Genomic DNA, 144,179 nt, shown 5'->3' on the forward strand with positions numbered 1-144,179 from the left:
CACAGTCCTCTGGGAAGCAGTACCATATTCTTCTGTAGTATTTCCAGGGTGTGTGTGTATTTGCACTAGAGAGCTTCCTGGTGGATTGTACCCTACATGTCTCAACATATGACTTACGGACATATACACACACCCACACACTCACACACAAATACTTCAAATGTAAACAAAAGTATTAGGACCAATATTTCCAAAACACAGGTGTCTAAATTTGGTTCTCTGAATCCGTATTTACTCACCCAAAAAATTGGGCTCATTTTAAAAAAGATGCCGATGCAAATCAGTTCATTTTGTTAAGTGATTAAATACAGATTTCTTTGTCCCTATGTCAGCATCACGTTTAAAAGTAACAGGGATTTTTTTCTTATACAACACATTTTTTTTTCTTAAAATACAAAATAAAACTACAAGTTCCGTTTAGAAACTTGTCCCCACCCCTCCCTGCCCAATGACACCCAAATCACTGAAGGTGTTTCATGATATGACCAGCCTCTCTTTAAAAGTAAATGTGGAAACAGCAGCAGTAACACCTTGCAGTGCCCCAAGTCCTTCCAAACCTCCCTCCATTAAACTCGAATTTCTGGTGCACATGCAGCACAACAGTGAACACGCTAGCATATAATTTAAAAGAAAAAGGTGCAAAATGAAAGTGCCTTATCAATTCAACAATAAAAGCTATACCAGTAACTACATTTTATATTAATTAAAACAATATATAAACAATATCTCTTTTGCTATATATAGACTTCATGCCCATTTACCCTGTAATAGATTATAATGCTATTGTTGCTATTGCTATGGACCCTTTTCATGCCATTCTGCCTACTGGCTATCAATGGCAGGGTGAAAAGAAATCGTCCTTCATGAAACAATGAGCAAGCTGTGCAAAACTGACACTGAAGCCTCTGCAGTGCACACCAGTCGCTGGTTTCTAGTTGGAGACGCCGGCCTTACTAACAAAACCTTGTTCTATTGAAAGTCTGTGGGCAGTGAGTTACAAGAAAAAGGAAACCCTCCTGATTTTTAGTACCCTCAATCTGTGTAAACAGAGGTCAAAGACTGAGAAGTTGAGACAGAAAAAGGGTCCGGATCGGTAGGCATAATGGAAATCATATGCATGAGAAAAACAAGTTCAACTTTTGTTTTATTTTTCCCATCCTTTTTGCCTGACCCTGAAGATGTGCAGTGAGTTGGCTCCCTAGGTCTAAGCAGGGCCACATAAAGTGTCTTGGTTTCGTATATCTTTTTTTTCCTTTTTTAAAGTTTGTACTTCAGACATTCTAGAAGTGCTTGGGTGATATGTTTACCCATCAATTTGCATCGCTGGCTCAAATTCTGAAGTGAACAGCTCCTTGTACAATGGAGGAAAATGAAGTCGCACAATGTCTGGATATATTGCTCTAAATGCCATAAGCTTTTCTGTATGTCGCCCGCACAGTGCTCTTAAAGTAGACACTTTGCATATTAGCTGTATTAAAAAAAAGCAAAAATAATTAGGTTTACATACATGACATGTTGTCTTTAATTTTGTTGTTAGAAGTAATGAGAGGGGACCCACTAAGAGTCCAATATGGACATGTGGGGGAGGGGGGACATCACTTTCACCAACATCTCTGACCCTCACCCCCCAACTTTCATACTCTTTGTCACCATTGGTTATTTCTGTTGCTGGCTGTGGTGTTTATATGCACCATTTGGGATTATATAGCAACTCAAAATGCTACCCAATTTTTGTTTTTTTAGTGATGTATGTCCACACATTGCCATTATTGCTTTACCTCTGAATTAGCACTGCTGTTTCTTTTTTCAAAACTAAGGTATTTCTTTAAACGTGGGGCTCCATGAGTTTGTAGGACCATGGCTGGATGTGTGTTTAGATTTGCCAAGCCATTGAGGGTCATTGGCTAACGGCTATAGTAACTTTTTAGAACTTTTAAATTCCCTTATAAGACTCAAGGAGAGTAAAGATCAACAAGTTTTAAAAAAAAATCTACTTAATTTTTAAAAAATTGTTTGTAAAGTTTTAGCATGTAAAAATTACATGGTTTTAAATGAACTCTCAACTTAATGCAAACTTTTTCCTTAAAATTTAACTTAATTGGCCCTCTTAGAAATTTATGAAAGACTGCTTTTCTTTGTTAAATAGTTTTTAAAAAAAAACAGTAGGAGAAAATCTCCATTAGCCACCATATAGCAAAACAGTTCATTTATAGTATGGCTTGATTCTGGCAAAATTTTGTTCTAGCAAAATTTATTCTTCTGCTGGAATAAAAATGTGTCTGACTTTAAGGAGACACAAGATTCCTGCTTGTTTTAATCTAGCAGAGTAACCGTTTATGGTTAGTAACTAACTGCCTGATATCTGTGATTAGGTGGGTACTTATATATCTGACTGCCTGCAAATCAAAGATTATGCACATTTACTTTCCCTCTTATAGAGAACTCTTCTAGTGGTTCTTGTGGTTGTTTTCAGTTTTAAATCACTATATTTTATGTTATTGCAACGAATTATTTAGAAACTAACTAAATAATTAAAAGGAGTTTTTGATTTATATTATCCCTTTCCCCTGGAGATTTAGATTATGAAGTTGTTCTACTATGGTAGGGCTGTAAGAATTGAGTTGGCAATTTCCTACTAAATTGTATCTGACTTCTAATATTGGTCCTTCTTGATGATTCAGAGATGTTGATGGGCAAAATAAGGATCACTCCCATTGCTGATATCCAAATTCTGCTGGTCAGAGGTATTCATTTATAGGCAAATTTGGGAGCCTTTAATATTGGCTCGCAGCAGTTACATTATTCATATCTAAAGTATTCTGTCAACATCAGAGTATGAAAGGGTACATAGCTCTTGCCTTTGTTAAGATTCCATCTTCTCGGTGGTTCTTCTGCAAGACGTGCTGAAGTGCTAACTGAATTTTCTGCTGTAGCTTTTCTATTTTTACCTTCTCCTGAAGCCATGAACGGTCTAAAATGGAAAGAGTACAACATCTGTGTCGTTTTCTCAATGTACAACATGCATTTATTTATCCTATAGCTAATTACCTGTAGCTACTGCCTAATTGCCTTTCGGAATTTTGATCAGTTTGGGTGATATTGCTTGTGCTGAATATCTAATTATACATAAACAGCTAACTCTTAACAATCAAAACATTTACCAATTCTAGAAGATGAATACGCACATGGCTATATAAAAGGCTGCATTAAACAACATATCACTTCCGATATGAACAAATCAGCAATTCTATGCAGTGTGGCCAACAATATATGTAAGCATGCTGCTGTGCAAAACAACATATAATAAGCATGCTCCTGCTACCAGTGGATCCCCCCCTCACCCAAATAAACGACATCATGATGAGCTGACCGCAAGAAAACCTGCTCAGTAAAACTTTTGACTGCAATCATATGCAGCGTTACACATGCATAACTCTAATGGTTGCATTGCTCTTAACACAAGTTTGCTTTCAAAGGGGTAACCTTTCATTCCTGCAGTTTTCTGATACACTGATCCCACAAGCCAACAGGACTGGGCATCATAGCTGATTATGTTTCAGCACCCCCCCCCCCCCGCCAAGGTTCGATGTATATGCTCTACTTTAAGTGAATTCACAGATACCCATTGCTGAGCGACTTTAGCAGCAAGTGATGACTTCAATATTACAGCTCATATACAAAGAAAGCATGCCCGAGTCGCTTTTGCAAGCTCTTGGTGCTTTTTTGTACCAGTAAGACTGTATTAATCAGCAAATGTAATTTTTTTCAGTACTAGAGTTCATGGAATTCACTACTGAATTCAGACAGTTACGTTGCCATCCTTCACCTTCGAACAACTCTCAAGCGTTGATTTTGAAGGGGGGGGGGGAAGTAAGCTTGATGCAGAGGGACCAACAATATGAAGGTGATATCTCACCTTTACAGAGTATCATCAACTATTAAAGAACAGCATTTAAATTATTTTTTCCCATGCAGGGCTAGAGCAAGAAGGTTCAGTGTCTGAAGCCTTACCTGCAGACAATAAAGCAAAGGCAGAAAATAACGCAATCTCGTCTTCAGTAAGGTGCAGAGAACACAAACTTTTTCCAAATTCAAAAACAAAACTAATGAAATCTTCACAACCTGGCCAAAAAAAACAATAATAATAATAATGTCACACAATGTCACTTAATGCAGTAGATAGTTGCACTTTATCTATTTGTTTGTAATACTTGTTTTTATTTATTTGACGTTATTGTAAATCTTGTTTTTCTTTATTTAATTTCAATTCATTTACGCTCCACTTTTCTCCCCAGTGGGGACCCAAAGTGGCTCACGACATTCTTCCCTCCTTCGCTTAACTGTCACAACGACCTTGTGAACTGGCAAGGCTGAGAGTGTGTGACTGGCCCAAGGTCAACCAACAAGCTTCCATGTCAAAGTGGAGATTCAATCCTGGGTCTCCCAGATCCTAGTCCAGATCTAGTTAACGTTTGTATAGCCCAAATTCCTTCTGTGAAACTCCTTCTGGTACACTATAAAGTTGCTGACATTAGTTTAAATACGGGCACTGCCCCCCAGTCACTTTAAAAGACAAGGGCCGTCTTCAGTATTCCATTACAAGTCCTGTATGTTTAAACATATTTATCAGGGGGCCTCTATGCATGACATTAAGCGTGTTGAAATCAGCAGGCATTGGGGGGGGGATGGGCATGAACATACTAACGCAGCCCCACCCTCTGCCAGTGCATGATCGCCAGCTTCTGAGCATGGCGGACGGGAGCATGTGGGCTCTGTCCTGTGGTGAGGAACTCTGCTTTCCAAATGGCCTTTCGTCACAGGGTCAGAGTCTGTACACATAGAGATGTCATGCTCATGTGTGTCGGGGTGCAGGGACGGCACACTCATACCTGCTCCCACCTAATGTGGGTGACACTGTGTGTAGAAGGCTACGGAAACCCAGAGTTGACTGATTGCTAAATTTAGAAAATCACCATTACTTCATTGCCTACAGATAAATTTAAATTCTTCACACAAATTTTTGAATTTCCCCAGGCATAAATGCAGACACAGACAAATCGATAGATTTAAAGATTCGAAAATAAAACCTCTTTTAAAAAATGTTGACTGATGTGGAAGAAGCCACAAACATAGTATTTCAGAAAAATGAAGTTCTTATACTCCTAGTTGCACTCTAAGGTGGTTATAATTTTCTGTCAAGTTACTGCATATATTCTTAAATGACAGAAAATTACTAAAAGTTATCATAATGGCATTTTGTTTGACACCATACATTTTCAAATAATAAATATTTTTCCCTTTTTTATTTTCCAGTCTGGACACAGAAGTTGAGAGAAAGTTTTCTGGAACACTTAGCAAATGTCTCAGTTTGAACTCTCAAGAGAGTTAGTGAGCAATAACTTTAAATATTTTAAATATTTTAAACAAAGGATTAGAACACTTATTTTTATGTACTTTATTTTCCTTACCTAATGACTTGAAGATATCGGGGCTAGCATATTTGCCATCAAAGTACACTGTGTTATTCTGGGAGTCGAAGGCACGGCACATTCTGATAAATACAACTTCTAAAGACCCTGAGCACAAGCAAAAAAACCCTTATTTTACAATTAAGAATAAGAATCATGATAATTTGCTTGTGGTTTATAAACCATTTTCTTTCTACTTCTTTCTAAAATGGACGTAAAACTTGTAACATCTTAAAATATTTCTGCCTCATAAAATCTGTAAAGAAATTCTTGGGGGGGGGATTTAACTTTACTGGGTGTCTGCCCCCAACAGAAATTAACTAACTTCATGATTATGAACATGCAAATTTAGCAATATTGAAATAGTTTATTGAAATGCAGGAATACAGTAATCAAGATACATTTCTCATACAGTATATCAGGTAAAGGTTTCAAGGGCTATTCATGAACGTTTCCTAACAAAAAATATTTTACGAGTAGTTCCAACACACTTTGTTCTGAAGAGGTATAGCAGCAGGGCTAAAACTGATTTCAAGCTGGTTATCAAGTGAATCTGGTTTGATTAGTAAAACTTCTTAGCAGATATAAGGCCCAAATATAAAGAGCTGCCAGTCCTCACTGTCATTGGGTCTAGAATTCAACTCTTACTGGTGTCAAGAGATGCTTATACATGCATTTGGAGTTTCATACAAAGATAATATTCTTTACAATCCATCTAATTTTTAATATTGCACCAAGAAACTAATAGGCTCAGGTTTTCACCAAGAACATTTCAACTTAATACTAGTAGTATTTTTCCCTAACAGCATTAGTTTCAACGGAGCAATTCTGGAACTACTGGTGAATTTATATGGCTTGGATAAGTAATAAAATATTCCTTTGGATTCATCTGCATTGCCAAATCTTAACCGGTGACTGAGGAGGTGATTTTATGCCCTATCATGCCATATGTTAAACTGTATGCAATGAAGAATATATTTAGAATGTTTGGGCTAGCCAGAGCTTTATGAATAGAACATCTACTTGCATTCTGTTTTTAGCAGTCAATTAGCATTCACAAATAGAGCAGTGTGTATTCCCATTCATCAATATAATGGAACTGAACGCTTGTAGTCAAAAAATAAGTGTCTAAGTGTTTATAGAATAAAATTCAAGCAACACCTGCCCTTAAAATGAGTATTAATCTTTGTGCTCATACATAATAAACCTTTGAAGGGCCAAAAATGATTAGCAAGGAAGTTACACCTACGTACCTGCTTTTAAAAGCACAATTTGATCATTTTGACACAATTCCATAAAACCATCAATGCGTTTGGCAAACTCCACCACATACTGTATCGCCTCTGTTATTTTCACCGCACATAATTGCCACATTACCTCTCTCTGCTGTTAAAGAGAAAAAGTATAGGCTGCTATTCCAAGCTGACTTAGAAAATTTCTTAATGGAAGAAGTTAACACGGAACAAACTCCTTACCCGCTCATTTGTACAAATGTTGGGCAGGTGAGCATGAGTAATTATGGTCTGTATGTTTAACCAATGCATTTCAGCAGGGGCATGGGGAGGGGGGGCGTTTGAAAAGCTTGGGGCTTGCTTTTGTACTGTACTGCAGTCTGTGATTAAATCTCCCATGATGGTGTGTTCACATTTACTGCAAGGATACATAGGGTTAACCATAGGGATTTATATGTAACAACAGGTTTTTACAACTAAAGTGTGTTACAGTGAAAATAAAATACTAATATTAGTTCTACTATGAATACAGTACGCAAGATCCAGGAAGTGGTATTTTAATAGTAAATCTCTGACTTGATTGACTGGGTGTAATTCTTACATGTTTTCAGTGAGAATTCTACATGTACTAAAAAGTGGAATATCTTAGCAAAAGCTAGACACTTCAACTGCGTAGCCTTTTATTTAAGCATAGCAATTTATAGGGGGGATCCTTAAATAGAACATACCTGACGTTTAATATGACTCATCAACAGTATCTCCTGGGGAGACTCTCTGGGGCAGGGTCATACTCCCCACGCTGTGGGCATGATCCAGCTCTCCACCATCACCTCTGGACCAGCCCCCTACCTCTTGCTCATTACTAACCCTGTATGTATGCCTTTTGTGACATCTACACGTGTACAGACAATTTGTAGGAAACCATCCCCCCCACTTTAGATTTTCCTTTCTAAAATCAGATTTTTCTGCAAACCTGAGGATTCTCCTAGGTTTGCCAAACCCTAAATCATAGCTGTGGCTGCCCCATTAGGGGGATTTGTCTGTCCACACCAGTGCTACACCCACTCTAGATATAGGGACAGCATTTCACTCACCAACAAACTGTCAAACTAGGATTTCCGGTCCCCTTACCCTCCCAGCAGGAGGAAAGGACCTGGCACTCATGTTTTTCAACATCTTTCCAGGAAGTGACATTGTCGCCCTGCCCTGGGAGTGCACCTGGGAGGCCTCCCCGCTCTTCCCCCCTGCTGGCTAGGTGAGTGGTGGTGGATGATGGATGGTGGGAGCGGGGTATTTCCCACCCCCACCAGGTGATCTGGGATCCCTATGTTAAACCTTAGACATACAAATAGCATGTGTGAATGTGCTTTTGGGTATACTTGGCAACACGCAGAAGCTTTTAAAGAAATTAAAAACTTCTGTATTCTAAGCCTGCCCCATTGATTTATAATAGGCTGCTATTATTATATATGCAGACAAAATGAGGTATCATGAGGTTACATTATTGCTTCAGATCAACAAAAAGTGTCTGTTAGAAACAAATCAGAGAAGAGTTTGGATTTTAGCTAGATGTCATTTAATGATGTGGCAGTCTGGAGTTGGAACTGATACTGTCTTGCAAAGATGCAAAACTGAATCCCCCCCCCCTTTCCAATTTGGCGGTGCATTCTCTTTTGGTGTCATAATTATAAAACAGAATTATATAATTATAGAATGCTGCTACATAAATTTCGTAAACATTTGCCAAACACTCTAAAGCTTCCAGGTACAAATATAAACAAGTCAATCTATCATTAAACACAAGAATAAGAGAAAATACTTAAATCACACTTAGTCTGGAGAAGGGTTGCCAGCCTCTCCCAGAATTACAGCTGATCTCCAAGCCACAGAGATCAGTTCCCCTAGAGAAAATAGCCGCTTTGGAGGGTGAACTCTACGGCATTATATCCTGCTGAAAAACAAGTCTTTTTTCAAGAAACCCTGAACAAAAAGTTGATTAACTTGAGTCAAACAGATTTACAGTGCAATCCTAAGGAGAGTTACTCTAGTCTAAGCCTGTTGATTTCAATGGGCTTAGACTGGAGTAACTCTTCTTAGGATTGTACTATTAAGCTCTAAAGCCCGAATTACTATCAATTCAAATTTTCAGTGGCATAAAAATGTTGTGTGGCAACACAAGCTTCTTCTGCACTGGGGACATAAGTCCTCACTATCCCTGAAGTCAAGCTGAAAGGCATGGAATCAGCTCGTATGTGGCTGTTTGCACCTCTCATGTTTGGTCCGCGTGGCCCCGGGTATTTTGGGGAAGGGGGTCATATTTGGGCAGCTCCATTCTTGCTGGTTATCAGGGTGAGAATTGGGGAGGCCAGTGGGAGGGGGGCAGACAATGACAACCTGCCCACCCTCAACAAGGAGGCAACTTTTGAAAAACTTTCTATTCCCAACAGGTGTGGATGGAAATGGGGGTGAAATTGACAAGCCTCCTCAGCTGGGAGGTGAAATTGACAAATGTTGGTCAATTTCAGTTGTATCAACTGCAAAAAGAATGAAAAGGGAACTTCCCCTCTCCCTGCTTTCAAATCAGCGATTCATCAATCCTGCACTGGTCTTAACAGTTAAAAAAAAGGGGGGGGAGAGGAGATGGAAAGGAGGAGAGAGGGAGTGGCTGGATAGATGAGAGTAGCCAATCACAATGATACGGGCTGGCATGGAATGGGGGAAGAGGGTGGAATATCCAAAAAGAGAATAAAGTGTGTGCACAGGGAAATAGTAGACCACAAAGCAGATTTTTTTCAAAAGTCATCGTATAAGCGCTCCCAGGAAAGCTGCGGAAAAGCTGCAGAGTGGCTAGAGGGACTACTCATGGCAGCAAACCTGGTACAGACAGTCATGAAAACAACACTGTCCTATAGAAACTGAACCAGCGAAATAGACCTGTGCAGACTCGGCTACAGGAGATGCTAACAGAACTAGGAAAAAGTCCTACCACACAGTTTATTAATAACATTAGTTGCTCTTTTTTCCCCATGACAGTACTGATAATTCTTTCAAATTCCTAAGCATGGAGCACCTCTCAGGCTGAGAATCTTGCTAAGCACAAAAACCAAGTGCTTGTCCATGGGTGGGTAAGCTCTCATGAAACTACTAGAGTGAGGGATCACTGCATTTATATCGAGCAAGGGGTAGACTGCAGAGTACTCAAACCTGCAATACATGGCCTCATATCTGGACACACAAACATTCCTTTCCACCAGTTGAGAAGAAAAGATGATTTTCAGACTGCACAAAATGCTGTAGACCAAACAGTGAACAACAAGAGGCGCTGTGGATGAGACCAGAAGTCCACCGAGTCCAGCATCCTGTTTCATATGTTGGCCAACCAGTTGCCCGGGAGAGCCAAGAAACAGGGCACAGAGGGCAAGACTTCCCCCTGATGTTTCCTCCTAGCCACTGTGTTCTTCAAGAAGAACAGCCACAGAAATAATGATGCCATTTTTGGCACGATAGCCAAGACAGTACCTTGTTCTGGTAGTTCTCAATTTCTTCTTGTAGAAAGGTTTGCCATGTTATTTGCTGCAGTTCCTCCCTTAGGTACTGGCAAGTTTCCATGTGTGATTTAGAAATGTTCTGTGCAAGATGTTCTGAAACAGACAGAATGAGCAAGAAGTGGTACGTGTTAAGAAATTTCTCCTTGTACATATTCTGTCCAGCATTAAGCTGCAGACGTTCTGGACAGGAAACTGGTACAACGTTAAAGCGTGGCTCGGATATAAACAGCTATTTCCAGTTGTTTCCATAATTCTTCTTGATAGTATCTACAGCTGAGTGATTCGTGAACTTTGAATCGGAAAAGGCTCGACTTTAACTCCCCTGTCTGAAAGATGTGAAGGCATTAATAGTACACACTTAAAGAGAGTTATTATGCTGCATAAATTGCTATATAAATTATTACTACAGAAATACCATAAAATAAAATGTGGGGGCCAGTTCTGCATGCCATTGGTGTGCAGAATGGAAGACAGGTGGGTCTGACTTATTGGGGCCCAATCCACCAAGAATATTTTCTGCTCAAGCTCAACTGAAATAAATGGGAGCTGCACTAGTTCACAGTGCCCATTTTCAAGGAAGAAGGATTACTGTTTGAAGACAGACTACTATTTGAAATTTCTCCTTTAGCCACCAAAATATCTTGGGCTAATCCTGGTCCCTGTTTGCTTGTTGCAGAATATCAGTAATTCCATTAGCCAGTTAGCCCTCTGTACAGAAAGAATACTTTCCAGTTAAATAGCAGTGCTGTGTATCATTGCTCAGCTAGATAATGCTGCTAGATATTTATTTTAAGAATTACTTCAGGAATGCTGGGGTGCATCTGGAGAGCCAGTTTGCTGTAGGGCTTAAGAGCGGCAGGGACTCCCATCTGGAGAACCGTGTTTGATTCCCCACTCCTCCACTTGAAGCCAGCTGGATGACCTTGGGTCAGTCACAGCTCTCTGAAGCTCTCTCAGCCCCACCCACCTCACAGGGTGGTTTTGTTTTGGGGATAATAACAACATACTTTGTAAGCTGCTCTGAGTGGGCATTCAGTTGTCCTGAAGGGCAGTATATAAATTGAATGTTGTTATTATTATTATCATCATCTGCTCACCTATGGAAAAATCATCATTATAACACAGTGCCAGAATTCATACAGCATCCCATTGCGTGCAGGCATTTAGTGAAAGGAGATTACCCATTTGGCTAATCTGCACATACTCGTACACAACAAGGCCTGTGAAGTGGTCAGTCTAGGAAAATATCCTCCTGGGAAGATCTGTTGATCACTCCAGTGAATGACTGAACAGCAAGCCCAATTTATTGCGATTCAGCAGCAGCCCAAGACTATTGATTTAATTAGGACCATCAGTTCTAGCTAAAGTCAAGATATCAATGCGTTTCACCCTACTGTATAGTACACTGTAGTTAATAATATAGTTGCATGTAGTTACCAAAAGCTCAAAATGTTGCAAGCGCTTCTAGTGAGCCAAGGCTTAAAAAGCATTGCTCTTAAACCAAAGGATAGCACAGCAATTATGTGGGAAATTTCTTCTCTTATTATTACCTAATTCTGCCATGGACACAGTAGGAGAAGTCTCTCCATTTGTAAACGAGCAGTAAGGAAAGAAGCTCGATGCTGGTGTGTAGTCACATATCGGTTCTGGTTTGATTCCATTAATATCAAGCCCCGACTGGTCTGGAGAAGGCTGTATGTCTAAGTAGAAGCTGCTAACTGCAGAGTCTGCTTTGCTACCTTCAGGGGTATGCCCATCAATGTAATTACTGAGGTCCTCGTGCAGCTCCGTGAGCCCGTTCGTAGTGATATTGTATGTGGGTGTCAAAGGTTCTGCCTCTCCAGGCTGCTGTTGGTGATCTCGCTGTTGCTGCTGCATCCGGTGTTTTTGCACTTCTGCATATAAGCTGTCCCTCTGCTTCTTTGACATTCGGCCAAACTTTACAGCTGAAATATATTTACAAGCAATGCAGTTTATCGCTGTCAGTCCCCACCGAGCTCCACCAGCTTAAATTTAACAGACACTACGCTTTCCGGCAGCAACAGTAAAATGCTATGTTAGAAGGACACATCTTAATTAACTCTACGGAATCTATCAAGCAGCCAAAAAACACTTGTGTTTGATCATACAGTTGAACTTGTGTTAGAAGACTGCCATAATTTTACGGTGTTTAGCGTTGACAGAATTTTTAAACAAAGTATGATGTGTATATGAGAAATGTCAAGGTTCTGAGAAGAATGGATGAGGTGGCTCATATAGAACTGGTCATTAAATGGCCAATTCACATATGGAAAAATAAACAAGTGTTAGAGTTTAATCACATGAAATAGACACACAGACATTTAATCTGCATAGCAATCTTGCGTGCCAAATTTAGATAAATGCTGGGTTTCTCTTGATAAAGTAACCCTAATCTGGATCAGTCGTCCAAGAAAGGAAGGCATGGGAGGGAAGAGAGAAGAATGTAAAGATATGGTGGAAAGAAGATATAGGACACCTGCTATATTGTATGAAATTGTGAAGTTCTGGAATTGGAAGCATGTTGAACAAAAATATAACAAATTTACTGAGAACGAAAAAAAAAGTATACATCTACTGTCACATTTCATGATATGATACCATTTGAGTAATGTGAGATACTTGTACGTGTAAATAAGAGTGCAAGGAAGTCACTGGCTGAGCCAAACCAAAATAAATTGACTTATAAGGCACGGTAGATTTCAAGAATAATGTTTTAAGAATGGGATGAGCAAGCAAAAGGCTAAAGAGCGTTGCACGTACAAGACAGCTGACCTGAACTAGTAAAGCTCACCATCTCGAGACATTCCCACAGCAAGGCATTTCTGTAATCGGCAGTGTTGGCAACGATTTCGACTCGTTCGATCAATTAAACAATTCTTCTGACGAGGACAGGAGTACGTGGCATTACTCTGCTGACTCCTCCTGAAAAAACCCTGTAGAACAAATCACAAAAGGGAAGAGGAAGATTTATCAGTGGCAGGCTCCGAAGCGTTAGTAAATTACTCAGAATGGACTTCATGTTTAACTGTGACGCCCATTTATAATATTAAAATAATTCTTGTCCTCAGAGGGGGGGGGGAAACGGACATTAAGAGTATTTATTAATATCTGCATATAAACAATTAGCTATAAAAGGGGGGGGTTGCACATTTTGGATATATGCATGTAAGGACTGGAGTCAGGGAAACTATCAGCTATCTGTGGTCTGGTAAATGTCTGCATTTAGCTAGACACATTCGTTTTTAAGAGCCCGAAGTAGTTTCCCATAGTGTATACTTAAGTGTGCCGCTGTCACATCTGATCAAACTGGTTTGGATGGTTTTGAAACAATATTTATCAGAGAAGAAAGTGAGATGAACGCTGCTAATGGTGCACACAACCTCTCTCTTAGACAGCTTCAACTATCTGCTGTTTCCGCCCTGTATAAATTAGATGTAAACCACAGCCACAGAAATATAGTGAGATGTGCCCAGCCACAGCAGCCGACCCAGCTGCCCTGAAGGACCGACGAACCAAGTATGAAGGCCGAGGACTCTCCCCAAAGTTATTTCCTAGCGCTGGTGTTGAGGTTTCTTGCCTCTGAACTTTAGACATCATGGCTAGTTTGCTTTGCATACTAAGGATTCAGATTCATTCTCTGTCACTTTCAATTAAAAATAATTCAGGTAGAACGGCTAGGAAAGGTTCTTAATCTGAGCAAAGAACTGCTGCCAGCCAATGAAAAGAGACAGGACTATGAAATACAGGCCACTGGTCTGGTATATGTTAAGATGAAGCATTTCCTTACAGTAACTTAATAAGTTAAGGGTCACAAGCAAGGTACCATGAGAGAGAGATTACTTCCTGAAAATATAAATAAAGGCTTTTAGTTGACAACCAAGAATGCCATTGGATAGTTTATGCTTCATTTTACTTTAGATGCTGATACCAGAGTATAAAAGACAGGCACCATTTCTCATTTGTGAGTGTAAGGGACAACAATGTGGAATAGTGGATCGTCTGTGATTGTGGAAACCGGGGTTCAAATCAGTACCTGTGAAGCTTGCTGGGTGACTTTGGACCAGTCATATCCTCTCAGTCCAACCTATCTGACAAGGCTGTTTTGAGGATAAGATGGGGAAAGGAAAACCATATACCATCCTGAGTTCAGGAAAACTGCTCTGAGTTCCTTGGAGAAAGGGCAGAAGAGAAAGTACTAGATAGGTCCTATCCATTCCCTGTGTATTGTGGGTTAAAACTGACCATTACATTTGTTTCAGGTTGGTAGCCATGTTGATTTGTAGTAGAAGAGCAAGATTCAGGTTCAGTAGGAACTTAGAGACCAACTAGATTTCCAGGCTGTGAGCTTTCGAAAGTCAAAATTCCCTTCGTCAGACACATAAAGTGGAAAAGGGTAGAAGTCTTTAAAATCTAGGTAGAGGGCGGGAGGGGTATTGTAAATTAGATTGTCAAGAAGCTAGCTATAATATATATTATAATTAGGTTGATAAAACAGGTGCAAAGTGAGTAAAATTGGCATCTGTATTGTGAGAAAAATCCTTTGTCCTGATTCAACCCTGGGGATCCATTGTTCCAAATTTGCTAATGGACTCAGTTTCAGCAATCTCATGTCATTTTCCTTTGAAGTTTCTCTGCTTGAGAACTACTACTCTGAGGTCAGTGATGGAATGTCCTAGTTTTTGAATGTTGTGGTTTTTGATATCAGATTTGTGTCCATTCCTTCTTTTGCAAAGGGACTGACCTGTTTGTCCAATATAGAGAGCTGAAGGACATTGTTTGACATTTGATTGCATATATAATGTTGTAAGATGAACAAATGAATGAGCCGGAGATGGTATAGCTGGTGTTGTCAGGTCCCGTGATTGTGTTTTTGGAGTGAATATGGGGACAGAGTTGGTAACTTAGTTTATTGCAGGCCCTGGTCCTAGAGTTCATGGCCATCTTGGGATGTGCATGCATTGTTGTGAGTCAGGAGTTTAGGTTGGGCAAGAAAAGCTTTGCCTCCCAATGCCTGTGAGAGCAGGATCATTGTCAGCATAGGTTGCAGGTCATTAATGATGTGTTGAACTGATTTGAGCTGGAAGCTGTATGTGACCACCAGTGGTGAAATCTAGTTGGTCTCTAAGGTGCTCCTGGACTCGAATCTTGTGTTTCATTTGTGGAACTCTCTCCCTGCTGCCTGCTGAGTGCTAGGAGCTAGGCAAAACTTTTTACTTTTCCAGGCTTTTAATGGAGCTCTGTTTTTATTGCCTCCCATTATTTTATTTTTTTACATTATTTATAGGTTGCTTTTCTCACTGAGACTCAGTGCAGATTTCATAGTTTTCAGTTGGTTTGTTGATTTTGTGGTTCCTTTTACTTATTTGGACTTTCTGGCCCTTTATTTTATAATTTAAATTTTTTAAAGTTATTTATAAGCTTCCTCAAGAATTCTGTGGATTTGTAGCCAGAGTAGAAATTTGTTAAACAAACAAAGAACATTCACAGTTGGTGCATCACAGTGAGTACAGAGCATGCCTGGTAACCATCAAGTAGAGTGGGGGAAATTCCCTTCCAAACTCAAAAAAGAGCAGGCATTCACACCCTGACTAAGCAATTCCATTCACTCAATACATGAGTGGATCTGCTCCTCCAATAAGAACTATCTTACAATCAAAATGACTATTCTAGAGTTGGATACAAACATTTTAAGCAGCAATAGCTAAAGTAATGGTTAAGGAAACTTTTCTCCAATGTTTAGACTTACTCAGATTGCTTGTCTAATGGTTTTATCAACAAAATGTAAGAGTGTGGTATGGATTGCAATAAGATAATGTTAATGTGTAATTTTGGTATCTGGGACGCCTTAATTACAAAAAATTAATTGGGGCTAATAGCTTTGTTCAGCATGTCCTACTGAGGGACAGGACTGGAGGCCACTGCTAGTCCGTTTAAAGTTCACTCTATATGTCAAAATTACAAGGGACCATCCAACTAAGAGAACCGACAAACAGCGAATGGCTAATATAAAGGATTTAATAAAGAAATGTACTGTTCTTAGTTTTTTGGAGAAAAATAGTATTGATTTGGTGAAAGAGATTAATTCATTTACATAAAATATTTATACTCTGCCTTTTGGTCTGTTGTTGTAGGTCTCCTTGTTGATCAATGCCATTAAAAAGTAGAATAAAAATATCAATCACAAAAAAATAACAGAACAAAAAGCAAGTATGTTATTTGTTTATTTTATATTAGCCCTTTTGTTGATGTCCTAGGCCTTTGTTTATCTGTATATTTTCTTGTATAAATGGTAAACAAATCTTATAAATAAGACTTAAAACAATGTACTGGTAGCAAATCATCAATGTAATAAAATCATCTTGTGCAATCTTCAGAGAGCTTATTGAGCCCCAGCGACTCTCTGAAAAACCGTAATTTTTGACTCTCACACATGTTGCTTCCGAGGGCAATCTTCAGCATATAAGACTACATTTGATTAATCAAAATATGATCCCTTTGAGATTTTGTTGAACTTCTTAAAAAGTCTGCAATATATAATCTTTTATTGAAAACTTATTAATAGCAACGAAGATTATGGTTGCAAAAAACTGCCTGGCCATGGCGTAGCACGGACTGGTTCAGAAAAGCTTTTCAAAGGCTTTCGGACTATCTGATTCTGTACCACCTTTGCACAGCTGCTGTAATATCTAGGTGGGAAAAGGATGGAAACCTTCCCTGCCAGGTCTGCGCCACCTCACCCAGCCCTGACAGGTTTAAAAGTATCAAATGGTATTGTTTTTATTGTAAGCCCCAATGGTAACTGTTATGACTGAAAAGTGGTCTATAAATATGGTAAACAATCAATCAACAAAATTAACTACTTGTGAAATATGGTTGTGAAAGGGGAATTGCTGCAGAGAGAAGTTCCATTCATTATACACAGAAATAACCATTGCAACAGTTGTCAATTAAAGAGGCATTTGTTTTCTGTTTGGTAATGTGAGGGTGTCATAAGGAGTGGGGAAAACACACTTCTATGCCGTTTGGATGGCAGAAGGGTTGCCTCTCCCGCCCCACTGCTTTCTGAGCCTGGCAAAGACTGGAACCACTGAGCTCGTATTTGGTCTTTTGACAATTTTCGTTTAATGAATTGATTCCTACAGTTCATTAACATGCCCACTTCCACTTCTGTATACACATATGTCTTAATTAGCTGCTCATTGGCTGTTTAATTACAAGAAAACAGCTGACAGCTGCCTTGTTGCATCCTAATGGCAGACACTCTGGAAGAGATACACACCAGCCCATGACAACAAAGACTTATTCATAATCCCATGATTTATGGCCAACAGTCACACATTTCCACGTATCATTACATTTCACAATATTCTAGTAATTGCCAATTAGGGACTAGATAGTGTTTTCCCCCTTCATCCTTTTGCATTTCCTAAACCAAACTCTTTATTTTTAAAGTATAGAAGGCAAAATACTAAATCTGGATTCCTGTTCATAGAATTTGGGACTGTATTGCAACAAATTTTGAAATATTTTACGTAGAAATCTTGGTCCACTGTATATGGGACACCAATTATTTTTTTATCCTTTAATTCCAGTTAAGCAGCTGTAAATGCACGTTTATTATTTGTTAACTGTAGAAACTTCAAATGTGAATGAGCCGCCATAGTCACTCCAGAGAGATTTTCTGTACCACCTAATAATGTCAGCTCAAGGTCACTGTTTTTCAGCAGGGACAGTGCAAACACTAGCAGTCATCAAGTATTGGTAATCAAGAGAGGAAACTGAATGTGTAAACTTTAGTCAAGAAATACAAGATGACCAAGTCTGACAGTGCTTTATAGGAGGAGTAGGGGAACTAAATTATTTTTATAAAAGTTCCTTACATTTGAGTTTAATGTTCCCATGCTTAAAATCTCTCAACAGTTAAGGAGTTAGCTAATCACTGCAAATTGATCCCGACTATGCACTCTTACATCAGAAAAAGGGGGCCTAGCCTAGCATTTGGATTTCTTCTTGTTTTCAAATTCTTGCAATCCATACCTATTGTATTGTTCACTGAATGTCTCAAGAATTGATCGGTCTTGACTTGCACTGTGTAATCTGCCTTGAGTCTCAGTGAGAAAGGCGGACTATAAATAGCAAATAAATAAACAGCAAGTATCAGGTGGTTGACCCCGCCCTGGAGAGTGATGGTGTATTGCTATGTCAACCTTATTCAGAGTTTTAGTGCAACAGACGGGGATTTGCCCATAGTAAAGAGTCCAGTAGCACCTTTGAGACTAACCAACTTTATTGTAGCATAAGCTGTCGAGAACTACAGCTCTCTTCGTCAGATGCATGTGGTTCTCGAAAGCTTATGCTATAATAAAGTTGGTTAGTCTTAAAGGTGCTACTGGACTCTATTATTTTGCATCTACAGACTAACACGGCTAACTTCTCTGGATTTGCCCATGAAATTCTGGGTTTCTAAGCCACTGTACCCATGTAACAATCCAACTAAGGCCCACTTCACCATGGATTCAGTGCTCAGAGCCCTCAGCCTTTAACAAAGGGCTGCAGGAAGCATAAACAGGGAAAGTGGGGAGAAATGACACAACCACAATCACTGAGCATTCCGTGGCATCTATCATGCTTATGGAAATCTGTTCAAAGTTGAACTTGTGAGCTTATACAGAGAAAGCTAGGAAACAAAAGGAAGGAAAGAAAAGGCTGAGGAAGTCGCTGCTTGGCACAAACTGATCTGATGAGGGCCTGGTGAGGCAGGGATAAAAGGAAAGGGAACTTTACTGTCTTGTCAGAAGCCCACTGTATAGCTACAAGCTGCTCTCAAAAACTGTCTTTAGCCCATAAGAGTGATGCGAGACTGAAGGCAACCAGAGTCTGACATAAGGATGTGGGCATTTGCTACAAACGAGGTCATAGGGTGTGTCAGAATAACTCATTTGGAATGTAGCCAAGAGCAACATCATTGTAAATATATGTGCTTTGCAATTTTTGTCTTGGAAACAGACAGTATCTGCACTGCTACAATATTAGTGATGTGGAACCGCAGATATTCTCTCTTTTTCCTCTCAAAATGAACTAGATATATTTCAAAGGACAGGGTAAAACGTAACAACGTATACTGATAAATACTGATGAGAGAACAAGTTCCATCATTTCACTCTCAGAACTTTGCTCCCTGTTATGCTACTTCAGCAAAGCCCAACACAATACCATATGGAACAACCACCTCGCATAAAATGTATGCTAAGTTATTTTTCTCCTATGTCGTCTGGCAAAAGAACAATTAGCCTGAAGATGCCTTGAGAATGGCAGTGGCATCGGTTCATGGTTGTGCATCTGTAGGAACTTGAACTTTCTTTTGGACAGCAGAACTGATCAAGGTGAGAGTCACAAAGCACTTGGCCTTGGCCATGGGATACAATGGCCAGTAGTAGTCAGAATGTTTGCGCCTTCAAATTTCCATTCTTAAAACCCTCCAATTCTATTTTAAGAATCAGCAAAGCTTGCAAATTAGTGAAGTGTAGGTGAGCAGTGTAAAGGTTTGGTTTCTTTTGGTTTATCCCGCTGGACGCATATGCAGGTAGTATGTCCATAGGCCCTGTTCTCTGAAGCTCCCAGGGATATGTCAGGTAGCCATTTCATGGCTCTTCTCTTTAATTTAAATTTTAGAAACTGAAGCTAAGAGTCTCTCTACACGTGACATCTGATACATGAAGAACACATGTTGGGAGATGTAATGGTAGCTGGGAAGGGTAGTTTAAAAACACATGGCAGCGGCAGGGCAAAGGCTTTGCTACACACTGGAGCTGTGTGAAGGGACTGTGAAATGCCTGAAGGGAAACTTCAGCCCATTACAACCTCTCCAGGTCCAAGCCTGGCTCTGGAAGGCAGCTCTAGCCCATTTCCATTCCTCGCTGCCCTCTGGTTGTGCAATCCCACACAGTTTTAAACTGGAGAGGGGAAATTGACAGTGCCTTCTAGGAGGTGAAGATGAAATGAACAACCCTCTGAGGAGCAGCTGTCTTTTAAAACTATGCTTCCCGGGTAACGTTCTGTCTCCCTACACTTCACAAACACGCACTGAGGCATCTTGTGTAGAGAGAGACTCTCAGAAAATTACTTGTCTAAGGCCACCTAAGTGAGGCTGTGGACTGACAAATTTTAAACTAGGGATGTTTTGGATCCATTTGATCTCCTGGCCACAATGCTATATCAGCTTTATATGAAAATCCAAACTGTTTGGATCTATGTTCTCCATGTCATAATTTTAACAAGAGTGTTAATTACATAACATGTGGGGAACAGATTTTTTTCAAGGGGCCAAATGTTATAAAAGTCTCACCACATGCTGAGTACAAAGGAAAAAAACCCACACGTTGGGAGAAAGTGAACTTGCGTATCCTCTTGAAAAAGATTCAGTCACTATATCCAAATTAAACTTACTTTTGGAGAGAAGCTTTAGAAATACCCGTGAAAGTACCTAAAGAGGTATTTGGGGACTTTAAGTATTAAGAACCGATGTGAATTTATGGTACTTCAGAATAAGGGAGGGCGGGGGGGGGGGGAAGCACAAGAAATTTAAAATAAATGTGTGTAATTATATTGATCGGTGCTGGTCAACTATAGAAGCAAAATGTAACCTTCCCAAGAGGAAAGCATGTAAGGGAAAGACAGGTTCACAGTCCTTTCATTTTCACACACACATACACATTTTTAAAGCTTACCTTGCAGCCCTCACAGGTAATGACACCATAATGGATTCCTGATGATTTGTCTCCACAGATCTTGCATGGAATAATTTCAATTTGAGCTGCAACAGAATCACACAACCAGTTAATTATATTTTCTCTTAAACACCTTATAAAAAAGCATTCCCTGATCAGCATTTGTACAGTGAAAACTAATAACCTGCCCAACATTCCACTACATTAACTATTCATTGCTGCACGGCAAGGGTCCCCTTAGGGCCCTGTACTAATTTATGTCTGCTTGTTATATAATAGCTTTCAGGTTATTAAAATGGGCCATCTGAGAAGGTGCCAAAAGACCCGCCATGTTGGGAGACTTCTTATGTCAAAGCCAAGATGCACTTGGGCATAGGAGTTCCTGCTTTGCCCAAAGAAACAGGAATACACGATGAAGGAAACTCGTGCCATCTTGCAATGAGATGTAAAAAGCAAAAACCACACAAGGTGTGAGAAATAACTTATAGCAATCTGATTCCTGGTGCATTTTGAACATGTATGTTCGTTCCTTGGGAGAAAAACTAGAATATGAAAGTAACTTTCTAGAATTTGTTCTCTTCCAGATCAAATCAAAGTAGACTGAAACCAATCTTAGGACAGAGCAAATAACACATAAGTGTTATTGAATGTGTGTCGGTGAAGACTCAAGTTCACTACTTCATTATATGTATCATACTGGCATGAAGCGTGCCAATATCCACTTCACCATGGGTTCAACCTGCTTAATTGCACAGGAAGAGAGTAACAATTTTATTCTAATGGAGCATAAACTGAAGCTTAGTGGATAAAGTGGGAAAAACTTTTAAAACAGCAACAAAAATGTGAGCTAGTTTCCTCAGAGTGTATTCGAACCTTTGATAGCATTGACTGCAATGATCAATGCTTTATTTCCGCTCCTCAGATTTAGTGCTGTGCTGTGGAGTGAAATCAGAAGCAGCATATCACCTCCTTTGCATGGCATTAGATCAATTACTGTTCTAAATGTCTGTACTGCAAATAATCTAATTAAAACTGAACCCCAGTCAGAAGATCCCTGTACTTTCTCTTTGCCCTTTAAAGGGCATACATTTTTCTTGTCTGGTGACCGCAAAATTGCTTGTTTGCAGGTTATGCTATTTTCTTTTCTTTTTTTCCAGGAGGGGGAATGGGGTGTTTTCTCACTTATCTCTTTCATCTGCATCATGCAAATAAATACTTGCTCAGATCTTGTCCGTATGCAAACAAGACATACTGAGAAATTATCGAAAAAACAGAGTATGGCATTAAAGGAAGCACACAAATCTCCAGTTCTGTTTCACTATTACCAATTGTACCTTAAAGTTAATTGGTTCGTCAAGTGCAGCAATATTTCCCTGCTTATATAAATAATACTCAAGGGAGGGGAAAAAACAGTTTTAGTCTAGAACTTAAGTGAATTACAGTTCCAATCTAATGGAGCAATGTTTGGTCTGATTTTGGTACACACATTGCTGCTTAAACTTACATTAACAGAGACATTCACTCACTAACTTTTCTTATAGATCCAGAGGAGTTAGTCGTGTTAGTCTGTTGTAACAAAATAGTAGAGTCCAGTAGCACCTTTAAGACTAACCAACTTTATTGTAGCAGAAGCTTTTGAGAGCCTCAGTTCTCTGTCAGATGCATGGACACATATACATCTAATGAAGAGAGCTGTGGCTCTCGAAAGTGTATGCTACAGTGAAGTTGGTTAGTCTTAAAGGTGCTACGGGACTCTTTATTATTTAACATTCTTATAGTTTCTTATAAACTTTTGTCCAAAGCTTTAAAAAACAGGACCAATTTGGGGGGGGGGAACAGCATTACAGATGAAGAGTTAACCCACAGAAATTAGCATCCATTAACAGACACAACCCACAGGATTGTCTGAGATACGCATGCTTGCATATGTTCTGTCCATTTCTCAGGAACAAGTGCACGGGAGAGGCTTTCAAGAAATTGTACGCAAAGTCCTTAAACCTTCAGGGTTGGAGCAGCTTCTTCTTGGCTGACATTGGGGTGGGGGTGGATCTTTAGATCCTTTAGGTTTCATTTGGGATCTACTGTTTACTCCTGGTAATGTGAGGCTACTAATCTCCATTCCCCCAACAGCTTCCTATTTGTTCTTCCTCAGCCAGAGAGGAAAAAGGAAACTCAACTTTGGGACCTCTCATTACAATTATACATTTTCTAAAGAAAGAGAGAACTTCATTCTTACTTAATACATTGCATAATGTAAGTTTTCTTAGCAGTTAGCAGAACTGAACTACTTTACAGAACTGTACACTTTTTTAAGAAGCCTACGTATAAGAGACTGCGAGAGCTCAGACATCCATGAGCTCAATAGGGTTGCACCATCAGGCAGCAAGGAAAAGAACAGAGCCTCATAAACTACTGTCAGACTTGGCTCCTATTCCGGAATCACACTTAATCACATACTGTAAGCATGCACCTTATTTACTACTCAAGCTAATCATATGGTTAAATAGAAGCACTGGGCTGACTGCAGTGTATCTTGCAACGGTGGAATGAAAAACGAAAGATCTGATCACAGCACAATCAACAGGCCAAGCCACCCATCTTTTCTCTGTACAAAATTATCCCCTGTATTACAGCAACACCCACAAAGTCTTGCCAATGGCTTGGCTCAGACTGTGACAGCTGGCAGCGAAGACAGCAGAGCTCAGGTGATAGGGACTCATGCAGGGAGGGTATCCAAAAGGAGTCCTACAGTCCACTGCTACAGCTTCGAACTCTCTAAGAGCCCCCATCCAAAAGTATTAATAATGAAAACCTGATGGGACTGAAAATAAGATGAAATAGGGTCACATACGATGAGATGTGGGAATCAAAAGAGGAACCAGAAAAAAATGTGACAAATCTTATAGTCACTCGGAACAGTTCGCTTGGTTTTATAACCAGAGAAATGGAATCCCCCCCCCAACACAGCTGTATTCCCAAACCTCAAAGCCAAGAAAAGATCATTAGTAACAAACACAAGATGAGTGTTAGGACTCTCTAATACTAACAGAACTATTGTGGGGCAAGGTTTAGTGATCTGGAGTCCATTAAAAAGCTGATACCACAATAAAATTGTTAGCTTCTAAGGTCTCTTGAGCCTCCTTTTTGTTTTGCTGTGGCAGACAGACACAGCTATCACCCTTTGAAATGTAATATAAACCCATTCTATAGAGAAAGCAGAAAGTGCCACACTTATCAAAGACAATCATTTGTGTTGGAAACATTGCTGCTGCTCCTTATAAGTCTATTGATTAAACATGAAGTCATACATAGTCAATGACACTCATACATATTTAGTAGCATAAACAAGGATACCGCATGTAATGTGGTATTTGAAACCAACCAACCAACTGAATTAAACAAGGAATCATTTGACTACAGAACATTCTAATCCCAGTGCATTTTCAGCTCCATTACCCAAATAATTTGCTCTACAGTGCACCCTAAAGTAATTCATGAAGATGAAGTATTATTCACCTAAATTATCTGAAGCTTACAATGACATTTTGCTTTCAACAAGCTCCTGAACACTGCGCTCTCAAAGCGCATGTGTGTGCATGCGTGCGCGTGCATGCATGCATGCATGCGCGTAAAAGCACAAACTGTTTTTACTGCAAGCACCATTATTTTGTCCAACATAAATGTGTTATGGGGATCCTTTCCCACACATCATAACATAAGCATCTGCAATTCCTCCACTAGAGACCTTAAAGTATGCCATGGGCCACTGGGCTTTGCACATTGTTTTCTCTGCTCAGATAACTCCTGGGTCCAAAAGAATTAAGAGTGAGTTTGGAAGATTCACATTCTTAATTTTCACTATGGTAAAGACTGAAGATTCATATTCAAGATTTGAGTCCAGCAGCACCTTAAAAGACTAACAAAATTTTCAGATGTGCACTTTTGAGATTTGAAGGGATCTGATGAAGGGGGCTTTGATCCTTAAGAGCTTATTCCCTGAAAATCTTGTTAGTCTTTAAGGAGCTACTGGACTTGTTCTTCTATTGCAGACCAGTATGACTACCCACCTGAAACTGTGTTCGAAGGAAATGGCTATTTACAGATTACTTGTATAAGACTGGCTACTGTGAAGTTTAGGGCTTATCCGGGTCCACGTCATGTGTTATATTTATACTTGTACACCGAAGATGTATCACTATGTCCTACAGTAGGGCTGGGCACCTGGCACGTTACAGAGATAAAGATTTTTTTGACAAAGTTAAGCTATTAGCATTTGGGTACTTTTTGTTTGTAATTTCTATGCTGCACAACATATTACTTATTTAATTAATAATAATAATAATAATAATAAACCCTTGCCGTTGATGGCAGCTGTGTAGCACTTATCCTTATACCACACCAGTATCCTTGGTAGTAGGCAACATGATTGGCAGTCTATTATTCACTGGTGTTATAAAATGTTCAGAAAATGAGTGCGTATACCTGCGTTGAAGCAAAAGATAACAGCAGCATCTGTTTACATGGTCCTGGAAACAATAAGGCTTCACTCCCAAGCAGATGTATCACTCTTAGAAAGGGAATAACACCAGTGGCACTTCTGTGTTCATTTGTCATGTAAATATACTGAAAGCAGTCCACTGAATATTTTCATGCATGGAAACAATCAAGAGGAAACAGTGGGTTGGTCCTCATTACGATAGCTGATGCCAGAAGTGGTATGACATCAACAGTACTTAATTGCTTACTTGGTGCTTTTATGTCACACATTAGTGACATGTGGTAGGAGGAGAGAATGACACCCTATCCTACTGAAGTCCTTAGATGTGCATGGAAAGGAAGACTTCCAGTTTTCACAGCATCCCTTTAAAAAGATCAGCATCTCACAAAAATAAACCCAATCCCATCACATTGCAAAGGTTGGTTTACAGATGTTGAACTCCATCAAGGCCCAAGAAGTGTGGAATGCCCAGGAATGTCCCCCTTCCAGTTTTCAGCTGCTATGTCAGAGCCCCCCTCCCCCTCTTTTTCCTTGTCTGAGGCAGACTGGTGCATGCAAGAGAATCCTGAAGCAATCGCTCAGAAATGACAAGAAGCAGAATCCAGGACAGCTTGATCACATGAAGGAGGCAGTGCTTTTTTTCTTTAAAAAAAAAGAAAAGGTGCCAGTACTTATGATGTTCTCCCCTCTCAGCCCAAATCCTGAATGCCCAAGAGGTGCCTGTACTGTGTACCAGCGTATACCACTTGAAAAAAGGCCACAGAAGTAGAACTGCAAGGTTTAAAAAGCCATATTCCTGTACTTGGACCCTTGTTGAATTCTTACGGCAATATAAAGGGGGATGTCTGGAAACAGATAGGAAAATGCATTTTTAAAGTACATCTTCTATTAAACATTTGGAAAACAATTCCCTTAGTAACAATGCCCCCCCCCATCTTAAATTCCTACTGGCAGGAAGTCAAAAGTTCCTTTCTGGTTACAAACAACAAGATGCTTTTTGTCCATCTGCTACTACACTGACAACAACATATCCCACTTTTGGTTATTACTAGCAGCTGGATCTAATCTTTCCAGTTCTAATGCAGCTTTCAAGCATCATTTTCAGATGAGCTCTGTGATAACAAGAATATCAAATAAAAGAGCTATAGAGATTCCCATTTGGTACCTGTCGAATCAATTGCAGGGGGTCCACCATTAGATGTCACTATAGTCAATGGAGTTGAGCTTTAGCTAAGGAAGGGAAAAAAGAAGGCTTGCGGGACCTCAAACATGGACTGATTTATTGCAGCTTAAACTTTGGAGGAGCAGAACCTACTTTATCTGCATCTGTCAAAGAGAGCTCTACTCTACACAAGCCAAAATAAACAAGTCTTTAAAGGTGCATGGGTCTTCTTCCTGCAACAAAAGCAAAAGACTAACACTGCTACTACTTAAGAATCTGATTAAGAAAGAATTCCAAAACGACACATTCCTTCTCCAATATGTCCTTGGTCCTGATAGACCATTGCACTAATCTCAAAAAGACCACCATTTATTTTTGCTGGGCTCTAAGGGATTTCACATCATTCTTTCAGCATTTTGCAAGTAAGGTTTTTTTCAGCCCCTGCAGTGGTCTGGCTCCTACTGACACGACCGCATTGACAGGAGGAAAGAAGGGACTTTTGCAGGCAGAGCAGGGAAGCAACACTTCTGCTACTGGGCATCACACACAGAAACAAGAACAATTCACATGATCATTTTAGTGCGGCAAAATACAGTTCATGAGATCAAAATTTAGGAGCTGATCTAGGGCTGACCCAATATATTCTTCCACCCCCAAACAGCTACATTTTGCAATCAAAGTATCACAATGCTCTGTGATACAACAAAGTGGGCTACACTTCTCAGATTGTAAACTGCTACAGTAGCACACTAAAATTCTTCCTTCTTAACACAATCACTTGGATTGCTTATTGTCAGTGCAAGGTTATAGGAAGCCAAAGGCCAAAGGATGCAAGACCCAGTTGGATGGGGAATTGTTGATAGGAGGACGGCATGGAGTCCAGTTGGACCATAAGAGGGAAAGCCTACCCTTTGCTTGAATGCCCCCATGAACAAAGGATGCTGATGCAGATAAGGCAGCTGCCTGGTTCCAATCTGGTTGGCTGGCTCTGCTGTCCAACACCCAGACTATCAATACTGGGTCTTGACAAGGCAAGCTTGAGTGCCGTGGTCAGAGTGTTGGACTAGGGTCTGGGAGAATGAAGTTCAAATCCCTACTCTTCCATGGAAGCTCACCAGGTGGCCTTGGGCCAGTTAAACACTCTCAGCCTAACCTACCTCACAGGGTTTTTGTGAGGATAAAACGGAGAGGAGATTTATCTAAGCCACCCTGCATCCCCACTGGGGAGAAAAGTGAGGTATAAACTGAATGAAAAGAAATAACCTGAGGGACATTGGGGGGGGCATACAATAACGTGCACGACCACTAAGCTATTGCCAATGGAAGACATGTTAGGAGATTCAGCACTTGCTGCTCCAGGCCCTCTACCAAGAGCCTTCATTTTGCTTCATATCACCCTCAGATTCACAACAGGCAAATATCACAAAACCATGCTTCTTTTGGCCAGTATACCACTCACTACGCACCATGGTAAAACATTCTGGAGAATCAGCCTTCAAGTTTTTAAAGCCATGACTTTGAACGTTCTTTGGTCAAGTAGAATCATAGAATCATAGGGTTGGAAGGACCCTCCAGGCCATCTAGTCCCAGTAGGGTTTTTTTAACTTACATTTTTAAAAGAAAAAATGCCATAAGGGTTTGGAAAATTCCTGCTAATATGATCCCAAAATATGTATGTGGTTAAAACAAAACCCCAAATAGTTATTTTTTAAAGCCAATTTTCTGGTGCTGGTAATGTCATAAAGTTTTGACAAAGTGAAAGGGCCAATCATTTTTAGACACTGCTGAATTCAAAAAGTAAAAGCACCTCTCTGCCCTCAACTTCTTGCAATGCTACCTTCCATATAGTTAAAAGGGATTTTATGTTTCCTATTTCCTACTAAACACAATTCACACTTCGCAAAGTTAAGCTTATACCATTCAAACTTCTTGAAATGTCAAACTAGAGGAAGCTATGATGACATCTTTAATTGGATCAGCTCTAAGTGGAAGTGCAAAAGCTGTCAAGCTGTATAAAAGATTTAAAAAGCACGATCAACCTTTATCAGAAACAGAGCAGGTGAAAATTCCAGCTTCCCCAAATGAGATACTTTGGAAATTTACAGACATGTGAAACAGAGATGTTCTGCTGTAATAGTAGCTGGGATATATATGTTCTGTATAGTCCCTGGTCTGCTATACTGTAAGAGCATACTATTAATTTCCTACCATGGAATGATCAGTTGATACATGTATGCACAACTGTTTAAATTTGTTACAATGGTATTTTTGCACTGAATTAAATTTATAAGTACATTCAATGAAGCATCCCTTCCGGTTCCACTCTCCTCCCTAAAGGAAGGGTGAGCAAAATCCAGGCCCACTTAAATGAGTGTTAAGTATAAAATACTCCAGTTGGTGAGAAGAAGCACATTCGGGCTCAAAGAGATGTTAACTAAACTAACACTATGTCATCAGTAAGAGCTGTTGGGAGTACAGAAAATCATGATTATTTTGTTGGTAAGAAACAGAAAACCCACTTTATACCAATATGTATGGAATGAGTTAGGGACCATATACTTCACCATTATGTTGCCTTATGTACTGTATGCTGCTTTAAGTATGTGCTCCTATGTGCTACCTGCTGTTTTAAGTATGACCCTATTGGGTTGTCTAATGTCAGTCCTAGAATTGCTTATGTTCTGTTTCAGCATTTCTTCAACTCTGAATTGGATTCCTGCTAATGCTTTGTCTTTGTAAACTTGTATTTATTTACCCTATGGCATTGTTTATGGAAATGTCCTTGATATTGACTGTGCTAATTTCACACTGTGTAATCCACCTTGAGTTTCAGTGAGAAAGATGGACTATAAATGACATAAATAAAATAAATACATTTAGGCTGTGTATCCATACTCCTTAAGGGACCCCTTTATAATGGACTGAAGTTTGACCCGACTTTTCACTTGCCTCAACTTCTTTTTTGGGCTGATGACGTGCTATTCTCATTTCCCAAGAGTCTGGCCACTGCCAACCTGCAATCATTATTCCTTCCAGTACAAATCATACATTTTAAATTTAGAGCGGCAAGCTTTAACCAAGTAGATGGATCAGCTGCCTTTAGCTGATTGATTAGGCAAAACAACTCATAGTATACTTGCTTGAGTCTAACATTCCAAAACTGGTATAACCTGCCAAAACAAAGGCCAATTTTTCATAGTAACAATGATTGGTGGTTTAAAAAAAAAACAAATTATGTGACACTTTCTACAATACCTTTCCCACCCAGAAAATTGCTATAGCGAGATTTTAGTAATACAGAAATTTAATCTGTATGCCAGTTAAAAGGCAGATGACAAATCAACTAGAAATCCTTTAAACTGACTGACAAACCTAGGAGAAACATGCAGCTACACTGGTGGACTTTTCATGCACGAGTTTTAGATGCTAGGTAAACTTGTGTTCTCCAAGCAAGCTAAAGTTGAGGTTAACGTATTTAACGCTAACTAAATCTGTTTAATGCCTGTCTCCAAAATGACAGTGGCCTTGTAATCTGCTTTAGATAAAGAAGTACCGGGCTTAATGATTACATAAGCCCCGTCACTGAGCACAGAAACAATAATCAGATCAACTTTTTTTATTTGTATGCAAAGGCTATTAGAATCAGCTGACTTTCTGCAATCCAATTTAACACTGCAAAAGTCTCCTTTTCATAGAACCCAGCCGAGATTGGACAAATTAAATGTTTGCAGAGATAAGTATTTTGTTTCCTTCACCATTTGGCCTTCAGTCAAATTTTATTTTAAAACTGTATGTGTGGGGGAAGGGGATGAACTAATACTGAAAACAATAAGTGAAGGAACAGCGTGGGCCAAATCCACCCAGTAACAAAAAGTAATTTAACAATTAACTTCCCAGAAGAAAATAAATATTCAAGAAGAGGAATGCAAATAATTTTCACAGTCCCCTAAACAGACATTGCTGGGGAAGAATGTTCCACTTTAAATTATTTTTAATATACTTTTGAATATACTGTAAAACTTTGTCTAGTTTCAGTAGATCAAGATGAGTGGTATTCTGGATTGATAAATTACCTTGACAATTAACAGAGATCCTGAGATTTCATTCATGGTCAGTACCACAGGCAGAATATCCTAACCCACGCTGCCCTGAGATTCTTCAAAACAAGAACTGAGATGCTCCACATGCCCTTATCTGGACTGAATGACAGACACACTGTCTCTTGGTCTGTGCAGATTCCATAGTTGCAAAGGAAGAGGGTCCTAGCAAGGCCTTTATCTGCATGGAACATTCCAGTGCTCTTGCTAACAACTACATAGTGTACTCGTATCCTCTTATCTGCTTCCAGTTCCCCAACCGGCATAAAAAAATTATGTGAAAATGCAGGTGAGCTGCATATTCAACTGAGTATCGCTATATCATGGAACCTTGGTGGAATGGCTGAGTTTTCAAATCCTTTGTCAAAGCTAGCAGATATAGTTATAGGGGTGTGCACACGTGGGCTCCATTCAATCGCTATGGGCTCAGTGGATCACATCACATCACATGAAACTGTCAGGTGAGACCGTTAGTCCATCTGGCTCAATACTGTCTCCTCTAACTGGCAGGAACCCTCCAGGGTTACATCACCTATTACCTGATCCTTTTAACTGAAAATGCTGGGAACTGAACCTAGGACCTTCTACCTGCAAAGCAGGTTCTTTCAGAAGCAGCTGTGTGGGCGCATGTGTGCACTTTCAGTGGCCTGGGATGTACCAGCATGTGTTTCGAAGGAGAAGGAATAGAGGTTTAAATCTCACCTTGGTTTGCATTTGCCAGTTTCAAATACCGTAACCTGCCCTGAGCATATAAGATACAGCAGGACACACAAAATGACTAAGGGAGCTATTTCAATTGGGTTTTTAGCCTCTCTCCAAGAATCATGGCAATGTTTCCCATTACTTTTCTGATGCAGCTCAGTTCTGTATTGTAAATTATACTCTTACACAGATTTTATATAAAAAATTGCCTTAGGGTCACCATGCCAGTAACAGCATATCAGTATGTGCCCATTTCTAGAGGTGATTTATAATGAAGCTGTAAAGAAACATTTCTCTAGGAAGAGGACAGAAATACCCTTTGTCCTTCACCAAGTTCAGCCTACATAACTTGCTGCCTGTGAAGATTTTGAAGGGAAGGACACGGGGCTCATACCCAACGACTTGCAATAACTCTCTCTTAGAAGCAACGTGGATACCTGGAACAGTGAAATGGAGCCCGAGACTCTTGTGCAAAGTAGCTAACTGAGCTGTGAGTGACACGCTTAAAATACCAGGGTCTCAAGAGGCAAGCATCTTCTGAACTACTGTAATAATAAGCACTCTCGTGACTTTTGAATGCTTATTGCCACTTGCCAAATATTATCTTTAATGCATGGCTAACTTAACACTGGTGTACAAACAGTTGGTGCTTGCTTTCTTCTTGGAGTTGATAATCTTGTTTATCTATTCATTCAAATTTTATCCCGCCCTTCCTCTAAGGAGCTCAGGGTGGTTTACATAGTTCCCTCTTCCCCGTTTTATCTTTGCAACAACCCTGTGAGGGAGAGTAGGCTGAGAGAATGCAACTGTCATCCAGCTAGTGCATGGGGGGGGCAGGTTTGAATCTCCCAATCCTAGTCTAACCACTACACCACATTGGCTGTCATCTGAAGAAGAGAACTGTGATTCTCGAAAGCTTATGCTACAGTAAAGTTGGTTAGTCTTAAAGGTGCTACTGTTGTCATCTAGAGGTTATCTTTCTCCTCCATTAAAGTGAAACTACTTATGTTCAATGCCTACCCCACACTTTCCCAAGATATGAGTGGGGCATTAATATGTAGAAGAGCAGATATAAGCAGTGTTATTATCATGATATCCAAGTCGAAAACAACAAAACACTGTTAAGATCAGACTATCCCATTAGATATAATCATACCTGTTTAATTCTGGATGGAGAACACCAGTCCAAAGAGAAAAGGGAGAAGATAGCAAGGAAGGAAAGGTGAAGAAGAAAAAGGCAGTGACAGAGGAGTACGGGGAGAAAGGCAGCAAGTTGGCACGATGAAGCAGCAGTCACGAGGGGGGAGATTTCCCCTCTCCCATGGGTCCCTGCTCATAAATAATACAAGGCACCCTCAGTTGTCAAGAGAGGAGGTCAGCTTCTTTATGGTTTGATTGCCTTGAAAAACATGTAATAACTAATCCCAGTTCTATACCTCTCCAACCATCACAAGTCTATGCAGGCCAGCCAAACAAGAAGCCTGATACTCATAGTGGGTTTTCCTCTTTTTCAAGACCAGAGCACACAACCTTCAGGGCTACTTTTATTACTACTGGGTTAACATTATTTCTGACGCTGAACAGCATTTTAACAAACAAGATCGGTGCTCTTTGGAAGTTGGAAGGAAGTGAACCACCCAGTTCAAAAACAGACAGATCTTAATCAAGACTGAGTTCCAAAAGCAACACAATCAAATGCCTCTCTGAAAAAAAAGATACCCATGATGACAGAAATGCTTAGCCTTTCTGCAGTTGCTGGTTCTAAGACAAAAGCGCCTGAATAGTCAGTTTCCTTTACCAAAGAGGAACAGTCCATCTCCTGTATCTCTAGTGTATATCAACTGGAGAGGCCAGCAACTGCTCCTGTACTTCAGAGCTCCATCCCTGATCCCAACTCATATCAATCCCTGATATTCCAACCCAACACACAAAAGCAGTTTAAACTCCCTTCCTTCATTTTAGCGCTCTTGCCTTCACACACCAAACCTCTCCATCCTTCTCACTCCCATTTCCTATGCCTTGCCCCCCCAAACAATACCAGCCTCTAATTTGCTGCCATAAAAGAGAGCCCTCCCATAATCCATTCTCTTGCCCACTCCAATTTTCCTCTAACACAGGAGAGTGAAAGGGGTCTTCCTTCACTCAAGCCCCTCCTCCAATTTTAAGGTTCAGTATTTTTTGTATTTTGCCTTCAGTTTCCTTTTATGCAGATCAATTGCACAGAATGGAGGAGGCCTGCAAAACACCGGGAACCAACTCCGATCCTTGCAGAGATGCTCAACAGCAACAATATCTGTGGAAGGCTTCCCCCAGGAAGCCTATATACGACAGGACTGGGTAACAACTGCATATTTATTTGGTTGGCCATCATTGTGCGCAGGAGTCTTGCTTATGTCAAGTCGCAGTAACTAATGGAACACAGTCTAATCCTTCTTCATTACAGTAATTACGCTTTCTGGAGTCTGTCTTAGATCTGGTTCACCAATTATTTTAACCACCCCTTAAACAGAAAGCAATGCTGTGAACTATTTATTTATTGAAAGTGATTTCATGCCACCTTCTCTCCCGTAATGCCCAATGTATCGCACAACTAAAATAATTCACTAGAGATGCCCAATTAAATACAGCAACTAAAAGTAAAATGGAAGCTGTGATAACAGCAATGAAGTCAGAATTAAAAGGAAACTAAATCTGTCATCAAAAATTTCCTTAGGCAGGAAGACAAAAACATCTGTTGCAAATATAGACCTTCAGATTATTTCGGAGCCTTTGAAACATCAAGAAAGATGGGATGTGTTCCTGATGCATGAAAGCTACAACAAAGAAAAGCACCCCAGGAGTCAACCAATATCCAAAAAGGAATACTGTGAAGGTCAGTCAAAGAACTGGTTCCACGGTGCATAACAGAAGCGGTCATCACTTTCAGCTGTCATCCTAAGTTTCACATGGAAGACCTGCACAAGAAAATCAAGTCCCGCCTCTACTGCAAAACGCCTAATCATTAAAACTATTTTTATTCTGCTTTTCTTACATGGACATTTGCTCATAGAGGCTGACAACAATTCAAAAAACAATCAACACAGACAACTGCCAAATACATGGAATTCCATCATACATCATACATCAGAGCCACCAGCAGTAACCCACCCCCACCTGATGAACAGAGAACCAAGGAACAAGAGCAAGTTTCAGGCACCTTAAAGACCAATTAGATTCCCAGGGTATGAGAGGTTTTGAGAGTCAAAGCTCTCTTCATCCGATACTTGTTGCTTTGTCAAGGAACAAAGGACACCTAATCTAATATCTGAGAGAATAGAAGCATTTTTGCCCAGGGCCTAAATGTCAATTATAAAGGTGCCAGGCAGGCTTCATGGAGGAAATTATTCCACAGGCTTGGTGATATGACTGAGATGGCCCTATCTCAGGTCAGCGTCTGCCTTGCTTCAGATAGTGGGAGAATGCAGAGAAAGACCCCTCAAGTGGATCTCAGTTGCTTGGGCAGGCTTGACTGGGTGAAAGACATTAAACATCTTGGTCCCAGATTTTTTTAAAGGTCAAAACTGGCACTTTAAATTCCTCCTGGAAACAAATGAAGACCTCATACAGGAGTAATATGTTCACCAGAGCATCAACCTGTCAGCTACAGACCACAAAACAGTAATCTAACCTGGATTCCTCCCCCCACCCCCGAATTTCTATATGGTACGAAAAGAGGTAGGCAACTTTCTAGAAGCTAGATATATTCAACACCTTTCAAAGGTCCTTAAATAAATTCTGAATGCTCTTCTCACAGTCGAAGAAAAAAACTCTCCAAGGAAATCTAAGAATAGACCACCACAGATCAGTTCAGCTGCCCCAAAGAGTTTTATTTTTTAAAAGAAGACCACCTACTGCCACTATGATTGCTCAGTTCTAGGATAACACCTCAGCAACTTTATGTGAAACACTTGTCCAAAGCAAATCACCAGTGTATTTCTTCAGTGACAGGCCAATTTTTCCATTGAATATGCAAGCCAAACCTCTGGCTAGGTATTTAGCTTGGACTAAAATTTCCCTGAATGCAAATAAGAAATGATAAAATGGTTATACCATGTTGAATATTATTTTGATTTCATAGGAGCTAGGCCAGGCTTGCAAATAAGTCCACCAAGTTACTGACAGATCTCCCTACCCAAGATTATCGTCCCTGTGGGTCTAAACCCACATCTCTCATAGCAAACACAAAGAACCAGTTTGGATCCAATGTTCACAAGTTGTTTTGACTAGTTGCTGGGATGCAACTGTTCCTCCCCAAAGGCAGACAAGGACAAGTGCATTTTGCAAGCCCATTCTAAGCACCCTGAAGGCCAGCCGTGGTAGGTCTTCAAGCAGCCTTGATAAATTCACAGACATGTAGCCTTCCCACTTCTCCAGTGGGAAAAAACCCTTACATTATGCTTTGGCACCAAGGGACACACATTCAGTCTAGGGACCCTGGAAGAGCCTAATCACCAGAGCGTTCATTTGAAAACCTTGCACGGGCCAGCATTTTGAATAGCTTTAGTAAAGTGTAAAGCAGCAGCTGTTGTATATAGACAGACCTTAAGTCTATAGAAGGTTGCTTCTTTTCAGTGGAACACAACAGAACAACCTGATATGATTATTCCCTGAATCTACAGAAGGTAACTGTCTCCAAAAGCTCATATGGTGGCAATGGCCTGGAAAGGATTTCTGCTCTACAAATTCAAAAGACCAAGATAAAATGTTAGTATAGATTGCAGCACACAATAACACTTAAAAACCTGTAATTATTTAAACTCTGCAGATTTAGGAAGCCTATAATTACTTCTTACACTCTTGCCAATGTCTAGCCTATTTCATAATTGCCAACACTGGCTCAATTGAAAGGAATTAGCCAGTGTTGAAAATGTGTTCCATATTAGCTTCCGTTCAAACAAAAGTATGCTGCCTCAAAGTAGCAGAGGTCTCCCCCAGGTTAAATCCTTAGGAAAGTAACACTATTGGAAACTGTCGGCTAATTGTACAGTTTGTACACCCCCCTACCCAAAGATACAGAACACAAAGCATCTTGCAATAGTAGCTGGGCATTTTCGATGCCAAGCCAATTCTAGATATATCAGGATATCACCCAGTGCCCTAACTACTTAGGATAACAAAGGCAATCCTTGGGTCCAGTTGCACTTTAAAGACCAACTAGATTTCCTTCATCAGGGAGCTCTGACTCTCGAAAGCTCATACCCTGGAAAGCTAGTTGGTCTTTGGGTGCTACTGGACCTTAATCTTGCTCTTCTACTACAGAGCAACATGGTTACCAACCCAAAAGCAATCATCATACTGTGAAGATTCTAGAATCTTATAGAACTCAAAATAATTAAATGGATAGGAAGTTCAGCAGTGAAAAGCACCACATCTTCACACAATACTTCACACTAAACTTGTGTTCGCTGTCATCAGATGCGCTCATATCCACTAGCTAAGACAAATCCATGGATGGAGGATCAATTAGCCTTGATAACTAAATGGAACCTTCCCAGAGCTCCTGAGGACCAAACATTGGGAACCAGCAACGGGGGTGGGGGTGGGGGTGGGGAGAGATGCTGCCTTCATGCCCTGCTTGCGAACTTCCCAGAGGCATCTGGCTGGCTTCCAAATCACAACACTGAACTAGTTAGACCTCTGATTGGAACCATCTGAGTCCTTCTTCCGTCCTATAAAGAAAAACCTTTGCAAAATAACTAATTAGAACATTTCCTCACCCTATTCCAAAGGCAGCCTAAATGGGGAGATCTCCAAGTGCTTGAAGCGGTGCTAAAGCTTGGATTCTGAAAAGTCTTATGGGGCGGGAATTCCATAGTTAGGAGGCAAATGCACACACATCCCTGTGCCTTGTGGCCAGAACCTGATGCATGGATGGGTCTTGGGGACAGCAACAGAGCACATGGGAGGAGGCCATTTCTATGTGGCACAGAACCTAAATTGAGACAGAGACTCTGAAATGTGAAGACACTTCCATTTGTTGGATTGTAAACTTGTGGGCACTTATACTTTAATGTTTTGAAGTGCCTAGATTTTAAAAAAATTGAGAAGTTTTGTTTTTTGCATCCTAGTCTTCTGAAAAGAAGCTGGCACTCATAATACTCCCCCCGCCCCCGCAAGAGGCACCAATTCCTTCTTCCGTTGCTAGAGCTGCAACCCCCATTGCTTATATTCTATGGCTCCTTCAGCAGCACATCAGACAGCTGAAGATCACATGAGCTAGCTCACTTGCTCTACACAACTTTTGAGCATGACGTCAAGTTTGAACTAAGGGCCAAGAGGGGTTTTTATTCTGCTTTAGTGATACAGAATTAGAGGGTTGTTGTTATCCTGGATTAATGATCACACAGGACGAAGCCACAGGTGGTCCAGCTGTGCACCATACAAATGGAGAAAGCATTATGCCACCAGATTGGTGAGACAAACAGGTTGACATTGTCCAAGCATTGGGCAGGTAGTGATCCAGGGCAGAGTAGCACCACATGCTGGGGTGGGGGCAAGAAGCTCTGGGAAACAGCTGGAGAACTTGCAGTTGGTCTCACAGGAAGTCTAGTCACTGAACTGGAGATACTGGTTGTACTGGCAATGATTGGCTCCCCACCAAGCCTTTAAATAACACCAAACTCCACCCTTCCCTAAGAATGGCTGTCAGAAGGCCTCGATCCTGCCACACTCCAGTATCTGCAGGGAATGGCAGCCTGCTTTTAAAAAGGCAAACTCCAAACTTCCCCGTGGGCAATTCTCTGAGTCAAGTTGTAACCGCACCTTGGCCGTAAGAGGGCATCGGAGAACTAAAGCATATTGGAAGGATCAAATAACACCTTGATTGCTGCAGGAACTGGGATTTGATTCCTAGACTTCTGTCTGTATCCATGGCTGCTTCCTGGAACACATCTATGACATCCCTCTGGGCTCAAGGGCCAGTAGTTGCCCATCTTCTGAGATGGGTGCTGTCTCTGAACTAGCTACATTTCCGCTCTGTGTGCTCCTAACTTCTGAAGTAAGAAAAGTGGTGACTACAGACAGGGTTTCAATTTTAAATTGAAGGAATATCTAAAATTACCTGGCTGATTTTTAAGAGCGGGTGATAGAAACGTTATATTGAAGATTAAGATCTAAGAGGTAAACAATGTCAATATAAAAAGGTCTGGGTGGAATGGATGTTGGGAAAGTCTGAGAAACTATCACTATTTGTGTCAGATTGCTCTGCCTTATTATATAAGAGCCCAACCTGTCTTAGGTGGTTCTGGGCTATCATAGATTCCACTGATGTAATCTGCAGGCGGATGCCCATAAACATTAAAACCACCGTTGCCCAACTTTCATCCAGCTTGTGAGATATGACAGTCTCATCCTTTGAGCTATGCAAAAAGTAATTGCACCATCTCGACATGCCATCTGTAGATCCGCCTGTGATGGCTTGGCAAATGGGACAGTCAGCCACTTGGCACAGCTTTATACAAAGGAGTGACAGTCATGCTAGCATTCCAACTGCATTTTCAACTATATGCAGTTAAGCCAGAAACTCCACTGGAGGATAGTACAGGCATAAATTACTGTCGGTCTTGACGTAGTAGAGACTTAATTTAGGCCACCAGTTACCAGCCTCTGAAGTAGTCTTTTCCAGGTAGGCAAACAGGAGGACCAAGATCCAACAGTGTATCTTAATCAGAAACTGATGATCAGTGGAGCAACTGTTCCTCTTTATTTCCAAAAGCTCTTTTTCACCCTTGCACGTAAGTGTTTCTCTACTTCAGTGGCACCTAATTAGCTTGATGGACATCACAGGACATCTTGGGCGTACTCAAAGCTTTAACCTTGGCAGAAATGTGCAGATGAGGGTATGGCTCCTAGATCACTCAACGGTCCATCAGAGAGGTCTGAAGCCTTTGGTTTTATCCAGATAGTGTCTTTCTGTGCACTTCTTTCTCACCTCAGTCAGCAATGAGGCAATAAACGCAGGTAGATGGAAGCAGGAGTAAAAACCTCCCTGCTATATCAGTCCATGAGTTCATTTAGTCTAGCCTTCTTCTCTCCAATAGTGGTCAACCAGACTACAAGCAGTACAAGATGGAAATTGGGGTGCCAGTTTTTCAACTAGAGACTGCAGCTCTGCTTTTAACAGCACCTGAGAGGCAGACCTCACCACCTACTAATGTTTCCCTCCATGCTGAGAAACACTTTTCCTAGCTGACTCCAGCAATGAACTGCTTTAAAGGAGCAAGATTAGGCCAAGCTGGAGGTTTTACGGTGAGCAGCTGGCAACCATAGGCGAAGGCAGCTATCCTCTCCGTGTGCCCCAGACCTCCGGCCAGTCAGACAGCATTGGAAGAGGATCGTGTGCCAGTCCCTGCCATCTGGGCACACTGGCAGGGGCACAACAGCCACTAGCATTTAGGCTCTTTTGACAGAAGCTTGAAGCTGTGCAGAATTAACAATGTCTGGGCTAGTTTAACAAAGTACAATTTATATAATATGGAAAATGCATTTCCACTGAAGACACATTTCAGTTTTGTAGATGGCTTCAGCTGACATGACAACATTTGTGAAAGCGTCACCCGATATGCAAACAAAACATCAGTCGGAATCGGTAATACTGAGTGTAAATGATAGTATTCCAAAGCTACGCAAGACAGAAGAGGCAAACAAATTAGCCAAGAAAATGGAAAGATATGGCCAAGTTATTTAAGATTAAGATACCTGTCTCTGGCTGCAGTTTTCTGCAACAGCCTACTGTTTTGTTCACCTAGTAGCATTTCCACATGAACATGGCTTTCTCCTGCAAATACAGTAGCTGAATGCAGGAGTATAATACAGTGCTGGCAAAGAGCCATGGTGAGAGAATGAACTTGCCTGCCCCGTATCAAGTATCCTAGTAGGAACATAATCCTTTCTCTGTTCTGCAAATATCTGAGCCTGAAGGGCAAATGAGGACATGTGTTACAAGAGGCCAGAAGCAATTGTGGGGCTAGAACACTGACACGTGGGCTCTTTCCAAGCCTGGGAAAATGCTTTCATTTCTTTACCTTTCGGAAAAGGTGGCAGGCCACAAAGTTGTGACGCTGTGCCATAACAGACAAATACATGCTCCTGATACTTCCCAAAGACTTAATGATACACTTGAAATTTTACACTGCCTCTCCCACCAACAGACACTGGAGAAAATGTAAATGGAATAATCACAGAACAAATTCTTTTTGTTTCAAAATTTCATATTGTAATACTTTGAGGGAACCATGATCAAATCTGGAATTTTATACACATTTTGCAACCAGAAGCCTCAGAATAAGGAATCAGAATCAATCTGGCAAATAAGCATCAATTTTTACTCAATTGTTACACTTTGTTTGCACAATTAGTTTAGAGTTTAATGCAGAATTTGCCATCAACTTTCAAAGGAGGGTCAGAGGCAGCTCTTAAGAACATGAGAAAAATGGACATCTGGAAGGACAAATATGGGAAAGGTGGGGGAGAACTCTAAGAGATTCAGCCCTATTTCTTCCATAACATCCTCTTGGCCTCCTTGTTTACAATAAACTGCTACCCCAACTTTGTACTCAAAATCACAAAATACACAGTGAGTATTTAGTCCATGCAGTCTGTTAGCCTGACCACAATTACAACAGGAGGTTAAAAGAGGAGTAACTTAAACAACTTTAGTACAAGCAAACATTATCCAAATGGTTTTTATGGATCTCCTTCCCCCAAAGGGGGCTAGAAATGGATCCCTTGGGGAGAAAAAAAACCAATTCCACTGCAGCTACCAGATTTTGCATACCAGGCCGTTTTATCTATTTCCTTAAAAATAAGACTTGACTAGTCCTGAAGACTTAGGCTGGATAACGAAGGGGAAAAGTGGAAGGCAGCACTAAAAAGAAAGAAAAACAGACATGCACCGCGTGTGAGAAGGATTCCCTGCAGTTAGGACCTAACCTGGTAAGATGCCTGGGACTGTCTGTGGCTGATTTCCCACTCACATTTTAAATCGCCATTAGTGAGCATTCACCATGATCTCAATGGAATCGGTTTTGTGCCCACGTGTTTTACACTGTTAGCAACAGATTTGAGTCGAAGTCCTGCATTTGATTTTATACTTCTTATCAGGCACCGTTTCAGTAGCGGGTTTTGTGGGCTCTGAAATCCATGTCATGTCTTTTTTCCCCTTAATCCTCCCCCTTCAAAATGCCAGTCCTCCATTTGTCCAATGTGCCCATGTGACAACGGTATGGGTGTGTAGTGGCTGTAATGTTGCATTGCATTTTAAAAAATAATTAAAAGCTGGGAAGTGGCGGCAGGGTTGGGGGGGGGGCACAACGGTGGGATACTTTTATTTATTATATACACATGGCCCATAAGAAACAAGGAAAAGGCGGGTGGGGGTTAATCTGCCAATTTATGATGACCATTTTAGCAATGGGCTAAAACTACATGCACAAAGGTACCGACTGGATATTAGGAAAAACATTTTCATGGTCAGAGTAGTTCAAAAGTGGAATCAGCTGCCTAGGGAGGTGGTGAGCTCCCCTTCACTGACAGTTTTCAAGAAGAGGCTGGATGAATACTTGTCAGAGATGCTTTAGGCTGATCCTGCACTGGGCAGGGGGTTGGACTAGATGGTCTGTATGGCCCCTTCCAACTCTATGATTCTATGATTCTATTTACAATACTGATTAGTAAAAACAAATGGGAAAGCAGTCGGGGTGCTTTGATAGGTTGGGATACATTAGAACAAATTGTTGAAATCACCTAAAGGGAACGGCGAAGCTAGGATTGGAAAAGCAACGTTTTCAAATGGTATGAGTACATTGAAAACTTGGGGCTTAACCCCCGCACACCAAGCACCTCCGAACAGTGCTTCACCATGCGAGTTTGCAGGCAGACTGGCACCCACCTTCCACCCTGCACACCAAGCACTTCCAGACCGCAGGTGAGGCACCAAACGGGGGTGTACTGGACAAGTTGGCAGGCGCGGCTGCGCCTGGCTTCCCCCCCTTTCCCTCCCCCTTCCTCCCGCTGCACTACAGATGCCTCCAACCTGCCCGGTGAGGCACCGAACAACACTTCACTGTGCGAGTTTGCAGGCGCAGCAGCGCCTGCCTGCCGCACCCCATCCACCAAGCGCCTCCAGCTGGCCCGGTGAGGCATTGAATTTTCTATCCACTGGAAGGTGGGTGCGGTCAGCTGTGACCAATCAAAAACCGAGAATGGAAGGGGGGGGGAAAGAAAGTGTACACACTGAGATGAACCTTGATTCTACAGCTGATTCAAATAAAATCTGGGCATGTCCACAGCAAGAAGAATCGGGGATGCCCCAGGCTAAGTCCGGAGCTGCGTCACATGACTAGCTTGGAAGTGTAAAATGCAGACAAACATGGGAAGCAAAACAGGTACTGAAAATGGGGCAAAAACTGAATGTGAAATTACCTTGTGTCCAATCCTCAGATCTCTCTCCAGGCGCTGGTGGTAATAGCAATCACATCACAGCAACTTCTGCAACTGGAAAACCTGCACCGGCTGGCCCTTTTGTCTCTGCCTGCTCTGTAATTCAGGCTGCACTGACCTGGAGTTGAAGATGCTCCCTTGACTCTGATCCTGTTGCTCACAACCTGAGCCTGTACCCGGCAGCTCATGTCCCATTAGAAACATGCCCGGATATTATGCAGTTCTCAGTTTAAGACAACACTTTAACCTGTACCTAAAAGAGTAACCTTAATTCCTGAAAGGACCTGAGTTTGCAACCTGCATCCTGAAAGGCAGGCAGGGACCAAACCATTCAGCCTGTACTCTGCATGGGAAATTTATACGGGCTCTTGTGTAATTTCTATCCATTCTACAACGTGGTTCAGCCCTGTCTCTGGCATTCTTAACCGTGCCCCAAATTCGCCACCTGAAATATCCACCTATGGCCAATCATCAATGGTTTTTATTTATTTTATTTATAGCCCCTCCCCCTCTCACTGAGACTCACACACATCTCATCTGAAGATGCCGGAGCTACCTTCACCTGCATCTTTAAAAATATCTTGGCAAACCGATGAAGAATGTGTTGCATCAAAAGTCTGAATGCTTGCCTTACTCAGGGAGGGTGGAAAGCAGTTCTGCCAACATGCAATTATGTAACAGACACTCCGCTGGAGGAACACAACTCTACTGATTGCAAAAAAAAAAAAAAAGTTTTACCTTCTTCCCCTGAGAATAACTTGGCTTGTCAAGTCTACTTTCTTGATCTGTACCTGTTTTGCTTGGAGAATAACGGCCCACCGCATCAAGTCAGAAACAAGGCCAGGTTGCATTTAACCTCCTATTCTGTCTAATGACCCTTGACATTAGATATCCAAAACCTGCTATTATTTCTGATGGCAACTGTTTCAAGCAAATCATGTCTTCCATGAGGCTGGGAGTGGGATGGGGGTGACAGGGCATCCCAGGCCTCCATCAGCAAAAGCTCTTCAGCGTCAACACAGAAATGGAGGCAGGTTCAAGCCCAGCTCTTGCCATGCAGTTCAGTGCTGACAAAGGTCAGATAACTAAGTGGGCGCAAGTGGATGAGAACAAGCTTGGGGCAGGTTGTGCGTTTGTGTCGGGCGGAATCAAAGTTCTGCACCCAATCATGACTCTGCAACCCGTGTAAACGATGCAAGCTTGCTCACTCTCCTGTTTTGGACTATTTTGCAAGTCATAGGAGAGGAAAGGATCTGCTGCAATGCACAATGAAAGCCATGCGCCTCTGAATACCAGATGCTGCGGGTGGGGGGCGGCAGCAGCAAGGGAGGGCTGTTATCTTAATTCTGTGCTTGTGGGCTTCCTAGAAGCATGAGGAGAGCCCCTGTGAGAGGCACGGAGATTTTCAGAGCTGAATTCTGCCGTCAGGCCACATCCTGTGGTTCTTCTGCCCTTGTACAGAATCACAACACACACACACACAAACACACACATACCCATATGCCCAGGAGTTCAGACAAAAGACAGCTGCACCCTGTGAACCTCATCAGTTCTATATCCCTCTTATGTAAAGCTAGATGTGTCATGAAACAGCAGACTGCCTCCAGCGCCATCCAGACATGCTGAGGCACCCCCTTTCAAAGGGCCACATAACCAGCTTCTTTTTGTCCCCAGCAAGATGGTTATATGGACATGATCTGAACTCCTGCCTAGGGTAGCTGTGCTCTCAGGAAACGTGCATGAACACACACAGCTGCTGCCGCCTATGCAAGTCCACCCAGCTCAAGCTTGGCTACTCTGACTGATAGTAGCTCTCCAGTCCTGTGGCAGAGAAAGGTCTCTCCCAGCACTGACTCCTTGGGATCCTTGACCCAAAGATGCCTCCAGGGGCTGAACCTGGGGTACATAAAACACAGCCGCTCCATTACTGAGCCATAGCCTCTACCCAAATGGAAATCCATTTAAGACAAATACGTGAGGCCAACTGACAAGAAGCCAGGCAGGTCCTTTTCCATCTCACTCAGTACTGTTTGACTCTTCGAGCCTAAGGCAGAGAAAGCTCTTTCTCCACGCCTGTTCCTTGACTTCCTTTTACTGGAGATGCTGCCAAGGGCTGGACTGGGGCCTTCTGCACATAAAACAGGTGCTCTAGCCAAGACTCCTCACGGTCCCATCTCCATTTTACTGTTTAAAAAAATACTTATATCCCGCCTTCCTGTACAGTGGAGCCCTCAAGGCAGCAAGCAATAATAGGATATCCAGATGAGAAGCTGGCTACCTTAAAATGCACACAAACAGACACAATACAGATAGTCATGTTGGTTTATATTTAAAAAAAATCCAGAAATATCAGCACTGCAGTAGTATCTTTTCAAAACTTTACAAAGATCCGCAGAATTCTGCTTCCAGCTGGATGTTCCATAGAAAAAAAGTAGCCAAGGGGTGGCAATTCGCTGTTTCAGGGCAGAGTATTCCCCCCCCCCCCAGTCTGCAGTTACTGTATTTCTGCCAGACAGGGAGGAATATTCTGGGTTCCTCCTCGAAAACTCTCCCACTCTTATTGCAATTCAAATTTAGGGTTGCAAACGTTTGTTTCCAACAGGTCTCTTGCATCTTTCTCAAGCCTTTGTCACAAACTGTTGCTGGTAATACTAGAACTGTGACCTTCATATCATAGGAGGGATTCAGATTCCACTTCTTCTGTAGCTTTGGGAGTTAGATATGAAGCAATGAACACCGTTTGACTCGGATCTTGAAAAGTCGGGTCCAAAGCCTACCACACTGCAAGCCTCTTAAGAGACTGTAGAATTACTGCAGTCAAAGCCCACTGAAGTCAACAGACTAGAATATCTCTGGACAAGATTGCACTGAAGGGATTTTCCATAACAGCAAACAGACCTATGTCTGCATCTCTGGACAGGATGCCCTTTCCAGGCAGAAATTAAGAAGAAGCATTTGTGACAGGAAACAGCTTTGCCTGCTTAATTTCTGTATGGCAGCCCACTGTTCAAAGACACAAAAGCATGAAGGAAAGAGGCCTACCATACATAGAACAAGTTTTTAAACATATGTAGAAGTGTTCCGCCTCATGCCTGCCAGTTCTGATCATTATCAAATTATGTAGTGATCTGTGAACAAAGCAGAGTTTTTTTTGATTGACCTTCTCCCAGAAACCGTTTCTGTCCTTATTTCTAAAGGAGAGGGAGGTTTTTTTTGTTCCGAAAACAACAAATTCAGCATTTGGCCCAAATATTTTGCAGATATTTTAAGGAGCTTATCTTTATTTTTAAAAATCATGCTTAAGATGTGGCTGGCTGCTGCTTTGCTGGGATGTATACAGACATGCACGGGCACGCACACACAGACAAACTTCTTTTCTTGCAGGAATGTATGGGTCACATTTTCAATGAAATTAATAAGGCCAATCCAGGATAAATATTAGGAGTACCCTTAGTATGTGCCAATGAAATAGTTTTTATTGGTTTCTTCAAAGAAAATGCCAGAAAATTGGTTAAGGCGGCCAGGACAGCGTCTGGAAACTGAATATATTCTACCAGCTGGATGCAGATCTCGGTGCATTTTCTTCAAAGCCAAGGAGGAAAGGGTTGGCCCTGGCAGCAGCCGTGCCACTAAGGGGCGGGGGCGCTAGGGCATTCTCCTGCCCAGGCCCTAATAAAATGAATAGGAGCTGCACATGAGATCTAGATCACAGCCAGATGTCTCTGAAAAATCCACAAGTTAGGGCACACACACACACACACACACACCTGGCAACTGGTTTCTGAGAATGGGGGGGTTTATTTAGTCATCGAGACTAATAACTGCTTTCCCATTAATTAGTCTAGTCCCCTTTTAAAGTCATCTAAAGTAATAGCCTACATCCTGCAGCAGTGAGTTTCCATGCTGGTTATGCATTCTGTCAGCACTTTCTTTCGTTGGTTTTCAATCTACTGCCCACTAGTTTCACAGGGTGACCCCAAGTTTTGTAGCAGTGAAACTGCCATTCATTTCCATTGAGACTGTATGGGAGTAACATCCAAGCCATGCAGTAATGAGTGAAGGTTTATAAAGTGGGAACACTTGGCAAAGCAACACTCTGACAAAAAAGAATTGGTCACATCAATCTCAAAGTTAAAACAAAATTGTTCTGCTTTGGGATGACGTTTCCAATAAGAACAGGTTTCCCCAGAAAATGCCTTGGGGCTTGGCCTGCTTGCTGGAACGGAATTTGGTTGCGATGGGAAGCTTTAACATTTTAGAAAGCCTAAATCAAGAGAATTCAATTTGTATGCTAAGCAGAAGGGACTTTGGAAAGAGGATTTGAAAAATTCGACGCAATTCTTTCCAAGAGTTTGTCTTTCCAAGATTTAAATAATTTGAGCTGCCAGATTCTCAGCACTTATTACCAAAGAGAAAAGGAATAAACAAAGTTGCTAAACTTTTATTTTCCCCATCGAAGTATGTTAAAGAGGTAATGCCTGACCCAAATCCTGAAGCCTTCCAGCTAACATTATGCAGATTAGATTTTTGTTCTCTTATGGTTAACACTCCGGTTGTACCGAGTATTCATTTTAATAATCGCTTTGAAATTTGCATATCTGTTTCAGTGATTAGTTCACTGCACAATACACCTTGCTGAACATTCACATAGTTTCACATCCTTTTGGCGCCCTTTTGTTTCCCTGGCAGCTGCTTCTACTTGACATCATTTCCCTTCATTTACCTTGCCTTCACTGTCCTCAGCCCTACTTCGTCTCATTGTCATTTAATCTTACTATCTTGGAGGTAGATCAAGATGGGTAGCTGTGTTTGTCTGTAGCAGTAGAAAAGAGCAAGAGTTCAGCAGCACCTCTAAGACTATCAAAAAGACTATCTTAGAGGTATTTAAGAAGAGACTAGATGGCCACCTGACAGCAATGATGATTCTATGACTCAGTATGAATGTAGGAAGATCAGGAGAGGGAGGGCACGAAGGGATGAGCCAGTGCTAGGCTTTCATGGCCCTTTCTTAAATGCTCACTTTGGGGTCAGGAAGGAATTTCCCTCCAGGCCAGATTGGCCCAAGGATTCTGGACATTTTTTGGCTCCGTCTGGGGCAAAAGGGATCACCGGAGGAGGTGAGGGGGGAGATAGCTATGAATTTCCTGCATTGTGCAAGGGCTTGGACTAGATGACCCCTGGAGTCCCTTCCAGTTCTATGTTTCAATGAGATTTTGTTTACAAGCATTCATTATGCCACCACATCAGGTGTAATGTAAAACCGTTTGGCAAAATCACACAAGTTGCCATAGCCAGTTTAAACATAAATGAGGCCAGTGAGGGTAAAGAAGAAGATGCTGATATAAAACAATTATGCCGGTAACAAGGTGAGGAAACGGCTGAAAATTATGCAAAATAAACAGGCAAGGAGGCAAGCCATTTCAGCTCAGCCCTGATTACTACCATTCTTTCTGGAAAGAGAAGCAATTAGGAAGCAGGGAAAGAAGGAATTTCATAGCATGGCTGTTTCCACTGTGATCAGTGCCACCTGGCAAAGAACAAAGGTGGGTGGATCTACAAGGCAAGTTCTCCACCAGCACAGCATGAATGCACAGGGAGCAGCTGCTCTGCAACAAGGAGCAATTCACAACCGCTCTGAGGGAACCACATCTCTGGTAAATCTGATTCCCCCTAGCCCCCCCACCCCACGATGGCCAGAAACATAGAGACAACACTCCACTGCATGGGCTGTGTCTCTTCCGATTCTCTAGTTCCATGTGGATTAGGTTGCAGGAGGCATTTAGAAATCTGTCCCATGATGAAAATTAGCACATCAACTGGCTTTCCATCTTGCAGCACACAAAGCAACCACACCACTTGCCGCAAGTGCACACAATCACAATTAGCACTCACACTCAGCTGCAAGCCTAGAGCTCTTTGGTTTTGCTCAGCAGCTGGTGGCATGTCAGCCCCACCTCTGTGAGTCTCTGCTGCATAAAACCCAAAAGCTACTGCAGCATAATGGTGGAGAGGCTGGGATGCGAACCAGAAGGCCCCACCTGGGCCAGTCAGCATCGCTCTAAGCCTTTACTGAAAGGCTGTGGGCTGCCCTGGCTTTTGCATCCTGCTTATCCACAGCTGAAGAGTACAGACAGAAAGCTTGATGAAAATGGCTACTAGAACAACAAGGCCTGCAAGTATGGTCTGGAATGGGGGTGGAGGGGAACAGCAGAGTTGGCATCAGTGTCTGGCAGGCCACTTTCTCCTGCTTTAGTGTCTCATAATCTGTGACATTTGTCCTAAAAAGGATGAATTTCAAGGCATGGGTTATTCTCTCTCGTAATCGAAAGCTAGACACTTGCTTATTAATTCAACTACCAGCACAGGAAATCTGTTTTTCTTGTTAAAAATATACCATACTTTAGGAGACCTGAGTCAGCAAAATACACGGATGCCTAAGTTTCCATACTGCAGAAGTCAGCCTATGTGGGCTTCTGCGGCGGAGGAGCCAGACGGATTTGGGGCCGACTCTTGCCTAATATTAGGTGGAACAGCAATGAAGAACTCATGCAAACAGCTACTTTGGAAAGAAAGGCCACAGGGTTCTTTTTTAAAAAATACCATGTGGACATTTAGCGGCAACCGTAGATTTCCAGTGAATTGGAAGCTTCATTTTTATTCTTCCACACAATAGACTGTTTAGATCTCCAACCTGTATATATTTATGCTGCTCAACCAGCCCGATCAAATGCATAGACTTTTCCTGGGTTGGAGTAATAATCACTAGGTGTAACTAGGAAGGTGACCTAGGCTGTAGAGGGTGGCAGTGGGCGAAGCCTGGGCAGATGTATGGCCGCCGTCAGGCTCGAACAAGAAGCCCTGTGGGTCAAAGCCCTCGGGCTCAGGCTCAGGTGCCACCAGGTGGAGCAGGGAACTGCAGGGAGTTCAAACCACGATACTAGCCTCACAACCAGAATCCTCCTAGGCCTGGAAGTCGTGTGATCCCAGAATCCCACCCCCCTGCCTTTTACATAGTTGCAGTGGGCACCTGCTGGAGGAAGTTGCTGGGCTGCTCCCAGGGTGCCTGCCCACTGTCCCCCGGGACCCATTCAGCTATGGATGACATCACAGAGTTCCAAGCAAAGCCATTCCCTGCCTGACCCTTGCAGTTTCCTTCCCTTTCATTTGTATTCAATTTTTGTCCACTCTCCCCATGGCGGGCTCAGAGCGGAGTAACAACTAGTTTAAAACACATTAAAACATATATAAAACAGTTCATACAGTAATAAAACTCAGTTTATACAATAATAAGACTCAATATGGCGGTCCCCAAACTCTATTCTGCCCCATTAACTGGTCCTGAAGAAAGAGTGGGATAAAAACATACAAAATGAAATAAACCCAATCTTGGGAAGTAAAACCATTTCACTTAGAAACGTTTTTCCCTCACTCAAGTCAGGCTGCTTATTATAAAAGTATTCTCGGACAAGAGAAAAGTAGTCTCTACATTCTCCTGAATATTTTAAATGTTTCTGCTCCAAAAGAAGCTAACGCTAAACTCTGGTAAGAGAATTACAGAGGATGGGAGCTGAATGACAGTCAGGCCTGGAAAGCAGCAGGCCCGGGATGGAAGAGGAGGAAACCTGGTTAAATATTTCATCAACGGTGCCGAAACAGCTAAGGTCAGCCCTTGACTCTGGTCTCGAATATAAACTCTTTAGCTATCTATACATACAGGCTGTGTTGTCGGCTCCCCTAAATGTTCACACAAAGCCTCGGGGGATTGGTCCCAAAATCTCTTTTCTTAAGCATCCTTCCCTTTGCCATAATTGGGGGAAAAAGTTACACCAAAGGAGCCCTTTGCAAAAGGATTTCTTTGTTCTCATCCAAGGGGGGGCAGCTGCTGATGCTTGCTGCATCTGTCTCTACATTTCTTTGTCCCAGATAGATCCTTTGATGTATTCCTCTGCCACAGAGGATGCTGTAATGCTCTTTGATGCTGAACTTTTCAGCTGGACTGCAACTAGCATGATGACAATGCAGCCAGCCAGTTACCTTCCTCTAAATCTCTTGTTACAAATCTCTTGGACAAGCTTCTGATACATCAAGATTTTGCACTCTGGACAAGAAGATCTGCTCCCACAAGGGGAAGGGGGTTTCCACAGCAGGTAGAAGAGGAAAAAATCAGGGAGAACACTTCAGCTTTTCCGTCCCTCTGCCACACTATTTTTCTGTGCTGCTGCAGTATAGTGGTGCAGTGGTTGGGATGCAAATCAGCACTCTGCTGGGTTGACTCCCACTACTGCCAAGTGCTCAGCAGGAGTGGCCTTGGGTAAGCCACTCCTCTCAGCCCAGCTCCCTGGCTGCATTGTAGAAATAATAATAATAATGACTTTGTTTGCCGATCTGAGTGGGCACTCATCTGTCCAGAAGGGCAGTACATAAGTGCAGTTATTAGTATCAGAGCTGGTGTAGCATAGTGGTTGGGATGCCAATCAGCACACTGCTGGTTTGACTCCCTCTACTACCATGAGCTCAGCAGGTGGCCGTGGGCGAGCTCCTCCTCTCAGCCCCAGCTATATTGCGGGGATAATAATAACACCGACCTTGTTCACCGCTTTGAGTGGGGCCCTAATCTGTCTAGAAGAGCGGTATATAAGCACTGTTGTTGTTATTTGCAGGGAGAGTTTTACCCAATGGGACATATTTAAACTTGCAGCCTACCACTTTCCGCTTCAAACAGTTGAATCCAGGAGAAGTTTTGCTACTTGATCCTGCCAACTATACAAAGTTGTCTGAAGCAATAATACCAGCAAAATGTGGATGGAAATACTAGACTCAAGGCCCTGCCTTCAAAAAAAAGAGTTGGCATGCAATTTTGGTGCTTAATCCTTGATGGTGAACTGAATGCAGGTGAACTGACTGGCTGAAACCAGAAAAGACTAAAATAAAATGTGTTGGTATGACCTGAATCCAGGCTGGAGTTGGAAGAAGTTAGAGTTCTCATTTATGCACGGTCCAACCTCAGGAGCGGTATTATCTTTATAAATATTTCAGCATGCCTCACCAACAGAAAAACTTGCTTTTATTTGGATTTCCCAAAAAGTGGTTATGAATATCACTTCTAATCAGGGGTCATTTCGTAGAAAAAGAGCTGGAGGAACTCATTAGCAGAACTCATTAGCATATGCCACGCCCCTTGCCATCACCGGAAGTGTGTCATTAGCATAACTGATTTGCATATGCCACACCCCCTGACATCATCTATCCTAGCTGTTTTGGACCCAATCCTGGCCGAAATTGGGCCCAAAATGGCAAAAAGGGGCTGAAAATGACCAAAAATGGGCCCAAAACGGTCAGGATCAGGCCGCTGCTGAGCGGGAGAATGATCCACCACCCATCAGAGGCCCAATCTGGGCTGTTTCGGCCCCAATCCAGGCTGAAATGGGCCCAAATGGCCGAGAGTCAGGTGGGCGGGGCCACCTGACGTGACCTCTTTGGGGAACCGCCAGAACTGCGTTCCTGCACGTTCCCCCTCGAAATGAGCCCTGCTTCTAATAATTAAAAAAACTTTCAAAATAAACCTTGAGGGCTAAGTTAGATGGGGTTTTTCTACATTTTGGAAACCCGCGGAATAAGGTAGGTCACATTTCCCACATAAAGTGAGCTTATTGATTTGCAAGACAGCAGTAATCTAAAACCAATCCAGAAACATAAACACTACATGTCAAACCCAAAATACAGAGTAAAATGAGGTAAGCCTTGAGAAGCACTGAGCGTGGAAGCAATACAGAACACAGAAACTATTCAGTCTCTGTATCAGGCATCTGACGAAGAGAACTTGATTCTCGAAAGCTTATGCTACAATAAAATAAAATTGGTTAGTCTTAAAGGTGCTACTGGACTCTTTTTGATTTTGCTACTACAGACTAACACGGCTAACTCCTCTGGATCTATTCAAGCTGTTGCTCTGTAGGGTAAATTGTGTTTAAGTCTGGCTATTAAAGACTAAAGAAGTTATGTATTTGCCTCACTTATCCCCTGCCTTTATCTCCTATGGGGGGCTTACTTTGTTTGAACAACCCTGAGAGGTAGATAATTTGTTTAGGAAAAAAAATTATGCCACCTTCAGGAACCTGCCTGAGGCTGCTTACAAAATAAAAATAATAAAAACAAAACATCAAGCTACATTAATTAAAACCCAGCATTAGAAAATGCTGAGTTGGTTTAGGCTGAGTGTGTGACTGGCACATTTCCATGGCATGCAAACTTCAGTCTTTCAGAGCCTAGTTAGACACTCTAACCACTGCACAACACTACACCACACTGAATGAATCTTGCTACACTGAGATGAGATTCTGGAATGTACCAATAACACAGTTTTTGCCCATCTGTGAAATAACCCTCCCCATAGCTAATATATTGTTTTTTGACTTTTCTATGTTTTATCTGCCTATTTTAAAGCAGAATATGTTTATATTATGTCTCTTTTCTATTTTGTAAATCATCCAGTATATTTTGTAAGTTCCAGGCATTTGTATGAATACAGTGAAACAGATCACTGCCTGCAGTAAACAATCTAAAATACATGAAACAAACAGATAGGGAGCTAAGAGGAAAATAGGAGAACCTTTGTGCTGGACGGTTATGGCTAAAAAAAAAAAGTAGAGTCAATACAATAATTAATGTAAAATTAAGAACATAATTAAAGACAAACAGAAGATCAAGAAGAAAAAAACTTTAAAATGTAAGTGTTTAATGATTCTTTAAAGTAAGACAAACAGGAAGAGAGCTCCGTCCAAGAGAAAGGTGATATGAATGTGGGAAACAGCACAAGGGAGTGGAAGTTTAAAAGGAAGATAAGCATTTGATGAGCAAGGGAACAAGGAAAAGAAATGAAGGAAGGAAGGAGGGCAGATAAGAAAGCACGAGACGATGAAGAGACTAAAATGTTAGAAAAAGATTGCATACAAAAGCATAAAGGAAGTTGGGGAACAAATACATACGGAGGTGTAACATGATTAAAGCAGGAAAGAAGAAAAATTAAGTGAGCAGAAGAACTAAAAACAGAGATAAGAGTTTAATGCAGTATATCAAAAAGAAGAGCAAAACGTTACAATAGTCAAGAGACAAAACGGCAGTCTGAATGAGGGGATTTGAGAAATATTAAAGCTAGAAAACCTGAAAGTCATACCTAGTGCAGGAACTGGATCAGAAAAGAAAAAGATCAAAGAGAACAAACTAAGACCATAACTTGCTCTGAAGGCTTAACAGCGTTGTTATCGATTGAAAAAGGCAAAACATTAAAATTTAGGCTCACAAATATTAAAGTCCAAATTTTTGTACATTACGTTTCAGACATCCCCACATCCAGGCAGAAATTCCTGTAAGACTCTTGTCACAACAGAACAAGAGCAGGAAGGGACAGAAAACCAGAGCTGGATATCATCAGGGTAACAGTAATACTGTGAGCCAAAAGAAGAAATCAGATTGCTGGGAGGAAAAAGGGAACCAAGAACTGAGCCCTGAGGAACTCCATTAGAAAGAGGAAAGAAGAAACTTTAAAGGAATGATTTGGTATACAAGAGTGGAAGCAAGAGAGAACAGGGCCGCCAAACTCCAAAGGGCAGAGAGGCAGTAAGAATAAAAAACTATGGCCAAGAATTACATTTGCAGCAGGGCATTGGAAGAGAAGGGGTATGAAATAAGGCCTATTGATTTCAGTTCTTAAAGCTCAGAATCACAGACTAGCTTGAGAACAAAGAATGACTAGTCTAGAATGACACTCAAGATGTGAAGAAAGATTCAAGATGGCAGCAGAATTCTCTACATTCTCTCTTACACTGTGGACAAAAACACCCTCTAGTTAAAGCGTCATCTCACCCAATTCAAAACACACCACATGCAAAAATACTCTCTCCATAGTAATGGTGTGGTTGCAACATTTCAAAGTGTTAATCCAGTTTCTAAACATGATCCCTGAACACCCCCCGCCCCCAAACCAGTCTGATTGCTTTGAGTTTGGCTAGTTACAAGCCTACTATGATAGACAAAAAGAATATTTGTTAAGGGGAAGCAGCCTAACCATGTGATCTCAGGAACTAGAGATGTAGTGAAGATCAGGTGAAAATGATAATTCAACCCTCTACTTAATGAGAAGACAGAGGTGGCACACCTTGGCCATACATAAAGCTGTAGAGCTGCAAAGTTGCTTATATAAGCCCAACAACCTTGAACACACCTGTCCCTGTTGATGCAGGCAGGATGGGCAATTGAAAGGGTTTCTTTGATGAAAGCAAAGGGTGAGAAAGGGTGTTTTCTTGGAAGAAACCAGTCATGTTGAGCCCTCAAAAGCAAATAATTAGATAGTAAAGTGGATAATTGGATAAACAGTAAAAAGTTGCCAATTCTAAGCATGGGAGAGGCTACCTCTGATGATCAATAAAAGTGTATAAAAGGCTGAAGCAAAACACACTAAGATCAGACTTTGCTCTCTGAAGCCGTAAAACTTTCCTCTAACCCAAATCTAATCCTGCTTCCCCCCCTCCCCTGCTCCTTTCTCTCTCTTCTCTCCAGCCTTTCATATTGCTCTATTGCTTTACTTCTTTTTGATTTCATTATCTTTTTAAGGATTCCATCTGGAAACTCTAGAGGAAGAAAAGGTGGCTATGCAGACTGCTTTAGAATAAGATGGAAAGACAGTAACTTAGATGGGCTGGAGGTGACTGGGACTTTAAGCTATCATGTATTTTATTGCCGTGTAACCGATTATAATTGGTCTACACAGTTTATCTCTATTTTCCATAGTCCACCAGATGTTTGGGCTGGAATTTTTGGTCCCTCACCAATTCGGATTTTATCCAAGGATCCAGGAGTCAGTGAGGTATCGCCTTAGCATGTGGCATGTTCCAAGTACTGTGGCTGTTTGCAACTGGCCAGCTGTTATCCTGTTTACGCCAATATCACCTAAGTGTTTATTATATACAATTAACTATTATTACTAGACCACACTTTCTTTTTTATGTTTTTATTTATGTATTTCATCTACATTTTTGCTTTGCCTCAAATGCATTAGATTCCACTCTCCATGTTCTATGTGTTTTTGTATCTTTCCTTGATTTGAAGAGTTTATTGTTTGGTTTTGCTTTATTTGCTGGACTGTGCATTGTGCATAATAAATCATTTCCATTGATTCTGATCAACTGATGACTCTGTGTGTGTTCCTCTCTGGTCAGTGTTGGCCCACAGGCAAATTAGGAACCAGACTTTCACAAGGTAATTTTATCACTTCGATGGACATGTGACAAAGTATCTCAGTCTCTCTACGCGAGATGCTTCAATGGGTGTTTGTCAAGTGTAAGGAGACACAATGTTAGCCGAGAAACATAGTTTAAAAAGAGCCAGCAGAGATCTTTCCTCAGAGGGTTTGTTAATTTCATCTTTGCCTCCATGAAGGCTCTGTCAATTTCACCTCTCCAGTCTAAAACTGTGTGGGATCTCAACCAGAGGGCAAGGAGGAATGGAAATGGGCTAGAGCTGCCTTCCAGAGCAGGGCTCGGACCTAGAGAGGTTGTAATGGGCTGAAGCTTCCCTTCTGGCATTTCACAGCCCCTTCACACAGCTCCAGTGTATAGCAAAGCCTTTGCCCTGCCTCTTGCTCTGTCTTTTTAAACCATCCTTCCCGTCACATGTCAGATATCTCCTGTACAGAGATGTGTCAGATGTCTGGTGTACAGAGTCTCAGGATACAGATCTACTCCAATCAACAAGATAACCTTATATTCTTTACCCAAAACTTTCTCCGTTGATAAACCTGAACCCATTTCTCAATCAGCAGTGTTATTCTTCATAAAGATTTACAGTGTAATTTTAAGGAGAGCTGCTCCAGTCTAAGCCCATTGAGATCACTCAGTTGTGGAAATCTTCACATCCTTCCAATCTCTACACCCAGTACTTTCAACACTGAGGGAAGTGCCCTTAGGAAAAAACTGGCACTTCAACTGAAAGACGGGATCTCTTGGTTAGTCAAATCCTTTCCATGCAAAATGGACTCTGTTTACTGCTTATCTCAGTAAGATTGCTAATGTCTCAAGGTTACTCTTTTGGGATGGGCTTCACTGCTCTATAAAATCACTGGAAATCACAGCCATACTATAAAATTACAACGTAGATATTATTAGTTCTACTCTGCATAACTGCCTGTCTCTGACTTTTGCAGTGTGACGTTAATCTGAGCCGCATCCTTCTAAGCCAACTGATTTCAAAGGATGGACTGATTGATTTGCTTCAGGTATCCTCTGCCTTTCTCCCCAGGAGGGAATCCAAAGTGGCTCACATCTTTTCTCCTCTCCTCCATTTTATCCTCACACCCGCCCTGTGGGATAGGTGAGGCTGAGAGAGTGTGACTGGCCCAAGGTCACCAACGAGTTTCCATGGCAGAGTGGGGGATTCGCACCTGGGCCTCCCAGATCCTAGTCTGTCACTCTAGCTACTACACCACACTGTGCATGTGTGAGAAGAGTGGAACTGTTTAGGACAGTACTGTTAGTTGCCATCTCCATTCTGTCCCCCCTTTATTGGTTTAATGGTTTGATTTATGCTTATATTCCCAAACGCCAATACATTTTATATACAAGGCAGCAGCAGAGGTCTTCTAAAGAGCAGCAGATCCATTTGTATGGGAACATTCCTTAGCTATAAATCTTCAAGGGGGGGGGAGTAGGAGCATGTCTTGAAAGGAGAGAATTAACTGCTCACTTGATCTTTCTGAGTTATCAGCTGTAATGGCCAATTACAGTTTCGAAGATAAATACCAGAAAGGTGAATGCTTTCAAAGTTATGTTCTTGCTACAGGAAGGGGGGGGGGGCAGAAAAGAGAAACCAACAGCAGCTCTTAAATCATCCAGATTTTAAAATCAGTCAACTAATTATTTGCAGGAGTCTCTCAGGCACAGGCCGCTGCCTGCTGTGCAATACTCCCAGCCTCTTTCCTGAGTGCATCTGGGGAGATATTCAGGTTCCGAAGATTTTCTACTGCCATGCAGATACTGTTACTGTATTTCTCCTGTACTATTAGGATCAAAGGAGGGGAGGAAGAAGAAGGGACCCCCGTTCCCTGGAATCCATCTTCCTTAGGGCAACTGCCGCTAGCCATTCCCCCTTCTTACCACCAGCCTGTTTGCCCTGCAGCAGCAAAGGGCTTCCCCTTCCTGCACCCCTTCATCTAGGTGGCTGCTGCCACTGAGGATAGAATACGTCCAGTCTGGTTGCGCAAGCAAGACATCTTATAAAAATGCACTTCAGTAATTTTCATTAGTACAAGATAGCCCCTCCCCTTTTCATTTCCCAGGAAATACCCAGTAAGAACCAGTGACTATCCATTTCCTGCTCTTGGCCCTCCAGTAAACTCAGTCCCCCATGGCAAGAACTTAAAGAACTCGTTTATTAGAAGCAATAAGAACGAACCTACAGAGTGGTGGCCATTGCAATAATAAGAAGACTCCAGCATCCAAGACTACCTGGCACAGTGCAGTTCCAGTTCAAACGTAAGCCCAGAGCCTTGGGTAAGCAATTTGCTGGATATATTGGTGGGTGGGGGGTTAGGCCTGCTTCCCCAGTCCCTCTCCAAAGAACATCCCTGCTCTGAGCTGTGTGCAGTCACAGTACACAGGCAGCAGCAAGAAAAGCCACTTAGCCTGGTGGCCTAAGAGAAAAGAGGGAGCCATCAGCCACAATGTCCCAACAGCTCCATGGCTAGGATGTCTTTCCAGGGTCTAGAGAGAATCTGCCCACCCAGGCAGAGTGCCCTCAATCTGCTATAGATCCAGAGGAGTTAGCCGTGTTAGTCTGTAGATGCAAAATAATAAAGAGTTCAGTAGCACCTTTAAGAATAACCAACTTTATTGTAGCATAAGCTTTCAAGACCCACAGCTCTCTTTGTCAGAAGCCATACCAAGCTGTGGTTCTCAAAAACTTATGCTACAATACAGTTGATTAGTCTTAAAAGTGCTACTGGACTCAACCTGCTATGCCTATAAAAACTTCCAGCTTAAGCTCTGCCTGGGCAGCAGTCAACGTGGTGTAGGCAGTTCTCTCTGGTTCTTATTCCCTTAAATCCCTCCAAGCTAACTACAGGCCAACATCACAACAGAAGTTCTCTTGAGAAAGAGTCCTCTTTCAACAGCTGTCCACTCCTAAATGAGCCAGGTCTGTATGCAACCCTGACCCACGCAGGACTAGGGAGAATCTCCTCCCGTCCGTCCCCCCCCCCCCCAAACTGTTGCTGCTGGATTGACATCTTGGTGCAATTTTACAAAGCAAACTGCCATTTACACAAGGTTATTTCTGAGCACGCGGAACCACTGGCAGCGCTTCACCATGGTCAAGTCAGCTGTGGCCAATGGACTGGCATCCCAAACCATTCTCTCAGCAGTGCTGCCGGGGACAGCAGACACACCCCGGCCTCTTTCGTGTTCCCTGCAAGACTCTCTCCAGGGGCCAGCTCCCAAAGGGAGGGGCAGCCCCAGCAGGAGCCAAGCACTGACCCTGGGCAGGCACAGAACACGGCGTGCAAAACATCCACTGGCATTTTTTCCCCTTTCACGAAGTAATCCCATCTGCTTCCCAAAGGCTGCAAGAGCCACCCAGGCCCTGTCATTAACTGCCATGCTTCTTATCAACAGGTATTTCTAGACAGGTGGGTTCATTAGCACATCATGAAACAACAACACTTACACACACCTCTCGGCCATGGGCTTGATCCTGCTGCATGACACATAGGCAGAGCTCTCTCACTGACGTCAGCCAGGCTTCTGTAGGTGTGCAGTGCCGACACCAATAGACTCTCCAAATTTTTCTCCTCCCAGCTTTACAGGCAGCACAAGTCAAAACAGGCTTCCAACTCTCAAGAAACTACGTTTCCTCCCTGAATTGCAAAGCTGCCGAATAGCACAGGGCGCTCTTTTCCTCCCCTAAAAATATTTTACAGGCAATGAGTCAGATCCACCAAAAGTCAGAGCAGGACCACCTCCAAGACAAGGCAAGAGCAGGCAGCACCCCAGGGGAGAGGGAGTGTGGAGCACCATCTGCTGAAAAAGCTCTGAAGGATCGAAGGCGATTTGCACCAACGAGTGAACGTTATTTGCATCTCAGGCACCAAAATGGCTCGGACTGGATCCTGCCTCTGGACAGATGGAGCACATCAGCCTCATCATGAAACTTTCTAGCATTTGCCAGTGCGCTTGGATCAGTAACAAAGGGGGAGGCTGTTCCCAAACTCGAAAGACATCTCACTAAGACTGTTTGTAATATACGGATTGGGCTGCCTTCTACATCGCTGGACAGCCAGGTGTGTGCCCGTCTTCGTGCCGTCAAGAGACCCCCTGCCAACTTCCTTCTCTGAAATCAGAGCTCGAATTAGTCTAAGTAGAGACAACCACAGAGAACATGGGCACAAATGCACACAGGCTGCTTCTGGGCACACTCGCATGGCTGCACCTTGCATTCTGGTCTGGTGCTGCAGGTAAAGGCAGCAACACCACACGCTCACGGAGCATTTCAGTCGTGCTTCACGCTTTTCCCAAGAGTGGCACGTCCACCGGGTGGTCTTAGGCCAACAAGTTTGCTCTTTCAGCCTCAGCCCCACCTCTCACAATCTTTACTGATACCCCAAACAGACAACATAGGGACCTACCTATCAGGGCTGTTGTAGGTATTAGTGTGGTAACATAAGTGAAGGATTTTGAAAGTTGGAACAGGGCTAGCAAAATGTTAAATAAAATGGTTTTTCCGACATCCCAGATTACATCCGTGGTCTCTGTTCACAAGGCTTCAAACCAGAAACATGAGTAAACTGCAGGGAGTTTTCCACCACAAAATATCGGCAGTCACAACTGTAGGGTTCTAAAGTTGGAAGGGGCTTTGCAGGCCACCTAGTCCACACTTCCCACTCAGTGCTCAAAATCCGGCTAGTCAGTCCATTTCTCTCTCTCCTTTCCGCCAAGGAGCTCAGGCAGTGGACGTGGTTCTCCACTCCTCCATTCTGTCCTCACAACAACCCCTGCAAGAAAATATATGCTGCTGAGAGTGCATGACTGGCCTACAGCCATCCTGAAAGCTCCTCGGCAAACGGAGGATTTGAACACAGAACTCTCAGCTTCTAGCAGGGTGAGCATCTAACCTCTGTACAACACCAAACTACAGCATACCCGACAGATGACTACTGTCCAGCCAAGGGGAAGCCTGTCGGTCCCACTGTCAGACTGCTCTTCCCATCCGGAAAGTTCTCCCAATATTCAGCCGACCTCTTCCTTCCTGTACAGGTTTTTTTCCCCCCAATCTCGTCTTGCTTTCCCTGAAGCAGTGGGGGGGGGAAGTCTTTGCCCTCTTCCACGTGACAGACCTTCAAGGATAGTCCTTGTAGTAACTAAAACTCTGAACTCCTCTTCCTTTGAATGTTCCTTTGAAGATAATCGTGATGACACTGCAAAGAGGGGGACCATCGGTGGGTGCTCTTCCTTCTTTTAGTGCCTACTATACAGTGGGATGTTTTATATTTTTTTCAGTTGTAAGACGGTCCTTGTCTATAGAGCCACAGGGTTAAAATACTTCCTAAAGTTAAAAAGGAATATGGACAACTGGTGCCATCTCCCTTTTGTCCGGCCTCTTCGTCAGAGCAGTTATAGACAGTTATATCCCCTCAAAAATGCTATTACAGCATCTGGAATAAATAAACCACTCTAAGCACCTAGACGTATTTTTGCACCTCCCCTGTGCTGTTCAGCTTTGATTTTTAAAAATTGCTCTCCCTGTCACCTCTGGTTTAGCTCATTCCAAGTTCACAGCGGAGGATCTGATCTATTCTTTCCTGGCAGCCAGAGGTCAGTGCAAGACAAAGTGTCTAAGGAAGAGGTATGGGGTTTTAAGAGAGTGGGGAGAAAAAGAAATCCACAATTTTCATAAATCTATTCATCAGGGAGCTTTACTAACAGAAAAAGCAATCCCACCCAAATTTTGCATTTCTCAACCATCAAGAGAGATTAATAATTGTTATTAACCTGTAGTTCTTAAAACAAATTAAAACTCCCGGTCATAAAACTGTCATGAATCAATATGAGGGTGACCCGACATTCATAGTCTTTAAATAGATCTATTTCCCCTATTGTACCTCCACCATCAGACAGTAAAATGGGAATCTAAATAGCAACACAACAAGCCCAGCTGAAAAACCACGTGAAAAACCACTTCCTCCAGGATCTCAATAGCCAGTCTTTGACCATCTACTACGCAGGCCATCCCCTCCTCCCAATTGTTGCTACTCCAAAAACTAACGCCAATAATCTCCATTTTTATGTCACTTACTGGAGCCAGACCAAGACGTTTGGGTGGCCAAAGCGGATATTGCAGATTCCACCCTCCTTTCAATCATCATGGGAAGTAATCCACTGGGAAGTTCTACTGCACAGGCCTTGGTGAACTGCACGGGAACTGTACTCGGGCCCATGAGCGCACCAGATTTATTCCTCTCCCATTTTGCCCTCTTCCGCAGTACTCCAGATCTACCATGTCACCCTTGCTCCTGAGACAGCGGGGGGCGGGGTAAGCTGGACTCGCCACCCATCTTATAATTCATTGCGCAGACTGTCAGTGCTAAGGCTGCAATCCTAAACACGCTTACTAGGAAGCAATTCTCCACTGAACTCAAGGGGACTTAGATAAGAAGCATTCCTGAAATCAAGAGATGCAGAAGCAGCTTTATACTGCATGGGAAATAGCTTCAGAAAAACAACAGGAGGCTTGTAAAACCATTTGACCTTCGAGACAAGGATTGTATAAGAGTTTTTGGAAATGACTAATACTAGAAAGAGGCTGCCACCCGTTTACTTTCACTTTTACGATTTCATTATGAGCGCACGCTCAGGAATTAAAAGACAGAAAATGCAGCGGATTGCGAGACATGTTACCATTTCAAATATCCAAAATACAGCAAAAATATCAGTTTGCATTTGGGTTCCACCCCTTCAGATGCCAGCTTCTAACAACAGCAGCTTTCACTCCAAGCTATCAAGCTTCTGTTATATGCAAGGAGACCAAACTCCGAGAGAAAAACAGACACATTGGGCCAAGCTGCAAGTGACGAATGACCCTTGAACGGCAAGTGAACAGACTCACGTGTATTCCTCCCTGTTCGCTTGCGCTCCACTTGATCACGAATACACGTGAGTCTGTTCACTTGCCGTTCAAGGGTCATTCGTCACTTGCAGCTTGGCTCTCATAGACTTACGGGGATCATTTTAGAGCCCTATGCCATAAAAAGGAAGCAACATGCACACTGCGCTCTGGTGACTGGGGCAGGGGAATCATTGTTAGAAACAAAGTACCAGCCAATTCCTTACTATCAAGAGGCACAGTCACAAAAGCAAGTCCAGCTTAATGAAACTGTAATATGAAAATTGAGTGTTTTCATAATAAGGGAAAGCTCCTTTATAGAATTTATTATCTAGGTTTTATACGATATTCCAGCTTACTAAAAAAAATGCAAACAAAATTGCAAAATGATGCTATTACAAGGCAGGGAAGCTAATTGAAAACATGCCCCCAAAGTTTTAGGATTCCTTCAGGCGCAGGGAAAAACACAAACACACCAACCTGCTGTTGAGGACAGATGTTGGCTGAGCTTTGAAAGTGCCTGGTTTTCCATGATCCCATCAAGGTCATTCTAGTCCTCCTTTTCAAGCCACTTTTTGAAAGGGGTCTGTTTTTAGAGCCCGTCCATGTTTGTCCTCTAAGTGTTGCAGCAAGGCTTTTGAAAAGTCTGTGCCAGACCGGAGGGGGGGCTTTCTAGGGATCTGCCATCATCTTCAACACTGCCAAGTCCACCCTTCTAATGCAACTTCAATTAACGGGGGGAGGGGGGGGGGGCTGCAACACACGCGCAACAAGAAGCTGCTCTTCATCTGACTTTCTGGAGAAAAGCATCCATTGCACTTCTTCAATTTGAACACGAGAGTCACCACCACAGATCTTTGCACAAAGGATTGGGTCGAAGTCTAAACCCTAAAATGCCACAACAGTCTCCAAAGCGCCTTATGGACCTCCATCAAGTTCAACAGCGGACCCCTCCTTAAGCACCTGCGCCTAGTGCATCCCCCCTCCGCTGCTGCCATACTGGCACGCCATGCCCTGCCCTGCCCTGGGGATGAAGGAGCCGCTGGCCCGCAAACTTCCCGCTGCATCGGGCCTGCCCGCCTGCCCCCACTCCCCGCGGGCCGCTCTCCTCGGGCACCGCTCAGCTCCAAGGCCCCCGAAGCGGCATTGCTGCGCCCCTCCCGAGTAACGCGGGCGCAGCGCAGCTGGGCGGCTGGAGAGGAGGCGCCGAGTCCTGCGCGACCGAAGAGCGGCCGGCCCTCCGACACCTCCGCCCGTCCGGTGGGATCGCGGCAAACCCCGAGCAGAGCTGCCTCTGCGCAGTCCGCGAGCGCAATCCGTGCCGGGCGGGCGGGCGGCGGCTCGAGAGAAAAGCGCCTCCCCGGACCCCCCCCCCCGAAGTTTCCGCGGGACTTCGGCGTCCCTCTCCGCCACCTCCGCGTCCCCCCGCCGGGTTGCCAACCGCGAGCCCAGGAAGGGCAGCGGGGCGCCAGACCGCAGAAAGAGCCGGCCGGCCCGGGAGGGCAGCGCCGGCGAGGCGGGGGCGCCCCAGGCAGCCGCGCAGCCCGCCCGGCCCCGGCGCTGCCCCGCCGCGGAGCCGGCTTCTCCGGCGGGCCTCTGCCAGCCCCGCCGGCTGCCCTGGCCGCCTGCGCGCCGCACGCCAAGCGGGCTGGCCTCGGCCTGCCGGCGCCCCCGAGACTCACCCTTCATCGCGGCGAGCACCAGGCACATCCTGCGCTGCGCTGCGCAGCCGGCCGGGGGAGCGGGAGCGGGCGCGCCGCGCGTGTGTCCTCCGGGCGCCGCCGGGCAGCTTCTCCGCCTCAGCAGCGGCGGCCGCCTGCCAGGCAGCCCCGGCCGGCCCCCGCCTCCGCCCCCGCCGAGCCCCGGCCCAGCGCCGCCGCCGCCGCCGCCGCCATGTGACCAGCAGCCCGGCCGCCGCGCCTCGGCCCGGCCCCTCCGCCCGCCTCGCCGCGCCGCGCCGCCTCCGCCCCCGCCCCCTGCCGCACGGGGCGGGCGCCGCAGGAAGCACCGGGAGGCTTCCGAGGGGAGCAGCTCCCGAGGCCCAGCGGCGCGGCCGAGCGGCGGAAGAGGCCCCCGGGGCTCCAGGCCAGAAGCGGGAGGCCCAGGAGAGGCCCTTGGGGCGGCAGGGAACCCGCCCGCCGCCCACTGGGGAAGGGCGCTGCGAGCCCGGCAAGCGCATCCCCTGGAAGCCCAGCGGCCTTGAAGGGCTCGCCTGGACTGGAGAGGGCAGGCAGCGGCTGCTTCGGAGAACCCAGGCCTGGCCTTGCGCGACTGCCGCTCACCCTTCCGCGGCACACGCACCCGCCCCAGACCCCCTGCCGTTTCTGGGCTGAGCCAGCAGGCCTGGGGATGGCAGCCGTCGCCTCTGCTAGGCAGCGGGGCATGCCCCGGCAAGGCCCTGGGGTCTCAGCCTCAGGACGGGGGCAGGTTTAGGAGAGCTTCTATAAAGAAAGGGTGGCCGAGAGCCAGGTGCCTCTGGTGCTGGGCGGCAGCTGCCCAGCGCTCCAAAGGGAGCGGGCTTCCCCACCACAGCGGCTGAGCTCTTTCATGGGGAGATGCCACATGAGTGGAGGGGAGGCAGTGCCCATGGGACCGGGGGGGGCGGGGGGGAACAGGGCTCTGTGGGGGACGAGAGAGAAGCTCCAGCAGCATCGCGCTTCTGCTTCATGCACACAGCTGGAAATGCAGGGCAGCCCCCAAGGCAGGGCGCTGGTTTCTCCCTCCTGTCCGACCATCTCACTGCAGGAGCCTTCCTTGCCGGCGCTCTTCTGTAAGCAGCAGTCGCCATCAGGTACAGACATTCACTGAGTCCGGGCTTGGAACCGCTTTCACCACTAAGGCTTCCTCCCAAAAAGGCTTGTCTGCTCCAGATCTTGCCTGCCTCACAAGACCACGGGGCCCAAGATTCCCTGGGACAGAATGACATCCACTGGTCTAGTGTCGGGTTGCAACTCTGGGCAACATTGCCCAGAGCATTACATGGTATGGGCACAAAACACCTGGCAATTCCTGGCACCTGTCAAGGAGCTGAGCATTCACGAACATACAAAAGAGGGGAAAAAACCAGGAGCACCCAAGCCCGGCCCTTATTTCCAGCTCCTTTCTGCACGGCAGCTGGGCACACAGTCCAGAAACGCCTTCTCCCCAGGAAGTGCCTCCAAAGAGGCTTTGTAGTTCACTGTGAGACAAAACTTTTTGCTCTCCCCTTCAGACACCTCAAAGTAACCTTGTGGCTGATGCCAACCCCCCAGCTCTGAGGTAGCTTCAGGTGGGAGCCCCCCCCCCTGCAGTCTCCCTTTGCTTCCCAGGGCCAAGGGGGGGGGAGGGGTGAACCGAGCTTCAGGCTTCCCACTATCAGCAGGCTGGAGTTCTTCTCTTGGGTTGCAAACTATTTATGTGCCTCTCTTGCTCTGAGAACAGAGTGTAAACCTTTCTTCAGCTCAGTGTTACCAACTCCCCATGCAAAGGGAAACAACCGAGCTCTGCGGAGAGACACAACAGCCTAGGAAATCAGACACGGTGATTATTTTTCAACTTTCCATTTTTGCTTCATTATGCAAGCGCTTGCCAAAACTCAAGTACAGTTTCTGGGACTAGAACATCTGCAGCTCATTCCGCCTAAATCTAATAACGATTGCTTTCATTTCCCACATGGCCAGCGAAAAGCAAGAAAACGCAATAACCAAATGGTATGAAAATGTCTTTCAAGGAAGCCCTTGGTCTGAAGTTGCGACGTGTTTCTGCAAAGTCCTTCCCCCAACCAGGAGGCCCTGCTTTTGATTCCCGAGTGTGGGAGCAGGGCTTGCAGCCACCCTGCAATACAGCAACAGAGCAGAAACACTGGCTTACCAGGAGCAAGAAGCAGACAGCAGGTCCGGCCGAGTCAATGGGAGCGCACAGGAAATCTCAAATCTCAGAAAGGAATGGCTCCCTTTCTCTTTTAGGCTGCCCCCTTTCTAGTCCACAAGCCAGGTTAATAAACTACTCTGATTTTCTAAAATTGTCCCAAAGGGTTTTGGAGTGAAAAGACAGCCAATTGGGGGGGGGGGGGAATCCTATTCTCCTTTTTGGGAAGCTTCTCTAAGTCCAAATCTATGCCTGTTTGGCTGTGGGCGGGAAGATACCAACAAGGCTGCCCTCTAGATCTTGCTCCGCATTGCCTTAGCAATGGGGAAAATGAAGCTTGCAAGATGAAGCATCAGTGCTCCCAAATGATTCACACTTTTTATGTCTTTGATGCGGTTCAATGACATGAGAAGCACATGAAAGACCCCAGGAGAAGACGCAGATGGAAGGAAGGGCTGTATTTTGAAGACAGAGGTGGACATCTGAAGAGAGGCTGCTATCGACAGCGCTGTGTCTGCAGTACAAAAGAACGACTGATTGCCAAATATTTCCATAAGCACACTCCGAGATACATTACCACGATCGAACTCCTCCCCTCCTTCTGCTACTTCATTTCAAGCATCTCATTCTTGGGCCTGCATTGATACCTTTAAATATTATTTCTGGATAGTTTTCCTGACATTTTACTTTCTCTAGCAATTGGGATAGCTGGGATCTTTCCATGTTTCAAACACGGGACATAATTTCCATTATGATGAGGAATCTAGTACAGATTGGACTTGAGGTTTTGTTCAATTGCAACTCAGCAGTGACTCGGGACTTTGTAATTTGTGAAAGAGAGACCTGTTCATGGCTCTTTGCCACAATGGCTCACTGGAACCTTCATCTGCTGAAGCAGTATGCCCCTCAATACTATTTGCTAGAGAGCAACAGTGCCTTCTTCCATGCTTGTGGGCTTCTTGAAGGCTCTATTGGCCATTTTGTGAAACAGGATGCTGGACTAGGTGGACCTTTCCTGTGACTTGGCAGGGCTCCTCTGATGGTCTTGTGCTAGAGTCTCCCATCCTTAAAGTGATCCATAATTGTTAAGAAGATAAATCCTGGATGCTGTGTGAACCGTAACCTGAGATGTCCGTGATTCGTACCTCATCATGGCAATGAACACTTCCTCTCTGAGGACAGGAATACTGGCTTAATTGTTTGCCTTTGGGTTACTGAAGCAACGTAGACAAAGAAATGACACTATCTAAATACTCCTGGAAGAGTCACTCAAGGCAGAATGGTCAGCGCTGAAACTCCAGACTAAGATGCCTCCACCCCCTTCAGGAATCAACGGTCACAGCAGCAGAACTGAATGTTCCAATGGTGATGGGAGCGGAGGAATTCTTGAAGGTCAGCTACTAGGCAGCAGCAGTAGTGGAAGGTGACACTGGCGGAGGATCTTTCACATACAACGGCAGCGTCACTTCAACCAACCCTGGTTAGTACTGAGCAGAAGGCGGCAATGGTAAACCACTTCTTCTGATCTCTTACCTTGAAAACCAGATGATGAGACAATCCAGAGTGAAAAAAGATATAGTGCTGGAAGACAGGACCTCCAGGTCAGGTGGCACTCAATTTGGCTACTGGGCAAGAGCTAAGGATAAGTACGAATGGCGCTATTCTTAGTGATGGGACTGGATTGAAGCCGAAAGGATGTCAAGTTGTGGACATGAATAGATGCAAAAGGAACTTCCAAAGCTGTGCAGCAAGACCCCAAATGAGATGGCTTGACTCAATAAAAGAAGCCACGTCCTCCAGTTTGCAGGATGTGAGCAAGTCTGTTAATGATAGGACGTTTTGGAGGGTTGCCATAGGTCAGAGGTGACTTGACTGCACATAACACATACAAATACTAATTATGATAATACATTATGAGAATGACAACAAATTTCTAGAGACAAAAGATAATTTTGCCCAGGAATAACAGGAGCCCTTCAATGGGATCCTAAAGGCAGAAGGAGCCTGCAAGGCCACATAGCCCAACACTCTTCTCAGTGCAGGAAATCCAAACCCTCTGCTTGAAACCTGTGAGCGATTGCCCACCTCAGTCCCCTTTGGTTCAATTGATGAACGGTTCTTACTGTTAGGAAGTTTCTCCAATGGTTCAACTAAAATCTAACTTAAACCCATTAGATCCGGCCCTGCCCACTGGCACTCTCTTGTTTCATTTATTCACTCCTGCAAAAATAGGCAAATTTCAGATACCTTGGAGACCACAATAAATGGAGAGTGGGCTGAATTTGTCATAGTGGGTCATAAATTCTGCTCTGAAAACTGGACTGGACCATCATCTGTCTGAGTGAGAAAGACAGATTTGGCCTGCAAAACGTTGGAGAATATGACAACTGCTTCCTACAACTGCTTTCACATAAGTAATGGCTCGGCGTCACATGCCCTGGAATTCAGATGTGGGAAGAGAACAGCATAGATGGGAAAGGAAGTTGGTTAATGTATTGTAATACAAGGTTAGACCCCTGCCCACGAGCCCCTTGTTAGGACACCGCAAGTCATGTCAGAGTGATGGCTTGACACTGTCACAGTCCATTAAATCTTGTCTAGTTGTCAGACATTTAACCTTAAGGAATGTAGCCTTATATTATTACTGATCGGTATTTGTTTCCAGCCCAGCTGAAGAGGAACTGCTAATCAAGAATGACATCTGATGGAGCAGACTGTTTTCAGCATGAAGATTTCAACCCACACAAACTGCACACACCGCTTGGTATAACTAAAAGAGGGTCTTGTCATCAGCATTTTAAGTAGCAATATGGTGTCTGCTACCATAGGTTTAGAGGTGCATAATGCCTTCCTCATACACTAATGGACTAAAGTTTCAAAAAGTGGGGCAGCTGCCTTGAGGCAGCATTACCAGAAACACAGAGATGCCACTGAAATGGAAGTTCTCACTTCCCCCTCCGTAAAGTCTAGAGTTGAGACATCGGCCCTTTTCACACATCTTTACATAGTGCAAAACTCACGGAACGAGCGCATCTTCATGGTGCGGAAGTGGTATTAGATGTTACTGGAGAGGGGAGAAGGAAGGGATTGTACTTGCTGCCATTTTCACTGATACCCTTCTGTTTGTACAACAAATTCACGGCCAGACAGGAGATTTGAGGTTGGTATGAACACGTTTTCAAAAGAAAAGGCTACATGAGGGGGAAGAAGGAGTTGGTCCACAGGGCACTCTCCTTAGGAAGCTCGTATTCTTGACGGAGATGAATGGGTCTGCCACAACCAGGGGCCAGAGTCGTGGTGCACACATCCAGAAAGATAATTCAGTTTGGTAGTATTGCATTTTGCTCTGAGTAGAGGACTGAGACAGCAGTTATCAGATGAAGCTGAATAATTTACTTTACAGCTCTGGAATGTCTGGTACTGAAGGACCACAGCCATTTATTTATTAGACATACCGATTAGCAGCAAACATGAGAAGTAATGTATTGAATCACAATTTCCACAATGTACCATTAGCAGCTAATAAAAGATAGTGAATAAAGACAAGGAATGATAATTTAATTCGCTCTCGGGAAAGGACAAAGAGGATCAGGGCCAGTGGTAGAAGCCCGGCACAGATACTAAAAAGTGTGCAGACTGTGTGTGGGGGGGGAGGGATGGTGGGCACACCATCCCCTCTCTACGCTCTTCCTCTCTGCATTTGAAGATCTGTCTTGGAATGAATCAGACCATCTTTCTATCAAGGTCAGTACTGCCTACTCAGACAGGCAGTGGCTCTCCAGGGTCTCAGCACAAAATATAGAGCAACACGGTAAGTATAGCAACAACAAAACACAATTTCCCGTGCAATAACAATGTCTCCCTATTTTATTTATAGTAGTTGCATAATTTAACAGAAAACTATACCACATGTAACCAGTCCTAGGAAAAATTATTTTGCAGGCGTCATATATGCTCCAAAGTCAATACATAAAGTGTCCAGTGCTTCAAGTGCTCTATTAATATTGCAACAGGTATTAAAGTGCAAATGCTTCCTAGCACCATGTACACACTAATTCTTTCATTCAAGCTCGCCTCTCAGGCAGAGGTCTTTCCCATTGCCTACTTCCTGATCCTGCAACTGGAGTTGTTGGGAATTGAGCCTGCGGCCTTCTGCATGCCAAGCAGATGCCCCTCCACTGAGCCACAGCTAGTGGGTGCGAATCACAATGCCATGCAGGCGTACAAATGAAGGGGGGTGCCTGAGACCTGTGACGGCACCTGTAGTCTCTTTAACACACGCTTACATTCACAGCACCCATTGGGGAGGGCACCTAAAAAGGAGGGATCTCGTGGACCTTTGGCCAAGCCACAGAAGGATGCTGGATTGCCTTTGAAGGTGTGGCCACTAAATGACAAATGGGCTGATTCCAGACGGCCCTCCCTGTCCCGAAACGTTGCGCATTGTTGCGTGGAAAACGCAAAATACTGCGTTTTCTCGCGCAACGTCACGCAAAACTCGTGCGAGAAAACGCTATATTTCACGTTTTCCACGCGATGACGCGCGACGTTTCAGGATGGGGAGGGCCGTCTGGAATCGGCCATGGCCTCATATTGGCCACAGATCTGTCCCGCAGCATTCAAGGAGGAAAAAAATAATTACAAATCCTTAGCAAGAAAAAAAACACGCACAATCTGCCGTGGCATAGCGAGCTTTAAGGATCCCAAGAACACAAACATGGAAATCGGGTTTTGCCTCTGTAAGAATGCAGACGGCTTTCTGTCTGCTCAAGCAACTCTTTGTCCATTATGAAACACTCTTTATATAACTGTTGACATTTTTGTCAGTCGTGCTACATGTCAATAGTGGATTTAGTGCTCACATTCAAAATTACATCTTAGAGGAGAGCATTTGTCAACGCTGGTGTTGTCTGATTGGCTGCTGATTCCTGGCTCTCATTGAATATCTGGCTTCTACAAGATGATATAGGGAAGCATATTCATGAGAAGTTGAACAAAAGTAGAAAAGAAAACTCTGGCATTTTTCCAAGCTCACTTTCAACTCCGCCTAGTGCTTTCCCCAGTGATTCTATCTAGTTTCACCCATCAAAAGCTTTCAACTCCAGCTAAGGGCAGTTTCTCAACACTTGAACCCAAAGATTTGCCCGTTAAGGCTCCAGTTCAAACCAAGCCCTCATGCCGCAAACTCAGCACCAGCAAATTCAACAATCCGGGTTTTGATAATACAGGGCATTGGGGCTGCACTCTCACGGTGAAATGCTCTACGGCCATTAATCCAATAAAATCATTGCAACAGCTTTGTAAGGTAGGATAATATGTTCAACATATTAGGAGATGGTCTTTTCCTTTAGTCTTTTGCCCACTACTAGAACTTTTTTGCCCAATGCTAAAACTAGCATAGCAGTTAAGTGATTGGGTTGTGAACCAGCAATCTGCTGGTTCGACTCCCACTACTGCCATGAGCTCAGCAGGTGGCCTTGGGTCAGCCCCTCCTCTCAGCCCAGCTCCGCAGCTGTATTGTGGGGATAATAACACTGACTTTGTTCACTGCTCAAAGCGGGGCCCTAATCTAGCTCGAAGAGAGGTATATAAGCACTCGTTATGTGAGCTGCTGTAGCACAGTGGTGAAGTGGTTGGGCTATGAGCCAGCACTCTGCTGGTTCGAATCCCACTACTGCCATGAGCTCAGTAAGTGGGTTGGGTGAGCCTCTCCTCTCAGCCCAGTTTCCCGGCTGCATTGTGGAAACAGTAATAACATTGACTTTGTTCACCACTCTTAGTGGGCACTAATCAGTCTAGAAGAGTAGTATATAAACACACCTGTTGTTGTTATTTCTGGGATGAAGCCAAAAGTTGGTCTTGGGCATTTCAAATTATGGATTTTTACTTTTCCAATGGGTTCAGTGAAACTTGTTGCTAGTGCCTGGTTTAATTTATGCTAGTGCCTTTGCGTGCCATTTTCTGCATTCTTACAATGTTGATGCTTTCTGCAGCTTTTAGTGTTCTATTATTCTGTGTTTATTTGGAAACCACTTCAAGGAAAAAGATAATTAGGTGTGTGTGTGATATACAAGAGCATTAAATAAATATTGGGGGTGGGAAATGAGGATGGAAGAGAGCAGCTTACCCAGGGTCACCCAGTGTGCTTACTGTTAAGGTGAGATGTGAAACAGTGGCTTCAAACACATTATCCTTGCTACTACTGTACCCTGGCTCCACTTTTCATGGTATCACCCCTTCCTTGAGGGTTGGGGTGTTCAGCATGGCTCCCACAAGGTTGTCCATTTTCTCTGAAACAGACTTACGGTGTGTTTGGTCAACGGAATCAGAATAGACTGTTGAAGGATGACAAGAGCACGTCAGTCCCTGCAGATTCAACAACATCGTTCCTAGGCTAAGACCTCAACTAATATACTGAACAAGCAACTCTTCAGAGATTAATTGCTTAGGGAGCTTTGATTGGTTGCCGGCTGGAACAGGGCCTTCTTTGCTGCGTCCCCGCAGCACTAAAACCCTTCCCTGGTGCTCTTCTAAACTGCTGCACTGCAGAGGGTTAAAAGAGACTTCTTTTAACATTTCACCTGGACCTCAGACATACTTTCTTGCTCAGGAGTTTTATACAGTTTTTTATTTTAAACCGCTAATGCTATTTATTAGTTGTCGTTTGAGATCTTTGAGACCGTTTTTGTTTTTTTGAAATGGGATTAATTTGTTGAAAACCACGTAGAGCACCTATGGCCGAAAAGCAATTCATAGATTTTTTAAAAAAATAAAGGACAGCGAGTAAGGAAACCAAGAAACTACCCAGATCAGAAGCAGGAAATTATTGTCTAGATCCTTCCCCAGATGTACTCCAATGGCATTCTAATAAATTCTGGCTAAATCAACCTCCTTGTTCAGAGGCAGTGTACCTCTGAATACCAATCAATGGCCCTTTTCACACTACTCGCCTGCTTCCGGAACGTTGCGAAACATCGTGCAAAAAACACGGAAGAGAGTGTCTTCTCGCGAGAGTTTTGCGCAATGTCGCGGAAAACTCTCGCAAGAAGACACTATCTTCTGCAATTTTTGCGCGATGTTTCGCAACGTTCCGGGAGCAGGCGAGTAGTGTGAAAAGGGCCAATGGAGATGGAGAACACCAGCAGGCAGAAATTATTTGCTCGATTAAAATCTTTAAAAAAAAATTATTGTGGCAGGAAACTCATTAGTATTCCCCCTTCTATGACAGGCAAGACTCCTTCTAGTGTATGCCTGCGTGTCATCCAGACCTTTCATTCTTGATTATTTCATTTCTGTTCAAAATCACTTTTGACAGGGCTACTCAAAGGCTTGTCAGAGAATAGAGAAACATTATGACATCTCTCCCTTCACATCACCTTCTGTGCCACGAAGTAGAAGGGTCAGTTCTAAGCCACAATACATCTTGGGAAAATATATATCCAGGGCTTTTAGATCGATGCTGGCAAAGTTACAATCATGTGAAATAGTGTCCACATGCTGTAGACCTAATAGAATATTAAATGCCTTTTGGAGAGATGTCCTTGCAATCACCAAAGACATTGTAAATTACTTACTGGCATTCGCTCTATTTATTATCATTTTAGGATTTAATTTAAGAAGGAAATTAAATGTAAAACCACCGGAACTGAATGTTAACAGCAGAAAATGGAATCTGCATTCTGAAAAAACAGCATGGTGTCGTAGTTAGAGTGCCCGACTACAGCCGAGGACATGCCAGTGCAAATTCCTGCTCTGCTTTGAAATCCACCCCCCTCCCGTCACTTTCAGCCAAACCCACTTCACAGGGTTGTTGTGAGAATAAGACGGCAGAAGAGACAGGCATATAGAGGAAGGGTATAATAAACGTTTAAGAGAGATGAGATAGAAGATAAAGCAGAAGCTCAAGAAGTATTTAAGTGTCCATCATCCGTGGAATGAAAGCACAAAGATTATCAACAGTGCCTTGATCTCAAGTCAAATGATGGGCTACCCGCTGCAGAGGAAGAGGAACAGAGCCCAGTCTGGAACAGATTCTAGGTAATGAGACAGCTGGAAGCGCAGGATCACTTGCAGCAGGCAGGAGAGAGAAACCTGTCAAAGGAACAGAAAGAGACCTGAGATACTGATGAGCTCCTCCAACGCAGTGCTGAGCTCCTGACAAGAAAAGACTTTTCAAGCGCTAAAGATCCGGAAGGGCAGCCAGGAGAGGACAGAAATCATCTGAAAGGCGAGTAAACCAGCTGCAGTGGGGAACCTGAAAAGGAGTCGCTCTGCTTGTACCTTGCAAAGCTGTCCGTCAAGCTTTTCCATTCAAGAGACATTTGCAGAGTGATACAGAAACCTGGCAAAAGGGTTTTTCTTCCAAATGGGTCATAGCTCAGGTCTTCAGATGCACGGAGATAGCAGCTGGTCCGCAAGGCAGGAGCTCAACTGCTGACTGGCACCTGTCGGAAACGACAGAAACACCAGTTAAGTTCTGGGCCGAGGGCAGCAGCTGGTGTTTGAGGGATTGTCTCCTCTGGCCTGTTCTCTTTGGTCACTGAGATTGTCCGGAGATGCTTTGGACGCTTCTGTTCTGGTGGGGGGGGGGCTGGACTTTGGGATGAAAATCTGGGAACCCAGCTACCCTGGCTCGGTACCTTTCTCAATCCCATGCATACATGTAGGCTGTAATTTATTCATTTTAGTCAATGTTTTAGTTCAGGCCATGAGAATTCGGGCAACTTATAAGAAAACAGCCTTTTTGTAGTTTACGTATTAACCTGGCCCAGATTCTTCCTTTCTTCCTCATATTTTCAGTTATGTTTGAGGAACACTACTTAAGACTTATAGGTCAGAAGAGTAGACGAAGGAAGGAAGGAAGGAAGGAAGGAAGGAAGGAAGGAAGGAAGGAAGGAAGGAAGGAAGGAAGGAAGGAAGGAAGGAAGGAAGGAAGGAAGGAAGGAAGGAAGGAAGGAAGGAAGGAAGAGATGTAGGCTGTGACTAGAGAAGGGCAAATTCTGCTCAGCCCACCTCTACCTTTATGCCCCCACTTTCTTCCTTTCATGCATTCTAGGAAGCATAGTTCCCAGAATGTCTGATATTAATAATGAAGAGGAGAGGCCCTTAAGGCCATTAACCACTGTTCCCACTCACTGCACTCCAGTGGTCTGGGGGGGGGGGGGGCTGGGCAATGGAATCCTGGGGCTCACGTGTTCTCCTGCCAAAACTGAAGACTCTAGAACTAACCTCAAAATGTTATGATCTCCAAATCAAGTGCTTTAACAAACAAATCAGGTGCTGCCTACAACCGAAGATCTTAAACTGCAGTTTAATCCTGGTTTGTAAGCAAGAAACAAACCACCGTTTGTTAAAAATGTTTAATTCAGAGGTCACAAAAAACTGCGACGGGTACTAAACAAGAAAGTCTTTCACCCTGGTGCACCACACAAGGGGAGAAGACATCAGCCTCAGGCTTCCCAGGGCTCGTTCTTCTCACAAACTAACCCCAGCTTGCTTAGTTTGGTCCTGGTATTTGAATTCAGCTGCTGCCTGAGATGTGGCAGGTGCTTACTGGATGCAGGGCCTTCTCAGTCATCACAGAAGGCTGAGGAGGACATCATGCCTTCAGAACGCCTTTCTCCAGAGAGCTCAACAGGCCAGCCCACCTCAGACCAGGAGAAAGAGCTTCCAGTTCAATAAAAGCACCATCAGCAGGAGGGATCTTTACCTGTTCTCCCAGTTTAGCCATTTATTATTTCATCAGATTGTGTGTGCACCTTATTTGGACTGGGTTTTGTATAGTTTCAGAATGGCAAGCCGCTAGAGAGTCCATTGTGGAAGAAATGTGGGGTACATGTTTTAGAAGCAGTTCGCCACATAGCAAAATGGCCATTCTCTAGCTGAAAGAAATAAAGCCAGTCACACCGCCAGACCAAAGGCACTCAGGGAGCTGTGGCTGATAACCATTTGAACCCTGCTGTGGTCAAGTCCAGGAATCTACATACTGCACCATGCTGGCAGTCAAGTAACGATATTTTTTAGGACTACGATGGCAAAAAGAGAACGATGCCCATGGAGGAAAGGAAGGGCTCTGAGCCTGTGGACTGGTGAAGAATAAAGGAGTAGCCTTCTTTGGGGGGAGCTATGCAAAGATTGCGGAAGCTCTTTCCAGGGGCCAAAACCCCCTCTTTGGGTTCTCAACTCTGTGTCTAAATCTCGAGGTCGAGGAGCTTGCATGTGCATGTTTACAGTAAACTGAAAGCAAAGATTCTCAGAGAGCCGCACCCCAAAACAGACTCCACACTTGCATAGAAACCTTGCAAAGGCAAAGAATTCACACAGCTTCTTCCACAGTACAAACTCCTTCATTTGTTCTTGCTCCTTGCAGGTTCTTGGCATTCACCAGGAGCTGAGAAGCAAAAGAAGCCTCCCGACGGGCACTGCTGTCCAGAGTTCTCCGTGTTTCGCAATACCTGGGAACCTGGATGCGTCGCTGAATGCATGGAGTCTTGATCAAGAGCAGCTGACGGGCGTGTGCATGTGTCTGCCAAAACTGCTCTCACATTAAGTGGGTGGGGCCGTGTTATTAAGACTCCCATATATCTTCAAGGCAAGAAAGAATTCTTTTTCCAAGATAGGTGCCTGTTGCACCCAAAGGCAAAACACCATTTTCAACCTAAATTATGCATCTGCAAACCAGGAAATAATATCCTGCAAGAAAGGTAACATCCAAAAAGGCTCTCAGTTCTCTCTAGTATCCAGCAAATTGCCAAACTGGACTGGTCTTTTGGGGACTGGGGCAACACAGAAGTGGCTCAGAAATGTAGGCAGGCCTGCAATATACAGAACACGAGAGCGGGACCAGCAAGGTCTTGCGATGGCATCTTATCTTCCCCTCTCGCATTGTTCCCATATTCGCTTCCCTGAAAGTCACCATAGCCTCTCTCCTTTTCCTGTCTCCTCCTCTCTTTCCCACCCACCAGCCAATCCGCCTTTATCTGCCCCATCTTCAGCTTTTCTCCCCCTCCAGCAAGCCTCTACCTGGGCAAACTAGGGCCCAGTTTTGCAAGGATGCGCAGGGTGCATTTCAGTTTCCCCTGCATCCCCCTCCTCACACTGTTTCCTTTTTCCCTCCTCCTGCCAAACCCCATATTCTCATCTTTCCCTGCTTCTTTCTCTCCTTCCCACCCACCTACATTCCTTTTTAACTGCCTTCCATCTTTGGCTATATTGTCCTATGTTCCCTGCCTTTCTCCACAATGGAGACCCAAAGCGGCTTACGTCATTCTGCTCTCTGCCATATTATTCTCACCACAACCCTGTAAGGTAGGTTAGGCTGAGAATGTGTGGCTGGCCCAAAGTCACCCAGTGAACTTCCACAGCAGTGGGGATTTGAAGCTGGGTCTCCTATATCTTAATATGAATCTACGCCACACTGCCTTTCGTGGGATGAATGCTTTTGAACAGGCGCAAGCAGCCATACCTGGGAGAGTCATGCAAGCTGCATGATATCAAGGCACCTTGATACCATGGTTGCTGCTGGACCGGGCCCCAATGAGTCCTCCCTCAAGAGGGACACCCTTTGAAAGCGCCCTGCCCCTTCCCCTACCTTTTACAGACAAAACATGCTGTCCCTGCTTCAAGAGGAGGGAAGAAAAGATGGCAGCGGAGCTGTAGCGTTCCTCGGCGGCTCTCCTGCCTTCTCTCAAACTCTGCTTTTTATCAAAGCAGCAGAGATTGTTTTGGGATCTTTTTTCTTCTTCTCCTCTGGAGCTGACAGGATCTCTCAGTTTGACACTGAGAGATCTCTGTCTTTCGGTGCTACACCTCTGAAGATGCCAGCCACAGCTGCTGGCGAAACGTCAGGAACTACAATGCCAAAGTTCTGGGGGGAAATAATAAGAGAAATGAGTGAAATTTTACAGTTTCAAATAAATAAGAACCCAGAACTCCTGCTGCTAAACTTGGGAATGGAGGGAATTCCAGCCCATCATAGGACGTTGATTTTTTATATGACTGCAGCAGCTAGACTTTTGTATGCGCAGAAATGGAAAGTACAAGAAGTACCAACTATTGAAGATTGGATCTACAAATTGCTGTATATGGCTGAAATGGACAAGATGACAAGAAAACTGAGAGATCTGGACTCAGGGCAGTTCAACACAGACTGGGAGAAGCTGAAACAATACCTGGAGAAGAAATGGGAGGTGGGAGGAAAACTGTGGCAGTTTGAGAACTACTGAAATATAATAAAAGTATAAAAGAGAGGGGTGACTTTACCGGGGGAGGAAGAGAAATGTGAATTTATAAGCAGTTAGATTAATTGATTGAGATATATATAGATATGTATAGGTCAACTGATAGAGAATAATTAATGATAAGGTTTAAACATGAGGATTGACTAACTAACAATATTTTCTTTCTTTGACAAGATTTATATGCACCAAACTGAATGTACAGAAGAGTTAAATTGATTGAGTATCTGAGGAGTTATATAGAATTACCATAAAAAGTTGAAATGAGTAATATATAGAGAACAAATCAAATTGTTTGATTTAAATGTGGGAAATTTTTATGGTTTATGATATATAGGTTTATATAGAATTATTCAAAACTGGAAAATGGGATAAATTGTTTATCTAAAGACGTATAGTTTGGGTGTATAATAATTAAAGGAGTTAATGATGCACTGCTTAATATAATGGAGAATGTATATCTGTTTTAGACAGAGGAATTTAATAGAAGTAAGGGAAAAGGGACAGAGGGTGGGAAAGCTGTTGGAAGTCAACAAAAGGGGGGGAAAGGGAGGGGGTTAGAAACGAAAAATTAGGGGAAAATTGATTGTAATGTAAAAATAAAAATGTTCTAACCCAATAAAAAATTTTTCAAAAAAAAAAAGGAACTACAATGCCAAGACCACGGCGATACAGCCCGGAAAGTCCACAACAACCAATTTTGTACAACTATACCTTATTCTGGATTGTCATGATGATAACACTTTAGTCTTTATACCATGCTTTTGGTGTTCAATGTGCTTCATCCCCTCTGTCTCCTGTCTTGGGTCACCATATATGAACACGGTTTTCAATCTAAGCCAAAAAGCTAATTAAAGTCCAGCTGCAAACAGAATCACAATGGCTTTCTCCACATCCCTGCCGCCTCTTCGAAGTCAGTCTAGGTATTTTGACTTTCCAGCTGAACTCAAGACTCCTTTTTCACATCTGACTTTCCAACAGTTGCCCCTCACTTCAAGCCATAATGCCAGACCCAGAGCACCATGCAAACAACTTTTATCCCCTAAATCACGTTTTTAAAAAAATGCTCTCTTCAAGTTTCAGTCATCAGAAAGAGTCCTGCAAAGGTCTTGTACTGCTTGAACTTCACAGAGCTGCACATCTGCTCATCACACACCCACACGTAAGCGATGCCCAGTTTCACTGGGTGTGGAATCGGAGAGAACAAAACATGCTGTCCCTGCTTCAAGATGACACTCATAATCTCACGATCTAGCAGCAACGTTTCAAAGAGCAGGGAAAGCAAGCTGAGGGAAACTGTTCCAGGTGCAAGTGGCCTGGAAAGCTAACCAGGTGGCCGATGTTGAGCTTCTACTATGACAAACCTATCCATCTTCAAGGGGCCACAAGACACTGTTGCAATGGACTCAGGGGGTCACCACTCTAGAAGCGCCCTTTTGTGGTGCCTTCTCTTTGCCTTGCTCCTTTCAACAAAGGCCAGGTTTGCAAATGCGAATTCCTTACGACACTGGCTTATCTCCCTTCCTCCCAGAAGCTCAGGGGAAGATAACTAGAAGTTTTTCTTCCTGGATCAGCCGCAGCTCTTTTGAGTGGACTTAGCCTCCTTCATACAATTGCTCCCACTGTAGTTAGCTTAATTAAGCCTTCGGTATTCTGCGTCTGAACTGAGCCCATCAAGTTATCATCTGGCCCGCAGAACAGAAAAACTAAGATAGCAGTGATTCAGCTGGGAAATGGGCCTCTCATTTTTAAAAAAAAAAATCACAAGAAAAATATAGATTACAATGATACTTCTAGTTGCCGACTACCTCGGCTGTCTCTTGCAGGAAAAGATCATGCAAAAATAACTCGATGAGTACGGCCTCCGTTCCCACGAGCGACGCCTTCAAATCTCTCCCAGCAGTTTGTCAACCACTTCCTTCAGAATGTGATTTCGCAGATGCTGTTGCACTACAGAACGAAAGAGCAGCCGCTTCTTGTGTAGCCCTGGCAAGCTACAGACATCATAACTACAGGGGGAGGAAGAGCCGACTCGCTAAGTGCCGGCCTGAAAATCAATATAACTCAGTTCCAGTGTGTTCGCTGCTCCCCAACAACACGGTAGGAGAGTAAAGACTTCTTTAAGCTGCCGAAACAAGGTTACAAACCAGTATCTAGTTTAATCGTAAGACAGAAAGGAAGGTGGTGGCTACCACATGCATCATTGCTGGTTCGCTGGCCCAAGAAAGGATGAAACGGAGCAGGAAACAATGTGGAATGTTTTAAAAAAACAAACACACAAGCACTTCTTTAAAAATGCATCTTCCTTTCAGTTTAGGGTGAGAAAAAGCAATTATTGCCAATTGCATACATTTAAATAAATACATAATCTCTCTCATACATATATTATGGATTTATTTAAAGTGGTTTTTTTTAATTGCATTTCAATTTTTTAAAAACTGACTCTTGCAGATGAAGGAAGCTTGCAGACTACTTTAAAATGTAACATAATCACCATCACTCAAACCCCAGTATACTCCTATATATAACTGGGGTAAACAATGTACAGGTCCCAGCAAATGCCACGTGCCAGGAAGCAGGAGCCTGGGGAAGCTGGCAGAAGCCGGACTAAAGCGAAAGCTACTGGCTAGTCATATCATCCCAGGAAAATGTCCTGGGGAGGAAAAAGTAATTCCGTGAGAGTTATAAGCAGAATTCGAAGGGCGGCAGGCCTGGAACCACTGGCTACTGTGGGAATGGAGGATCTTTGGGCATCCGGGTTATGGATGTGCCCCCTGAGGATATGCTTGCTATTCTGGCCGACGGGTCTCCCGTGTCTTAGAGGTAGAGCATGCAATCCCCCAAAGCCTATAAACACTGCAGCCCTACATTCCAAGCATCACAGCACGTACTCAGTAAGTGCAGATTGTATCTGAACAGATTCTGAGCTTGGAGCTCTTGAATCACAAAGACACCTCAGACAACCACAAAGACAATGCAAAAGCTCTCACCCACACCTGCCATGAACAAGTCTACTTTGCAGCAAGGTCTCGTGTGCCTAGCTGAACCGGCGAGGGGGCTTGCACAGGGAATCTGAGAGATGCAAGTTTGAGGTCATTCAGGGCTTTAGAAAAAAAATTAAACACACCATTTTAAGTATGCATAACCTGCCCAAACAGCTTCTGGATCGGTTCTCCCCTTCCCGGTCCCGTCAGGAGAGGGCTGTAGTGGCTTCCAAACCACCTTCAAAATTTCGTGGAACACGTTACCATACGTCAGTCCTAAGCATCACCAAACACATGGACACCAAATCCCTGCCCTCCAAGAATAAGCTTCAAGAGAGCACTCATCCTGTGCTAACCATGGCAGCTATTTGGGTCTGGATGGGCCCTTTCTGTTTCTGGGAAAGTTTGCTGTGGGTTGTCACTCTGTGTGGCTGTGATCAGCCTGGAACAAGCTGAGCAGAGAGGTTTGCTCCTCTGCAGTTTTGGCTTCTCGATCTACCCTGGAAGATACTCCTGTTAAGACTAGCAGTTCTGCAACCTGCTTTCAGAACACACCTGGGCCGATTCCAGATGACTAACCTGAAGGCGCTGCATGCCGCCATGTTCCGGATTGCGATGGGGAAAACGCGAAATATCGCGTTTTCTCGTGCGAGTTTGGTGCGACGTTGCGCCAAACTCGCATGACAAAACGCGATATTTCGCGTTTTCCCCGTCGCGATCCGGAGCATGGCGGCATGCAGCGCCTTCAGGTTAGTCGTCTGGAATAAGCCCTGGTGAGTCAAAAGAAAATTTAGGCACTGGTACTGAAGACCGATAATTGCACTGGTGCAACTGGCTCCCCCCTTTCCTTTTCCCAGGGCTGAGGAAAGCCACTTCTGTGCCATGTCTTTAAATAGGCATTAAGCCTCACAATCTGGGCTCAGAGATCACCCTGGAAATCTAGTGCTCACCCTTATTGTCTGCATCAGTGATTCACAAACTTTCTGATCCTGCGAGCACCTTTGGAATTCTGACACAGCGTGGTGGAGGGTGCAACCACAAAACGGCTGCGGCAGGAGGCAGAACCAACCACGAAAGGTCAGGGAGTGAGCTTATGCATAACTCTAATAGTAACTCTTCACCATTTCAAGCAGAAGCTTTACTAAACAAGAATGCCTTTTAAGATGAACATATTGTTTAAGAGAGTATTTTCTAGTGAACGGATAGCTGTCCTTCGGTCATGCAGTAAAGATTCCTGTGTTATGGTGGCAGCTGACTGCCATTTGCCAGTCAGAAGCCCTCCTGGGCAAAACCCCTACCTGGCCCTGCCCACTTTCTAAAAAAACTCAGTGGGTGCCATGGTGCCCAGGGGCACCATGTTGGAGACCCTGGTCTACATACATTTAAAGTTAATATCTCAGACATGAGTACAAGTTTCAGCTGCTGAGATCCGCTTAAGCCAACTACAGACCCCATCTGCAAAATTCATTCATGCTAAAAAAAAAAAATCACAACTGAAGACAGAGCCAGCTGTTCTACTGATATCTTCATTAAAGTACTCTCTATCAGGCAAAGAGAAACATTATTAGGCCCTTAGTAGGTGCTACAGAAACTGGGATCACAAAATGCTGGAAATGACATACAGTCCCAAACCATAGCCGATTCCAGACGGCTAACCTGAAGGCGCTGCATGCCGCCATGTTCCGGATCGCGACGGGGAAAACGCGATATTTCGCATTTTCCCTGTTGCAATCCGGAACATGGCGGCATGCAGCGCCTTCAGGTTAGTTGTCTGGAATCGGCCCATGTGGAATGCATGGAAGGTGAAGAAATGGAAAAATTGAGAAACTTGATGGTCGGTCTCCTATTTGCTGTATGGGAATAACCAAATAGCCCTACTTTACAGAGCTGTTCAAAGGATTGCTTTAACATAATATGGAAAGCACTTTGAACATGGAAAATCGTGTGTGTGTGTGAGAGAGAGAGAGTGAGAGAGAGAGACAGAGAGAGATTCAGCTCTTTGGGGAGGAAGTTATTACCCATATTCATTTTGTATTAGAATACTCATTTATTTTTGAGGATGTTTATGTACTTTTAAACTATTTGCCCGTTTCTAAATGATGGGACCCTCCGTGTCTTTACAGTTCCTAAAAGACTTATACTACAACAATGGAAAGACAAACGTCCACTTCCTGTAATTCATTGGATTGAAGACCTTATAAATTAATCAACATTGGAACATATCACATACAGACAGCAATTGCATATGGATTTATATTTGTATAATAAACTTATATTTAGATATCTGGAAACCTTTTACATACATACGTACATGTAGATCTGCCAACAGTGTTTTTGTTGCCAGGATTGGTTTTGTTTGTTTGGTTTGCGCTAACAAATAAAAAAACTAAAAATAAGATTCCAGCAGTGGAAGTTGATAGTCTCTTCAGACACATCTGATAGGGTAAACACTCTCCAGGCAGGAATAGCAATCCATGTGGTAAAAGGCTTTACACGTAAAACAGCAGCCACATGCAGAACCCCACCCCCCTCTTCCAAAACGGAGGTGGGAGAGTGTGAAAGGAGCTCGTGCACCTCCTGGCAACACACACACTTTGGAACCAGAGCCATTATTGGGATCAAGAATTGACACAGGAACACTGAATAAGCTTTGTCAGCCCTCCAAGTGGAGAGGGCTGCCTCTCTAGCACCTTTCCGAGATTCTTGCCTCATATAATCCTATTCAGGCCCTATAGACAATGGCATGTAGGATGAGACCTTTGGCTTGGTCTGCCCTGGTATGAACACTAAAAACTTGGCCTGCTGCCTGTACTTGGTCAACCAAACAATAACCTGCCTAGCTCTGGTCTCCAGCCCTGAAGCTGACTGGAGAGATCCCGGGGGGGGGGGGCGGGGACACACTCCAGACCTCTTCCTGGGTATGGCTGCCCACAGACCCAGCCTGGCACAACCACCACAGATTCGTGGCATTCTGTATTTTGTATGCAGTTCACTGAAATGACTCAATAGGACATCAGTACACTACAGCGGTGGGAACATGATGAAACAGATACACATTCAGTATACATATAATAAGTATGCAAACCAAAGTTTCCATTTTTTTCATGTAGTTACATTTCATGCAGCCAGCATGAGTTAGTCCGCACATGTTTACTGAATACATATTACCAAGTATACATAAGCCAGTGTATCTATTTTGGGGAGGGTAAAGTGGCAGAAGGGAGCGCCGAGCGCCTGAGTCAAAGACATATTCGGTTTCCTTCTAGCGTAAGTTTTCCAAAGTGTCCAATTTCACTTGCAGAACTGTTTGTCTGAGGCTTCTCGGCATGCAATTGATGGAAAATCTTATGTCTGTGTTTAACTCCAGTTCCTAAAAGGTATTGCTTTTTATGGCCAGTTGGGTTTGCCAGCAGACGTAGATTGGTACTGCCACAATGAAGGAAGCCTGTGAGATTTTCCAGAGAGGCGCTCAATTCCTGCAGCTGTTTGGCCACGCAAGCCCAAGGCACAGAAATGCAGGGACAGCCTGGGCTGCATAAGCAACCTCTGGGTGCCGAGTCCAGCGCGCTAGGAAAGAGCACAAAATCTCAGTCCCTCCATTGTATACATCTCCATATGGATAATGGAGCATGCAACTTTGTTTTTACATGGAGCCCACATGTATCCCAGAAGGCCACAGCTTGGCAGACGTATGAAGGGGGAACATTCTCCGGAAGATGTTACCAGCATCCTGCGAGTTTTAGAACATTCTCCCAAATCATTCACACCATAAAGCGATCTTCTGAAAGGGCTCCCATGGCACATTACCACACCCTGAAAAGAAATGCAAGAACACAAGCACACAAATGTCCTCTGGTGGATGCAGCGCATGAGCATAGCAGAGCTCTGCCTCCCCCCACCCCACAGGGACCAAAACAAGTAACTTGATGCAAGCAGAAGGACAGAGATGGGTGGGAGATGGGAGGTTGCCCTACTGCTTACTGAAGAGTGAAGATGGGGGAATAAATAAGGGTTCTCTTAAGGCTTACGGGGATCCCACCATGTGTGGGCCCTGCTCCTGTTGGGGAAGAGGAGCAAGCAGCTTTAAGCTTGCTTTAAAAGCGCAAGCCCCATTTCTCACCGTCCTCAGAATGGTAGAAGTGCTTTTGTGCCCGAATGCTGCCAGTCTCTGACCAGAACCCAACAGCCCAGGCCACATTACTGCCGCGCGAGAATCCAGATGGGATTATCTGGAGAATACCTCTGATATCGACACTGTGCAAACCACAGTGGCTGAAGCTCACAGTTCTGATGAGTGACTGTTAACAACTTGCCGTAAAGCAGTTGCAGAATCAGATTGCATCTCACTGACGCTGCATTATTTTAACAGGAAAAAGCAAAGGCAGTTTGCCGAGTCAACAAATAGGTGCTCTATTGAATAAAGCAGTAGTGGATGCAAAAAAAAAAATGCTTGTGAAATCGTTGTGCAAGGAAATTAAATCATGGAAAGCACTTTCAAAAACATACATAACTTCAATGAAACAAGGATATGAGCAAAAAAAAGTAAAGAAGAGTCCATTAGCTCTCAGTCTTAGGTTCATAATTTGGCTTTGAAAAAAAAAACACACAGTCCTTCTTAACCATATGGGCAGATGCTTTGCATGTTATGGAACCACTACGGGAGTAAGCACAGAAGAGACAGAGTCCACGTTGCTCAGGGAATGCTCCAAAGGGGTCAACGGCTACAATCCTGCAGTTCTCTTGGGGGTACACACCGCTAAACACACCCAGGGCATGTAGCTGTATAGGGTCAGGCTTTAAGAACAGGCACACAGACATTTTTGTAATGAGATCTTTAAGAACCAAAGCCAGGTATACAGAAGTACATTTTGCCTGCTCAGAATTTCTAATTGTATATGTAGTGCACACACCCAGAGTATTCCAAGCATTCTGCAAGAGGAGAACATGGTCCCATCCTCCCACATAATTTTAGGGATCACCCATCAAAAGGCAAGCAAGAATGGGGCCATGAAGCCAGAGACAGAAAGGAAGTCATGAGGCTCCATCACAATTCTTGTGTAGGTGGTTTCAGAGTGTCATAAGTGCTCTGAAATTATGAGGTGCCTCCGAGGGTGTCGCTGGTCAGGAAAGAGCACGAGCCTCTTGCCTCATGTGACCTCAAGTCATATGACACATTCCACATTGGGCAGGGATGGTAGAAGGCAACCGAACAGAAGCCCAGATTGAGCGTTCTTCCCTTTTCTTTTCCCAGTTGGGAAACACATTCTAAGGTTGGGGCACTGTGCAGGTGAGATTTTTTGTTTTTGCTTCCAGTGAGAAGAAAAGAAAATGTAGTCACTAGTTTCTATTTTTCACTTCTCTCTGCTAATAAAATGCCAGTCCATTCCAAGGTGGGAGCTAGGTTTGCCTGCTCCAACTTAGGAAATTCCTGGAGATCTGGGGGGTGAAACCTGGAGAAACCTGGAGAAAGTGGGGTTTGAGGAGGGAAAGGACCTTGGCATGGCAAAATTCCATAGACTCCCCCCGCCCCCGGGTAGCCATTTTCTCCAGGTGAACCGATCTCTGTGGCCTGGAGACCAGTTGTAATTCCGGGAGATCTCCAGCCACTACCTGGAGGCTGGCAACCCTAGTGGGAGCATCTCCAGTCTCAGCGGTAAAGCGCCTGTTCCTCATGCAGCAGGTCCTGTGCTTGGGCGCCTCTGTTTTAAAGGTATCTCAGTAGGGCTTGGCAAAGACCTTCCTCCTGCCCTGGAGAGCTGCTGAGGGCAACACAGGTGATCCTCAACTAGACGAACCAACACTCTGATCCCATACAGGGCTGCTTTGTATGTTCATTACCTACAGGACTGGAACCGGGATCTCAGATGGACCTTTGGGACTTCCCCTGAACACCAGTGCATCCCTGGCTGATGGCAACCCTAGACAAGACCTCCCTGCCTTACCCAAGGCAGGTCAGCCAGGAAGGCCAGAAATCCTGGCTGGCTCTTTTGCTCTAGCTCCCACTGCGTGTGTGGAGGGAGGGAGTCACACACGTGGGAACTCAATGACCAAATGCTCCTCCGTGCAACAAAGAGATCCCTGCACACAGAAAGCGGTCGTTCCAGGGAGAAGGATTCTAGCCTGCCCCTGCTCTCTCTCTCTGACACGTTAGCTTCCTCATTGCAGCGGCTGTTCTGTCCATGGAGGGGTGTTCAGTCAGGAGTCCCAGTCGGACAGCTGGAAGTCGTATAGCCCAGAGAAGGGTGAGAACTTGGCCCGTGTCAGGTCACTGGCCTGATCAACCTGATGGAGACCTCCAAGAGGGCCCTGCCCCCTCCCTCCAGATGTTCCTCTTCCATTATTTGCTGCTCTCGTTCACTCTGACCAACGCGTCCCATCAGGACATCCTACCTCTAACCCTTACGCAACATTGATTAAGCCATTCTAGGAAAAGCAACTGAAAATGAGAAATTACTTCTGGCAGGAACCGGAGGGTCAGAGACTTGTAAGTGACAACCCACAAGTTCTTATTCCCTCCCCACTCCAACAACCAAAAATAAAAAAGAAGATGTTGTATCTTTCTGGTCTTTCCTTCTTGGTATTGAGAACACCCAGACACACAACTTTGACTTCCAGTGCCAGGAACAAATGCTGGCTTGGCCATAGGGGCTGTTTCAAGTGTTTGTTTCTTTCAGCAACAAAATGTGGGTTCCATTGTTAACTTGCAGAGCTTGAGCAACGGCCAAGGGGGTGTTGGAGCCAGGAAAAGAATGCTGCTTGCAAAATGTTTGTTGGTCAGAACAGAGAGGGCTTGGTGGTGCTGAAGCCCCATAAAACCTCTTCTCAACTGCTCTACTCTTTGGCCACACATGGCACCTTGGCGCATCTGCCCCGGAGCCGTTCAGATCAATGGAAGCAAGGCTGCTGCAGTGTGCACAGAGGATTCAGAACGCAGTGCAAGGGCAGGCTGCCTGCAGCCTGTCAATGGCCTTCAAAAACAACATCAGTCCTCCTAAATCAACAGCATGCCATTCTAGCCATCCATCCCACAGCTCCATTGGGCCCTTAGAAAACACAGCACTGAGACACAGCAGAAATCCCAGGGGCACGAGCAGCTCCTGCAAGGCCACGGAGCAAGCACCCCCAAATAGTCTCAAGCCACTGCAAAAGCACAGAGTGAAGCAAGCCACTTTGCACATCCATAGAGCAGGCCTGCCCCAAACTGCCACCACCACCACCACCTTCAGGCTTTGAAGGAGTGGTAGAGTGAAGACACAGAGGACGACAGGAACACAAATCCCACGTGGAAAGACAGCATGGTGCAGTGGTTCAAGTCTGGGACTAGGATCTCTAGCACCTCTAAGCATAACCTACCCCATAGGGTTGTTGTGGGGCCAAAATGGAGGAGGGAACTGCCATGTATACCGCCTTTAGATGCAGGATAAAACGTAGTAGACAGAGAAATGTAGCTTGCCATGCCACCAATGCTAGCATCCAGAGATATACTGCCTCTAAACAGGGAGGTTTCATTAAAGCTATGATGGTTAGGCCATGCATCTGTCTAAAACAAAACATTAAGTGGCAATCAGTGCGTCGTGTGGCAATGAATTCTATCTTTCCATTATGTACTGTGCATAATGAAATCTATGCAATCTTCCTCCACCAAGGTGTTTGCAGGCCTCACCCAGATTCAATATGGCCTGGCAGAGCAAACATGGGTGTGTGGGGGGGGGGGCAGACAAGCAAATAAACCCTCCCGCCCCCCAACCTAGTGTTCCTCCTCGCATCTGGGACCAGTGATGATCTGACACAATTAAAGTGATGGAAAGGCAGCACCGGCCGCCACTCACAGCCCTGTCTCCATCCCCTAATTCTGAAAGTGACAAATTTACTCTTTTGCTTTGTGAAACGATAAATATCCAGCGACACCCCAAGGGCTGGAATTTTTATGGACCATTAAACTTGTCATCTGGTGGACGGCTGTCATTTACTATAGTTCACCCAGCCTGGAGAGGAGTCTCAAGACAGATGTTTGCACAAAACATCTTCCTGAAACTGTAGCGGGCACCCGATAAACAGGATCATCATCACAGGCAGGGTGGGGGGACATCTCTGGGCCCTGTCAGCAGGCTCTAGGCCCCTTCATACATTACGCTGGCAGGAGTACCCCACACAAGTTTTGTGCACATCCGAACACTCAGCTCATAGCAGGCACTGTCACAACAGAGTGGGAAGTGGCTGCAGCTCTCTGCGCAGAAAATGCTTAAGAGGCAGACTGCCTTGGAGCATGGAGGCCTGCATTTCGCCCTCCTGGCTAATAGCCCCCAAGAGACCCAGCCACCTCCATGAACCGGCCTAGTTCACTGCTGATGAATGGCACCATCAGGTGGTGGGGAAACACCGCTACGTTGCTGCTCCTCCTCACAGATGAGGGCCCGACCACCATGTAAACCTCTATGTAAAGCCTTTAGGAGAAATCATTCATAGGTTTGCAACTGGATGTCATCAGTATGTGGATGTTACCAAGCTTTGTATCCCGAGTTGCTGCCTGGCTATTGTGACAACAGCGCGGAGAATCACGAGTCCGAGTAGCCAAGTCAAAAGTCGTGAAAACTAATGAATCAAAGTAACAATCAATAAATCACAATTTCAATACACAATTTTCAACATACAAAACATTTCCTTTCCAATCAATCAATAGTAGTGCACGCAGACCCCATATCCAGACCTATACAGGAGCGGTGAGTGCAATTATTGCAATTGATGGTAATTCCTATGAGAAAAATCAGTCCCACATTTAAAAAAGCCAACTAAGGCAAAGTCCAGTTCATAGGCTCGTGTCCAAGTATAGGTCCGATTATGCAGGATACAGTAGACCATCTAATGGGCTGACCGGTTCATTTGAAAGGTCCCGTTTCTGTATCTTTGTCAAAGATGGTTGTAACACAGCGACGTCATTTTCCTCATTTCAAACACATCATATTCAAACATAAATAACACGAATGCCAGTGAGCAGCTCCTACAAAAGGCTGTGTTATTATCCCCACAACAATCACCCTGTGAGGTGGGTGGGGCTGAGAGAGCTCTGAGAGAGCTGTGACTGTTCCAAGGTCACCTGGCTGGCTTCAAGCTGAGGAGTGGGGAATCAAACCCGGCTCTCCAGATTAGAGTCCCACGTTCTTAACCACTACACCAAACTGGCTCTCGAGCAGAGAGACCTCCATATGTGTAAGCAGTAAACCTCTGAATCCCACGGCCAGCCTGAAGAGATGGATTTCGCCTCTCTGCTCTGTTTCTTTGGCCCTCCAGGATAACCACTTGGCCAGTGTGAGAAACAGGATACACACATAGATGGATGACTGCTCTGAGCCAGCAGGGATCCTCTTACAAACTCCCAGCTATCACTTGATGGGGCTCCATCAACGTCTCGTTATCACCACTTTAAAGTGTGTTCCCTTTCACTTTAAGGGAAGCAAAATAAAGAGCAAGAAGATGGAGCTGGTTTCTTAATGCAGCAAATAGGAAGGGGGGTGGAGGAGGAGACAGGCAGGACAGGAAATCTATTTTCTCTATCTGCCAGAATCCTCTGGCAACCTTTGCACCTACATATCTCTGTAATAACAGTAACAAAAGAGATAAAGAAGCAGCTTCCTCCGAGAGAGCCGCTGAACAAAGACTCCGGTCATCGGAACCCAGAGGCCTGTATCTTGAAAGGGATCTCTGAGCACTTCCTCACGTACTCGCCGCCGTCTTTGTTAACGTGGCGATCCCCTCGTAGATTACGAACAAAGGCCTGATTGCAAGCTCCGTATGATTGCCGCGAGCCGGAGCAGAGGGATAAGGCGCTTACGTATCTCACCGCAGCCGAGCACAGTGCCACAGCATAAAAACAGCTGGTGTTATAGGAGGCTCGCTGAAGGCATGTGGTTCAGGTGGAGAAAGGAAGCACTGAGGAGGTGGTTTAGGCCTTTCCCCAGCTAAATTAGGGCCCCTTTACCCATCCCATGAGAAGGGGGTGTAGGGCAGCAAACAAGTGACTGACTGGATAGGGAGATGGAGAACCTGCGATGGCCGCTTTGCCGTATCTTCCCCAGCTTCCAGTTGGTTTCCAGGCCCAATTCAAAGTACTGATGTTCTCCCAAGTCACCCAACAGGCTTCAGTGACTGGCCCAGGACACCCAATGGGCTGCATGGCTAAGGCAGAATTCGAACTCAGATCTTCCAAGTCGTATTTGTGATTATTGATCCCAAGACATTCCACAGTATTCAGGGGATCTGTAGAGCAGCAACCTCTCCGAATTCTCCCCTGATCAAACGGGGACCAAGGTGGAAATTCAAGAGGGTTCTGCTCTACAGATCCGCTGATGAAGTTACATGTGAAATGCGTTGGGATCAATGATCACAAATAAAATATTTCTCTTGCTGCACCTTGTTTTTTCCCTTTCTGGACTTTGCATTGGTGCAGCCCTTTTCTTTTGCCTCCCAGTCATAGTCAAACCGCTGCACCGCTCCTACCGCCAAGTGTCTCCTGTAATACCACAGGGTCCACTGGGCCCGTTTCCTTGGACGAGAGCTGCCTGGAGAGTGAGGAACAGCAACCCTCTCTGGCTCCTTTTATCCTCATTCTTCCCAGTGACTCCCACCAGGAAATGCGAGACTGCGGCAGAGGCCGTGTGACCTTGCAATACCTCTGAAGCAACTGACCATTTCCTGGTACTTCCTCATCTAAGTCCAGAGATGCAAGCAGGGTAGAAGGAGGCAGCAAAAGAAGAGAACCCCTGGAGGTCATCTTGACCAGAGAACCTCAAAATCTTCAGCTGTCCCAGTCCTGTCAAGAATATTTCTCTACAGCAAATCTAAACTTGCTTCTGCATACCGCGCAAAGTCCGTGTCAAACAGTCTTTACGAAGACTTTTGCCATCTCCTGCTCGCCCGTTCGTAAGGATATGCCAGAACGTACTTAACTTAGGACTAACCCGTCTCCCCAAGAGCAGCCCAAAGCAGCTTGCATCATTCTCCCATCCTACATTTCATCCTCACAACCACCTCACCAGGTAGATGCGCCTGGGGCTGTGTGATTGGCCCAAGGACACAGCAAGCATCCATGGCAGATTAGGGATTCGAACCTGGAACTCTCAGATGCTAGTCCAATGCTTAAGGCACTACACCACGCTGGCCAAAAGTTCAGGAGGAATCTCCTACCATAAATAACCAGAATATGTCTGTACCGAGCCAGCATTAAACAAAGCAACTTCCCTTCCCACAAGTTACCATAATTGTCCTGCAAAGAACAGCCTCTGGGAGAAACAGATGTGATCTTCTAAGTGTGGTAGGAGATGCGTTCCACAGCATCTGCTTTCATATCAGCCAGTGTGTGTTTGAACCACACAGTCCTAAAATGACTGATCTGAGACTAAATCCTACTGAATGCAGCAGGGCTTCCTTCTGTGTAAATATGTGTAGGGCGGTACTGTTAAAACGCGACCTCTGTCATCACCGTTTAAGTTGTCTGCAAACTCCATTTTGTCGTAACTTTCACCCAGTTTATCGATGTCTGGTCTGTTGAAACTTCGTGATTAAAGCCTCAGTGAAGGATTTTAAAACCAACGTAGACTAAAATCAGCAAGTACATCGCTTAACTGCGGCTGTATCCCAGGCCCGGAATTTTTAATTGGGAGTTGCTAGAATATATGCTGTTTGTGTCAAAGCTGCCCAAGATCCCGGCTGGAATTAACTTGCCCCAAAGCATCTGTGTGGCTCCTATTCATTATCCCTGTCACTCACCTTCCAGCCACTCACCGTAACCACAGCTGCAGCTGTACAGAACAATATGATCCTCGTGTGATCATCTGCAAAATTTCAAAAACTCTGCATCGGCAAATTTCACAAATGTCACTGTGATACAGAGTGCCTATGGATAAGGGTGGTGTTGCATGGCTACAAAGGGGAGGAGTTTATTATACAAGTTGGGAGGGGCATAAGGATTGTCAGGAGGGATAAATAATAGAGAAACACCCCCCTGTCCCAAATGTCTCCCAGTGGGGTGCAGCACTATCTCCCCTCCTCTCCTTGTGTCCCCCCCTTAACAGAATCTCAACTGCCCTCAACATTCTATACCTCAACATTCTGTACCCTCTCAAGCAGTGAGCGTGCTCAGGATGTTTTTCAGGTCCCCCCCCCGCCTTATTTGTGCATGTCAGGAGTCTCTCCTGTGGTAACTATTATGTTGCTCTGGTTGGCCCCCCCCCCATCATCAACAAGCACGCTATCAGAAGATGCCACAATAGCACCAAAACTGTCACGATACCAATGTGCGAGATATGTGTGAAGAAAAGGCTGAGCTTGGCACATGCAAACTGTGTCTCCCATTCACACCGGAAGTACAATTCCCCAGGAAGGACTTCGACACCAAGCCCGTCAAAATGAAATCATTCTAAAGGGGCTGATGCCTGCAGAATATCCCAAAATATTATCTCCCTTTCTGCCTCCTGTTGACCCCACCCTTCTTTTAAGGAGATCAGGGTGACATAGATTATCCTCCCCACCTCCCATTGTATCCTCACAACAACACTGAGAGTGTGGGGCTATCCTAGGGTCACCCAGGGAGTTTCCCTGCAAGTGAAGATTAGCCAGGTCATACAAGTCCTAGCTTGACACTCAACCCAACAACTTCACGGGATTTTCCCCATAGGTTCTTCCTGGTGGTTTTTTACACTGCTGCACAAAGGTGGCCCTGTCGCAAGACCAGCGTTGTGTAGTGGTTAGTGCCTGCAATGAGAAATCAGAAGACCTGATTTCGGATTTGGGTCTTGTCCCTGGACTCAACCAGGGAAGCCAGGAGACGCACTTGGGCCAGCCACTCTCCCTCCATCCCTTGTGCTGATAAAAATTATGGGTCATCCCCAGTTCCTGGAAGGAAGAGGAGGATAAAACTCTAATCAGAAGGAAGCAAGCGGGATGGGGGAGGGGGTGGCAGAATCTGGGCAGCAGTCAAGTCTACTGAGTGGGAGAATTGGCATCAGATGGCAGCAGCGGTGGGAGTGGGTGAGATGGGAAGGGCGCACTATGATCTGATCGATGACGGGCCAAGGCGGGAAACAGATAGATGTGCTTTGCCATAATGGGTACTGGAGAAATTTTAGCTCCTCTAAACAGCTGGTGAGGAACAGGTGTGCTCGCCCTCCCACCAAGGAAAAATATCAATTTTAATATACTAGTTTGTAAAAAAAAAAAAAAGTTTGAATGGGAAGGGGGGGAGAGAGCCCTAGACGATTGTCTCGAGGATTTGTTTTACCAGGGCAAAGTGTGCTTCAAGGACAAGCAGGGAACTTGCTGCTATTTGAGGCAACTTCATTATAAAATCATTTTTAATAAGCTACCTTAACAAAGGGAGGGAGCAGCCTTGGAGAGAAGCCCCCAAGGGACCTCGAGGCTGCTCGGTTAAGTTATTAGGCAGTAACACACGAGGGACCAAACAGCCGTTTTATTGGCCTCGGGGGACAGGATTCAGTTTCCGCCCGTTCTCTAGAGGCATCGGTGATAACAGCACTGACTGTTAACTATCATTTTGGGAAAGTTCTGACTTTCTGGAGTAAAGTGGGTTTGGGGCTGGTTGGGCTGTGTGTGTCAGTGTGTGGATTCTTTCTTTTTTTTAAATACTCCCTCTACTTGACATTCACAAGGCAAAAACATCTCAGAGTTACGAGCAATTCACAAAGGGAACCGGTACCCAACTCAGACAACTTAACCTGCGCTGCGACCAATTTCTCCTCACTGCCCATCCCCCAGCCTTTGCACCATCTGGAATGCTGAAATCCATGTTGGTGCTGAGATGTTTTTTATTGGTTTTATTTATTGTGATTTATTTATGATTGTAACCCGCCCTGAGCCTGCTTGTGGGAAGGGCGGGCTAAAAATCTAATCATCAATCTAAAATTGGAGACGCCCCACAACACACTGCTAGGACTGAATTTCAGGTCATACTTGGTCATCTGAAATGAGCAACAAAAACGCTTGAACGACCATTAAAGGTGTCCCAGATGCAGGAGTTTATGGGCAGCACTACAGGTGACACAGAGCTGCTGCCAAAAACAGCAGTCCCACCTCACACTTTTTCCCAACTCCCCTGTAATGTTGAGGGACATGCACCCTTGTTGCGATGCTCCCTGTTGTGCTCACGTCATGGCAAGGGTGGGCAAACACACAAGATGACAACATTGATGTCATAAGTAGGGATTGGGGGAGAATTCCAAACATGGCTGCCATTTTTGACGGCATCTCCATGTTAAAGTGTAATTTGTTGTTCTATCCCAAATAGCTCTCCTTAGCACTTGTACTAAATTTCCCTGAAATAATGGGGAAGTAAATATGGTTTAGACTCGAGGATAGACTATAGCAACATGATAAATCTGTTAGTATTTAAGAAATTATGGACCCTTAGGCATAGTTCATAGGTCAAACCATGGGTTCTGAGTGAAGTATCCCCAACTCTTAGCCATTTGTACCTCGATAAGGAACTGTTTCTACTCTCATTTCCACAGCTCGTTATTACATCCAAACCACAAACTGTTCCCTCCAAGCCGGGATTCAAAACTTCAGTGTAATCCTGATTGGGAGGGAAGAGTACAAACCACAGGTTGAGAGGGAATGGCCCGTGTGTCTTGGTTACTGAGCTACACGTGAGGGAAGCAGAGTGCTGGCATGTTCTTACCTCTGAATCATGCCAACGTCACCTTATCTCCCAAGAAGAGCCAGGGAGTGTGCACACATCTTGACACTCCCTGGTGAAGAGGGAGATGAGATCCGGGTGCCTTCTTCTTCCTAGTCCTTCTCACTGTCTCTCGTGTCTGAACTCCCTCACCTCCCATCCTACAGAAGCAAGCAGGGCTGTGAGTTTGTTCTACTAAAGGAAGAGATGCAAACAGGAGTCGGCTTCCTTGTTGACAGGCAGTTTTAATCAATGTTCTTCAACTTGCACGATGGCAAAAATTAACATCAACTTATAGCCACATCACAGTCACAGGTTTTAACAGGCACCTTGATTAGGATAGAAAGTTGTGAAAATGAGACTGTCCATTATACTGAGGGAGAAGCTGGAATTAGCTGCCCTTCCTGGGGCTTCCACATCCTGGCAGCGTAGATAAAGTTCGCTGAAATGGACTCACAGAATGAGTGAAAAGCCACTCTTGCAGTGCTCTTATAAGGCTTTTGGCAGCTCTGCTCAGGTGATAAAGAAATATCTGTTGGCAGAGCAGTGAAACTGGAGTACATTCACCATCATTTTAAGAATGCCTTGAAGGATATAGATCCGTGGAGAAGAAAAAACAGGATGGATGGATTTAAAACTTGCAGCCATAGCTTTGGAACATGAATGTGAGGATTTGCCACTGGATTTTCAAACTGATCTCTACAAGCACGGGACCTAGAAGATGGCCCAGGGGCTACGGGATGTGGGTGGCTGAGCAGCAAACGACACCTCCTTATTTCCCCAACCAAAGCTTCCTTAACCATAGAAGCACAAAACAACCCACTGGATCGGCCATCAGCCTGGTAAAGAGGATAGAGACTTATCGGCAAAACTAGCTATGGGGCTACTGAACAAAAACGAGACTCTCACAGAAAAACAGCTATCACTTTCTCCCATTTTTGGAAACATCCATCAAACACCCATATGAAATCAGACACTAGAACTCCACATTTGCATAACATTGCAGTCTGTTAATCAAGATGGAATTTTGCCCTAGTCCACCCCAGCCCAGCTTTTCACATCTTTGGTCCCTTACGAAACAAGTTGATTGTCAACAAGCAGCCATATTGACCTCCCAGCTCTTCTGCAACTTATATGTTCTGGAGCGCGCCACAGAGGCAGCACATCACACCCATGTGGTTTTCATGCACAACCCAATCAGAAAAGAAGGCCTTACTTACATGTGTGCGTCTTCTTCGTTACAGAAATACCTGGTGGGAAGAAAGAATCATCGTGATTAGAACATGGACTGGGATAGCCTTAGACTGCAGTCTCTTCAAATCAGAGCCCAGGCGCACCCATGAGACAAATTTTATTTAATACCACATAAAACCGGCAAAGGCTCAGAGAATGCCTGACTGCTGAAACCCCACAATTTCTACCTCTGAAAATGTTGGCGTGTTGGCAAGCAAGGTGGAGGGGCTGCACTTGTCCAGACGCCCAGGGAGCAAGCGCAGCCCAAAAGCAACGTGCACAGAGCTGCAGGCACTTGCCCAGGTCCCTTCCACAGAGAACTGGCCCCGTGTGCTGAGCCGAACATTCGGGTATCTCTCTGTTCGGCACGCATGCAAGACGGTTTCTTACTCCTGGTGTTATAACTTACAAGATGGGTGTCTTAAGCATATGCTTTGGATATGTCCAGTTATTCGGTCCTTTTGGGAGGAAGTCATTACACGTACCGATTTTATATTGGAATACTCATTTATTTTTGAGGATGTTTATGAACTTTTAAATTATTTGCCTGTCTCATGGAATCTGACAGATGGTCAATGGAAATAGACCCTCCGTACCCATACAGTCGCTACGGACTTATTTTTAGATATCTGGAGAACTTTTAGAGGAGTTTAGGAATAGTTTCACCAGCATAGTTTTATGGATGTGTTGTTGCTGTTTCTTTCCCTTTTTCTGGCTTTGCATAAATAAATTAAAAAGTTAAAAAATTAAGTAAAACAATCGTTCTTTAGACGCTCCCAGCAGAGCGTGAGGATGTCATTTCTGGGAAGTGGCGTCATCCACCGGCCATAACTATGCTCCCATGCTTTGCCCGGGGTAGGTACAGCCTGTTGGGGGCCAAAATTGGCCCCAGCAAAGCACGACGACGTCACTTCAGGAGAGGGTGTGCACTTTCCCAGGTTGCCTGCTGGTGGCTGTGATTGTGGGGCTGGTCACTGGTGATCGGTGGGCAACAGGGCAACCCCCCAGGAGACTGCCCACTACCGGTGAGCAACTGGGAAGCCTAAACAAGCCGCACAGTTCAAGCTCGCCCACAGAAATGTCTAACATAAAAAGAGGAATGGGCTTGGGAATCTATATAAATCACATACGGATTATAACCTAGGAATTAACTTGTCTACTGCATCTAATGAAAGCCCATAAAACAGACACATATTTTGTTGCAGACCTCTAACACAGATATCCATACTAACCACAGATCTTGATCTATGTTTCCAGACTGGACCTAGAGACCAGCAAGTCAACTTACTCAGAAGTAAATTCCACTTTGTGCAATGGAATTACTTCCAATTAAATTTGCAGAGGATGGTAAACGAGTAATCTCTTTAAATATCCATGCATGCCTGTTGAGAGAGCTAAGCAGAAATATGTCTCTGGTTTCTAAGGAGATATAACTCTCTGCAGCAGTAACGGTATATGGGGCCAAAGGTTTTGGAATATGCATATAAGTGTACTGAGGTTCTGTTTAGTTACAAAACAAGATATTTTATTATGTTACAAGAAACAATTAATATGCATGCTTGTCAGAGAAAGAATTTCCAAATGGGTAATTTGATTTAAACCACTCCACCCCATAAATGTGCTGAACTTTGCCATGTCGTAACCGTGAGGGGTCCACACAAGGCAATTCCCGCTCCATCCAAATCACCCAGCTTCATCCTGCTTTGATGAACAAGCCCGCAAAGCAACAATGTAGCCTTGAAAAAGAAGATCAACTTTGTAACATCAGTAAACTCATTTTCGAAGGAAAGCAGAAAGAAATGTCATGAAAATACCAAAATACATCATAGCTACAACCATGGCTATCACGGAGTGTGTGTTTCAAAACGGTTATCGCAAGGTCGATCACTTTTGCATCTGACATTACTGTTCAATGCAAAAAATCTGAGGCTGATTCGCTGTTCCGCCCTCCAGATTGTCTGTTGCAGCCAACTCTTTGTGCAACCAGGGGAAAAAAAAAGATTTGAACACAAGAGTATATCATACATGTGGTGATATTTACGACGACAACAAAATCTAAGCATCAGAAAAACCACAATTTCCTTTTAAAGATGTTATTTCCTGACCTTTACTTGCCAACTTCAAAACACAGCTAATGGGCCTTTTAAGTTCCCTCCTCTTTTATTTTTTTTTAAAAAACCCAATTAAACAATCAAACCACCAGTTATTTTTGTGCCGTGCAAGCAGTTTCTTAGAGTTGCTTTACCAAATGCAAAAACAGTTTGATTTCCACCTCCGCCTTGATTTCCACCTCCCTTAATCTCTGCCAACATTTTGGAAGAATTCTGTGGTAGTCTTTAACCTGAATGAGGAGTCTGGATGTACTCTCTCCAGTTGCCACCTGTCCTGACTCCCCCTTCCTCAGATCTCCACCTCGAAGCCCTAAAAGTGGTCACAGTGCCAACATAAAGGACGCGAGTCTTGCATGACAAATGGTACACTCTCCCATATGGATTCCTACCTCTCCTATATTCATCTGACCTTTCTGCTACCAAGTTCTCCCCTCCTCCATTTTATTTTCTGTGAGGTAAACCAGGCTGAGACAGAGCGATGGTCTCTCAGGGCTTCCAGTGTTTGTGGCTGAGTGGACACTTGACTCCACCTCCTGCATTATAACCAATATTATCACACTGGCTCAAATTCAGGATTTTAAAAATTTAAAAAACTTTATAATTATTCCTTGCTTTTCTCCCTAAAGGGGATCTAAAGCAGCTTACATCATTCTTCTCTTTTCCATCTTTCTTCAGGTAGATTAGGCTGAGAGGGTGTGCCTGGCCCAAAATTACCCAGTGAGCTTTCGTGGCAGGGCGGGGAATCGAACCTGTGTCACCCAGATCCTAGTCTGTCACTCTAGTCACTACACCACACTGGCTCTCAGGTCTCTCAATGCGATTTCCTGATTCTTCACCCTGCTCTACCCTTCACACAAATCTTCATAGGACCCCAACTTATACCTCCAAATACACTAGACCCAGGGCTTTTTTTTCTTGGAAGAGGTGGTGGAACTCAGGACCACACAATGACGTCCCTTTGGGTCAGCTGGAACAAGGGGGAGTTTTTTTAAAGTTTAAATGACCCTCGGCAAAAATGGTCACATGGCTGGTGGCCCCGCCCCCTGCTCTCCAGAAAGAGGGGAGTTTAGATTGCCCTCTGCGCCACTGGCAATCTAAACTCCCCTCTGTCTGGAGATCAGGGGGCGGGGCCACCGGCCAGGTGACCATTTTCAAGAAGTGCCGGAACTCCGTTCCCCCACATTCCAGCTGAAAAAAAGCCCTGACTAGACCAAATGGATCTTTGGGCTGAACTAGCAGGGCAATTCTCACGTTCTCAAGACAGGAAATCTAAATAAACAAGTCTATCTACACATTTAAGTTTTCTGAATGCAAAAGGTGCAAAAAAATGTGCCAAGGACAAATACTCCTCTGAGCCGACAAAGCTTTCATGCAAACATACGGGACTTCACTCTCTTGCTTCTCCCTCCCATATCGTGTAAGAGTCAGAAAGGGAAAAAGCACATTGCCGTCTCCCAGACCCCACTGTGTCTCCTGCCGGGGCGTACCAGCAATTAAGATGGTAGATTACAGAAGACTCCGGCGCATGCAGAGAGCCTTGCTGAGCAGAAGAATAGACTGGAGTGTACTCAGGCTGGCATACATTCCCTTTGAATGTTTGACAATGGCCTCATAAAAATCCAGAGGGATCCACCACTCCCGTGCTCCCTTTTACTAGGGGCAGTTTTTATGATGGAAAGAGCTGTTTTTTTTTAAAGGAAGAGACAATGCAAGTGCCCCCTTTCCACCCCCCTTGGCCTACAACCTTGTAGCCTTTCAGGGGCATGGAAGGAAGCACTTTGGAGGGCTTGTCCCAAGGATTTAACTGAGAAAGGAGGAGGTCCATTTCCCAAGAGTGGCCTGCGATTCCTGCTCAAGCAAATGGATATCATATAGTAGGAGTTTTGTCCCAAACGACACTCCAAGTTCCAGCTTGGCTGAAGCAGCCCAAGAAATTCAAGGGAAGTCCAAAGAGTTTTGAGGAAATTGGAGAGATGTTTCATTACATATTTACTTATTTCAATCCTCTGCGCTCTTTAGAAATAATATCTTGGAGGTGGGCCAATTTCTGGGTCACCGTTATGCTTCTCTGCGGGGAGCTGAGGTCTTCGTAAATGTCCAAAGAGTCAGATGAGGAGCCGTAATGCGACACTAGATGAGCTCAGTGGTTGCCTGCCTATTCCACCCCTCAAATCATTCAAACATCATGGAAGTTTGTGGCTTGTGCAATCCCAAGCAGAGTTACTCCAGTCTAAGCCCGTTGACCAATGGCCTTAGACAGCAGTAACTCTGTTTAGGATTGCACTTTTGGCACTTTTTCTTCCCCAGACCTGATGCTAAAGAAGGGAGCATGGAAACCGCCCTTCAAAGGTGTGTAAACCGAGAATCTGGGGCAGCTCCAATCTTCAAGTCATATCCCTGTTTAAAGGGCTTCTTCACACATTATTGATTTATTTAAGGGATTTTTATGCCACCTCTCCTAGGAAGCCTGCCTGAGGCACTTACAAGATGACATCATAAAACACAAACATTAAAAGTTATAAATTAAAGCCCAGCATTAAAGAATCCCAGCCAAAGATTTTTTTAAAAAACTCAGCTGCTTAAAATGAATCCAACACTCTGCAGACTAAAAGCATGCAATAAAATTATTTTAAAAGATCATGCCCTTCATTAAAAGAGTGGGATGTTTTGGCCTGGCACACAAAGGAAGCAACTTAGGGGCAAGGTGAGCTTCAAGGAAGAGGGCATCCTAGAGGGGAGGGACCACGACTGGAAAAGTCCTGTCTCTGGTTGCCGCCCCCGCCACCCCGCATCTCTGATGGGCTGCATCTGCCTCACATGCCTGATTGCTAGTTCCATTTGATGTTGTAGTCTTGGTTTGCATGTGTGAACAGGCTATTACAAATGTGACCGCCCCCAATGAATTCTTCCATACGGCCTGAAAGATGAACAGTTTTTCATCCCAGGCAAGAGATCCAGGTCAAATAGCACCTTAAAGACCGACTAGATTTCATGGTATGAGTTTTCAACAGTCAAATCTTCCTTTGTCTCAGAGAGCAACAGGCAGGTGCGCGTCCATCATGCGAAAACCCCACCACTCAGTGAAGCCTAATTCCAAATGAAATGCTGGGGAGATAAAAGAGCTCTTTCAGGAGATTTCACAAAGCCTTTTCTTTTGGCTTTCACTAGACTGCAACCTGTGCAAAGCAACAGAAAACATACATTAAAAGAATATTTATTCATTAAGAAGTATGAAAAGAAAATTGCAATATATATTTTATTAAATCAGCACAGTACTTCAGTAGACTCCGGTGGCTACACTGAATCTAGCAACTATATCTGAGGTTCCAGACTATAAATAATAAAACAATAAAGTGTCCTTGTGGTAGTTTGAATGGCAGCACAACACACAGAAATGCACAGAGAGCTTCTTGGCATGGGCTGCCAAGTTTAAGAAAGATGTCAAGCCCATGCAAAGCCACACATGGAAGCTCTTTTGCTTCGCCGGCATCACCTTCAAATCTTCAGGATTCTTTTGTATCCAATGTTAATTGCCATTTGCATTGGATTTTTGATTCCTGCAAGACATTTTGGGGATCTCATTTTTTGCCTGAAAAGCAGGATAAAAAATAGATGAAACAATGGTGTTTGAACTATTGTGAGATTCAGGCTGCAGGGTGTGACATGCAACAGTCCATTAAATATTCTAGTTGTTGACTATATTGAATTTGCATTTGCACTGTGTAATCTGCCTTGGATTTCGGAGAGAAAGCCGGCCTATAAACAAACAAGCAAGCAGACAAACAATGGGAGCGATTAAGAGACAGATGTGAGCCTGCAAACCAGGCGCTCATGACTTGCACAGACACACGTGTGCAAGCGTTCCTAGTAAGTGTCCTTCCCAGGTGACACGGTGCTTGTCATCATCAGTGCGAGTCAGAAGAGCGGTCGTGTGGTCAAACGGCTCCAGGCTGAACGCTGCCAAATTAAAATGCTCTGAAGCCACGTCCTTGCTTAGGACAAAGAGCCGCTTAATGATCATCAGTCCATATTACTGAAAGTGTTCTAAGTAATTCTGGTACTTCATTGGGGGGGAGACTGTTAATGGACACTAATGCTTATAGTTCACTCCAAAGGGGAATAAATTACATTGGGAGGGGTTGAGAGGATGAAGGACGACCAAGATTCAAAGCATCAATGCATTTAGAGCTCTCAAAGCATCTGTAACTGTGTAGAAATGTCCACTTTAATTTTTAGTGTTCTGTTGATCCTTAATTGCTTCATGAGGACTGAGTCACAGTTCCTCATTTCTCCAGAAATATCCCTTCTACATAGTCCTCTTATTTAAAATAAAAAAGCCAGCTTTCCATAGGAAATCATGGAGAACTGTTGGAACATTCCCTTGACAATTCCTGGCCATCCCAGAGCAGTTTGTTTGGGAGCTGGAGAGAAGATGAAGTGGCACCTGACCCCCATCTTATCCCAGTGATCCCAGTGTGAAGTAGAGTCTCTACACAAGGCATCTTACACGGGGACGCTCTAGTGGAAGAGCGTCCCCGTGTTCTCCCATTGTGGATACACGTGCAGTGCTAGGGAGACAGAGTATACTTAAATATAAGATCACACAGAAAGGAAGTCACTTGAGCGTCCCCGTGTAAGATGCCTTGTGCAGAGAGACTCATAGTGGTTAGAGTGTTGCATAGAGTGTTGGTGAGGTGCAGAGGTTAGGGTATCAGATTAGGACTGGAGATATCCAAGTTTAAGCCCCTCCCCACTTGCCAGGCCTCCTGAAGGACTTTGGGCTAGTCCGCTCTCTCTACTTGACCTACCTCACAGGTTTGTTGTGAGGATAAAGGGGAGGAGGGAGAGAGCCATGCATGCTACCCTGAGCTCCTTGGAGGAAGGGCAGGACAGAAACGCACTAAGCAACAGGAACACAAACTCCAGGAGGGAAGGGCAGATCTGCACCAAAGCCTTCTGGGCTTCCAGTGGTTATCTGAGAAAAATAATATCTTTTTAAGTACAGGTACACACTGCAGATACCCTGCTGGAATGAACATTTTAGTGCATCTGTCTGCCATTCCTCAAGAAAATGCAGCACAAGGGATGCTTTCCTATTCACCTGAGCAAGCCACCGAGCAGGAGTTTCAAGAGAGACTTTTCAAAGGAGGCCCTTTAGGCAGCTGGTACAATTTTAAAGCACAGCTTTCCATCGATTAATCCCCAGATCTGGGTCTCTTCCAAAAACCCGGAGCCTCCTTATGCCATTTTCACTAAACTCTTTGTCTTCTTGCAAGCCATCACTTTTTGTAAGATGTGGCAGTGACAGTAAAATATTGCCACACAGCCTGGACGCCCTCTGCACCAGCAGTGACATTCAAAGAACACCAGCTCCTTCGGTGGAAGGCACTCCCTAACGGGGGCCATTCATTTATCCTGTGCTAGATGGGGATGGAACTGCTTGGCTGTAAAATGTGCAACTTTCCTGAGAGGAATCCAGCCCCAGAGCTGGGGCTCTGCTTCTCATTTGATTCATTGTCTTGAGCGCTGCTTTCCTCTAACTTTGGAGAACTTAAAAATACACAAGAAGCCAGGGCCATTTCCAGACAGCTTACCTTCTGCCGCTCCATGCCGCAACGTCGTGGCTTGTGCCGGAGAAAACGCGAAATAGCACGTTTTCTCACGCGAGTTTTGCGCAACATTGCGCAAAACTCGTGCAAGAAAACACGATATTTCGCGTTCGCCCCAGCACGAGCCGCAACATTGCGGCATGGAGCGGCAGAAGGTAAGCTGTCTGGAAATGGCCCTGGCTCCATAAGTGCAAGGGAATGTATGAGAGGTCCACATTTCCACCCTTCTGCTCCCACTATTTGTTCAAATCCCCCTGTCTTTTTGGCAGGATGAGATACACAACCCAGCGGCCCTGGGACACTGGGTCACCCTGGCATAAAAATCAATCAATCAATCAATCAATCAATCAATCAATCAATCAATCAATCAATCAATCAATCAATCAATCAATCAATCAAGCCTGGCCTTCAGGCTTCAGGGTTATCATGCCTGGTTCTCCTCTCCTTCTTTTCACTCTCTTGTTTACTTTGGCTTCTTCCCCAGTACGGCTGCACAACTTTTTCTTCCCCCAAAGAACACTGCATACATGAGTTCCGGGGTGAATCAACATAAACACCCCAATGAGCCAACGGTACTCAAATTACAGGGCGGTTGCTTAGGAGGAGATGGTTTGGACAGGCTAAGCTGAGACGACGGGGCTGACTCGAGGTCACCTGGTGAATTGCATGGCTGAGTGGGGATTTGGTCCCAGTCGCTCTGGTTCTATTTGTCTCTTGACCCATTTTTATCGGACGCTTCATCTGAGGTGCTCGAGCAAATGGGATGGATACTTCTTCCTGTTTTACAGCAACTGGGAGGCAGGTTAGGCTTACAAAAGGTGACTGGTCGGAGGTCACCCTGGGAATGCTGAGCAAGAGTGGGGATTCAGACTAGGCCTGCAGTCCTTGTCTACACTCGAACCAGTACACCTCACTGGCTCTCGTTTTAAATGCTGCTGCTGCCACTGCTGCCACCACTAAAAAGCACTGGTAAAGAGGTTGGAGGGACTATTTATTTATTTTTTAAATTTTATTTTATCAAATTTATACCCTGCCCTCTCCGCAAACAGGCTCGACATATTTTATACAATTAAAACCATATACATATCTAAAAAACATAAAAACAATATAAAACAACTAGCGCCATGATCAACATTGGATGATTGAGCTAGGAGCTTATTTGCATACTAGCCAGCTAAGGAACAGAGGCAGATGGGCTTGTGAAACCTTTACCTGCTAACTACGCAAACTAACTAACTACGCAAACTACCACAGGAACCTAGACATGCTGCAAATGCTTTACAGAAAAAACTGAATCTTCATGCAGTTACATATACATATATTTTTTAATTCCTCCGAGTGACCTGCGGTAAGAGATATACAAGCTGACACATTAAATTAGGAGACACCCGTTCTAGCCGAGCCGTGTCATTTCCACTGACGAGACCAGGAAATTAGCAGTGTGCTCATTAAATGGGAAGGTGAAGGGTTCTGCACCGGACCGCAGAGAGCAACATCTAAATTTCACCTTGAAACATTCTCTTAGCAGAAGTACATTGGGATGCAATGCCCTTTGTGACAGAGAATACATGGATGCACGTCTCAAAGCCAGGCAAGAGCGTCAGTGGCTTAACCATCTATTATCTTCCATTTACACAGAGGAGGCAAACAGCACTGAGTGGGGGATGCCCCAGACTCACAGACTTCTGGACCCCTGTCCCGATCAGCCGGAGAAGGGGAGGCTCCTTGGGGGGGCATTCCTCCACCTTTCCCTTAATGTTGCAGAGGTATCCCCCCACCCCAAAAAACAAAAAGCCACTCAGGCCAGTTCTTTCTAATGCTCTAGTAAGGCAGCAAAAGCTTTCTTCCACTGCAACAAGTTTTGGATCAGTCCTGATTTCTATCTTTCTTATGATTCCTTTAAATCCCATTTTTCTGCCTTTGTTTATTAGATGTATTAATGACAGGTTATGTAGGTGTTGGTTTGTAACTTGCCTTGAGAAAATGCTGACAAAGAATATAAACAGAACCCACAATGGATTATCAGTCACGTTTTTATCTTGCCCTTCCTACAAAGAGCACAAGCCAGTGTGTATGGCATCTCCCCTGCACTCTTTTATCCACACAAGAACCCTGTGATGTAGGTTAGGCTGTGAGTGAGAGGGCCGAGGACACCCATCGAACTCCATGGCAGAGCGGGGGGGGGGCACGGTTTGGAGTTGTGATATGAACCAGGTTCTCCCCCAATCCAAAACTCTAACCACTACACCACATTCTGCTGCCACCTCCTTCTTATGCACATCTCCCACAGTGGAGAAGATTCCCCTCTTACTTCTACTGAAGCCAAAGGGGAATACAATCAGTACCAAGGACTATGTACCCCCCAGGAGCACTGAACAGGCTTTTTTTCTGAGGGTCTGCTCAAAAAGTTAAAAAATGCAGCCAAGGGACCGAAACCAGCCCTTCACGCTCTCTGCAAAGTTTTTAGGAGCAACCTCACAATATCACTCCAGCTCCAAGGAGAAGCTTGTTAGAGCCTCATCGAATTACACCAATGCCTCAGAGATCAGCTGCAAATTAGTAATTAGTGATGATGAAGCAAACTAGCAATAAAGCAAAAAATGAGTAATTTTTAAAATTATACTCTACTCATAACTATGCCGTTTAGGTTCACGATGACGTGCAATTAAAGTTGTATAATCATTACATAATTATACACTGCCATTGAAACACCACACAGTCATATAAAAGACTTTTTTTTTGGTGGAGCTTTTCCACAAGGCAACAATTGTGGAAATTAAGGAGACGGAGACATGGATCAGAATGCCTATCCATTCATTCTTCATATCGATATCCCACTTTCCCTCCAAAGAGCTCAGAGTGGTGATCCCATTCACAACACCCCTGCAAGGCAGCTTGTAGAAGAAATGAAGGATGCGTCACCAAGGCATCACAAACAGCAAGTCTCTTCCTTCCGAACAGGGTCTCCTGCAGGTGCCACCCTGCACATCGTTGAGATCGACAGCAGCCCGCATACGGGCTTTCTCTGTGGTGGCCCCTACCCTGTGGAACGGCCTGCCTGAGGAGGTCAGGAGAGCCCCCATGCTCCTGGCCTTCCACAAACGATGCAAAACCAAATGATTCAAAAAGGCTTTTTACTCAGATAGGAGAGATGTACTGTAGGGAGGGGATGATCCACTAATGAGTTAGGAACCAGAGACCTCACCACTACACTGTACTGGATTCCTACTAATGCTCTGTCTTTGTGAACTTGTATCTATTCACCCTATACTGTTATGGAAATGTTCCTGATATTGACCGGACTAATGTAATCTGCCTTGAGTCCCAGTGAGAAAGGCAAACTACAAATGACATAAAATAAATAAATAAATAAGTGCAAGAAGACTCTGAAAGCGCTGGAGCTTAGAGGAGCAGCTGGTTCGAAACCTGGGCTGCGCCACCCCTAAGAGGGCTGCCAAGATTCAACCCAATGACTAAGGTGGTACCTTCTAGCTTCAAGGGCAGGGGTGGGCATTCAGATGCCAGGTGCTGGGAACACCCAACAGGGAAAGGCCACAGCTAAATGGTTTGCCAGCTGGCTGAAGTTGGAAGAGAAATGGTGAACGAGGTGGTCTCCTGTCCAAATCTGCATCTTCATTTGGAGACTTATTCTCCCCTTGCATTGGCTAGTAGCCACAGACTACCTTCTCTGCCTGCTTCACCACTTCCTCCCAGACACCAGCCTGCTTCAATTAATCTCCAGCTTGCCCACTCAGAGCCATTTGAGGACAGACCTTAGATACCCTGCCCCGGGGTCCATAAACTTTGCCCTCGCTGCTTCCCTCATCTTTTGTTTGAAGCAATCTTTGGAAAATGTCTCCTTCTGCCTCCTGACAAGAGGTGGGAGGGAGCCTCTCTCTCCCCCCCCCCAATCATGCACCCCCTAACAGCACGTCAGGGAGAGTGCGACTGAGCAAGCTGGTGGTTGCTTGGGTGACTTCTGCCGAGTGACCTTTCCAAGCACACAGAGAGATGACCGGAAACTACCATCAGAAAGCACCACTTCAGAAGAGCTGGACCGCATGGCGAGAGGTGCACATCCAGGTTAATGAGATGAGATTGCTTTTGACCACTGGAAAAAATGCTCTAAAATGATAATGAGTGGCTTTGGAGGCAATATGCTGAGAGCAGAGCAACAGGCCATTCATTTCAATGGAGCAAAACCGGGAAAGTCTCTTGGTAGGCTGTGCACACAAACGGTGCTGTGCAATCAGTGATTTTTCAAGCCTCCGGTTTATTCTTAAACTCCTCTGTATACTTCCACTGCTGTGAGCATACAAACCTGCCTCTGGTTCTATCTAGTGGCATGCTTCAAAACAGCTTTCTGCTAAGCCTTTCTCATGACAATTTTCTGACTTAATAGGTTGTCTTCCTCTTTTAAAATAGCAGAAAGCAACAAAGCTTTAAAGTTCTCCTTTCCTTGCTTTGGGAGGAAAAGGAAACTTTATTGTCTTGGTCACCTGTGAATGGATTGCAGGGTTGGGAAAGGAAAGGAGAAAAATGGGATTTATGTAAGGAGGTGTGCAAAAATAGATTTGGGTTTTGCACAAACAGCAGTTCTTCTGCTCAGAATCCCGTGGAGTGGAATTCCCTGGGCAGCTCCATTTAAAAACCTCTGAATTTATTTGAGGAAAAGGACAACAGGGCCCTCGAGGAAACTCAACCCCAGCCAAATGAAAATGAGTTGTTTGCCACTAAAGTTTTAACTACATTTAATTGACAAGAGTTTGACACCATTTGTGATCCGAGCGTAGCTTTGTGCATTGCTTTTAAAGCCGGGGCAGTGTTGCATTGCTTGCTTTCTATATATAGGAATGTCAAACAGTAGGCAATTCAAGGGCAGCTTTTAACACAAAAAAGGCATTGCTGCCATAAACACTGAAAATGTTCATTCGAATATTAATTTGCTCGCTTTTTTTTTTTTTTAGATGCCCATGTCCTGAGCAGGTGGTGGTTAGAAAAGATGTTTACGTCACTGCTGATCAGCCTCTCTCAGATGCAAAATACGGGATAAGATCACCTTTGCTGTGTGGGCCAGGGATCAACGCTGGGCACTGCCTGTTTCCAGCGCAGGCACCTGCCAATGCTGGCAACAGGAAGAGCGGCTGGCCAACTCAGAGTTCTCAAAATGGGGCAAAGACTCGGGTGTGGCCCTTTTCCTCCCACTCTAGCGGTCTTAAGGGTGCCCAGCTGTCAAGATTCAGGAGGATAACCGTGTTGGATTGAACTAGAAGAGCAAGACTCGGGTCCAGTAGCGCCTTAAAGACCTAGATTTCCAAGGTAATTAGCTTGCGAGAGTCAGAGCTCCCTTCGCCAAACCTTGACCAATTAGGGTGGAGTATCAGCTAGTGGAGCTCCAATGGGTTGATTCTGCTGACAAACTGTTAAGCAGCTCGGCAGGCTAGACTAAAAGCTCCTACAGGCCTGATGTGATGCGCTGGCCATAAGGAGCCAGACTCCATCCCATGTAGTTACAGAAACAAAGAAAGGCTTTTCTAGCATTCCGAGGTATTGTCTAATACGGCAGGGATACACAATGCACGTAAACGGTGCTTCCAAGTTATGAAATGGGTTATAAATGCCATTTGTTTTAAAGGAATTGAGAAGCTGAATTAATGGAGGGGCCCCCCAAAGATGCTTCTCACCTGGAGAACTTTCGTGACCACCAAGCGATTCACATCTCCTGGACTGGAGAAAGGAAAACTTAAAAATGTTATAAATAAACAAACATTGTTTGAAACCATGGTGGACTGGAAATGAACCCAGGTCAGGCCGAGCAACAGCAGCCCATCCTGCTAGAAACCTGTGCGGAGAGCCCCACACGGTTGTGCCAGCTTAAGTCATTTGGCTTGTAATGAAATCTTTGTCCACAGATCTCTTCTTAACCTACATTTTCAGTGCTTGGCGGGGTGAACGGAGAAAGAAAGAGGGACAGGACGAACTTGTTAACACGCAGGAAATGCCGCCTGCGAGGGCTATTCATTCTGGGAAATCACAGAGGAATTGAATCAATATTTACTGGGCCGAAGGACCACGAGACTGTAAACGTTGGCCAAATATTTTTCAAGAGTCAGTGAAAGACACTCTCTAATTAACGGAGCCAAAGCTGCAGGGTTTTCAGTTGCACACTTAAGACTAGCTCAAGAAGCGGAAGAAAACTCTGGAGTTCAAAGACCCAAGTCTGCTCGGCTCCCTGCACTTCTGGGCTCTCGCCTGACTGCTTGCAAGCGGTAGGAAGGATGAAGGTGGACGGGAGGCCAGCCGAGCTGCAGCCAGGAAGGGACTGCATCAAAGGGGGAGGGGAGCAGAGGAACTCTCCTGCCTGGCAGGTTGGTTAGGGGCATTCGCCTGCAATGGTTGTAAGCAGCTACAAAGAAACAAACCCTCTGTTTTTAAAATGCCACTCCTTTTCCAGGCAGCAACCGCACACCCTTGAGGTCTGCAAATAATTTTTTTAAAAGGGCAATAATGAATGAGCAAGGATATGCACATTCCATTAAGTGTAAACAGCTGTCAGAAGCGTCTCTGGTTAAAGAGCTGCTGGTTGGAGAGCTGCAGCTCTGGCAAAAAGGGGAGGGGGGAGCAGTGGGTTCTTGCTGCCATTGCAAAGAACTTGGAAAGATCAGGCTTTTAAATTTTTTAATGCGACTGTCATGTTTGTTACGGCAAAGAACCTTGAGAAAAGGGAGGTGGCGGCTGATATATGCAGGTAAGAGAAGGAGGTGGTAGAGAAGAGTGGACTGTCCCATTTCAAGCTGTGAGAGGAAGGAATGTCCCTCTAAGTATGTAAAAAAACCTGCAAGTAAAAAAGATGCAGAGAGAAAGATTCGTATGCGGTCCATTCCTTCCTATGGTCATAATTTTGCTTACACAGAGGTGTTTTTTTGTTAAGTTAGAGAGTATTACAAGATAAGATTCCCCTACCTGAAATCCAGAGTGGTACAGTCCATGCTACCATGTCTTTCCTGTTTGTGTGGGCCGAAAACTCTGGTGATAACCCATGCAGGGTCTTTCCTTTGGGACTATGGACATTTACTTACTGGACACGCAGCTTATCCTATCTCAAAGGCTTGGGACAGGTACAGGGCCTTGAGCGCACACACGCACACGCACACACACACCCTTAAGCCTGTCCATAAGTGACCTCTTTATGCCAACCAAAGCAGCAGAATTCTGACCGGAATTCAAACTGTATTTAAAATTCCCTGCACGCTGTGAACTAGAGCATCAGGGAGAAAATCTTAACGTGACCCTCTCCTTTATGTGCTGAACTTCTGTATGTGGTGAACTGTAGGTCTCAGATGATTCCAAATGACCCTGAATATGACTCTGCTTTGCATCACCCGCCCACCAACAGAATAGAGGCAGGTAGCCAAAATGGGGGCAGTGATCTACCACAGAGAAGTAACAAAAAAGAGGGACCGCCCCTGGCCAAAAACAACCACAGCTGCTCTGAAAATCTGGAACAGGTCCAAGGATCCTTTCAATGGGCCTCCTGTTGGCCAACTGGTTTCCCATTCTGGTAACAGTCTGGCCCTGATCCAGTTCACACTCAGGTGAACAGACTGGGGGCTGAGCCAGTTTGGCTCCCTGGTACCAAGCTTGATGAAGGTTTTCATTTACAGTAAAACACGAAAGCAGGCAATTATGACCATCTGGAGGCAATTCCCTAATGGCAGCACCTGGACACCACCCCTCAGGGTTTCCTTCTTTGTTCTAAATAAATAAATGCATCCTTTTAAAAAAAAAGTTGTCTCTCTACTTTTGCTCTATTGCCACAACTGTTTCCACTCTGTAGAAGGAGGAAAAATTCCAAAGATGATAATTCATGTTGAACGGAAGCAAGAATATAGCCAAGAAACAAGGGAACCGCACACTCAATCCACACATGACTACAAAATTAGCAAATATGGCTACTTTTGATTCCAAACCACTTGCCAAGATCTTCCACAAACACAACACTGGGCCTTCTCCACTCTCTGAAAGGTTCAAAAGTCTACTAAAAATGTAACCAAGACACTTTCTATACCCTTTAGAGGCTCACAGCTAAGAACGCTACTGGGAGAAAAATCACGCTGCTCTGAAATTTGTAAAATGGCTGCACAGTCCATAAGGAGAGCTTCAGCGGTCTGCACCTTGACCAAGCCTTGGCTAGCACGCCATCTGTGAAGTTTAATCAAAGAACACACCGTGCACTAGCAAACTCGTATTTGCCACCCACTCTCCCAAACACGGCACAGCTCCCAACTTGATGGCAAGCACGTTATGTCCATCACTAGAAGTCATTCGTTCGTTCGTTCATCCATCTGTTCTTCTTGCTTCCCAGGGCCATATAAAACTGATCCTCTGTCTTGGAACAAGTTCCTGTAAAGAAGAGGATTGTAAAACGGGCCTGAAGTAACGTATTTATGTGAAACGTTCATAAGCCCATCTCTCTCCCAATGATGTCGGCATCCAAATTCTATTGTACATCTATTGGATGTCCCATGCTGCTGATGGTGTGTAATCTGCCTGGAGTCTCAGTAAGAAAGGTGGACCATAAATAAATAAAGGTGGACTATAAAAGGTAAATAATAAAATATTTTGCAGACCTGAAGATGCTTCTAAAGAGGCAGGGAACCTTCTCCTCCGAGCAGTAGAGGGCACAGAGGAAGCTGGGAGTGGGCACCGACAGAACGTGTTCTTGCAGGGTTTAGGAAAACGAACAGGTGCCACTGAGCTGAGCAAAGCTGCCACAGAGGAGAAGGGTGTTCCCCTCCTAGAATACAGCTTCACTAAAGCATGTTTCTGTTGATTTCTAGTAGCAGCGTTGTCCTGTGCACCCCCGCATATGAGCTCCCACACTTTGGGTGGAGAGTACAATGCGCACAAAACCCCCACAGCCTACACAGGGCAGCAGCTTGTGCAACACATGCCCCCGCCATGTCAAGTGTGGAGAGAGAATTCAAAGAGGCCGCAGTACTCCACCACAAGTGCATGGTGCCATTTGGAAGGTGCCCAGGAGAAACCAGCTCGTGGAGGCAAGACACCAAGTGACCTTTCAGTAAAACATTCAAATGCTAATTAACCCGAGGGGAAGCCCGATGAGACTGAATGTTACTCGTGCTCTTGAACGCACACTTAAAGGGGAAACAGACACAAGACCCTTTTATCCAGTGGAGAGGGCTGAGAAAAAGAACACATCCACAGCTGAAAAGAGCCGAACAAGGGTGGGCTTGATTAGCCTTCCCTGCCTGCAAGACGGCAGAGAGACCACTTAAAAGGGTGGGGAGGTCCTCTGAAGAAAAACCATTTCTAAGCACCCCAGAGTGAGCATGTGAAAACATGTTAACATTCGAAGCTGACAGAGTCAGACCATGGGTCTACTAAACTCAAGACTGATTGGCTGTTTGGAATGAATGGTCAATGCTTGTCAATGTTTCTCCCAACATCTCCTAACTCTAGAGCTCCTTCTAACTGGTGATGTCAGAAGTTGAGACTCTCAGCATGCAAAGCAGGGGCTCTACCAGTTTGGTGTGAGAGCCAGTTTGGTGTAGTGGTTAAGAGCATGGGACTCTAATCTGGAGAACCGGGTTTGATTCCTCACTCCTCCACTTGAAGCCAGCTGGGTGACCTTGGGGTCAGTCACAGCACTCTCAGAGCTCTCTCAGCCCCACCCACCTCGCAGGGTGTTTTGTTGTGGGGATAACAACAACATACTTTGTAAACCACTCTGAGTGGGCATTAAGTTGTCCTGAAGGGTGGTATATAAATCAAATGTTGTTGTTGTTGTTGTTATTGTTATCATTATCATTATTATTATACCACTGAGCCATGGCAGATGTTACCTATTGTTCTGTGCAAGATAACAACAGACTTTATAAACCATGCTGTGTGGATGTTAAGCTGTCCTGAAGGGCAGTCTATAAATCGAACCTTGCTGTTGTTGTTATTCTAATGTCTTTATTTGCATTATAAATTTCTTCCATTGAGATGTGTACTGGGAAGTGCATTCCAGACACATTCTGGCACAACTTGCCCTGGACCAAGGGGTCAGATGGTGTGAAATGTGTGGGAATTAGCAAGTGTTTTCATTTCAGTCATGAAAGAGTTAAACTGTTTGTGTTACCTACTTAATTAGTAAACATACTTTGAATGTAACCATTAGAGCTTCGAATAAGATTCCCGCCATAGAAAGGGAAGTCACTCAGCATAATGAAGTAGGATTAGGATTTTCTATTGGGCAGTTTGTTTATTGGGGGCAATTAATTGATGCTATATCCTGAAGTTTTATTGCTCTTTGTTCACTTCTTCTTCCACCACTTCCACTTCTTCACTTCTTCTTGTCTCTACTCTAAGTCTACTACTCTACTCTACTCTACTCTACTCTACTCTACTCTACTCTACTCTACTCTACTCTACTCTACTCTACTTTAAGTATCTAGCAAGATGTAGTCAGCTTAGCAAATTATTATTTTCTCCAAATGTAACCCTAATTTTTTATCCTTTAGTAAAGTATTCTTACAGAGGTACACTGGAGTGTGTGTTTGTGAATCTATTCTCATTACTTCCAATGCGCAATCTTTGCACAATCTCTGCTATATTTTCCTACAAAATATGGCTTCATTTGCTATGACATCACTTCACAGACAAATCTAATTGGCTCCATGTCTCTGTGATGCCATCACATTCCGTAAGTGATTCCCGATTTGCTGGGAGGCAGATAATGAAGAAGAAAAAGGAGGCCCATGCAAACAGAGGAAGGGCTGCCCAAATTGCTCAGATTGGGGAAACAATGGCTTTAAACAAGCCCCAAACTCTGGCGCTTTTCACTCCCCTCAAAGGCACACTATTTGTCTCAAATGTCTGAAAAAGGGATCTCTAAGGTGCTACTGGATGAAAATCCTGCTATTTGTCTCAAAAATGCGTGAGAGCAAAATTCGGAGCTGCAGTAATTCCACAATTATTTTTTCCACCACTCCGAGCTCCATCACCCGGCAAGCCAGTGGTTAACAGCCCATTTAAGAGGGAAGAAATCCCACCTGTTCCACAAAAATGTCAGTTTCACTGCATTACAAAATTTGGAAGCCCGAGGTCATGGCATGAATAATAAAAAAGCAGGAGGAGGGAATTAAAAAGGCAAGAATGCAATCAAAAAGGGGCATTCAGGAGAACCTCCCTGGAAAGGATACTAATTATGTTTCTGCATCCTTTTATAATTAACCCCAATCTAAAAGACAGGCTTAAAAAACTTTCACATACCAACTCTTTCCCCCTTTTTTCCCACTTATGAATCCTTCACTCTTTTCACTTTTACAGGTATTTCATTCACAATTTCAGATAGTCCTTACTGGTTTATAAAACAAACTCAAAATATTTAAATTGTAGAGTCTAGGATGGGAAAACTGATATTTATTCAAGCAAGGAATATAAGGTTTTGTCCATTCTTCCTAAAGATTGCAAAATATTATTATATCTTCAGTGGAGGAAAGAAGCCGCACAATGTACGCCAGTCTTTTTTGATGTAATAGACACTGTTCAAATAATTTCTGCCCCCATTTCTTCTTTGAACGTTGATATTATACCAAGCAGCACACAGAGTTCCTCAGATATCTACCTTCCGTAAACGAGAATTAGTCAGACTTAATCTTTCAAATGAAATTTGTCTGCCAAATAAAGAGAGATTGAGATCTAGTGTGAGTAATCTTATCTCCTGATGATGGCTGTATTTGAATGAATGAAACGCCAGCTAGATGTCTTGAAAAAGATTGCATATCCTACAGAAATGCAAGAGTTCCTTTACACAGAGATAGCCACTTTGATACCCAACAGAAATGAGAAGATGGATAAGGAAGGGATCCCAGAAGAAAGGAAGAGATAGCAGATGAGGCAGAAGGAGTCGTTCCTCTATCAGAATAAGATGTCCCTGAAATAGATGACAACATCCACACTCCTAGTGCTTTGTGCTTGCGCTCAGACAAGGCTATGAAGTATAACTGTGGTGAAGTGCCAGGCAGCACTTGTTCCCCATAGGGGTGGAGAGAGAAGCAGTATCTCATGCAACATACTGTCCAAGAAGCCTCCATTCGAAATTGAGTGTACATGATTCTGGATCCTGTTCACAACCCCAGAACTACTCTTGGCCTTGGTCTTGTCGTTGTTCAAAGTTAACTCGGACAAAGCTCTTTTTTACACGTCAGCTTCTTTTCCCACAGACCCATCAACTGCTTCCAGATCCGAATGGCGTCACTTCTGGTTTCCTGCAAAGCTGTGTAAGGGTTCAGAATGTTCCCAGGTCAATTCCACGCTTGGCCACAGGTTGTCCAGTTAAAAAGCACCTCAAGCAGCAGGGGTGGGGAAAGAAGGCCTTGCTCTGCCAAAACCTCCGCAGGCGGTGGCCAGTCAGATGTAGCATAGTGGTTAATTGGCTGGACTACAAATCAGCCCTCTGCTGGTTCGAATCCCAGTCCTGCCTTGAGCTCAGCAAGTGGCCTTGGGTCAGCCACCCCTCTCAGCCCAGCTCCCCAGTTGTGTTGGGGATAACGACACTGATTTGTTCACCACTCTGAGTGGGGAGCTCATCAGTTCAGAAGGGCAGTATATAAGCATACTGTTGTTGTTGTTGTTGTTGTTACACAACACTGGGCTACATGAACAAATGACTGGCCTTGGTACCAGACAAGTTTCTGCACATTCAAATAGCTCCCTGAATCACCCTTCAATCGCCCTTGAATCAAGTCTGTCACTAATCATTTTAGCTAATTCTCCAAAGAGGAACAATCCTGCCAGAAGAATAAATAATTTTCAAAAACCACCAACAAGACAAACAGCAGTTAAAAAGGGACAAACCTATAGCAGCAGCAACACTGAAACACTGAAAAAGCACAGTGGTTAAAATCTGAAACATCACTTCAACAGCAGATTTGGATAAAGATAAGACACACTTAAAATTAATTTCCAAGCTATAGAAATCCAAAGTGATCAAAACGTGGAAACAAAACCAACTACACACAGCTAAAGATCAACGCAGTAAAACCTGGGGACAATTAAAGTGTTATTACATTATTTCTTGACCTAGAACTTCAATAAGGAGCCAGATGCACTGGGGTGGCAGGGAGTTCCACAAGCACATTTGGCCTTTTGTATAACACTTTGGTATCTGAAGAAGTGAGTTGTGGCTCCCGAAACCTCCTACCTAACACATTTTGTTAGTCTTATAGGCGTTTCTGGACTTCTGCTCTTTTCACCCTGTTTTAGACATTCTTAGGGCAGACCCACCACTGATAGCACAGGATGGTCACCACCACATGTGGTCTGCCCACTGGCCCATGTCACTCAGAGCTAAACTACAAAGGATGAATTATACAAGGACGCTCACGTAAAGGGAGTCACAATGTTAGCCGGGAAGCTGAGTTTTAAAAGACAGATTGGAAGGCTGTCAATTTTCCTCTGTACAGAGCCAGCAAAGATGGCTCCTCAGAGGGTTTGTTTATTTCCTCTTCGCCTCCTAGAAGGGGAGGTGAAAGTGCCAGAGCCTTCAGAGAGGAAAAGAGGAAATTAACAAACCCTCTGAGGAGCCATCTTGGCTGGCTCTGTAGAGAGGGGAAATTGACAGAGCCTTCCGATCTGTCTTTTAAAACTCAGCTTCCCGGCTAACATTGCGACTCCCTTCATGTGCGCGTCCTTGTGTAATTTGTCTCTTGTGGCTTAGCTCTCAGCCCTGTCTTTTCTGACTGGCAGCAACAGTCCAGGATCTCAGGCACAGAAAGTATTTCCCCCCACACCCACTCTCAAAGATCCTTTAAGCAGAGATGCCGGTGAGTGAACTTGGGACGTTTTGCATGGAAAGGAAGTACTCTTATCACTAAGACCCAGCCTCACCTTGATGTTGTTTTATAGATGTACAAACAATGTAGGAAAATGTTATCAGGAAAAAAAACAGTGCAAGGAACAAAAAAAATGGTGCAAAACTAAAGAATCCTAAGTTCTATTTGCACGAGGGAGTAAAGGAACAATTCTGAGATTCACGGGTCAAAATGGCAGGAATGAGACATTCAAAACCAACCTCTTTCAAGATAACAGCCCCACCACAAGCTTTGTTAGTTTAGTGGCCACACATTCACCAAGACACTCCCCATCTAGGACTTTGGAAACTGATTCCAGAGGCACCAGGCACTGACTTCTCCCCCACTTTGCTTACAGGTGGCTCTCCGTCCCCTTAGAAGCAGCAAGGAGGTTGCTCACATGCTTCAGAAGGCACTTAGCTTCAAGTGGCCTCGAAGAGTTCCCACCAACTTCAGCAGGGCTGCTACTGATTAAGTGGTTTGGGGTTTGCAAACTTTGCCTCTTTAGCAGTGCTTATCCCAGTCTCTTTAATGAGGTGGTGGCAGCACTAATATGCCGCCGTCTCTGCCTGCTAATGACAGTTCAGCTGCCCCAGGAAGCCCGGCCACCATGCAGCTGAGTGAGCGCAAGCATATTTGCTGACTAATTGCTATCTCAGGTGCCGCCTTCCTCTTCTTCCATTCAGAAAAGGGAAAGGGGGAGTGGAAACCCATTGACAAGTGCAGAAGCGATTTCATCATCGGATGGTCCTGGCCCCGTCAGCATTTCGTGCTTTGGTTATCGTGGGCCATAGCAGCAGGAGCCAGACTCCAGCAAGGCATGGGATGGCCTTATTAACATCCTGTCACTGCCTTGTCTCACGACAAGACCAAACAATTAGGAACAACTCCAACAGCCAGCAAGGCCAAGCCACCTTCCTCTGACATGGAAGCCCCGTCTCCGTAACGGCGACCAGTTCAGTTTGGAGCTCGGTGCTGACCAGCAGCTTCTGTTTTCTCAGATGTAATTTCACAGGCTGCTTTTACACATCACGGGATATAGCTGAGCGATCGTTATGCGACAGCATCAGTCTTTCGCAAGGCTGCTGTTTTGTCCCTACAAGCTGCAGAAGAGAAGAACCTGGAGTTAGCTGAAGCTTCTATGGTCAGCAGACGCTTCGGGGAGATTCTGGGTAGTCAAGCTCAGCTCTTCCTCTAGGCTGTAAAGGAGGAGGTCTAGCCAGCCACAGACCTGCAGTAAGGTCTCCTTTGACTGGCAGAGCCTCAGGAAGAGAAAGCCTCTCCCAACACTTCCCACCTGAAAGCATTTCATAAAAGATGGCAGAACTGGAACCTGAGACTTTCCCTATGTGTTCTGAGGCGCTGCACCTCCCCCACTTTTAAAATTGCATTTTGTAAAATGCTTTCTGCACCAAAAAACATGATAGAATCATTTGTCTCCTTCCATGCCTTTCCTCGTTTTTTTTAAAAGCTTTTTGTTAAATAGCTCTGCTTTAGCAGAGCCAGTTCAAAGTATTAAGTTCCCCAGACGAGGTGGATACATCTTCCTGTGCCGCTGCTAGCCACGGGGGTTTGGCTTGGACTCGACCAGCAGCAGCAATGGACCAGGACAGGCCTGCTGACTTCCACACTACTGATGGCCAGGAGTGGGCCAAGCTCCTCGGGTGCCCCAGCCCTTGCTTCGCTCAGCAGTCGTTCGGGTGGCTTGGTCAGAGAGCCAGCCGCTCACACACCCCAGCAGCTTACGGATGACTGACTGTTAAGATTAAAAAATCCAGAGAGATTTACCTGCCTTCCCCTTGCTGCTAATTCCTGCATCTCCCCTTGCACGACATGGCTTAGAAAGGCTCGTTCTGCTAACCACACACTTTTGCACACTTGAGTCTTGTGCATCCTGCACAGGTGTATGGCAGATCTGCCATTCTTGTGACTGCCGCTTGCCCACCCGAAGCACATTTACCGCAACAGCTCTCCAAATTGTTTTTGTGCCTTTCCACTCTAATCGGATTTGCTTTCTAATCCTCCAGTAATTGTTCCGTTTGCAGTTGAATATGCAAACAGGGCCCACTGACCGGCTGTTGAGAGCTGTGGATGGGGGGGGGGGGAGAGAAGCAGTCTGAAGCCATCAGGTAAGTGTTCATTAGCCTGCTGCTCCCCGGAAGCAAATGGGGAAAAGAACTAAAAAAGGAAACGTTCCTGCAAGAGAGAGTCACCTAAATCTTTCAGGAGCAAAAAGAATTTCAGCCACTGGGGCTGCAGAACCAACAAAAACGGATGCAGATTTGAGCTGAGTGAACAATTCCAAGAAGGCAATTTATCTAAAAGATTTCACTCCCAGCTAGGCACTGACTGAAGTTTTCCTTTGTTCCCCCCCCCAAGGTAGGCACAGGCTCTTGCACTGAAACAAATGCATGCAAACTGCAGAGCTCAACATCTTGTGCCTTTGAAGGACACGTCCCGGCTGCAGACCTCCTCCAGTCATGGTTTGGCAATGAAGGCCTAAAAAGGAGCACGGGAAGCCCTGCAGGGGAGACTTCTGCCCTGCAGCTCATCGGTGGCTGAGAACTAGGAAGTCTCCAAATCTTAAACTACCAACCATGTGGCCTTAGGAAAGCTAATCTCTAGGAGTCTCCCCAGAACTGCAATACGGGATATGCGTGTGTGATAATACTAGTCTGTTGCAGGAGTGACAAGAGAACACAGGGTGAAGTGCTTTGAAGATAAACGTGCTTTGCAATTGCTACCTTTCATTGGGCCTCGGTTCTTGGGTTCAACTCAGGGCACTCCAGCCTTCCTGCCAGTAGCCAGAGGGAATATCCCTGGCATATCCACGGGTGAGCAAAGTTCTCCTTGCCTGCAAACACCCTCCGTTCCTACGGAGGGTTCCTGTCTTGGGCACTGAATCAGACTTCTGGCCTTCATGTCTCCATACCCACTACTTAGATACTCGGGAGTCGGGAGCAAAGCATTTGCTGCCATTTATGCCTTCAAAACACAGCACGGGCCCAGTCCCTTCCTAGCACGAGATGCCTGATCTGCCCAGGAGACTTCAAACCCAGCACATCACACAGGCCATCGACTCAGGAAGGAAAGGGAAGGAATTGCTGCACAGAAAGGCAGGCTTTTTAAGCTGAAGGCAGCTCCAGGGGTGTGTAAAAGCAGAACACCGATAGCTTATGTGAACTTAGTCTGTCCATTTGAAAGGTGGAAGTGGAGGGAGGAGAGAAAGAATGCCCATCCTGTGCATTCAAGGGATACAGTTTTTCAGGAGAAACCATTCAGGACCCCTCCACGTGAACCAAAGCCTGAGAAAGCATTAAAAGACCTGGAACACAATGCGCTAAAGGCAGCTTCAAAAGTACCTTCGCCATTGTGAAACACACTTCTTTTCTTTAAAAAACACCGAACAGAGGTAAATAAAAGTCCTTGCTTTGTTCAGCTCTGTGCCAGCCCTTTTCATAGTTGTAAGGAAAGCACGAGATTTTCGGGGCACAAGCCATAAAGAAATAAAAACAGGCCGCTTCCCTGGCTCCTGGGGACCTTTGATATGCTGCGACGTACCCTGGCCAGCAGAGATTTCGTCAACTTCATCACCTTTCCATAGATGTCTTTATTTCCTCTAAGAGATTCCGTCCACTCTCTCCCACCTTCTAAGGTATCTTGGCACCATGAACAAAGTATCAGAAGAGCCCTGATGGATCAGAGGAAAGGTTCCCCCAGTCCAGCCTGCCAATTCCCACCATGGCTAACAGGCAATCCTCTAGGGAGCTGGCAATGCTGACTTCAGCTAGTGTTCCAGGACCGGGCAATTTCCCAAGGGGGGGGAGGGGAGAGAGAGAGAGAGAGAGAGAGAGAGAGAGAGAGAGAGAGAGCGTAATTACTGCTCTTCCTATGGAGGATGTTATGTAATAGAGAGCCGTGCAGCAAGTTTGGAGATGCAAATTCTCTTCTCTCTGCCCCACTTTGATGGGACAGGCCGCTATTGTTCTGCCTTCTACCAGGTAGCCATTGAAGGCACCGGAGCTCCCCACTGGGTTAGGAATGGGCCAAGCCTAATTGGAGAAGAGAGACAGAGCACACCACGATCCAAACTTCTTCAAAACCCAGGCTCAGCTTTTTTCTTGGCTGTGGCCTGGTCAAATCTCCCACAGCGCGATGAGAGAAAAGAAAAGGGGCAGCTTTTTCTCAAATTCTCAGCCTTCATCTGTAGCAACAGCAGAAACGCAAAATGCTTGTCCCGTTTTTTTGGAGAGAGGAGGGAATTTCATTCTGATTAGCCAACAATCTAAGGAACAAACCACAAATCCCCAAATGCCATTTAATTGTCCTCCGGTAAGAACATAAAAGTGTTCTATGGCTGTTCACAGCTGCCAGAGAAGTGTCAGCGGCTGCTGTTCTCCCAAGGACCACAACGCAGTCCTTATTCCTCCGCATGTTACAATTTAATGATCACAGGAGAGACTGTGGGCCAAGCTACAAGTGATGAATGGCACTTGAACAGCAAATGAACAGACTCGCTTGTATTCCTCCCTGTTCACTTGCGCTCCACTTGCCCTCCACTCGATCACGTGCCATTCGTCACTTGTAGCTCGGCCCTATGGCTCAGGGGTAGAGCGTCTGCTTTGCCCACAGCAGTGCCCAGGTTCCATCACAGTTAAAAACAATCCGAGAAAACAACTCTGGGAGAGACCTCAATCCAAGACCAAAGTAGCAGATTCCTATGAAATTATTTACAAATTTAAATCAGCTTGGTGTTGGTAAAATGGGATGGCATCCCCCAAAGACTCCTGGGAATTGTGGTTTAATTAAGATGCAGGCAACTGTTACCTCTGGAATAGGGCTCTCTGCTTGCCAGAGGTTGCAGTGATAAAGAGGACGGAAGCCCAACGGATGCAAACACATCACTGGGGGATCTCCAGCCAAGCTAGAAGCCAACCAAGGAATTTCCAGTCAGGGCCAAGGAGAGAAGTACAAGAAATAAGTCTCTCTGGTCTTTCCCATGCTGCCCGGACCCATGGTCTTGCACCCAAAGGTCTAGTGCCCCCACCTCTTAAGATTACAAGCTCTGTCCAGAGCCCTCCTGTCCATGTGGGCTTCTCTCAAATGACAGGAAAGGGTCTTGAAATTCTCACAGGGGCATGGAACATTAGGCACTGGTGCGGTCCATGAAAACGGCCCATGACTTCCAAGGCCAACCCGAGAAAGCGGATTTCAGGCGTACCACTGCAGCAGATTTCAACAGGTCATTCTGCAAACATCAGCTGCAAATGACTAGAAAGGTTCCTACCATCTTCTAACCCTCAAAGGGCTGGCCGTATTGCCTTCTGAGCAGTTTTAAAAGCCACTAATTTCCTGTGTGCCGTCAACATTCAGGGCCAAAGAATTTATAGTATGAGAAAAATGTCTTTGGTTCTCTTCAGACTCACTTGACAAGCATCTTCTCTGTAAGGGGCGGGTGTGTGTGTGTAAAAAACCAAAAACCAATTTCAGGGACTTTGAAATAACATCCTCAAAATGCAACCCATTTATGTTTGCTCCTGTTCTTTCTTTGCTGATAGTGTCACGTAAGAACAGCCATAAAAGAAGGCACATATGTTTTAACTTCCGAGGCCGCTGCTGTTCTTACTAGTCTAGCTTGCTCAAAGCCATAGAATCACAGGGTTAGAAGGGACCTCCAGGATCATCTAGTCCAACCCCCTGTGCAATGCAGGAAGGTCACAACTGCCTTCCCCATGGCCAAGAGCGTTAGGCTTGCCCTGCTGATTTGGCTAAGCGCCTAAAACAGAAGAGGAACGGAAGCTGAACGCAGCTGGCAAATTCAGTTGGCAAAGACAAAATGCCCCCTTTTCTTCCCAACAACAATTCCACCTGCCGAGCTTACACAGGGCCTCTGACTGGGGCACCTGCTGTCCACATGAGCTCAGGTGCTGGGGCAGGTGAGTGGGGCACCCACTGCTTCTCCACCAACTCACAGCCTCCTCTTCAAAGCCACCAAGCTTATATCAAGGAGGAACCATTTGCTACATAGGACTTCTTAGAATCATCTAATCACAGGGTTGGAAGGGACCTCTAGTCCAACCCCCTGCACAATGCAGTAAATTCACAAATACCTCCCCCCCCCACACACACACCCCAGTGAGTGACCCTTACTCCATGCCCAGAAGATGGCAAAACACCATCAGGATCCCTAGCCAAACTGGCCTGGGGAAAATTGCTGTCTGACCCCAAAGTGGCGATCAGCCTTGCCCTGGGCATGTAAGAAGAGGCCACAAGAACTAAGCACTGATGCAACCCTTCCTGCCCTCCCTCTCATGATCTGCCCAGGTTCACAGAATAAGCATTCTTTTTATGTTGCTTTAGCAGGATCTGCCTCCTTCTTGAAGGTTGCTTTTATAACGCATATAGATTCTCCCTGCATATTATGAATGGTTTAACCACCGTCCACGGCCCATCTCCCATTTGTCCAATGTTTAAAATAGGAAAACATCTTCAAGCAGAAGCAACCTCCTCACTGGGGGAAGGTAGAGACCTCCAATGCATGTGGCCTCCTCGATCATTCGGGGACATCACAGCTGCATGGTCGTACTGATTCAATAGGTTACTTTTTAATCCATCAACCTATGTATCTATTCCCTCTCTTTCTCTGACAAAGGAACCCAAGGCAACTCGTGACGCAGTTAAAACAATAAAGGTATATTTTTAAAAATGCATAAAAACCCACTGTAAAAAAGAGATCTGCATTACAAAAATTAAAAACAGTACTGAGCTGATCTAAAAAGAGGAATAGCTATAAAAGCCGTCCACAGCATTAAAACACACACACACACAAGTTGGCTGGCATTTAAGAGACTTCTGAACTAGTACCAGAGAAGATGTCATGGGGAGTTCCAAAGTCTCGGTGGCCAGGCTGTCCTTCTTCCAAAAAAGTTTACGTGAAACCCATCCATGATGGACTGACAGCACTAGCTGAGAAAACATGCCAACCCAAGGTCATCCATTCAATGTGGTTCAAGGCAGAGTGGAGCTCTGAACCTGGTTCGTTCTAGCTGTAGTCCAACATGCAAACTACTTGACCATGGAGGCTCTCCAAATAATATCAGAGCCGGTGGAAAAATTACCATTATTTGATGTTGATTCTGTATTACAGAGAAGGCAGTACTGATGACGACTATCCCTGATATTTCTCCACCATATCGAAATAAATTCATTCCATGTCCAGACATTATTATGCTATACATTATGTGAACCTTGGCAGCTAATGATGGGGAAATTCATTCCACACTGAGGAAAGCACATAAGCCAAGTTGCATTTGACAGTTCAGAGGGGGAGGGATCCGGGGGGCAGTCACAGAATAACCAACGCAGGGCTGCAGTATTCAGTGGCTGTCACAGGCTCCTTACAGCACATATTTCTGATCTGGCCAGCCAGCCACTGATGCACACAGGTGGCTGTTTAGGCAGCAGGTGACAGGTGCCCTTAAGGTTGGCAGACAGATCTGAGCTGCGGGGCAAAATCCACCAGGAAATTCTCCTGAACAAACCCCACTGATACAAATAGGAGCTGCACCTCCCAAGCGCTGAATTACATATATCTGGAAAATGCTGGAGGGGGCAGAGAAGCATGCTTTACCCCCTTTTCCTGTCTCACGCAGGGCCAAGGGCTTAGGAAGAAAAAGACTCTGTAATACTGCCCCAGAGAAAAGAGCAGGCCTAAGAAGAAAGGGATACAATGGCCATTGGATCTGTCTGGTGCAGAAAGATTCCACCTGAGAATTCAAGAGAACCATCTTTATTGCTAGATTTGGGTGCAGTAGCACCTTAAAGAGGAGGGAAGGCGGCATGGTATCGCCCAATCTCATCAGATCTCAGAATCTAAGCAGGGCTGGTACTTGGATGGGAGACCACCGAAGAAGACTCTGCAGAGGAAGGCACTGGCAAACCACCTCTGCTTCTCTCACTTGGCTTGAAATTCCCATGGTGGGGTCACCATAAGTTGGTTGCCACTTGATGGCTCTTCACACACATACAATCCCTTAAAGACCACCTAGATTTCCGGAGTATGAGCTTTCAAAAGTCAAAACTCCCTTTGTCCTTGCTGCGTGAGACACCCAAAAACAGAGAGAGAGAGAGGCAGGAGGAGGAATGCCCGAGCTCAAAGGGGAGCATTTTGATTCGACACAACTTTTTTGTTTCTGGATACGGCTGACTACAAAAGGATTGAGTAAAAGAGAGAGACGATCTTATATAACATTTTAACTGTAGGTTTCCTCTGACGGGAGGGGACGCTGGGCGTAGTCAAAGCATGATTGACGCTCCAGGACAGGCCCAATCAGACCTTCAATTAACTGTTCCCTCTGTAATCACTTGTGGTTCTGCTCTCTGACAGATGTGCTTTGCTCAGTTGCCCCAAGCGCAAACCACAGAGAACAACTCGTCTCTGGGAGAGCTGTCCGGAACAAGATCAAACAGCTGCACACCGGCATGGGGAGCCACAGAGGTGGTGGCGTGGACTGTGCCACTTTAGACAGCACGGGAGGCGTTGCATTCTTCAAATGTCACTGATGTGGGCAATTCCCTGCAACTGGAAAATCTGCATTGCACGCAAAGGGCTAGAACTCTCCTTCTGTTTGGAGTGAGTTTTTACTTGGAAGGTTGTTAAGAACACGACACACACGCCCTTTCTTGCAGAGGAAGGCTCCATCCTACCGCCTGACTTTGCTGCATGTCTAGGCCAAACCTTCTTCTGGGTCAGGTGACCCAGGGCTCTCTAACTAGAGACGCCAGGGACTGGGACCTTCTCCACGCAAAGTAGGCATGTGGCGACCGAGGCGTATTCTCTATCCACTGGTGCATCTCCCTTACAGCAAAACACAGCACCGCCTATTGAGCCCAGGATTATGTCCTCCTGTGAGTGGCTGCCTGTGGCCTCCCAGGGTCTCAGAAAGAAGTTCTTTCTCATCTTTGTTTCAGGTGGGCAGCCATGTTGGTCTACAGTAGAAGAGCAAGAGCCAGGCCAGTTGCACCTTAAAGACCAACTAGATTTCCAGTGCATCAAAGCTCCCTTCATCAGATACCAACATGGTTCCTTAACCGGAGAGGCATGCCACACCAACAGGTAACCACCTTGGATTAAAATGAATCGGTGCTGCATACTTGGCTGAAATGCTCGGGCACCTGCCTCCTGCACCCAACACCTCGCCTCTGCCCCCACGCATCACAGGCATGCAAGAAGCTGACGCAAGCTTCCCTAACACCACGGAACCTTCTTGGGGCGGCAACCTATGCTTGACCAAAGCTGCTGCCTTCCCACTGCTGATGAACCAGTGTCTTCTGGGAGGGCTGGAAACAGCCGAGGCAAGGGGGGAGGGAGCAGTCTCTTCATGAGAGCCCCATAACACGGGGGATTCCATGGGGAATTTCAAAGCACCCCACAGGTGCGCCTTCCCGGAGGAGGAAGTCGGCTGCTATGTGGCAGGACTTGAGCCTTCAGCGTCTAGCTCACAGGGGGTTGCTGGCAGAGATTTTGAAAAAAGGCCAGGCCTCCTCTAAAGACTCCAGCAGCGTTCAGGATTAGGATCCTCAAGTGAAGGATCACAGGAAGGCATGTTGGCTCTGGTCCCTCTAGCAACGGTTGCCAGCTCGAGTTTGGGAAATCCCTGGAGATTTGGGGGGGGGGGCAGGTTGAGCATGGTGAGAGTGGGGCAGGGACCTCTCACTCTGGCTTGATCTAGCAAAGCTTTGCCAGGTGCCTCCTACACTTGCCAACTTCCAGGAGGTGGCTGGAGACTTCCTGGAATCCTAACTTATCTCCTGGTCACAGAGTTGAGTTCCCCTGGAGGAAATGGCAGCTTTGCAGGGTGGACTGTATGGTATTAATACTCCACTGAGGTCTCTCCCCTTCCCCAAACCCCACCCTCTCCAAAATTTCCAGGAATTTACGCAAGAGCATCATCCTAATTTGCTGCTGAGCTGGGGGCGGGGGGGGAGAGAGAGTTTGCACTGTCAACCCTCTGCCCCCCCCCCATCCCTCGGTTTATTTAACGGACATTCAGGGATTAAGGCAAAGTCGGTCAGTAGATCACCCCCGGGGAAAGAAGCACATGTCAGCCTCTGCTTTGGAAATGGGGAAAGAAAAGCACAACGCACAAGGGAAGGGGGGGGGGTTGCAGCAGGTTCTGCGGAAACAACACAAAAGCGACCCAGAGCGATGGGGGTGAATGAGCTTCCCTTTGCCGGCATTTCCATCTGAAAGGCAAGAGGTGAGCCCGGGACAAGGCAGCCTGTCCAGGCCATGCACTTCCCTCCCACCCCGTTCAAAGGAAGCAAACCCCCTCTTCCTGCTCTGCTAGCAAAGCCACTGGACGACTTTCCATCAAGACACACACAGATCGGGCCTGCTTTTTACTTCTGGGTTGTTTGTGAAGGACCCCCGTGAAGCTCCTTCCAAGGCTATTCTTCCAAATGTTTGGCAAAAGTTCAGGAAGAGGGAAAAGAAGCATTTCTATAGCCAGCATGTCAATTCACCTACAGAATTCACTTTTGGAGGGCGCAGGCTGCATTCAGACAGCATGCTAATATGTGGTTTATAAACAGCGAAATGCTGGCCACTCCATTAACTCTGGCTCATAGGATCCTTGACCAGCGCAACATCCTGGTTTGCAGCAACTCTGATAGGTCATTATATCCAAGCAGAGGAATCCTGGCTTCACCTCGACTTGCTGAGACGCAGCCGCAGAGAAGCAGGAAAGGCGTGCCGCTCCCGCTGCAGTTGGGTCTCCCTGTCCGGCTGCCGATACGTTGGGTTTTCCAAACAAAAACTAGCTAGTTCTATCAAAGGATGCAGTGGAGGCAGGGCATCCCTTCCCCCACCCTAAACTGCACTCCTCGACGTGGCGTCGTTCCCCCTTCTGAATTCACCCCCCCCACAAGATTCCCCATTTCCCAGAACATTTTGGGCTTGCTGACTGACCTCCACAATCTAGCAAAATACTTAGCACTCATCCGATGGGGTAACGTCCACCATTACAAAATATTAAGTAACAACTATTTCAGGGTGATGTTATACTGGATCAAGAAACGACAGGAGAGTAAAGGTATTTAGGAAACGGTGCCATTTTAGCAACCCTGTGGCACATCGGAGCTTGCTTCCAGCAAGACCCACCAGCAGTGCATTCACCTGAATGGAACGACGGCTGGTGTGAGTGGAACACCATCCTCTGCAATGGGCAGCTGGGCCAACGCAGGACCTTCCCTTTCCTATACCTGTAAGTGAGCCAGGCAGCTCCACAGGGAAGGGGTCGTCCTTTGGTACCACGGCCTCCCACTGCTAACCCTGACCTCAAGTGGAAAGGGAAATAGTCGCTCCGGTTTCTAGGGTGAAAAGAGAGCGCTCCGCCTGTGCCGTAGTTGATACTGTGGGTTCCTCAAGGCAAGCATCATTTACAAGGCTCTGACGTAATATATGCAAGCGCGACGTACAGCCCTTCGCATGACTGCGTGGGCCCCAGCAACCTGCAGCAGCGTTCTACCCTTAGGTTTGCTTTTCCTTGTCTTGCTTTCACATTCCTTTGATGAAATATCTGTGTACACAGAGTTGGGACGCTATAATTTCCTGCGTGCCTCACCTGTTCCCACACGTGCAATTACTCGCACAAGTAAGATAATTTGTTGGCTTTAACAAGAGCTTTCATATAAATGATACGGCACAACATTACGATGATGAGTGATGCCATCTGCGATCATCACCCCGCTCCCAGATTGGATACAAATTGCAGCCACCTTTGAGGGACACATTAGACAAGGCGTGGGAGTCTCGTATCCAGGTCTTCCCCATGGAAGCGGGTGTTTAGGTTCATGTGTGTATCGAATGTTTATTGCAAAAGACATGTACAAGAAGGGGAGCAGACCCCTTCCCCCTCCCCTTCCCGTGCTTGTAGCTTCCACAGCCTCTTAACCCAAGGGCCACCTAGATCAGACAACAAAGCTCTTCCACAAACCACCTTTTGCAGGTGCAAAGCTGCCCCCCCCCACTTCTTCAGTTCCCACCCAGCCGTGAATACCCTGAACATTTGTTCTCACGGTTTGCATCTTTTTAAGCAACAGAGGAAGCTGCCTTTGTCTGTCTCTGCTGCTCTTAGATCAGGGCCAGAGGGCCACTGCCGTCTCTCGTGCTCATTTCGTCTACTAGTTGGAACATCACTATTTGCATTGTTTTTGAACCACGCTGATGACTGACGATGGGCCTTGTAAGATAGCAGACAAGTTTAGCAAATAGACAAGGCAGACAGAGAATGCAAACGGACAGATGTGGCCACAGGGATGGATACAGTAGCAAAACATTGCACAGGGTGTCTGCCCCCCTGAATGTGTGAACTATGTTTGCAGCCAGGTAAGGGCTGTGCCTGAAGTTGTGTGGGGTCAAAGGAACATTCCGTCTGTCTGGGGTGCCTGATTCGAGATGGGCAAACACGCTCTCATTTGAACTCACCATCAAATCAAGTGAACTACATGCATGTGTGAATCAGCACCGAGGATACAATGACCAGATGCGGTGTTGGGGGGCAGGGGGGACCAAAGGATGCGCCTGCTCAAAATGACCACCTTTGGAACTGGCAAGGTAACCCAAACGTTGGCTGATTTCGCACACATTGGGTAATGCACTTTCAATGCACTTTATCAATAGTTTGAGGTGGATTTTTTGTTCCGCACACACAAAAATCCGTTCCAAATGATCTATAAAGAGGATTGGAAGTGCATTATCCAACGTGTGTGGAATCACTCACTGTAATGTTCAGCTTCTCTGTAAGGGTGATCTCGGCAACACTTGGGTGCCTGGCCAGCCCTGACTCGTTCATTCCATCGCATGATGGCCACCCAGAAAAAAGTTCACATTTATTTTTTAAAAATGACTTGGCTTCTAAATCCCACACTTCCCTGCCCCCCATCTGAACAGCCCAAGCTACATAAAGTCAAGATTTCCAACTCTCGAAGGAGTTTGTCTGGGTTTTATGTTTTCCCAAACGGCAGCATTTTGCTTCCTAAAGTTTAAGCGGCAATCAAGATGAAGCCTTTTCATCCTAGGGCTTATTACCGCTGTCGCAAAGACCCTCTTGACTCAGCACTGCTCCGAGGTCAATGCCGGTTTGAGCTCCGTCGCAATTAATAGAATGCTAAAAGACTTGGGGCAGGAACCGAATCAATAGCAACTGCTGTTCCCATAAGCATGTAGTGAGGAATCTCTGCTTTTAACAGCATTAATTATTGGACCTTCCAGGTCAGGAACGGTGTTTGTTATACACTTTTAGGTCCTGTATAGGGATGGACTAAGGGCAAAAATAAAACATGTGACACCCACGTTCAGTGTGTGTATTTGCAGTCAAGTCACAATCTGCTTATGGCGACCCCAGCAAGGGGCTGTCAAGGCAAGTGAGAAGCAGAGGTGGTTTGTCGTTGCCTTCCTCTGCAGCGTCTTCCTTGGTGGTCGCCCATCCAAGCGCTGACCCTGCTTAGCGTCCGACATCTGATGAGATCAGGCTATACCGTGCCACCTCTCCCCGTGCTCAGACCCTTTCCTTTGGCTTCTTCTCATCTGTGGGGCCTCCTGTGCTGTGCCATCACCCCGCCCCTATATATGGAACCTGGATTTAACTTGCTTTCCTTTCAAAACACAGCTACCTACCAGGAAGCATGGAGGCAGCATGCTGGTTCCCTCGTGGTCTTTGCAGTCCACACCACACCAATTGGTCTCAGCATCAACTGGAGACTCTCCAGGGCCCAGCAGGATTGGCTATCTTTCCACAGGGCACGCAGGGCAGGACAAAGGATCGTGGTGGCTGAGGTGGGCAGATTATCCAGCCGGCCTCCTGGTGTGTGTGGGGGCCTTTGATCCCCCTCATGGTCGTGTTGTCTGTCTTTTACAGCTTGCCACTCCCCTGCTATGGGGTTGGAATGTAGGGTGTGTAATACTGAACTCTGCAGTGAGAAGCTGTTTTATTGTGTTTATAGTGCTAATGGATTTTATTCTATACCGTTGCTGTTTTTATCCTCATATGTATTAACTGATGTTAATAACATAATAACATTCAATTTATATACCACCCTTCAGGACAACTTAAAGCCCACTCAGAGCAGTTTACAAAGTATGTCATTATTATCCCCACAACAACCATCACCCTGTGAGGTGGGTGAGGCTGAGAGAGCTCCTAGAAGCCGTGACTGACCCAAGGTCACCCGGCTGGCTTCAAGTGGAGGAGTGGGGAATCAAACCCGGCTCTCCAGATTACAGTCCTGGCACTCTTAATCACTACTCCAAACTGTTTGCTACCCATTCTGAGCCCGTTCGCAGGGAGAGCGGGATATAAGTTTAATAAAATCAATCTGCTTTCCACTATCCAAGAGGGGAGGAAGGAAACAACGCTAAAGTTGGTTAGTCTTAAAGGTGCTACTGGACTCTTTACTTAAATAGGTGTGACATTCTGCTGATCTGTCGAAGCCACCTCCTTTGGATCAAAGTTGGGGTAAGACATTAAACAAAACAAAATATCAGACCCATTTTTACTGGTGTGGGACTGCCAGTAGCAGATACTTTGTTAAGTGGACCCACAGTCAAGAATGAATTTGATGTTGCGTCTCATCGTCTTCACGATACAATTCACTGTGCTGTACTGATACTCTGCGTGCAATCAGAAAACACTGCGCCCAGGAGCCGTTCCTTTTTTTGCACAGGAATACGGGATATATTTGTGACCTGCGATCTCAATAACTTCCCCCCTTCCCTGCCCCAACCTGATCAAGTTTGCGCTCTTCTTCCCGTGAATGCCAAGTTGCTAAGAAAGAGGAAGCCAGAATCTCTCATGCCACTACCAGTGAGGGGAAGCATCTCAGAACTAATTTAGCATCGTCTCAGGGGGCAAGAATGCTTCTGTGCAGAGAAGCTCCCTTTTCCTTCCTTGCTTCTAGCAATTTCCTAAACTTTCCTTAAATACATTTTTTTTTTGCATTTGAACATTAGTAGGGCACAGAAGAAAAAGTTTCCCAGAGAAGATACAGAACATAGAAAGTAGTGCCTGGAGAAGGTGACCCAGTCAGAGTCTGTAGCCTGTATCCAGCCTCATAGTTCCAAAGTTTTCAGCTGAAGCAAGTTGCCAATTTCCCCTTTGCCCACTGAAATTTTGCACCTGGGGGTCAGCAAATCCTCCAGAAAAGCATAGAGAGTAAAGTAAAGGTCTTTAGTTAGAGGGAAGAGTAAGCAGAAATTATTGCTGCCTCTTCTGAACAGTTTGCTATTAAGTCTTTGGAATGTGTGGTTAACACAAAAGCCAAAGAGATAACTGCAAGGAAAGGCAGGGTATACATATTAAATTAATAAATGTCTCAAGGATAATATTCGAAAACAAAAGTGAGTCAGATTTTTTCCCCCTCCCGTGAGAACAACACCTAATTACAGGCTACATCGCAGGCTGGGAAAATAATAAAGATCTACTGAGGATATGTGCCATCAGGTAACCACTAGAAATGGACTTTAGTTCGACAGAGCTTTCCTATTGCTGGTGGTAAAGAATCACTTCTTTTAAAAGTAAACTTGATGGTCTTGTAAGCAGGGCAGTGAACTAGAGCCACCCACAGGCATAGTCAAGCTTTCTATATATTTGAGATAATTCCCTAGCTATGCAATAAAATAATATTTTTAAAAAGGAGGAGGAAAATCGCTCCAAAAACAGCCTGAGCATGCTTAGGAATCTCTAATAGGAATGCTTCCTGAGGGCAGCTGAGGATCTCTTAAACAGAGAGGGGGAGGGGAACTAATGGGTGATCAGACCCAAGCCCTAAAGAGCTTGTAACAACAACAACATTCGATTTATATATCGCCCTTCAGGACAACTTAACACCCACTCAGAGCGCTTTACAAAGTATGTTATTATTATCCCCACAACAACAAACACCCTGTGAGGTGGGTGGGGCTGAGAGAGCTCTGAGAGTGCTGTGACTGCCCCAAGGTCACCCCGCTGGCTTCAAGCAGAGGAGTGGGGAATCAAACCGGGCTCTCCAGATTAGAGTCCTGCCACTCTTAACCACTACACTACCCTGAAGGGCATTTGGGTAAGTGAGAAATCTCCCAATTGTGTCTTTCTTACCCCAAATGATTCTTCATGAGCCCGTAACAGTTGTAAGATACATTTTGAAAAGTTGGAAAACCTATCTCAGTATAATTTATAGAAAATCAGAATACCAATTACCTTTTCGTCTTCTTGCAATTCTGTTCTGCTATAAGAGGAATGGATTAATATGATAGCAACTCAGGAGGAATTAGGCGCCAGATGAAAATTGCCTGTAGATTGAACGCTGAAAATCCAGCATGCAGCTAAATTGGTTAAAATAACAAATTTAATTAGAGTTAGAAAGGAAAACAGGGCTATAATGATTCCCAGGTAAAAAGGCCTTCACTTGTTGGAATCTGTACTTCCAAACAGCATTAGGAAGCAGAAAGCCAGCCTCTTGTTTGGCTGTCTGAAGTTTCGCTGTGGCTGTCAGTCCTCTATTCAGAGTTTTGCAGACACTTATTTTGAAATAAGTCTTTTTTTTTAAAGAAAAGAAACAAGAATACAAATATTTTTAAAAGCTGCAATGATCGGTACAACGACCCAGAAAGAAGACTAAACAATGATCTATTCTAAACTTGTCGGTCAATGTCAGGATGAGCCCAGAAAGGAAGCGGAACTCCCCGTCACCCCTGCAAATATTTATCCAGGGCATTTCTACACCCCTATCCTACTTTGTTCACATAGTGTTCAAGGCAATATGGAAAATATAAAAGCAGCAAGGCAAAACAAGGTGGAATCAATACAACTACTCCTACCATCAAACCCCACAAAATATCTAAAAGCATAAAATAGAGCTCCATGTGAGAGTGCCGATAATAGATTTGCCTGCCGCTTCAGATGTGCGCACAATTCCAGCGGGGAACCTCATTTCTCACAAAAGGAACAGGAGGCAGACTCCAAGTTCCACCCTCCCAATTCTTCTGGGGTTTGTAGACTGGACATTTTAGCATTCAAATTCTCATCAAAACTATACTAAATACATATATTTGCAAATTAGAGAGGGAGAAGTATATTTAACCTTCAAACTGAGTGAGCGCATCAGCCTCGGCTTGTAAGCCATTAAGCGGCACATTCTCAGAGGTGAGTCTTTATATCACAAAGGCAAGGATTATTGTACACACATTGTCACAGGGCGCTTTGATGCTATCACAGTCTTCCAACTCATATTTTTTACACACACACACACACAGAACAAGTATTATCTACCTGTCTTACAGAAGTCTAGTTATCTGGGCATTTCAGCAAGACTGGGAGGGGCTTTGAACTAGGGTTGCCAACCTCCAGGTGGTGGCTGGAGATCTCCCAGAATTACAACTGATCTCCAGGTCATAGAAATCAATTCGCCTGGAGAAAATGGCTGCTTCGGAGGGTGAACATACTATGGCATTATACCCTGCTGTGGTCCCTCCCTACCCCAAACCCTGTCCTCTCCAGGTTCCACCCCCCAAATCTCCAGGAATTTCCCAATCTGGACCGGGCAACCCTACAGATAGAAAGATGTTTCCAATGGAACTGAACAGTCAAAGTTTTAGAATTCAGCTTCCTTTTTTAAAAAGAAGCAGATTTCTGTAAATACATTGCACTCATTGGATCTAACAAATGTTGGCACGCACACTGAGAATAAATGCCAAGAGAAAGTGAATTAGGAGGCAGAATTCCTTATTGCAGCTAAGATTCTATCTTGTGCTGTGATTCCCGTAAGATGTGCGGAACAGACCCCCACCACTACCCAACATCCTGTATTTAGGAACTGGTTGCCTGAGGCATGACATCATCCAGTCCAGCCATGTGTGATGCAAGAGATACATGCAGCGTCCTGCACTTCGCAACGCATGGCTAGTGGGCTCTATTGGAGGAGTATCTACGACATGCTTATGACCTTTCCTTTTCAATTCCGAAGGAGTCCTGAAAGCATTTGGTTGTTTTTCACTTGTGTTTGTAACAATAAGGAGGTGAGGGGAACAGTCTCTAAAATAAAGTTTGAGCTCCGGTTTGAAAGCAGAGAAGATTCCAAACCCTTTTGTGTCAAAAGAGCACTCCGACCCACTCAGACTCTTCAAACAGCGACTGCTGCCATGTCAGCAGTTTGGCTGAAAATAAAAACTCAAACCAGATTACAGCATGCACCAGGAATACAAAATACGGTTAAAAATAATGCTTCAGCTGTGAGATCTTCAGGCGGTGGAAATAATAGGGCATAATTTAGTAGAAGAGGAACGAGGGAGTCAGCAAACATAGGGTGAAGAATAAAAGGAGGGAGGAAAGAAAAAAGGGAGAAGAGGAGAGGGCGTCCGGCAGAGACTCTGAGAGCAGCAAACGCTTCGACGGGATGAGGGAGCAGGGGAGGCAGGAGCAAGGATTCAAAGGAGACACACGCCTATTCCCGAGAGAGATGCCAAGGGTGCAAAAAGCTGGCTCAGCAGGCAATTTCCTAGCTCAGCAGCCTACCCTCAGCCGTGCGTGCAAGTATGGCAGATACACCACAGCGCTTCTCAAACTTCCTCCTTCAAGGAACTCCTTTCCGCATCAGCATAGGATTCTGGTGCACTGCCAAACAGTCCAAGGCATGTTCAGCAGCATACTCTGAGACATGGACCAGGCACTGGCCAGTCCTTCCTGCACATCAGTGTTGCCTCCTACGCTCTAAGCACACCACCCAGAATGCACCCAAAACTGCTCTGCAGGTATATTTCACAACATTAGTAGAGGTGGGCACAACAGTCTCTCCAAGTAGATTGGCAGCCCATCACTGACCCTCTCAAATATTAAGCCACCGAGGAGCCCAAGTCCCCTAGTTTGGATGGATGCAGTCAACATTTCTGAGTGGCCGTGCTGGGGATGGGGTGCAGGTAACAATAAAGTGACAAAAATAAAGCAGCCTCTCTATGCGTTCTTTCCAAACTGGCGTTTTAGGGGAGCGTCAGGACCCCCACCCCAAATGCACACTTTTGTTCGTCCCTGCAGGCAATGCTGCTTTTGCTGACCGCCTACTATGTTTGTATTAGGGCTGTATCAAATATTCAATGGTTGGGCAAAAAACTGTGGTATTGGAGGAAGGGATATTTCTCAAAAAATCCTTTCAATTGTGAGAATATTCACTCCCCAACTGCATCTAGCGCCAGCTGCCTTTATTTACTGCTTTATTTTTTAATTCACATTACTAAATAATTTGTGCTTCCTGGATAGGAATCTTAGGCAATCCCAGCCAATCAGGGATCACACAGCAACTGGGATGTTGTCCAAATGCTGCATAGTCAGTCAGTTTGGGCCACAGACATATAAAGCGATCCTAGCCAGAAAGGGACCACACACTTAACGGGATGGTGTCGCTATATGGCAGGGCCACTCAAAGAGGGTTACGTGGTGATGTCACTAAGGTCAAACAAAAGGAAGGGCAGGAGCAATGTCAGTGGAACTGAAGATGTATTTATGTGTTGGCTACAACGGCTTTTCACATGATATTTTAATTTGTACGTTTTAAATTTGTTAACTGCCTTGGCGGCCATGTCAAGGCAGAAGGGTGAGGGTAAAAATGTAATGAATAAATGATAAACTATTCACTAGTATTACTGAAAATGCTTTGACGGTCCTTTTCCACATGGCCAAAAAATTTCACGAATGCCGAGTGACTAGTTTTAAGTCAGGCTGAGTTGAAATAACTGCGTCCAAATAATGAATGGCTGGTGTGCCTCTTTTAAAATCATGTTTAGACTGCAGAGTATCCCTTCAAGGGGAAACAGTCCTGTGCACACAACGGGGTGCAAAAAGCACCAATACACACACACACACCCATTTATTGAGCTGCATGGCAGGACATGCGTAGTCTTCAGTCAGAAGGCTTAAAAGTATCCCAGTGAAACAAATACCTTAACTCGGAGTAACAAAAGCACCCCTCCCCTGTTATGGGCTGCCTCATTCTCACCCGTCCTTGACTATCGAGCCCATGGACAAAAAAATTAATTGACTGGGGCTTAATCCAGCAGTCGATACATTGCTCTGTTGTGCAGATTCCATCGACTTAAGAGCTCAGGTTTTGCCTCCAGCAAGAAATGTCTCACTCAGGCACGTGCCCCACGCCACGAAGTTGTATTGACAGATATCACAGGTGTTGTACCTTCAGCAAGAAACCATTATCGAGAAATGCATTTTGTGGGAATGAATATAATCCAGAGATCGATGCAGCAAGTTCACGCCGACTCGCTTTTCAAGGATTTTTGAACCTTATTGCCAACCGACTGGCCCGGCCTTGTTAACTTAAGCGTTTCGCGTGGCCTCTGTAACAGATAGGATTATGCTCTTTTTCAAATGTTTTTTTTTCCAATCAAATTTGCAATGAAAGCAGAAACTTTCACAGCACCAAAATGGTCCTTCCACTTGTTTTGCTTTCGTTAGAGCAGGCGTCAAGTAACGCTGCAGACACTTTCTCAGTCTCTCCGCTGCCTGTTCCCACGATGAGCATGGCGACGCATGCAAGAGAGATGCATCCCCGTTGACAGCCAAAGGTGTTCCCTGCAAGGGCACGCTGGAACGTGTCTTCACCATGTGATGCAGCTCCCAGTCATGATGAGCAGCCATTCAAAGCCAGCCCCCTTCCATTCTAAAGCACACGCACACAAAAAGGTGGATTTTTTAAAAACCGGGGCATAACTTCCCCAGCGGGTAAGAAAGCCTATGAAGTGCCCGGCAGGCCCAAAGGAAAGGAAGACAGTCCAGAGTGGAGAGCCACTCTGTCAAGCCAGGGGAAGCAGATTCCTCAGGAGCAGGCAGGTGGAAGGCTGACGGCCAGGCAGGGAAGCCAAAGACATTTGTGGGGCAGGCTGAAGGCAAGTGGAGAGGAAGTCAGCAAGGAGAGGCCGAGGTGGTATAAGATCTCCAGACTGAAGGAATCGGGAAGTCTGCAAGTCTGGCTATCCCTCAACCACATCATATTGGTCCTTCTGTACTTGCCCTCACGATATTAAGGCTTAGGAATATGGCAATATCATAAGCCCTTCTGCTCATGTGTTTAAAACACAGACAAGCTGCCAGGCTAGGCAGGAGATGGGAAAGTACTGGAATGTGAGAAGAGAAGTAAGACTAACTTAGCCTCACACCCCAGAGTTTGTGTATAACCGCAGAACAATGGAGGCCTCCAGAGGTACTTGGATGGATTCACTCACACACCCTGCCAATTCTACCCTTTACCCACTCCCCTATTATAGCCTCGCCCATCCAGCCATCGTGGGTCATCAAATAATCTTTTTACACCCATAGTTCCTCCCAGGAAGACCTAATCATACCTTCCTAGTTCATTGTCCCACCCTGGAGACAGTTTTCCAGTCCTTTGTCCCACCCTGGGAAGAACCATTAAGGCGCTGTTTTAGGGCAGAGACTCTCAGTCCTGCCTCAGGGCAAGTATCTCTGACTGTCCTGCCATGTGCTCAGTGTGTGTGTGTGTGTGTGTCCTGGACCCTCCACTCTGGCAAGATGGCATGTCTGAGCCCTCCTTCCTCTTGCCTTGAAGTACTGCTCACCGAAGCTGCTCTCCCTTAGACACCCCCAATCTTCTGGACCTGGTAACTATAAAACCAGCTCTGCGACTTTCTCCAACTTTCCTCTGTTTTTTCTAGTTAGCTCTCTGTGTGTGCTGTGCATTTTGTGTGCAATTAATCTGTAATATTTTAAACAAAAAACCCTTTTTGATCGAGTATCTGCCTGCTTATTGAAAGGGCTCTCTAGAGGAAAGGATCCTCGTAGACATTGGCGCACACAATCCCATAGTTACTGGCCGCCTCTCACATAGCCATCTTCCTTGCTGCTAATTCCCCCCACAATTCTCTTATTTCAGCCTCACCTGACCAGGAGATTCACTGGCTACTGTGGTGACTTTCCAACTGGTATAGCCTGCAGTTCCTTCTTCCGGTTAGCAGCCTCAGCCACTCAGGGATAGGGGCGCCACTACCAATCCCTTCTTGTTTGCACTAACAGTGCTTGATAGATTTGGACTAGGGGCACCTTTGCCATCATCGGGAGTTGTTGTTCCAACGAAGTGCAAAGCACAGATGCTTCAGATTCCTAAAGCAGAGACTGATAATTGATGGAGCATTAAGCACTTCAAGGAGATCCGTACATTTAAGCACCGAATGGCCTCGACCTTCTGACTTCTCCAAGAGCAATCTCGTGAAGAACCTCTGGAAGGCCGATTTCCAAGTTTGGAGTCTTACAAACCCTTCCTCTCTTCCCTCTGACTCTTATTTCTCTCTCTGTTATAGTCACCCTCTAACTCTGATTTCAGGGGCATACAGGGAGATTTCTGGGGAAGTCTGGGCCACTATTACAATTGTCTACAGACTGCAGCACCCATGCTGAGAAAGCATTCCCCCCCCCCCAAGTCTGGAAGCCCGACGATTCCCTTGCTTCCAACAATGACTTGGACTGACAACAGGGTAAATGAGCAGAGATGGAAATTAAATCATGTTAAGTATGCTTTAATGCTTCAGACACGAACCTCTGGCCCTCTGGAATTGCAGCAGGCAGGCGTAATTGTCTCTGTGCTTTGCTTCCCTTGGGATTTTGTGTGGAAAGACCCAGCTGGAGGACAAGGAGGGGTCCTCAAGCAGCCCCCCCCCTCCCGGAGCAGCACAGCATCAGCCTCTCCTGTGACACACTAACTGCCATTCAAGGACACACCTGTGCAAAGGCCAAATGGCAATTTTCTCACTGTCTGCTGCCATGGCCCCTCTTCACCTGTAAGTGCCAAAGGCCAAACTTGGTGTTGCGGTAAACACACAACTGTCTAAACCCAAAAGCTGACATGTTTCACCTTCCGTAATGCCTAGCAGAAGACTGTTGGCAGACTATGGGAAAAGATGGCACATAAAGACTTCATGCGATGAGCCACGGCCTTCTAAACTCTACAGACCAGGAAGGGAAATCTAGACAAATGGCGGCTTTTGATGGCAGGCCCCAGTTGACAACAACTAGCACCTACTTGTCTAGAAGCCAATATTGATCTTGCCGTTATGAAGCACCGTTTTGCTCTTTTTACAATAAGCAGCCTTTACGACACATTTGACAATAAATCGCAGCAGTCTCTCGAAGCCAGGCCATTTGAGCCCCAGTTTCATCTGTGTAAATATTTCCTGCTCCAAGATGTTCCAATGGTCTAATAACCAAACAAAGTTGCCTGGTTCAGTCTTTGGGAAAGGAGCCGGGGGAGCAAAAACCAGCTGGCAACGTCCTCCCAGTGCAGCCATCTGACGCCCCGGACAGGAACAGACTTGTTCCGTTCATGAGGTAATGGCCAAGTGACATAACCTGTTACTCTTCCAAGGCCTACGCCCAGATAATTAATACATTTATATGCAGCCTTTCCATGTTTTTTTAAAAGCTCAAGGCAGCTCACAGCAATTTAAAAATGTTTTAAAAACAGTCAAAATATTCAGCCATTAAAAAGGGCAAATCCAAGATAGAAGTTTCCTGGAAAAAGACCTTCCGGAATTATTTTAAACTTGTGCCCAAAAGCCTGCAGCAATGTCGGGGCAAGCAGAGAGGGTTCCAAAGAGCCGAGGCAGCTGGTGGAAAACCCTCTGTGCCGGTGCCCATCCGACGAAGTTCAGCCACCGTGGGCTCCCACAACCGGACCTCCTTGGCCAACTACAGAGCACAGGGAGGTAAATACATATGGAGACAATCCTTCAGTTTAGCAAGATGGAGCAGTTCGTTTTTCTGGTCACCTGCCCGATTCAGCCCAGAATGACAACCGATACTCCAGAACTCCAGATCTAGGTGCTTATGAATGCTCCATGAGCAATGTGGGCAGTCAGATACTTCAGCACCTAAGACTAACTTGTGCATTTATCCCTCTGCTGTCAGAGCCACTGATGAGATTATTTGTACAGAGGGTTTTTTAACTGGGTGAGTATTCAAAAATGGCACGCCCACTAATAACCTGGTGCAGAATATACAGTCCACTCTGCAACCTCATTCTACTGTATCTTAGACCGGTAGACGTGCACCTCACTTTCTCCTTCAGCACAGCCACCCCCTTCCTGTGGGTTTGCCATCTGCTTGTGTTTAAAATCCAGGAAAAGGGTTAGGCCAACGGCTAGCTCGCAGAGCAGAGACACGCTCACCCACAATGGACATGTGTGCTCTGGTTCTGGTGGAGTGGAACTGGTTTGAATAACCAAGAGCTTTGTGGCACCATGAAGATTAATTTACTGGGCCCCTCTGGCATTCCCCATTGGGAACATTTCATGTGAGAACAACTTCTCGCATACAAAAAACCAAGGTATCATGGTGAAGTATTCCTCCTGCTCTTTTCCATGCGAAGGGATTTCACTGAGAGAGGGAGCAATTTAATCTGCAACCTCTTCCCTACAGTCAGAAAGGATGCAATCTAGGCAAAGCCTTAACCATTTGATTTTGCGAACTGAACTGTAGCATTCTCAGC

At 44.9% G+C, this 144,179-nt stretch overlaps 1 protein-coding gene across 2 annotated transcripts; it reads right to left on the reverse strand.

Annotated features, from left to right (window-relative positions):
- Positions 1 to 447: 447 nt before the first annotated feature.
- Positions 448 to 64,939, reverse strand: RORA (RAR related orphan receptor A). 2 transcript variants are annotated; one of them, XM_055002791.1, is made up of 10 exons: positions 64,761 to 64,939; positions 20,997 to 21,082; positions 13,061 to 13,202; positions 11,799 to 12,194; positions 10,220 to 10,341; positions 6,722 to 6,854; positions 5,469 to 5,576; positions 4,012 to 4,122; positions 2,859 to 2,971; positions 448 to 1,468 (listed from the first exon to the last, which is right to left on the reverse strand). In XM_055002791.1, exons 1-10 carry the CDS (start codon positions 64,786 to 64,788, stop codon positions 1,304 to 1,306), a joined length of 1,404 nt encoding a protein of 467 aa, XP_054858766.1. In that variant the 5' UTR covers positions 64,789 to 64,939; the 3' UTR covers positions 448 to 1,303. The 2 variants fall into 2 exon arrangements, with proteins under 2 accessions (XP_054858766.1, XP_054858767.1); XM_055002792.1 differs by lacking the exons at positions 20,997 to 21,082; positions 64,761 to 64,939 and having other exon boundaries at positions 13,042 to 13,117.
- Between the last annotated feature and the right edge of the window lie 79,240 nt (positions 64,940 to 144,179).

This window comes from Eublepharis macularius, chromosome 18 (assembly GCF_028583425.1).
Source record: "Eublepharis macularius isolate TG4126 chromosome 18, MPM_Emac_v1.0, whole genome shotgun sequence".
Taxonomy (NCBI): domain Eukaryota; kingdom Metazoa; phylum Chordata; class Lepidosauria; order Squamata; family Eublepharidae; genus Eublepharis; species Eublepharis macularius.

Excerpts from the sequence above, each read along its gene's own strand:
- RORA (XM_055002791.1), bottom strand. The coding sequence starts at position 64,788 with ATGTGCCTGGTGCTCGCCGCGATGAAGG. Across the intron at positions 13,203-20,996 it reads TTACCTGTGAGGGCTGCAAG|GGTTTTTTCAGGAGGAGTCA; the intron begins GTAAGCTTTAAA and ends TTTGTTCTACAG. Across the intron at positions 6,855-10,219 it reads TTGAGAACTACCAGAACAAG|CAGAGAGAGGTAATGTGGCA; the intron begins GTACTGTCTTGG and ends TCTCTTTAACAG.